This window comes from Vipera berus (assembly GCF_964194415.1).
Source record: "Vipera berus genome assembly, chromosome: 3".
Classification (NCBI taxonomy): Eukaryota; Metazoa; Chordata; class Lepidosauria; order Squamata; family Viperidae; genus Vipera; species Vipera berus.
Genome location: NC_138204.1, coordinates 53794901 through 53939079, shown reverse-complemented (window position 1 = coordinate 53939079; position 144179 = coordinate 53794901). Strand labels below are relative to the sequence as shown.

The 144179-nt window shown below is 41.9% G+C and overlaps 3 protein-coding genes across 4 annotated transcripts in view; 1 reads left to right on the top strand and 2 right to left on the bottom strand.

The window, feature by feature from the left end:
* Positions 1-19554, top strand: part of EPS8L3 (EPS8 signaling adaptor L3) — a gene marked incomplete at both ends in the record, with an annotated part of 26250 nt that extends 6696 nt beyond the window's left edge. The window contains 12 exons of the mRNA XM_081325469.1: positions 534-628; positions 1344-1461; positions 7052-7116; positions 10428-10502; positions 11801-11949; positions 12315-12417; positions 13118-13149; positions 14136-14229; positions 15765-15887; positions 16590-16675; positions 17294-17426; positions 19543-19554. Coding sequence (XP_081181595.1) covers positions 534-628; positions 1344-1461; positions 7052-7116; positions 10428-10502; positions 11801-11949; positions 12315-12417; positions 13118-13149; positions 14136-14229; positions 15765-15887; positions 16590-16675; positions 17294-17426; positions 19543-19554 — 1085 coding nt within the window. The remainder of the gene's footprint in view (positions 1-533; positions 629-1343; positions 1462-7051; positions 7117-10427; positions 10503-11800; positions 11950-12314; positions 12418-13117; positions 13150-14135; positions 14230-15764; positions 15888-16589; positions 16676-17293; positions 17427-19542) is intronic.
* Positions 19555-22307: 2753 nt separating this feature from the next.
* On the bottom strand, positions 22308-52853 carry LOC308666575 (uncharacterized protein). Its single transcript, XM_081325468.1, has 18 exons — positions 52674-52853; positions 51293-51368; positions 48611-48670; positions 47468-47532; positions 46631-46712; positions 46426-46526; positions 46085-46180; positions 42470-42580; positions 40782-40855; positions 33589-33694; positions 33433-33495; positions 30389-30464; positions 25850-25914; positions 25582-25663; positions 25387-25487; positions 24515-24610; positions 24326-24436; positions 22308-22556 (listed from the first exon to the last, which is right to left on the bottom strand). Exons 1-18 carry the CDS (start codon positions 52707-52709, stop codon positions 22461-22463), a joined length of 1497 nt encoding a protein of 498 aa, XP_081181594.1. The 5' UTR covers positions 52710-52853; the 3' UTR covers positions 22308-22460.
* Positions 52854-59717: 6864 nt separating this feature from the next.
* AMPD2 (adenosine monophosphate deaminase 2) lies at positions 59718-126238 on the bottom strand. 2 transcript variants are annotated; one of them, XM_081323178.1, is made up of 18 exons: positions 125879-126238; positions 89355-89488; positions 87104-87234; positions 85266-85334; positions 83507-83618; positions 80564-80750; positions 78354-78495; positions 76145-76234; positions 75289-75418; positions 74625-74819; positions 73924-74055; positions 72758-72921; positions 68394-68520; positions 67919-68082; positions 67497-67617; positions 66674-66847; positions 64368-64478; positions 59718-63061 (listed from the first exon to the last, which is right to left on the bottom strand). In XM_081323178.1, exons 2-18 carry the CDS (start codon positions 89382-89384, stop codon positions 62846-62848), a joined length of 2295 nt encoding a protein of 764 aa, XP_081179304.1. In that variant the 5' UTR covers positions 89385-89488; positions 125879-126238; the 3' UTR covers positions 59718-62845. The 2 variants fall into 2 exon arrangements, with proteins under 2 accessions (XP_081179304.1, XP_081179303.1); XM_081323177.1 differs by having other exon boundaries at positions 125911-126238.
* Between the last annotated feature and the right edge of the window lie 17941 nt (positions 126239-144179).

Below are 144179 nucleotides of genomic sequence, written 5' to 3'. Positions count from 1 at the left end.
TCAATATTCTATCTTATCTCCCACTGCTTTTCAATATATGCATGAAATTATTGGGATAAATATTCTGGAAAGATCAGGTTTGGTTATCACCAGTAAATTGATAGCCTCCAGTAATATGCAATATATTTCCTTTAAAAAAAATCAGGGAAGCTGTTAAAATCCATTGTCAGTGATGGGTAAAATGACAAAGAAATTCAAGCTTAATTCAGAAAGAGATGCTTCTATTCAGTTAAAAGCCAAAAAAGGGAATGGAAATTTAGATAAAAAAACATTCAAGATTGCAATTTGGGTATTCTTCTAGATTTAGAAGCCAAGATTTAGTACTGTAACAGTAACTAGGAATGAATTTCCCCCACTTCCATTATAAGACATTCAGTGTTAAGTGATAGCCATTCATTATGTGACAATAGCTATCTCTTTCACCCTTGGTATCCTTTTTAGAAGCAGCTGGGGTACACATATTTGGGGCAAGGAATTGAAATGGAAAGTCAGCTAGCTGGGTCATTATTGATTCTGATTATTGAACATTGTAGAAGGTGAACGGCAATTTGACTGGCAGCAGAAGTATGAAACACATCAAGAAGATGCTAAACTCTCCCCGATGTCGCAGGATAAATATGTAAAAATTGTAAGTACTCCATTCTTTCTTGGATACCATCTCTCTGCTGGCCCCACACTAAAATGTATTTCTCTATCTAGAGGGTAGCAACTGGAGAGCAGGATGTTGTTATCTAAACAAGTAGGGCAAGAAAACTGCATAGTTTGGAAAACTGCATTGTAGAAGATATCTCCCAATTTATTTGCAACTCCCCAACTCCTTAGGTTAATCATATTGTCTGGAGAGTATGTGAATTTTAGTCCAAACCCAACTGGAAATCTCCTGTTTGAGTATAGGAGCTATTGTGGTTGGTACAAAGTCTGAATGTAATTGTTTTGATGAACAGAGATTGTAATCATGAAGCACAGCTTCTAACAAAGCGTGACAAGAATTTCTAGAAATTGTCTGGAAAGATAGTCAAGATCTAAGAAGATGTTTAGCTAGAAGCCAGGATTACAAGCCAGAATAAGAGATTCTTTGATCTGGAGATCAATAACATTTAAATGATTGAAAATGTCTCTTTACAACTAATTAATTTTGCTTCTTTATGAGTGTTTTTTTCCCAGATCAGGGAAAGGAACCAAGTGAAGTAAATTAAACCATCACCAAGTTGAAAGCATAATCTCAGTGTTAAATCTCTGAATGGCAGGAAAAATGTACACTGTTAGTGGTCCCCCCCACCACCAAAAAAAGCTTTCAATAATACAGTATTTGAACTGGGTTTTTGTTCCTCTGTTGCGAACAGGAGATCCTGAACCATGTTCTAGATGATATTGAATCCTTTGCAAGAAAAGTACAAAAGAGCACCCCCCTGAGTGACAAGAAGAAAAAGAAAAAGAAAAAAGAAAGTGATAGCAATCAAGGTAACACTGCCAAAGAGAGTAGCAAGTGGGCAATTGTGAATTTCTAAATTTCCACGGTCTCCTGGAAAATAAAAGGGGGAGGGGGCATTAACTTATTCTGATCCAAACTATCTTTGATTCAAGTCTCTGAATTGAAGCTTTGCACAGATCTAAGGGACAGTCTCTTTTCAGAGTATTCTGAACAAGAGAGAAATGATACAAAGGAACAAGCAATATGAAACACGCTAAAAAAAACTCTTAAAAACTTTTTAAACTTTAAGTGAAAGTGTGTCACAATTGAAAGTTAAAGATGGCGACTAAACCTCCCCCTAAAACTCTTCGGAGTGGTGGATCTTCTCCGGTGCAACAATCATCGTTACAGGCGTTGCATCCTCCTGATGTATTGACACCGAAGGATTTACGAGATGCTCTGGATAAACATGCCCAGGTACTTTTGGAATCAATTAACCAATCAATGGGTGATAAATTTGCACAGATGGAGGAGAAATTGGAGAAACTGGAGGAGAGAATAGAAGAGAGGATGGAACAGAAGTGCAGCGTGATGAAGGTAGACATTTTGTCCAAAGTGCATAAAGTGGCGGAATGTGTGGAAGATTTGGATGAAAAAGTGGATGATTTGATTCAAAAGAATGCCATATTAGAAGCAAAAGTACGGGAGAATGAAGATTTAAGAGATAAAATGGAAAGAGAATTAAGTCTTGCTCAATATCACCAGATGCAGTTTGCTGTTAGAATTAGAGGCTTAAAAGAGAATACTAAGGAAGATTTAAAGCAGCTGGTTTCTGAGGCTCTTGAAGTGGTACTGAATCAGCCAGCATCTGAAATAAGAGAAGCTATGGATAAAGTGTTTCGTGTGAACTCATGGATTGCTAGACAGAGAAAGTTGCCTAGAGATGTCAATGAGAATTTGTTTAGAAATCAGAGAAATGTGGAGGAATGCAAACAGCGGATGAAGGATTTTTTTGAAATTAATATGAACAAGGGTACCTCTATGGATATGGTCTGGGATGCTAGCAAGGCCTACATGAGAGGGGTGTTGATATATATGAATAATAAACATAGACGTGCTGTGGAAGCTAGGAGGAAAGAACTGGAGAATGAAATAAAGGAAAAAGAAAAGGCTTTGATTTTGAACTCAGAGGATGTGAAGACTAAGGAGGCTATTAAACTGTTAAGAGGACAATTTGATAAATTAATGGCTGACCAAGTGGCAACCAATCTGCGGTTTGCCAGGCATAATACTTTTTGTAACGCTAATAAACCAGGTAGATGGTTAGCTTATAGATTGAGGAAAAAACAAAGGGCTTCTAATATAGATAAGATTGAGCACAAAGGAAGGGTTGTGTTTCAACAGGATCTTATCAAGGACGCTTTTGTGGATTTTTATTCTAAACTATATGCTAAGGAGAAAATTAATGAAAAAGACATTGATATATATTTGGAGAATGCTAGCATCCCGGTTCTTACGCAAGTACAAAAAGAGGGGATTAATCAATTGATTACAGAAGAAGAAATTTTTACAGCAATTAAGGAACTGAAGGTGGATAAAGCACCAGGTACGGATGGTTTGACTGCGGCCTATTACAAAAATTTACAATTAGAGATGATAAAACCGTTAAAGGAACTGTTCCAGACAATCCAGAGGGGGGGAAAGGTGCCACCGTCTTGGAGAACAGCTTTTATTTCCTTGATTCCGAAGGAAGACCAAGATGCTACTCAAGTTAAAAATTATAGACCGATATCGCTTTTAAATACAGATTACAAGATATTTGCTAAGGTTTTGGCTAATAGACTGATGAGGGTTCTGCAACAGGTGATTCATGGGGACCAAACAGGATTTATTAGTGGTAGGCAAATGAAAAATAATGTGAGGCATATAGTTGATGTGTTAGAGTTTTTGGAAAGGAACAACCAGATCTCTGCGGCGCTAATTTTTTTAGATGCTGAAAAAGCTTTTGATCAATTGAATTGGCAATTTTTGTTGAAAGTTTTAGATAAAATGGATTTTGGGGAAAATTTTGTGCAACCGATCAGGGCATTATATCAAAAACAAACTGCCCGAATTATAGTTAATAATAGTTTGACAGAAGCATGTAATATTGAGAAGGGCACAAGGCAAGGGTGTCCATTATCGCCCTTGTTATTTGTGTTAACATTAGAGATATTATTGACTAAAATACGGAATTCGGAAAAAATTAAGGGGATACAAATTAGAGATCAGGATTATAGATTGAGAGCATTCGCAGATGATCTGGTTGTTACAGTGACTCAGCCAGAGAACTCTGTTGTGGACCTGATGGAGATAATAACACAATATGGGAAGGTTTCTGGATTTAAAGTTAATACACAGAAAACCAAAATTTTGGCCAGAAATATGACAGTTTCGCAAAAGGCTCTCTTAGAAGGACTAACTGGATTTGAGATTGTTAAAAGGGTTAAATATTTGGGGGTGCTTTTGTCGCCCTCTAATACAAAGTTATATAAAAATAATTATGAAAAACTATGGGGGAGAATTCAAAAAGAATTGGAGAGTTGGGAAAAATTGCAATTGTCTTTGTTGGGACGGATTGCAGCAGTGAAAATGAATGTCCTGCCTAAATTTTTATTTTTATTTCAAATGATACCGATTCTTAAGAAAGATTCTAATTTGGAGGAATGGCAGCGAGGTATCAATAAATTTGTGTGGGCAGGGAAAAAGCCACGAGTTAAACTTAAGATTATGCAGGATACTCGTGAGAGAGGTGGGCTTAAAATGCCCAATTTTAAATTATATTATGAAGCTGCTGCATTAGTAGGAATAAGTGATTGGATTAATTTGACACAAGAGAGATTATTAAATCTTGAGGGCCATGACTTGTTGTTTGGCTGGCATGCATATTTGTTGTATGATAAGAAGGTAGACAATGTGTTTAGAGTGCATATTTTAAGACAGGCATTGCTGAGAGTCTGGAAGAAGTATAGACATAAGTTAGATTGCAAGATACCACTATGGGCAATTCCAAAACACGCAATAGAAAATATACATGCTGGTTTCAAACATGATGTGACTACGTACAAGGAGATCCTAAGTTTGGAAAGAAATGTCTGGTGTTTAAAATCATATAGCCTCTTGCGAGAAGAGAAGGTTGTTCAAAACTGGTTTCAATATACTCAGTTACGGGCCAGGTGGAAAGAAGACCAGAAAAATGGTTTTACAATGACTGATGAAAATTTGATAAAGCAAATTAGAAATCAGGGACCCGCACATATTAAACGGATATATCTTGCGCTGATAGAGATTGATTCGGAAACAGAACTTGTTAAGGATTGTATGATAAAATGGGCCCAAAACATCCAGGAAGTTATCACAATGGACACGTGGGAAAAGATTTGGGTGAGGAACGTAAAATTCACACAAGCTCAAAATCTAAGAGAGAACTTTTACAAAATGTTTTATAGATGGCATCTAGATCCTAAAAAGCTTGCAAGTATGTATCCGAATTATCAGCCTAAATGTTGGAGGTGCGGTGATGAAGACGCAACATATTTTCACATATGGTGGACTTGTAAAAAGGTTAAGGCTTTTTGGATAAAAGTCTGGTGGAACATGCAGAAGATTTTTAAACAGAGGATAAAGTTTTGTCCGCAACTTTTTTTGTTGGGAATAATTACAGATGCTACAGTTGTGGACACTAAGTTGATGTTGAATTTTATTACGGCAGCAAGACTTTTGATAGGTCAGTATTGGAAGAAAGAGGAACTGCCGACCATAGAAGAGTGGACTTTAAAGGTTTCCGACCTGGCAGAAATGGCGAAGATCTCGGCCTATTTGAAAGATCACTCGCAAGAACGCTATATTATGGAATGGAGAAAATGGATTGAGTTTATCCAGAACAAGTATAGGGTTAAGAAGTTTTATGTAGCATTTGAATGAGTCTTCTTTCTTTTTTTCTTTTTTTCTTTTAGTTTTTTTATATATATTCAATATTACTAAGGTTTGTTTTATCCTATATAAGCTAGAGAGTGATGGATTTTAGAGTTTATAGTTGTTAGTATATGGTTGTTTATGATTGTTTTTTTTTATATACCTTGTATTTAGCTCTGGGAAGTCGGGGGGGGGGGAGGGGGGGAGGGGGGAGAGGTAGGGGGGGAGGGAGAAGGGAGGGGGAGGGGGGGTTTTAAAGGAAAATTGTATGTTAAATCTTTTCAATAAAAAAAAAAAACTCTTTCCTCCGAACTTCATAGTGGCTAGTGGAGTTTTGAATAGGATATGCATTTAGTCAGGAACAATTTTACTGCCAATTATTTTTACTGAATTACCTAATTCCTAGGACATTACAATCCTGGAAATTGGGTTCCTTCCTTAATTATAGATTTTGCCTCATTAATTAATCAATCAATTAATTAATTAATTAATTCACTCGTGGCTTTGATTTTCTACCATAATCTCAAACTCTTTTGGTAAATTCTAGTCATCTCACACTAGAGAAGGTTTAATTTAAGAGCCAACATAGATATGTGTGAAGTTCATTTGCCCTATTATCATCAGCTCTCTCTATTTTTGAGATATCCTTTTGGGGTTATATACAGCCTGTCTGGTTTTTCAATTTCCTGAATATTATTATATAATCCATGATCATATTTTTGTATCCCATCATCACTTAAGATTTCCTAGTTCACTTATAAGACATTGGTGTTCTATTGACTGTGCATCAATCCTCTGTTATGGAGAAACACTTTAATGATAGGTTCTACTTTTTTAGATCATCAATTTCATATCTGAATACTGATTGTGTTCTAGATCCACACACTCTACTGTATAATTTTATTGAAAATTTTAAACAATTGTAGCGAAATTTTCAAGCACAATTTTTTAAGAATAAGACTAACAAATTGAAATAAAGCAAAAGAGGGGGGGAACTAAAGAAAAAGAGTAGCAGAAAAATAGAAAAGGAAGAAAAAAAATATAAAGAAGAGGCTTCCAATCTTTTTACAGCAGTTATAAGTACAATTATAAACAGACCTCTCCCTCCCCCCCTCTCTCTCCCCCTCCCTCTGAGGATAAATCCTGACTCTTTTTTTTATAATATATCCTATCTAATTATCAAAACCATAAACAGAAGTTCATTTTTTTTATTGAAAAGTCCACACAAAATATCCAGATTATATGATAGTGTCTAGATCCATACAATTTAAATCCGATGGGCTTTGTTTCTCTGAATGCTGCAGTGGTATATCTTATCAAATAGGGTTTCATATAATTTTCTTGCGTATAAAAAGTGTGCTTTATATATTACACTGAACTCATCCATAGCAAATCTTCGAATTTAGACTGCTTTTTAACTAAGTAAGAAAGTTGGAATTAAATTAGTTTATTTAACATTATGTTTTGATTATTTTTACTTAACAGGATTGCAAATGTGATTATTCCCCCGTGTATGTGTGTGTGTGTGTGCGCACGCACGCGCACGCACACGCATTTAACAGTCAGGTATGATAGTGTGCAACCTCTATCAGACCTGAAAGTCCTGCATGTGGAGATACCTGTCCATAGCCTTGTTGTCTTTTATCTTCTGGATTATTTTGCTAATGTGTCTCTCTGGTTCAGCAGCACTGCCCTCAGAATCTGAATTTGGAGAATGCTTCCAGAAGGTCAAGTACAGTTTCAATTTGCTGGTAGGTTTGCAACTTCTTTGACCTTGGCAGAAATTTCTCTATTGCCAATACAGTTGGCTACATTTCCTACTAGAAGAACTCCTCTTCAGGAATTCCACAGCACGAAATATCTGGGGCAACAGCACAAAGAGCTCCATTCTGTTTAGTCGTAGCTGTTTATTGCCACTGTTGAATTAAATTAGGAATATTTTAACTAATTAAAAAATCATGGTAGTCTGATAAGAAATTAGGAAACTAGAGAAAGATTATAAAGGTACCTATCTATTCACCAGATGTAATTGTATGGAGAATCTAAATGTACTGTATGTGCTTGTTGATATTTAATGCAGTTTTTCAGATGAAAAATGTTTCCCAAAGAAAGTCTCAGTTAAATCGCAATTAAAATTCTAGGCACATTTATGCTTTCAAGCATGATGCACAAATGATACAGATCTGACTTTATTGGAAGGGCAAATAAAGGGTATGCTTTATCAGAAAGCTATGATTGCACACTTGAATAGACCTGATATACATAGAATGAAGGCTACTGCTAAGCTTGTAAGCCGCCCTGAGTCTTCGGAGAAGGGCGGAATATAAATGGAATTAAAATAAAAATAAAAAAATAAACAGGATGGGGAAATTAGTCCAGACTGATACTCTGTGTAATTTGGAACAGAACCTTTTCCCAATCACTAGAATTATTCCCCAGTGAAAACAACTTGAACAATCTGGATTAGTAAAGGGTCCTAAACATTATCTTCACCCTTTCCTATGATCCATAAACAGATCAATTCCTCTGCCTGGTATCTATTGCAAAAAGTCACTCGCTAAATTAATTTTCTAATATTTTTTTATCTCCTGTAATTTGATCTTAAGACCCTAAATGTGACATGGCTGTTACCTCCCGTCATTTCCTCCAATTTCTTTATTTCATAAATACCATTGCTGTGTTCCTCCACAAGGTTGGGGCACCAAAATTCTTTCCAGTTTTGATTGTTCACATCTGAATTATCTCATTCTACCTGTTTGCTCAATGGCTGGATGCAGGTCTCGAGAAATGAACAGAAGGGAGAGGGTTAAGATTCCCCCCCTTTTTTTTGCTCATGTATACAGTATTATGTTTCTATTACTAAAAAAAAATGGAAGGAGAAAAGAAATTACTGGTAACAATACCACAGCTAGAGTTGTGTCATAAACTGGACTAAGCTGAGATTATTTTAGTTTGTTGTCCAGATCTAGCTGGTATTGTTTTGTTAATGGTTCAGAATGTTGGGCAAGAAATACAATGGATTTGACAGCTATTATGCAGTTAATTATGGGTTAATGTGTTGTGTAAGCCTAATCTTTGTGTTAACTGATCTTCCTGAACGGTTCCCATAAAGAAAAGGGGAGTGGAGGAAAAAGAGCTGAAGAATGGAGACCAAGATGAACAGCCCTTGAAAACGGCATTTTCTTCCAGAGATGGCCTTTCTTCATTTTTCTTTGCTGGTGGCCTTGCTAGAAAAAGGAAAGAAGCCATTCCCAGCTTCTCTTGGGCCCTAGCAGCATCCAACATCCCTTCCCCCAAATGCTGCAACTCCAACTAATACTTGAAATTGTGTTGTTGGTGATGGGGAGAAGAGACCAAGTTCCCAGTAATTACTCACTAGCTAGAGTTGCACATCATACCAATCCATTTTGTTTTGCTTATTGATGGTTTGTTAAATGTATCACACAAGTACACAAGAAACCCTGATTTACAAATTACGTTCATACTCTTTACTAAATCACACTTCTCAACCGAGAATCAGTGGTCCCCTGGGCACCCTAGGATACCCTAGGATATTTTAAGGAGGTCACAGGTGGAAAAAAACATGTAGTGGGGGGCACTGATAGGGCCATAGAAAAGCAAAGTGTGTATATTGCAAATACTGTCCTGTAGATGCCAGAAAATGCATCAATTACTGTTCAATAATGGGACTTGGACAGGGGAACTACAGGAGGAAAACAAGGTTGAAAGAGGGCTACAGGTGAAAAAAATGTTGAGAAATGCTGTATTAAACCAAAATATGTGATGGCATAGCACAATATGTGACTAGGACACCCGCCAGCCAAGGACCATGATAAGTCCTGCTTTTGTTTTTCTTTTATAAGAATCAGAGTCCTGGCCAGAGCCAAGTATCAGTCCAGAATATGCTTCCCACACCCAGTTTAATTTTTAATCCACCATACATGTTTTTCTTAGAGAAGGGAACTAAACATTAGCTAACTAAGCAACTTCAATACGATTATTAGAGGGTCAAATTATTTGCCAACACCAGGGCACATCATTGTCAGTTCCATGCCCAGAATCTAATCAAACCTAGCACAATTTCCTTCTCCACTCTTGCAATCTTCCTAATGGCTGGCATAGAGATTTCCAGAATTCCCAATCTGTATAGCCACTTGGAAAGCATCAGGTTTGGAAAAATTGACCGAGTACCATCTTTTGTTTAAATTTACCTAAAATGAATATTACTTAAGTGGTATGGTGATTAAGGTATTAAAACTAAAAACTGGGAGACCATGAATCCTAGTCCTGCCTTAGAATTCATGAATAAATTAATCATCAATTCACCCATCACCTTGGGTCTCTCTCTCTCTCTCTCTCTCTCTCTCTCTCTCTCTCTCTCTCTCTCTCTCTCTCTCTCTCTCTCTCAATCTCAATCTCAATCTCAATCTCAATCTCAATCTCAATCTCTCTTTCCCCCCTTCCCCAAGAAAGAAGGTGAGAGGAAACCACTTCCAAACCTTTGCCAAGAAGACTTCAGGAGGTAGTCGACTCTAGGCAATCACCAGGGGTCAACATTATTTTGAAGCACAAAAATAGCCCATAACCTGATAGGTAAAGGGAAAGGTTCCCCCGCACATGCGTGCTAGTCATTTCCAACTCTAGGGGCCGGTGGTCATCTCCATTTCAAAGCTGAAGAGCCAGCACTTGTCCAAGGATGTCTCCATGGTCATGTGGCCAGCATGACTAGATGCCAAAGGTGCACGGAATGCTGTTACCTTCCCACCGTAGTGGTCCCTATTTTTCTACTTGCATTTTTACGTGCTTTTGAACTGCTAGGTTGGCAGAAGCTGGGACGAGTAACAGGCGCTCACTCTGTTACGCGGCACTCGGGATTCGACCTGCCAAACTGCCGACCTTCTGATTGACAAGCTCAGCATCCTAACCCACTGAGCCACCGCGTCCCCTTCCATAACCTGATGTGGTCTAATTAATGGTTTACTTCCCTCCTTCTTCAATCTGTGAAATGATTTTTCAAAATTGTAGAAATAATAATTATGGGACTGTGCTTGTTTTTTTGCAGGGGGAGCTTGACCAAACCATACAACAGCCAAGTGCTCCTGAATTGACCAACCTCGTCTTCTCCACTCTAAGAACTGTGAGTACAGCAGTCAAGCAAGAAATTCCAGAGGTTTCTGGTGATTGTCTTTTTTTTAAAAGATTCACTTGTAAATAGAGAGCATTTTTTCTTATATAGTTTTTATTGAAAGTGTTTACATCATTAAAAGATAAACAAGAAAAATATATAAAAGGAAACTAGAAAAAAATAAAGAGCTGGAAACAGTACAGATAAACGAAGAAGAAAAAAAGAAGAAACAGCTTCCAATCTTCTTTGCAGCAATTGCAAACAATTTTTATTACTTTTTCCCATTTAGAATTGCATAATATAATTCCCTTCTTCCCATATTCAGCTTTTTTAATCAAGCGATCCAGAGATCAAATGTTGGTTTTTGTCCATTGTCAGCAAAAGGTCTATAAAAAGTTTTCAATCTTTTGTAAATATGGTTTCTGCTTATGTCACTAATCAAACAATTCAACTTTGTCATTTCTGCAAGTTGTATCATCTTCACAGTCAACTCCTCCATTGTGGGTATTTCTGGGTTTCTCCATCTTCGTGCATATAATATTGGGCTGTAGTTACCATAGAGAGAGAGGGATTTTTCCCCCTAAATCAATTAGGCACCCCAGAATTCAGATAGGTGTTCTCTATGCTCTAGCAATCATATTTTCTAATATTCAGAACCAAAATGCAAATGTCCTGAATGTTTCCCAGCATTCTTTATACCTCATTTTCTACAGATGACAAATGCAAAATGGCTGTTATCCAAGGCCACATGCTAAGAAGTTTCCTGACACATTAGAAATCTATGAAGGCAAAAAAAGACACAAGTGGAAATCACTTTTCTCATGGCTGTGTAGATCAGGGGTGTCAAACTCGCAATGTCATTCCTGGCAATGGGTGGGCTTGGTTTCTCCATGATGGGTCTGTCCCACAGGCCAGCAGTTTGACACCTCTGGTGTAGATGGTTGCAGGCAGGGTGTGGCTTAGGGCTTAGGCAATTACTCTGCCTCGTTCGTGGAATACAAGAAATAATCCAGATAACTTCATGTTCCATTTCTAACCATACTACATTTCTTACCCTTTTATCTTTTTCTTTCCTAAACACAATTCCAATATACAGGGGGGGGGGAAGTATAGCTATACTGTGTCTTCTGAATGTTAAACAATAAGAACTTTATCTCTCTTTAGAAGCATTCAGTGAATCAAAACCTGGACCGTAACAAAGTCAACAATAAACCTTGTGACTTCCCCTTGCAAGCCTTTCTGTCCTCGGAGGCTCGATTACATGGTCATGTTGCATTCCCTGAATCCCATGTATTCTCACTCATTCTCAGATTTTGTCCAGATGTCCCAGGATGAATCTGGCCTCTACAGTAGTTTTACCATTGCTGACACCTGCAGCTATTAATTTGCTCAGGCGCTCCTTGAATTATGATGAGCAGATTATTTGGAAGAATTTGGGAACTGCTTGGAATCAAACTAGGTAAGAGTTGTGAAGCCTTGAAGAATTAGTTTGCTTCTTCAATGTGATAAGAAACTAGGTTAAATCAGAATGCCAGCCATTGCATAGCACACTATAGCCAGAGCCATTCCATTAACATCATGCAGAGCCAATGCCAAAGAAAGCAAAATGGACTTTTGGCCAAATCTAGCAGGATTCTTCTTCATTGAAATTATCCTTGTTAATCCATGCTATCCCTGCATTTTGTTCACTGTGTAATTTTCAGTAACCCTGTCATTCAAGTGGATTTGTAACAGAGATTCTGAAGGAAACACTTTTGATGATCTGGATCTATTGTAGCTTGATCCACATTTTTATTACTCAATAAGTTCTCTTCCTACTCACAGGGAAGAATTTCCAAAGGGACAATCCTTCCCTCCCTACATACCCACATTTTCAGATGGATGGGTGCCTCCCAGGTCTACTTGGAGACCTAATGATATGGCTCAGGTGAGTTACTCGTGAATGGCAGACAACCACAGGTAGAGCAGAAGTAAAATCAGTATAAGAGAGAGCCATGATATGGAGAGCAGATGCTTGGCCATGAGCTTATAAAGCAAAAGTAGTATCTTGCCTGCCCTATACGAAGTCAGCACAATGTCATCTCAAATAGCCTGATTTTTTTATAGTTTCATATATTGTTCAAAGGCAATGTTAATTCTCATGGCAATACTCATTTAGCAAATCATTATATGTCTGTCCATTTTTAACATTCAGCTGTTCTGTAAATGCCTACAGATAAGAACTGCAACTCCCAGTATCTTGGGATAGAAGATAGTCATGAATGCAGCATAAATATTGCTGCCTAGCCTTATGGGAGCTGAACTACAACATATTTGGAGAGAACCAGGCTTGCCATAATTTGCAAATCAGTATGTCAATTAGCAATTGCAAAGAAAAAGCTTACTATATCATCAAAATGCAAAGTCTGCTGTCACATACAAATACATTACTGACAGTGCAGTTCTCCAGCAGATAAAATTTTATTGCTACTGCCAATACAGTGGATTCCTATGAAGTTTAAACATGTAAGCAAATAGCACGACATATTGTCTTTGCATACATTTGAAGCCATTTGTTTATTAAAACATTGTTTAATGTGTACTTATGATTAAGTTCACTTAAAGTAAGCTGTATTATTTTCTTATAGGCAAATGGAACCCAGAATAATTCTTCAGATGGGTATGTTCTTTTACCAGACTTTTTAGTGGATATACAGGAAATATTCCTGGCGAATGAAACTTACCTATGTGACCACATGAAAATTATTTTGACTCCAACAGAAAATGGCAGACATATAGAATTTCCATGCACCAAATTTACTCTAGAAATTGCATTCCAAGCATACCTACTCAGGTTACAATGGAATAAATACAATTAAGAATTAGAGAGCAGTTAAAATTTTGACAAAAGTAGTCTGGACACAGCTTTCAAAGAAGGAGAAGGAAAAAGGAGGCTGTGGTGACACCTTTAACACCATCAAACAACACCTGCCTATTCTATTGTAGGTCTTTGGGGATGTGGACAAAAATGTCAGATTTAGTCTAAGCACCTGGCTGATTATGTGACCAATAATAATAAATTAAATATATATGTTACCCATCTCCCAGCAACTCTGGGTGGTTTACAATTGTTTAAAATATTTAAGAACAAAAATCAGTTCAAAAATACCACAATACAAAAATACCACAAAAACAGAACAAGATACAATACTTTTGAATTATACTGAAATGATGTGTTCTTCAACGTACTTAGCAGTGCGTTCGTCTTTAGCAAAAAACATGTTGTGGTTTTTGCTAAAACAAATTAACATGATTACTTCTCTGAAATTGGCAAAAATGAAGAAATAGGACCCTGTCTATCGGAACGCTATTGCTAGAGTTGCTTTGGGGCATAAGATCTCCATAATATTCTCAGCTGCCAGGTGTGATGCCTTTGGGAAGTGGGAGTCAGGCTACTCAAATCCTGTAAAGGCCCACCCCAGCTGAGGTGTTTGGCCCACATTTGCAGAATCTAGTAGACGTTCCATCACAAGGGATGTGGCCATGTAGAGAACAAGGAGGCAAACTCTTTTCAAGGGAATTTTTTACATAAAAAAGGAAAAAGGAAGAACAGGCTGCTCATCTCCCAGACTTTTGTTCTCAAGGGCAGTTTTGTTTCCTCTTCAGGGCCTCCAATCCTCCCCAACTCATGCAAGCCATGTGTGATTTCCATGCACGGAATTCCCAAGAGCTCACTGTAAGGAAAGGAGACCTACTAGAGGTAAGACTGAAACTTTGTTCCTTTAGTAGATTGATCTCTTGGCAAGTACAGTGCACATGACTAACAAAGCTGCTTTTCTAGTCTTCCTGTATAGGATCAAAATCTACCTTGCTTCTTTACGTAAACACCATCAAAGTAATTAAAGGTATTGCAGCCCAATCATGACTAGGAAAGAGAGTAAATTATACCAGAGTATTTAGTTCTAAGTGGTATAAAAGACCAAAAAAGTAAGAACCAAAAAGGAGAAGATAGTTCTAATAATAATTCTTACTAGAAAACAGTGGCTTCTAGCTAGTTCAAATCGTTAAATAAAACCAGAACTGAAGTCTGGAATAGCCATCTTTGTGTAGAAGTCATTAATGCTGCAAATGATTCTCATAGGCTTTTGAACTAGAATCTGAAAGGAACAATGCAAACCAATGGTTTTCAAACTTGGCAGCTTTAAGTTGTGTGGCCTACTGTAGACCTTAGGATGCCTTTTACCCAAACTCCAAACTTTTCTTCATAACCTTTACCCCAACTGGTAATAACCTCTTTGCAATAGCACATAACTTTGCCAAGCATTCCCTATAACATTTTCTTAATGTTTACTGCCATGCATCATGAAACTTGGCAATCACACTAGTCGTTCTGAACTTGTACTAATGGCACAGGAATCATCTTTATGTATTTATTTAGAAAGCATACACAATCACCCTTCTAGGCAGCCCACAGCAACAACAGTACAATAAAAACATGAAATTCAATGGTGAAAAAAGTAAGGTTCTGTATTTAGGCAATAAACCCCAAATACACAAATATAGTATAGGTGGTACCTGGCTCAATAGTAGCAACTGTGATAGGGATCTTAGAGTCCTAGTGGACAATCACTTAAATATGAGCCAGCAGTGTGCTGCAGCTGCCAAAAAAAGCCAACACAGTGCTAGGCTGCATTAACAGAGGGATAGAATCAAGACTACGTGAAGTATTAATACCACTTTACAATGCCTTGGTAAGGCCACACTTCAAATACTGCACCCAGTTTGGTTGACATGATGTAAAAAGGATGTTGAGACTCTAGAAAGAATATAGAGAAGAGCAGCAAAGATGACTACGGGATTGGAGGTGAAAACATTTAAAGAATGGTTGCTGGAATTGGGTTTGTCTAGTTTAATGAAAAGAAGGACTAAGAGTGACATGATAGCAGTGTTCCAATATCTAAGGGGTTACCATAAAGAAGAAGGAGTCAACCTATTCCTCAAAGCACCTAAAGGTAGGAAAAGAAGCAATGCATGGAAACTAATCAAGGAGAGAAACAACCTAGAACTAAGGAGAAATTTCTGGACAGTTACAACAGTTAATCAGTGGAATGACTTACCTCCAGAAGTTGTGGATGCTCCAAAACTGCAGGTTTTTAAGAAGAGATTGGACAACCATTTTTCTGAAATGATATAAGGTTTCCTGCCTGAACAGGGGGCTGGACTAGAAGACCTCCGAGGTCCCTTCCAACTCTGTTATTCTGTTATTTTGTTCTATTGAACTCTCCTATTCTTTAGATTTTGGACCAAAGAAAAAGATGGTGGCTTGCCAGAAATGCCATGGGGGAGAAAGGCTATATTCCTAATAATATTCTGGAATCTAAGGATCAGACAACACATAAAGAATATAATCCAGAGCAAGTAGGTACAATTTTCTGTTGCGTCATGTGGCATTGCAGAAACAGATGCCTAATGCTAGGTGTTATTTCACATAATCACTCCTCCCCTTCTATATAAAATTAAAACATATCTAGGGAGCAGCTATCTATTTGCAATGTGATACAAAATCAGAAAAAGTATACGTTCTCTGAGAAAGGGGCATCTCTGCCTACTTTGTTGGAACCAGCTGTTTAGTTTTCTTCAGACAGAATTGCTCTTATTGGCTATATCTCATTGGAAGTCCCCTCACTGAATTCTTCTTAATATCCAGATTAAGAAATATCCTGAATTCTGAATTCATGGAGGAAAAATAGCAAGAAGTCTCATCCCAAATGCTTAGGTTTGGGGGAGGCATCACAGAAATTAAATTGGTATTTAGTGAAAGCAGGCATTCTCAATCTGCTGTACCAATGTGTAAGTACGGAACTGAGTCATTATGCTAGAAATTTATAAAAACAATTGAAGCATCTAGCAGCAGCACTTGAGATTACTGTAAATTTGTATTAATTATACTTTCACACACACTACCCACTGAGAACTGGAAGGAAAAACTCAGATCTTCAAGCCCAGTTGTTGAAACGTATTGACTGTAATTACACTTATTTTTAAATAGATAGGCTTTTAGAAGCTTGAGCAATTAATATTCTCTTTTTCCAATAAATCATGTTTTCCCTCTGTATTCAGGTTTCAACAGGTTTCAGTGATCTCCAGCCAAGTTCTTCACCAGCAGAAGTCACAGTTTGGCTCAGGACAAAAGGTTTTTCCAAGATGTAGGTTTTACTGTAATAAATAGTCCAATAAATCTGATTCCGGTCATGGCTGATTTGGTTATTCTAATGCTTGATGTCCATGAGATGAAAAATTGTGTAGAGTAGTAAACTCTTTCTTCACTTTCAACTCTGTTTAGTCCCTTGACATTTAACATTCCTGCAGATGTACTGCAGCTACTAATCGCAGCAATCATACTATCACTATGACCAGAGATGTCAAACTGGAGATATAATTCTAGATGCTGATATTTTACAGAAACTATAAATGTAAATTTACTTTTAAGCAAAAATAGAGCAAGAAGAGTGCGATAATACTAACTTATACAGGAAATACCAGATTGCACATTTACAGTCAAACACAAGCTCACAGATCCAAGTGTCAGAACCAGGAGGGCCATGTTCAGTCATTCAGCAATTTTCAACTCTTAACTACAGAGAATGGTTGGTTGGAAATTGAGAAACCCAGATTGTCTATTTTCAACACCAATAGAAAAGATGCACTGTAGCATGGCCTAATAAACAAAGCATAGAGAATCGGGCCCAACCCCCTTTTCTTCTTCGGCATTCCTCAAGGGTGACTAATTTGATTATGTATGTACCTTTTGGTTATTTCAACAGCACAGTTAAATCCCTTGGCATCTTAAATGGTAGACAGCTACTGTCATTGAGCCAAGAAGAACTGAAAATGGTCTGCCCAGAAGAGGGAAGAAAAGTCTTTTCAATGCTTGCAGGAGTTAAATCCCCACCGCAGGTAAGACAATGTCTAAATCTTGACCGTTGAATCAATCTCATGGCTTTCCAATTTGCTGAAAGGTATGTTGTCATATTGTCAATGTAGCTTTGGACTGGAATTCAATCTTCTCTTTTTCAATGACACCACTGAAGGAAGGAACTAAAACATTAGTTGTCAGACTGTTCTGGATTTTAATCAGACATTGTAGGCTGGAGCTGCCCTTTGAAAAAGGACTTGGGCTCTGAAGTCCACTAAGGGTTTGGCAGATGAGACCAATGAGGATGGACTCTTTCTGAGAGTATTTTGAGGGGGAAAAATTAAAAGGGCCAGAGGTCTGCCTTAATATAAGTACATGGTTCCTGCATCCCCCACAGAACAGTAGGATGGATGGATGGAGAGATAGATGGATTTATTTATTTATCATTCATTCATTCATTCAATTTATAGGGGGGAATTGAAGCTCTCTGAGCTTGGTTGTTTTCTTGCCAAAGTTTCATTATCCAAACTAGGCGACATCATCATTACTAGAACATTACTAGAATAATGTTACCTAATTTGGATAGTGAAACCCCTGCAAGAAAACATGCTCAGAGAACACAAAAGACTCCTCATTTCAACCCCAGGCTTCTTTTATCGGTATCAATTTATGTAACCATACATCTCGCCATAGTGATTCTGGGTAGTTAGCAGCAGTTCAAAAAAGTAACAAAAATTAAGTGCTTTACCAGCACCTATGATAAAAACTAAACAAGCAGCAATTAAAATAACCATGTACAGTAAAGGTTCTGACAATCCTGCACATGTGCCCAGGAACACAAGCACATCTTCAGGACCTTGTAAAAGGCCACCAGGAAATGGTGTTGCAGAAACAGAAACAGGGTAAAGAAGTTTGATGTAACTATCCACAGATGACTACAAAGATGGTGTGGCATCAGCACATACAGTGGGTTCTACACTGATAGGTTACTCCTTATTCCTTGTTACTTGATTATTTAGCTAGGGAAGATGTGATAAATTAGCACATATGTTTACTTCATCTATAAGGAAATCTGGATGCGTAATTCGCACTCCTACGTGCAAATCATGAGGTAGTCACACCAAGCGCATAAGTAAACACTGGATCATTTTTACCACTAATTTCTTGGCATCTTACTTTTAATATCATAAATTCATGTGATAGTATTGTGAAGGAAAAATGGCATAATGAGCACAAGGGAGCAAAGAGTAATATTCTCCTCGCAATGCTTTATAAGCAGAGTGTTGCAAGACAAAGACTGCTAAACAGAAGAGAAGTGAGGCGGTTTGAATCCAACCTTAGGCATTTTGTAATCTGGGGTGCTGTTGTATTTCCTGTCAAGGATACTTGTCTAAATAATTGTAGCACAAAAATGTGCTGTAAAATGTTAACCTATTTCTCCAAAGATAACTCTTTCATTTTTTTCTCATGAAACATATACAGTATAGTATTCTTCCAAGCCAACTATTTATCTTGGGGAAAAAGCAATACAATATATTTTTTTGGAATACTGATAAAAGCTTTTTCATGTGCAAAGCAACAAAACACTAGCCAACTATTGGTAGGTAGAATTTAGGGTGCTCACTTCTGCTTGAAATTTATTGAATGGCCTTACAGTATTAAGCACACCCACTACATTGCTGAGGATAAAAGCACTGTACACTTACTTCTATACAATACGATCCTGAGCAATTCAAGGGGTATGAGTTAACTATAAACCATGGTTTGCAGAATAGTGAATTCTGAATTCACATAATACCAAGGCGAAATTAATCATACCCCACTGTAATTTTCCATGGTCAGTGTATTTTTTTTTTACAAAAATGGCTAGTTTATCTAAGTTAGGGTTTAATCTCTGTACTTCTTTTCACAGTAATGGTCCTCAGCATTAGCTTTTGCAGATCTCCTAACCCATTCCATCATTTATTTTGAAGAGATCATCACTGGATTAATGGCACAACTCATTGAAAATATTATTAGCTGCAGGGTAATCTTCAGTCCACTGATTTTCCAATTAGTTTGTAATTGCCGTGTTTAAGAATAGCATTTAAGAGGGCTTTAAGATGCTTCTGTAAATGCTGTAACAGGTAACACGCTTGCCATTTTTAATTATCTCAGGAACATCTGTAAAGGGCTGTGTTTGAGTGTGAAAAAAGACTATATCAAGAAAATAGCTATGAAGGATGGAATCTTAAATGGATCTTTTAGAACTTAGAAGAACTTTAAAGACAACTTTGGGGAAGCCAGTATGTTCTGAATAATGAATCTGATTTGGAAGTACGCTACCTTCTCCAAGTGAGGATAATTGGAATAGGGGACAAAAGATTAAAAGTGTAAAAGACTATATTATATTAATAGGTATTCCATCCCCAAATTTGTAGTTAAGACACACGTTAATAGATTCAGAAAACAATAATTCATCTTTCCCAAACAACTGGCATATCATCCACGTAATGAAAAGGCTCCAACAAGCCAATTATTTTCATCCTCACCCCAACCATATTAGTGCTACTTACAGATAAGCAGATTCTTTTTGGATAATGTCTCATCATTATTTACAAATACAGTTTATGACAAGAAATAGAAGACTCAGATTGCTCATTCCTTCTGATGTTTTTTCACACCTCTGAATTAGAAATGAAGAAAATGATTCTATGTATTTACTGGTTCAGATATACCATTTTATGAGTATGTTGTGAATATATTTTGAGTATATTAGGTTTACTTTGCAATTTGTCCATTTGTCAGTTTAGAAATATTTTCACTGATTCGTTGCTATAAAATGATGGAGAGAAGTTGGACAGAAAAATGAAGTGATTGCTAAAAAATAAACAATGAACCTCTTTTCTATGCAAGTAACGATGTTTCAATTAATTCCAAATTGTGCACATGTATTCATGTGAGATTTGATAGCTTGTAAATTTTGAGTTTGCAAAAAATATTGGACAGTTGACTCATGATTCAATTTCCATTAACATACTTAAAGCAAAATCAGAATGCATGGTTTTCTGATGTTGCTAATGTTAATCTAACTTATTGTTATTTTGTTTAATCGAGCTTATTTAACTATGTCTTATATGCAATGGAAAATAAAATTAGTAGCCTTTTATATTGGTGAGACCAATATATTGGTGAGACCCCTCCTCAAGAAGCCTGCTTTGGACCCGGCTGTTTTAAATAACTATCGTCCAGTCTCCAACCTTCGCTTTTTGGCGAAGGTTGTTGAGAGTGTGGTGGCGCATCAGCTTCCTCTATTCCTGGAGGAAACTGATTATCTGGACCCGTACCAATCGGGTTTCAGACCCGGACACAGCACGGAGACGGCATTGGTCACGCTGGTGAATGATCTCTGGAGGGCAAGGGACAGGGGTTGCTCCTCTGTCCTGGTCCTATTAGATCTCTCAGCGGCTTTCGATACCATCGACCATGGTATCCTGCTGCGGCGTCTCAGGGGGTTGGGAGTGGGAGGCACCGTTTTACAGTGGTTCTCCTCCTACCTCCAGGGCCGCTCGCAGTCGGTGTTGACGGGAGGGCAGAGATCCGCCCCGAGGCCTCTCATTTGTGGAGTCCCTCAGGGGTCGGTTCTCTCGCCTCTCCTGTTCAACATCTATATGAAGCCGCTGGGCGAGATCATTCGTGGTTTCGGGGTGGGGTATCATCAGTATGCTGATGATACCCAACTTTTTCTTTCCACCCCGAACCAACCCAGTGATGCCCTCGCCGTGATGTCCCGGTGCCTGGAGGCGGTTCAGGTCTGGATGGGGAGAAACAGGCTTCGTCTCAATCCCGCCAAGACTGAGTGGCTGTGCATATCGGCATCTCGGGCTAACCAGACTATTCCACCTCTAACGATGGGGGGTGAGGTGTTACCCCCCGTTGATAGGGCTTGCAACTTGGGCGTCCTCCTGGATTCACGACTCAATTTTAAAGACCACATAGGAGCCGTGACCAGGGGGGCCAGGGGGGCTTTTGCACAGGTTCGCCTGGTGCGCCAGTTGCGTCCCTATCTGGACCGAGACGCCCTACGCACAGTTACTCATGCGCTCGTGACCTCCCGTTTGGACTACTGTAACGCTCTCTACATGGGGCTGCCCTTGAAGACCACTCGGAGGCTTCAACTGGTGCAGAATGCGGCCGCGCGAGTTGTAATGGGGGTCTCCCGATACTCCCATGTAACACCTCTACTCCACGAGCTGCATTGGCTTCCGGTTGCCCTCCGGGTGAAATTCAAGGTGCTGGTGATGACCTATAAAGCCCTACATGGCCTGGGTCCGGGGTATTTGAGGGAACACCTGCTGCCGGCATCAAATGCCCTTCGCCCAGTGCGCTCCCACAGGGAGGGTCTGCTCAGGGTCCCACCGGTAAGAGATTGCCGGAGGGTGACACCCAGGGATAGGGCCTTCTCAGTGGGGGCGCCTGCCCTCTGGAACCAGCTGCCAGTGGAGCTGAGGACTGCCCCCGACCTCCGGTCATTCCGCCGGGGCCTGAAGACCTGGCTCTTTGAGCTCTCGGGCCCAGGCTGAGGAGTAACTTATTTTAATCGGGGTTTTAATTGCACAGGGTTAGTTTAATCTTTTTTAAATTGGTTTTAACTTTTGTATTGCTGGTTTTTTAACTCCCTGTAAACCGCCCTGAGTCCTCAGGGAAAGGGCGGTATATAAATGTAATAAAATAAATAAATAAATAAATATTTCTTCTGTGCTGTTCTCATTTTAGCAAAAGGCCAACAGGCAATTAAATCAGCTTTGAGCACACATGAAAAGTAGTTCTTCATAAATACACATTCATGTGAATACATGAAAACACAGAGATATAAAATAGGAGGTATGAGACAAGTCAAAAATGTGCGATAGTGTACTGAGCATGACATTACCAAATAATCCCAAGATACTTTATTGACCACTATTGCCTTCCAAATACCTAAACATCTGAATAACAATTCTACAGAAAGGCCATTCTTTTTCTTATCAACTCCACCCAAAACGAGAATGGAGAAAAGGGGGAGATATCTCATCCAGCAACAAGGATTTTCTTCTTCATATTTTCTTGTTACCCCATTTGGCCATCTTATTGTTAATGGGAGTTTTCATAAAGCGGCTGGAACTCATGTAAGCAGCAATCTTCTCCAGGGCCTGAGGATGCAGACAAAAGAAATGTTTAGGAGATTGAGAGAAGCTGTTAGTAGGCCAAAGGCTCGAGAAGGCAGACTCCTACGCACCACCCAACAAACCCACCATCAGGGCAACCACTCTCATTTCTTCTATACCAAAAATATATTCTAGATCAGACATGTCAAACACAAGGCCCGGGGGCCAGGTCCGGCCCACAAAGTGGTTTCATGTGGCCTGCGAAGCCATCCTGGAAACAGTGAGGGAACAGCCCCCACTGCCTTGGCCCTGGCCCAGAGACCCTCCTTCCGCCAAAGACCCTCAGATCTGTCCTACTCCTGCCCAGGCCCCCATAGGCACCCTTGATGCGAATGATGTAGAGCTGGCCATGCCCACCCAGTAGGCCATACACACTCTAGCCATGCCTACCCAGTAGGCCACGCCCACCCTGGCCATACCCACCAGGCCCCTTGAGGGCAACCGCAATGCTTATCCGGCCCTCAATGAAATTGAGTTTGACACCCCTGTTCTAGATGAAACCACTTTAACGGAGTATCCTTCACATGCCTTTTCCAATCAACCTCTGCTGCCATGCCTTGTTGAGAAAGAAGATGGGAATGAAGTCCAAAAATATCTGAAACCATCACTTAGGGCAGTGATGGCGAACCTTTCAGAGACCGAGTGCCCAAACTGCAACCCAAAACCCACTTATGTATCAGGTGCTGGGTGGGCGTGGCCCATTGGGTGGGCGTGGCTGCAGTGGTAACGGCAGACTGGGTGGGACTAAAAAGTTCAATCAATCAATTCCAACTTTGCAAGTTCTCTTTTTTCCCCGTGAGAAGTTGAAATTGATTCTTTTTTTTTTTTTTGCACACGGCGGCGGAGGCCTAAAGCGAAAAGGTTTTATAAACCCCAGATGAAGGCCTAGGACTGGGGCGACCACGTGTGTGCCCACAGAAAGGGCTCTGCGTGCCACCTGTGGCATGCGTGCCATAGGTTCGCCACCACAGACTTAGGGAATGACTGCTAGATTTAGTGCCAATTATATTTTGCTCTCCACCCAAAACTGGAGAAATCCTTTGTTTTAAAAGAGACATGGCACAGTGGTTAGAATGCAGTACTGGAGGGTAATTAACAGTTGACTGCCAGTGTTCAATTCTCACCAACTCAAGGTTGATTCAGCTTTCCATTCCTCCAAGGTCAGTAAAATGAGGACCCAGATTGTTGAGGGCAACAATGTAAACCATTTAGAGAGGGCTGTAAAGCAGCGTGAAGTGGTATATAAGTCTAAGTGTTAAGTGCTAAATTTTGTTTTTTATAGTTTCTTGCTATTTTAAATCCATCTATTTTGGGGAAGGGGCTTGGGGGGCAACTAAAAAAAATATCTGCATTTACATAGGTAGGTAGTAGATTTCCCATCTTCTGAAATCATTCAATTGTGGTTTCTGTTTTACTTATCACACGTGTATACACCAATTGTGAGTTTATCATTTGGCAGCAGACTTTAAAATCCTTGCACTGTTACCATTTCATCATAGGAAAATGGACATTAAATAAAAGTATGGAAGGGAATCTACCACCAAGCCTTCAGGTGTTTTGTTTCATATACTAAAGGGACAGTATTTCATACCGCAAGGATGGTGTTTTTCACATATTTCTGCCCATGCCAATTTGGGCATCCAATCTAGCCAATAGATAAATGCTGTGGGTTAATCTGTCAGTTCTTGCCAAAACCCAGTGAACTCAAGTCACAAAATCCACAAGACAGCAAATTTCATGAAGCCAAAGCTAACCTCAAAACGGGTCAAAAACTCTTGAAGATTCTTGAACTGATCAAGGCATTTGGGTTCAAACATGCGGTTTTGATCAAGTACATCATACATGAGAAAGTCAACAAATGTGATCTGGAAAAAAAAATCAATAGTGAGTCTCCAAACAGATCAGACCTGCCCAAGGATGACCAGGTTTGGCTATGTATGTACCTTATCCCCGGCAAACCATTTTCTATCCCCCAAAAACTGGGAAAAGAGTTTCAGTTTCCCTGGTAACTGCTCCAAATATCCAGGCTTGAGCTTCTCCTGCAAAACAAGCGCGTAGAAAAAAAACTGAATGAAAAATCATTGCCAAAATTCGACAACACGTTTCTATTCAATGGTTATGAAATTTGGAACACTCCATCCAAGAGCCATCAAAGGAAGCCAAAAGTACTCCTTACGTTTTGATGGTATTTTAACAGTACTGAACTATTTCACAGTACTTTTGGTCACATAAAATGCATTCATTCCAGTCCAACCACTGCAGCAATATGTGAAATGTGAGCAGGAAGGATTAAAATAAAATTGTTTTACGAGCAGCAAACATAATTCATATCTATACAGCAATTCTACCGAAAAGCGAAGGAAAATTCCTTTGCATTTTAACTTTTAGACAATAGCTGATACGTTTATTATTTGGCGCATTATGCAAACAACAATTCTCCTATGCAGATATTCACATATTGATTTCAAAAATCAGCAGATAACTGATAACAGATAACTCATCAGCAGTTTAACGTGCAAGTGTGTGCGAAGAACAATATCATGGACTGGGAGGTTTATATCTGGAGGTTTCACATGTAGACTTTTCCAAATTCATTAATTGCCTGAATACAGGCAAAGGCACTTAAAAAAAACAACCCCTCCATCTTGGTTCTCACACTTTTATACATTTGCCACAAGAAACCTTGAGAGACACACCCAGTAACTATGTTTTCTGTGTTATATTTGAATCCAGTCTTTAGTTTGTACCGCATTGCATGGCACTGCTTCTTTATTCTGGTTCACTAGAAAATGGAAATGAAGGAGACTCAACTGACATAATTAGGGTTGTAGCAAATCATCACCAAGCCCATACGGAAATCCATCGCCTGATTCTCCAGCATGTCCACTCTGTAAAGTTCTTCCTCAGTTTCACCACCTGCAGATAGTATAGAGAGATGAGAAATCCTGGGCAGCAGAAATGGGCCTTCCATCAGGCAGCTCAGCCCTCAAAAGAGCTCTGGTATACTTACACAGATGGTGCTTGCGTGCGATGTACCTGATAATAGCATTACTCTGTGTCAATTTGGTCTTGCCATCAATTAAGTACGGAAGCTGGGAAGTAAACAGAACGACCTGCTTAAGAACAAACCTCTGCCACGTTAGGCTTTCATGTGGTTGCTCTCTATCCAATTGGCCTTCAGCTATCCTCTTTACCCAGGTCCTCACATATGAATGCCATAGAGAACAGCATACCGATAAGATACTCTTCTCAACTGTTATAGATAGCTGGTTACTTACATTAGGGAAGTCCAGCCCCAATTTTTCCTTTTCACCGATCCATTGACTTTTATCATAATCAGGAGCTGGGGAAAAATGGGAGATAGAAAGTTCAGAGACCCAGAAAATTTAATCAGCTAGAAATTGCTTAACTTTCGCTGGACAAAGTGATCCATTTTAGGAAATGCCTAAAAAGGGCATGCTTTTCCTGACCCAGTTATAGCAAGTACCATATGAAATGCTGAGAAGTTCAGGCAAACATTTTGAATCTCCCCTCCTCCATTACCTCTGCCATTTAATGACCGGTTGCATAATAAGCACAGCTTGATTACTGAATTAATCGAGTTTTCAGAGTTTGTCTATTGCACTGAACCGTAAGGTAACTTAATGGGTGAGGTTTATATAACACATCCTGCCACAAAACAAAAATTAACAGAGGGAAGCAATCCAAGCTTAATATGCTGTTAGCAGCCAATTAAGCCTTCAGATGACCCAGTCCCAGTTAAATATATCGTGAGACTTCTATGGATCATCATAATTCTTGGTTTCATACCAAGAATACTCCCCAGAACATTATGTAACATTCTACAACTTGTTTCAAGGAAACAGTTTGGCAAGATCAAGCCACATGAAGAAGTCATTCTCCTAGCTGGATAAATGGAAAACCCCATAAATATTTGGCACAATAAATAATTAGAGTGGCTTATTTTTCAGATTTAGATATCATATTTGATGAAGAGAACCCAGTATGGGTTTAATATGGAGTGGCTACCAACAGGATCAGCCTGTTCAGAACTGCTGCTGTGGTCATATGGCCCCCATCAACTTTCTCCCTACAACAGGGGTAGGCAACCTTGGCTGTTTTATGACTCATGGACTTCAACTCCCAGCTGACTCAGGAATTCTGAGAGTTGAAGTCCATGAGTCATAAAAGAGCCAAGGTTGCCTACCCCTGCCCTACAAGCTTCCCAGGCTTCCCTACTGACTTGTTGGAAGGTGTCAAGAGAATGTTGGAAATGCGGATCATGTGACCACAATAGCAGTTCTGAAAAAAAGCAACACAGTGGTATCCAATGGCAAGAACTTTCCAAAATGTCATTCCCGCAGGAATAATAGGTCCCAGTATTCTTTAAGTCAGCTCATCTGAGGTACCTTGATTGAAAAGGTTTTGCCCTATGAAGCACCATTTTGGCCAATTAAAAGTAACAGACAGGAGAGTTTTAGTAGTCTACAGATAGAGATACATGTTTATATGCTAATACCTAATTCCATGCAAATGTTAGCCAAGTGACAGCCAATTATGATCATCACATTGTGATGTCTAACAAATCATCCAGGGAGCCTGTCTAAAGCTAATTCTAGACACACATCAATTCATTAGAAGGAGATCCAGGAGCTAAAGTTCAATACTGCAGTGAGGGACGAAAGTGGAGAACACCAAAGGTACAAAGTAACTCCAAGTGCCAATCCTTTGCACTGTTTTTCCTATAAATTAAAAACTTATCTTTCTTTGATGTGTAAGCACAGCATCATATACAAAGGTGGGGGGAAGGGAGCACCTCAAGCTATTGCAGAATGTCGTGTAACACCAAAATCTCTCCCACATCTTCATTACTATCTTACTAAGGTTGATCTGAAAGTAACTTGCAAATAAAACTAAGAAAATCTTACAGAGCAGTGCATGGGCATAAACGCAAAAGAGCAAGGTTAGAGAGAAGGAATGGGAAACTGGTAAGGCCTTCAAGTGCCTTGGTATCCAGGTAGAGAGAACAAGAATCAGCAGAGATAAATGGAGATATGCTGTTGGATTAGAAGCCTGCAATTGTAGTGACAAAATTATGCAACACCAACTTGAACTTTCTTCATAAGAACACTATTATATTCTACAGGACTTGCCTGAAGCCAACTCAAGCGCACTGAAAGGTGCACAACGTTGAACAAAATTATTATTTAATAAATTCTACATAAGGTAAAGGTAAAGGTTCCCCTGCACATGCGTGCTAGTTGTTTCCGACTCTAGGGGCCAGTGCTCATCTCTGTTTCAAAGCCGAAGAGCCAGCACTTGTCCGAGGACGTCTCTGTGGTCATGTGGCCGGCATGACTAGACGCCAAAGGCGCACGGAACACTGTTACCTTCCCACCGTAGTGGTCCCTATTTTTCTACTTGCCTTTTTACGTGCTTTCGAACTGCTAGGTTGGCAGAAGCTGGGACGAGTAACAGGCGCTCACTCTGTTACGTGGCACTCGGGATTCAACCCGCCAAACTGCCAACCATCTGATTGACAAGCTCAGCGTCCTAACCCACTGAGCCACCGCGTCCCTCTAAATTCTACATATACCCCCACTAATACAATTTAGCTAAAAGAATAGGTATATCAGAATAATTTACTGATAGGCAGCCAAACATCATTATGGGCCAGAGGTCTCTCTAATGAGATGACAGTCTGGATGAACCTAGTTCTAAAGGCAACATATTCCAAAGTGAGGGAGCTGCCTGAGATGATGAATGGATACCAGGAGCCCATTGTGATATAAAGGAAAATTCTCTTAAGTTAACGGCTTTGGAAAGAGGCCCGTAATATTGCACTAGAGATATCATCTGGAAAAGTTCCAATACAACAGTTGTATAACAGCCCAGCCTTCAAAGAACAGCTCCATCTGGTTATTGTGTGCTCTACCCTACTTTAGGTAACTTAAGGAATGTTGGAATAATTTAATCTGCTTTTCTTCTACTCTAACCTTTTACACGTTTGTGTAGAACAGGGGTAGGCAACCTTGGCTGTTTTATGACTCGTGGACTTCAACTCCCAGAATTCCTGAGCCAGCTGGCTCAGGAATTCTGGGAGTTGAAGTCCATGAGTCATAAAACAGCCAAGGTTGCCTACCCCTGGTGTAGAATAAGAACACATATACTAACTTGGGAATACTCAAAAGCTAGAAACAAATATAATTTCTTTTGAACGAAGGGCTGAGCTAATACCGTATTTTCCGGCGTATAAGACGACTGGGCGTATAAGACGACCCCCTACATTTCCTGTTAAATTATAGGGTTTGGGCTATACTCGCCGTATAAGACTACCCCTCTTCCAACGCACACCAAATAAAAATTTAAAAACATCAGATTTGATTTTAATATGGTAATTTTAATTCAAATGCTTATGACATGCAGGTACTTAGTAGGAAAACTGTCACTTATAAACATAAGGCTGTTTGTCATCAAACATGTAAACATAAAACAGTGCAAGTGGATTAAACTTAATAATAATAATAATAATAATAATAATAATAATAATAATAAGAATAATAATAATAATAATAAGAAGAAGAAGAAGAAGAAGAAGAAGAAGAAGAAGAAGAAGAAGAAGAAGAAGAAGAAGAAGAAGAAGAAGAAGAAGAAGAAGAAGAAGAAGAAGTAGTAGTTGGAAGGGACCTTGGAGGTCATCTAGTCCAAACCCCTGCTAAGGCAGGAAACCCTATACCATTTCAGACAAATGGCTGTCCAGTCTCTTCTTAAAAACTTCCAGTGTTGGAGCATTCACCACTTCTGGAGGCAGGTTGTTCCACTGGTTAATTGTTCTAACTGTCAGGAAGTTTCTCCTTAGTTCTAGGTTGCTTCTCTCCTTGACTAGTTTCCATCCATTGCTTCTTGTCCTGCTTTCAGGTGCTTTGGAGAATAGCTTGGCCCCCTCTTCTTTGTGGCAGCCCCTGAGATATTGGATCACTGCTATCATGTCACCCCTCACCCTTCTCTTCGTTAAACTACACATACCCAATTCCAGCAACCGTTTCCTATTTTCCTAATTCACTTTTTCACTTTTCCTAATTCACTCTAAAGCTTTCCCTGCACAGAGCCTTAAGTAACACCAGCTGCCTGCAATTAGTGCAGGTTCGCATCCCATCAGGCTCAAGGTTGACTCAGCCTTCCATCCTTCCGAGGTAGGTAAAATGAGGACTCAGATTGTTAGGAGCAATAAGCTGACTTTGTAATAATGCTGCTTGGGGGTGTGTGGTGTGAAAGCTCTAATAAGCAGGCATATACATAGAATGAAGGCTATTGCTAAGCACATTGATTTGTGCTTTAAATTGTAAGCCGCCCTGAGTCTTCGGAGAAGGGCGGGATATAAATGGGATTAAAAAAAAAAGACCAAATGGGAGATCTGCTCCAGGTTTTCCAGCCAGCCCACCCAGTTCCTGAGTCAAATGTGTCCTTAGAGCTAAGCAGCTGCTCTGGCTGCGGCATTCCCCACCTGCCTTTCAAGTTGGGATAGAGCAGACAGCTGCTCTTCAACTTTAGAAGGAAAGACGCCCAGACCCCAGCCTGTAAAAAATCACAGACTGCAGCTTCTTCTCCAATTGGTCCTGCTTTTCCTGCGCAGACTAAATGGAAGATCCGCTCCAGGTTTTCCAGCCAGCCCTGTCCCTAAAGTTTCAGCACCCGGGGGTATAAGATGACCCCTGACTTTTGAGAAGATTTTCATGGGTATTTATATTCAACAAGCTGCATTCACAGAAGGAAACAAGGGGGAGGAGTTCAGTACAAATAAACTCAGCAAGGCAAACCTTCTCCACAGCTGTATAACTTTTCTTCATAAGGTGTTCCTGTGTATTCCAGCAGCAGTCGAATGCTATGGGCAAGCTATAAAGAAAAGAAGCAAAAAAAAAGCCATCAGATGGGTGGGGTAAAACTAACATCCTCAAATACTTTGAACAAGATGTGAAGAAATCTGATGAGAGCCCTTTGAGGTAAGCAGGGTCAAGAAACAGACCTAGTAGAGATTTCAGGAATGCTCGTTATTCTTACAGGCTAGATTAGGACGACAGGCCCTTGAAAGCCTCTATCAGAGTTTCTCACTACTCCACCTCATACCAAGCAAAATCAAGACAGGGTTATTTCGAGTTTCTTCTCAATTTTGCCTCTTTCTTAGGACTGAACACCTCCCGCAACGATTTGCACATTCCTTCCTCTTTGCCAGGACCAGATCTATATGATTTCATACTTGCTAACGACCAAAAGAACCCCACGGGCCTTGAGAAAGAAGCTGTTCGAAACTATGAAAGTGTACATATGTTTGGTAGAGGAAACACATAGTATCAGTGGTCCCCATAGACAGATGCTTCTTGTGGGTTCTTTTTGAACTGTACCAATTAGACCAGGGGTGTCAAACTGCCAGCCCGCGGGCCTGACATGTCACGCAGAAGCCGCGCCCACCCCATTGCCAGCAATGGCAAAACTGTCCCGATATGTTGTGCGACGTGACGTCATGGGTTTGACATGTCTGAATTAGACTGACCCAGACTCAAGAGAGACACAACAGCGCTGGACCCTGGACAGGTGGTTTCTTTGTACCTCTCCATAAGGGTTGGAGAGATGTTTTATTTTGTAGCACATATAAAAGTGATTGCTCTGATAACTAGTATTACAGTATACTATTACTATTCCATATGCTATACTTTGCAGGGACGCGGTGGCTCAGTGGGTTAGGACACTGAGCTTGTCAATCAGAAGATCGGCAGTTTGGCGGGTCGAATCCCGAGTGCCGCGTAACAGAATGAGCGCCTGTTACTCGTCCCAGCTTCTGCCAACCTAGCAGTTCGAAAGCACATAAAAATGTAAGTAGAAAAATAGGGACCACTACGGTGGGAAGGTAACAGCGTTCCATGCGCCTTTGGCGTCTAGTCATGCCGGCCACATGACCACGGAGACGTCCTCGGACAAGCGCTGGCTCTTCAGCTTTGAAACGGAGATGAGCACCGGCCCCTAGAGTTGGAAACGACTAGCACACATGTGCAGGGGAACCTTTACCTTTACTATTCTTCACAATAACACTATTCAATACACTATATACTATTACCGTTTAATTACTATTACCTATTACTCTATTATGATTAACTATATAGTATGCTCTATTATTACTGTTATGCACTCTTTGTTCCTTAAGCCACTTCTGCTTGAAGTAACCTCTCTGTGAAATTTTTCTTTTTTGCTTAATGGCCAGCATGCAGAGCGGTTGCACCTTTTTTTTACATTCTGCTTTGTCTTGGTGTGCTGCTATAGTATACTTTTTCCCCCTCTCTTTTGGACCATCCACTCCTTCTAAAGGTAAAATGCCTTCTGTTCGGCTGCTGTATACTTTCATTTGCTGCTGGTGGCTGAGCTCCAAAACACGCCTCCTCCGTTCTCCTCCCACACCTATGAGAAGGTTACAGCTTAACTGGCAACTCTGCCAGGCACAATCTGGGGAGAAAGTTCAAATGGGAAAGAAAGAAGGCAGCGCCAGTTCCTGCAATTTGCTAAGCAACCTGCTCTTCCGCAGTGCTCTTCTGTTAACATTACGTTAAACAATTCCTATTATACTTACCCGGCATAGCCATGCAGAATGACAGAAACTGTAGTCCCAATATATTTGGAAGATCTCCCCCATTTAGGCTGGATAAACTGGAACTACTAGAGCAGGAACCTGCTAATGAACTGCTAATGAATACTGCTAAGAAGTATTCATCATTCCTCATACCACTTTGAGCTCCTTCAATCCTTTCCAAAGCTTCTAACAAAATTTATTTTCCTTTATTAACATAATTATAGGGAGACCAGGAGGAGCAATGGTTCACACAGGTGGCTTATTGTGTAGTTTCCAAACTCATTAGTACAAATAAGTGAGATTTCTGTTCCCACACATTTTAAACATGTTAATAGTCACCCGTTTCAAATTCCACTGTATTCACACATAGACAAGGCAGACCACTTCTTTGGGCCAGGAGTCACACTAAATGTCCTTCTTGGGTGGCGCTTTTTCTTTGGTGAATAAATAACAAAGGAAAGGATTTCCTACTGACTTTTTAGGCTGCGGATCTTGGAAAGCAGGGGGGGGGGAACATGCAGTCTGAAAGTTTGCTTGTCGATTTGATTTATTGAACTTATGTTCCCACCCTTTATCTACGGGACAGGGAAAAAGCAGAGAGAGAGATTCCTTCAGAAAAGACCACCTGATTTCACCGTGAGAACCAAGTGGCAGAAAATCCTTTAATTATAGTTAACCTGCTTTAATTGTGAACAGTATCGTCTTTCCCTCTGCAATTCCGGCAACGTTCGTTCAAATCTCACTCCCATCTTTACTCAGGAAATCAGCCCAGCCCTCGCCTCTCCCAAGACAAAGAAGGGGCCCCGCTCAGACCTAGCTAGAAGAAATCGAGCTCGTTTGGGGCAGCCAGTTCATTCGATCTGCAGACGCAGGAGACCGAAACAGGCCTCTCCCCCACCTCCGAAACAAGTGCCAGACAAACCCAGCCGGGCTACAGCAAGCCAGGCTGGCAATGTCCCGCAGAGAACCGGAGAAAGGGTCAGGAGAGGCCCCGCGGGACCGTCGCCTCTCCTTTCCATTCGCCCGCAGGCAGAGAAAAGGCCCGTTGGGGAGCAGCGGAGAAATCTCCCCCGTCTTTTCCAAACGGCCGCTTCGGGCGCCCTGCAGGAGAGGCGGCCGCTTTCCTGCCGGCTTCGGGTCCAACCTGGTGGGAGCTGCGAGAGGAGAGCAGCAGGCTCCGCACGGCGCATGCGCTCCGAGCGGGGAAAAGCGAAGGCAGCCCCGTTCTCCGGCCGAGCAACTCACCCCTCTAATGTCCCAATAGCCCAGAATCATCGGCATGGCGCTCGCAGCTCCTCGGCTGGCTGGCTAGGCACGGCGGACGCTCCGTTTCGCGGGAAATTGAGCTCGGCGGCCTCAAGAGATATAATCCGCCTGGGAGGGGCTTGTTCAACGGCCCACGTGCTGCCTTCGTTGGCAAGGCGGGCAGCCCAATACTGGGAGCGTTGAACTCAAGCGCTCGTTCTTGCGCCGACGGCGCGACTTTTTGCTGAGTTTGGGGATTTGGCTTTGAGTGGAATTTGAACAGCTCTTCTGAAAAAATTGCCCGAAGTCCAGTTAGTTTGGTTTCGAATATTTCCCATTGCTTAAGACCAGATCCAAGCGCCAGGACCGAGGAGGACTTTGAGCCGGGTGAACTCGGCACGAAATTCGTAGCCAGCGACTGGTGCGCCCGCTTTGCTGAGCAGCAAACTGGACCGAGTCAAAGGTGACGCACACCGGGACCCGCAGAAGGGGCGGCCCGAAATCTTCTTTTTCCCCTAAGAGTTTTTACTTTGTGTTATTTTAATCGTGATTTCTGGCTGCAAATAGCAAAGGCTGAAAGCGGAGAATCTCTAGTCCGAAGCCTGACTGAATCAGAGATTTTGAAATTTGTCTTGCAGTGGGGATATCAAAATGAAGATGGTGACCACGATGATGTGATCTAAATGTCTTCCCTGCCCATGCGTATTTGACGGCGTGGGGACCTAGTGGTGAAGATGCCCACCTCCCACTGAGAAGGTTGAAAGTTCAATCCTAGGTTGCAACAGATGTTCCTCTTCTAGGAAAGAAGTATCTGCTGTAAAGTCCACCCCGACTCCACCCCGAATTTAAGAGACTACAGCAGACATGTCAAACACAAGGCCCGGGGGCCAGATCCGGCCCACGAAGTGGTTTCATTTGGCCCGCGAAGCCATCCTTGAAACAGTGAGGGAACGGCCCCTGCTGCTTTGGCTCTGGCCCAGGCCATCAGGAGCCAATCTACAATTTTGTGGTGGCCATCTATGCTGAAATACATTCAGTCTTAGCTCCACAAGGCCATCTGGAAACAGCGAGGGACCGTCCCCTGCCGCATCGGCCCTGCCCCCTGGGTGCACGCTAGGGAGGTATCACCCTTTGTGAGGAACGAAGAAATGCACCATTGCCTGGAAGTGGCCAGTACATGGCCCTGCCTACTTTGGCCAGGCTAGGGGCTGGGCAGCGTTGTGCTTCTCTTCAGATTTGTGCCACCCAGCTCAGCCTCTCGGTGCTGTGAGGAGAGGGCCATGTGCTGGCCACTTCCAGGCTATGGTGCATTTCTTCATTCCTCATGAAGGATGACACTTCCCCAGCTGCGTTTCTTGCCTGTTTTTCTCCCTCCCTCATCTCAAATATTTTCCCATCACTCTGTTCTTAGGAAGGAAGAAAAGGAAGGAAGGAGAGGGAGGGTCTGAGGGAAGTCCTGCCTTAGTCCTTCCCTGCTGCCCTTTCACCATCCCCTTGCCCCCTCCTCCTGGCCTAACCTGGGTGGTCTCCCATCCTATTGCTAAGGAAGCTTTGGATACAAAGCCAGGTCTCCTCACATGGAGAGGAAGTGGGCCTCCCTCTTGACGTTGCCCTCATACCCATCATGAGCAACCTGGCTAAGGAGAGCAAGCACAGCAGCTGGGCACCCTCTTGGGGAAGTGGGGGTGGGCTTAGTGCTGCGGGTGCTTGAGGGCTAGGCTGGGCATTTGACCTCACCACTGTGCAGCCTCCCCCCCCCCCGCATGGCCTGAGAGGAACAGTGAGGCTCCTCCAGTGGACCATGCCTTGGCACTTGCCCCAGTCCCATCTCCTTCTGCCAGAGACCCTCAGATTTGTCCCACTCCTGCCCAGGCCCCCATAGGCATCATTGACACAAACAATGTAGAGCTGGCCATGCCCACCCAGTAGGTCACACACACTCCAGCCACGCCCATCCAGTAGGCCACGCCCACCCGGCCCCTCAACGGTAACCGCAATGCTGATGCGGCCCTCAATGAAATTGAGTTTGACACCCCTGGACTACAGGGTTGTAAAAAGGGAAGTATATTTGCAATGCACATTTAAAAAGAAGCAGAACTTCAATTGCACCGTTATAGCCATTGTTTTGACTTTTCTTTTGCATAGCCTGCAGACCTGCACCACCAGGCATGACTGTTTAACATTTTCTATATCAGAGTTGCTAGGTGCTGCTATTTAATGTGGCACTTTAAATAATGGATATTTTCAAAATTGTTTTTATCCCATTTTTCCCACATTCACAGGATTCTACTTGCATAATACCAGCTGAAATGGAATCATTGATCCCTTGTTCTACCTTTTCATTTTTAATCCAAATGGCTGCTAAGTAGAACTCTAGACTGCACATTCTAATGCTTCTAAGACTTCACATGATTTGAATCTGTCCCTCTTTGTTAATGCAACCTAGTTGGCTTTTTTGACGGCTGCAACACACTACTGGCTCATATTTGATCGTCCAGTAGGACTCTAAGATTCCTCTCACAGTTCCTATTATTGAACCAGGTACCACTTATTCTATACCTGTGCATTAGGTTTTTCTTGCCTAAATGTAGAACCTTAACTTTCCTCACCATTGAAATTCATCTTGTTAGATAGGGCAGGATGTTCAAGTCTGTCGGGATCCATCTGTATCTTGAGCCTATCTTCTGGTGGGTTGGCTACTCCCACCAGCTTGGGATCCTCTGCAAATTTGATGAGTTCCCAATCTCTCCCCTCATCTAAATATTTTTAAATTTTAAATTAAATTGTTTATGAAGCTATTGAAGAGTACTGGGCTGATGCAGAGATTTCTTTGAACTGATGCAGTTTTCAATTCTTCTGTATCAACCTTCCCCCTGTTCACTGGCACAGTTTGCCAGCAGTGTTAATGAACAATATAAAGAGCTGTTCACCACTTTATGCAATGTCACACATGATTACACTGAGGTTCATTATTTCACCATGTTTTGGCACAGGGCCAAAGAAATGGTATGGACTAAAGAGAACAAGCAAAATGCAAAAAAGAAACCCGAAACCAAAAATGAGTTTAACTGTGTATGTGACAATTCTAAGATTCATTATAGAAAAGTTTTCCTGTTCAATTAGAAAAAAATAATTGTTTGCATTTGGGAAGAGGTGGGGGGAGATACTTTCTACTGTATTAAATCTTAAAAGGCTGGTAAACTCTATAAATCATATTCAACTAAGCATCTAATTTATCATGGTAGATATATCCCAGCAGCAGAAGTAGATCCTGTACACTAAAAAGCTGTCGTGGTTCCAACAGATGAAACCCTTCAAAACAACTTTGTGCCGTTGTTTTCCTTAAAGAATCCTTTATTCAGGAAACTACATAGTTGACACCAAAAACTAAATCCCACCCTGGATACAAAGTAACAATGTACAATTCCCACCCCCAATAAACAATCATAAAGCACATTCCCCAATTAGCTTAAAGCGTGGGCTTTCTCCCCAGCTCTCCAGCCCGCCTAAACCTTATCAACTCTGGGCCAAGTTTGTCCTTGGATTCCCACGGCAGAGTTATTGTTATGGCTAACTGAGCTTGCATCCCAATCCCTCCTCCCTGCACTAACTAATTCTAAGCGTAAGAAAAATAGGAAAGAGAAAATGGCTGCATTTTCATCTGTTGTCAAAGCAAGGACATCTGATGTTAGCAGCGTTGGCAACAGCTTTATAACATTCACTTCCCCCAAAGTGCGTATGTGCATATTTTTGCGTTTCATAATTTTTGGGAAAGGGACGCGGTGGTTCAGTGGGTTAGGACGCTGAGCTCGTCGATCAGAAGGTCGGCAGTTTGGCGGGTTGAATCCCGAGTGCCGCGTAACAGGGTGAGCGCCTGTTACTCATCCCAGCTTCTGCCAACCTAGCAGTTTGAAAGCACGTAAAATTGCAAGTAGAAAAATAGGGACCACGACGGTGGGAAGGTAACAGCGTTCCGTGCGCCTTTGGTGTCTAGTCATGCCGGCCACATGACCACAGAGATGTCCTCCGACAAGTGCTGGCTCTTCGGCTTTGAAACAGAGATGAGCACCGGCCCCTAGAGTCGGAAACGACTAGCATGTATGTGCGGAGGAACCTTTACCTTTTAATCTTTAGGAGAGATTTCAGATTTCTCAATCCTTGTGGGGGGAAAAATGTACATTGCCTCCTCAGTTTTCCCTCTATGAAATCCAAGGGCTATCTACCCACTGCCGTCATGAAATTAGCAATCTTATTGTGAATCCCAGTTTTGGTGCTGTTCTGAATCAGAGGAGACTGAAGGTGTGAGTGGGCCAACAAGTGAGGAGGTTAGCTTTCTCCCCTGGCTCTGCTGCCATCACTTTTTTTTTGCAAGTCATTAGCCAACAAGTTGACACACACACCCTTGGAGTACTACAGCAAAAATTGGAAGGGTTTGGTTACAGGTCTTTCCCTGACCCATCTCTCCTTCCCCACCCATTTGGGCACCTCCCATCTTAAAATAATGAGACACAAAAGAAGCATGTGTCAACGCTGCTAACATCGAATGTTCTTGCTTGACAAGAGATGAAGAAGCAGCTATTTCATATGTTAAACTTTTGTATTGCTTTAAGAGATAGGGTTAAGGCTGGGAGGAGGGAGGAGGAAGATTGTACCTCAAGGCCATATAAAATTAAAGAAGATAAGAACTTGGCGGGTTGTCTAACGGAAGGGAAACTGATTCTTTAAATTAATTGGAGAAGCATTTGCCGGTGTATTAGGCTAAATAAAGGACTTTTAAGGTAAACAATGCCTCAGAGTCACTTGAAAAGCCCATACGTTGGAAACATGACATCATGCTGTGATGGAGGGGACCTGATTCACTGCCTTAACAAGTCCAGCAGATTTCACAATCGCTGCATGCGACATCTCTGGCTCCGTCCTGGGGTAAACTCGGCGCATGCCAAGGGGGCTTCAGGGTGAATATGCAGCACAGCAGCACCACCTACTTTACATGCTGCAGCTGCTATTTGCTCAGCTCTGGCCCACGCTAGGCAACCTTCAGAACGGGAATATCCTGTTAGCACTCTCTGCTGCAGCTGCCCACTTTCACAGGTTCCTGGCCCACCTGCACTGAAGGGCTTCTTGGGCGGGTGGCGTCTTCAGTTGCTGCAGGAGAACCTGACGTGCCCAACTTTGCAGCTCTTTGGATAGCAGAGTAGAAGAGGGCTGGCCATTGGAGGCCAGGCATCAGAGTGCCCCAGTAGACATCGGAGCCTCTTCTGGGGCTTCAGCTGGTCTAGCAACTCCAATTCTTTTTTCTTATCTCTTAGTAGAAGAAAAGCAGGGTGGGATTGATGCTACTTTGCCCATACACTCTTTCTTCTTGTCCGAGCTGCCTAGTTTTTTGCTTTCCTCTCTGCACAGAGAAAGAAGAATGCCTTTCCCCTTTGCTGCAAGAACTAGGGCAGCTGGCAGGGCGTGGTGGGGTGGAGAGCGAGGCTTGCTCTTTTTCTCAGCGCATCTGAGTTAATAAGTGAAGACAGATGGCTTTTATTAAACTGTAGAGGCTGGAAAATCTAAACTGGTAGTATGAAAGGCTAGTCTAGAGAAAAGAAGGACTGGGGGGGGGGACTGATAGCAGTGTTCCAGTATTTGAGAGGTTGCCGCAAAGAGGAGAGGGGTTAGCTTGTTTTCCAAAGCACCAGAAGGCAAGACGATGGAAACTAATCAAGGAGAGAAGCTACCTGGAATTAAGGAGAAACTTCCTAACAGCCAGCGAGGACAATTAACCAGTGGAAGAGCTTGCCTTCAGTTGTTGCGGGTGCTTCATCATTGGTGGTTTTTAAGAAGAGATTAGTCGGTCACTTGTCTGAAATGGTACAGGGTCTCCTGCTTGAGCACGTGGTTGGACTAGAATAGGGCTTTTCAACCTTTTCAGATTGTACCACTTTTAGGACATGACAATGTTCGAGTACCACCAGTGCTTAGCAAGATGTCAAAAACTTGATGACTAAAACAAAAAAAGGCAGGGGGGGGATTTGGGGCTTTACTGGTTAGATTCATTTGTTGTTATAGGAATGGCTACTTTATAATATTACTGAAAAGTAAAAAGTTGAGGTTCAATGTTAACGCTTCCTTCTACTGCAACAGAGGAAGTCAGAAGTCAATGCCTTTTTTCCCCCTCCCCCTCACTTTTCCCTTTTTCTCTCACCCTTCACTTGCAAAAGCCTCTCTCACTTTCACTCACTCACCCTTCGCTCGCAAAAGCCTCTCGCTCTTTCACTCACACGTTGCTCACAAAGGCCTCTCTCGCTCTCTCTCACCGTTTTGCTAACAAAAGCCTCTTCTGTTTTTTTCCCTCTCCGGCTAAAACCTGCTCCTTTTATAGCTTCTTCTCTCTCTGCCCTCTGCCTCCTTCTCTCTTCCAGGTATGCCAGAAGCTCCAACCAGCATGTAGCTGTGTGTGCAGATCCTGGTGCTTCTGCTGAGCCCTGCAGCTCCAGCTTATCTCCTCCAGGCCTTCACGGTACCGCTTTAGCTTGTTCCCTTCCCTGGTACACTAGGTAAAATAAGAGCCTTGGTGGAGCAGTGGGCTAATGCCTCCTTAAGTAACACCAGCTGCCTGCAATTAGTGCAGGTTCGAGTCCCACCAGGCTCAAGGTTGACTCAGCCTTCCATCCTTCCGAGGTAGGTAAAATGAGGACCCAGATTGTTGGGGGCAATAAGCTGACTTTGTAAAAATGCCGCTTGGGGGGGGCAAAGCCCTAATAAGCAGGCATATACATCGAATGAAGGCTATTGCTAAGCACATTGATTTGTGCTTCTTAGATTGTAAGCCGCCCTGAGTCTTCGGAGAAGGATGGGATAAAAAAAAAACTTGGCTTGGGGTTGTGTACCACCTGCCAGGTGCTAAGGTACCACTGGGTACCACCAGTTGAAAAGCCCTGGACTAGAAGACCTCCAAAGTCCTTTCCAGCTCTATTCTGATTGAAAATGCTCCCCATGAACTTAATCTGCCTTTCCCCTACTGAAGGAAGCAGAAGCTCAAGAAACAGACACAGAGTAACATACTTTGTTACTTAGGCACCATTTAGGAACTTTTCTATTCATATTATAAAAAGTAAACTCCTTTGCTGCAACATTGGAGCCCAGATTTACAGTGGGGAAACAGACCAAGGAGGGATTAAGAATCAGAGTATTTTTTTCATTTTCTTATATTCTTTATCAGGTGAACATGAGCCTTAGAATGATAATAAGACTTGAAAATATGGAAGACTAATGAATGACTCAAGGTCCCTCATTCATATGGTGATTCCAGTTGTTATCCTCCTGAGGCTTGTGATCTCTTCTAGATTTTTTTGTTGCCCCACAAGGCACAACTCAAAAAGATGGGAGTCCTGATGCAGCGACTTGATTTCAGGTAGACAGCAATCGTCTCCAAGGCCTGCCGAGAAAGCCAGAAGGATATTTGTCATTGCCTAGTAGTGTGTTGTCATTACACAACACCAATAGTCTAAGCCAGAACAAAACTGCAATTGTCTGTTTAGTATCTGAAAAGCTATATTGTTGTTGCTTTCAATTATCCATTTGTTTGCAATATGGGAGATAATAACTTTTGAACACAGAGAGTGGATCAAGTCCCTTGCCACTATTTCATCCATTATGGTAGGTGTCTCCAACCTTGGCAACCTTATGACTTGTGGGCTTCAACACCCAGAATTCCTCAGCCAGCCATGGTTGGCTGAGGAATTCTGCGAGTTGAAGTCCATAAGTCATAACGTTGCCAAGGTTGGAGACCCCTGCATCATGGTAAGTCACTTCTTTCACCAAGGACTGAATGAGAGAAGCTTATCTGTGTGTTCTACTCCATTTAGTGAAAAGTGAAGACTTTTCAATTTCATGGTATGTAGCACACAATGGCTGGGTTCATACATAACATTAATGATGATTTTCTGGGGGGGGGGGGAAAGCCGTATCCCTTGCTGTACAACCACAATGGTGTGATTCAGAAACACCCTTAGCCAAAACTTAACAAAACATGTAATTGTTTAAAGCCGCATTCCTCAGATGTGTTTAGGTGCTACTGGCCATGTTGGCTAGGACTTCTGCAAGACAGGTGGTGATTTTTGTACAGCCCAGTCATTGTGGCTATTTTTCTAGTCAGGTTCTTGCAACAACCAAACCCAACCCTAAGGGAATAGCTAATATCTATGTTCTGGAAAAGAATGTTAGGTGTTGTACAATTCTTTCTACTCCCCAAAACACCGGTACATTTTTTTACACTCTTTTATATTCCTGATATAGTTTTTGCTTAAAAAAATGAAATAGAAGGATCTTCCAATGCTCTCGCCTCAATTCTCCAAGGCATTAAGTAGCAATGTTTGAAACAACTTTGTATAGCAGACATGTCAAACACAAGGCCCAGGGGCCAGATCCGGCCCACGAAGTGGTTTCATGTGGCCCGCAAAGCCATCCTGGAAACAGTGAGGGAACGGCCCCCACTGCCTTGGCCCTGGCCCAGAGACCCTCCTTCTGCCAGAGACCCCCAGATCTGTCCCACTCCTGCCCAGGCCCCCATAGGCACCCTTGATGCGAATGATGTAGAGCTGGCCATGCCCACCCAGTAGGCCATACGCACTCTAGCCACGCCCACCCAGTAGGCCACACCCACCCACCCCCCTGAGGGCAACCGCAATGCTGATGTGGCCCTCAATGAAATTGAGTTTGACGCCCCTGTTGTATAGGATAAATATCTACCAAGGATTTTAAATATTGTATGTGACATTTCCATAATGTCAGAAAACAGTCACTAAGTATGGGAGTTAGAGAGCTGGATGGAATATAAGTTGCTCAATCTTCCTATAGATCCCAACAAATATTCCTAGTTTCTCCCCTTGAAACTACTGCATGCTGACTTTGCTACAAAGATCTTGGCTTACATCCCATTTGAACACTTCATACCTTGGCTTACTTGGGATGAAAATCATATTCACTTTTCTATTGCAAACTTTCAGTAATTATTGTTAGAGATTCATATATAAGGCAAAATGCATTTCACCTCAATGCGATGAAAGAATTCCTTCAGATTTGGAAACTGGTCCAAGCACTTTGGCTCCAGCATTTGATTTGTATCTAATGCATCATAAGCAATGAAATCTACGTAGGTGAGCTAGAAAAATTAACAACAGGAAAATATTTTTAAATGGAAGAATAAAATGTGTCAAACAGCGTGGTTTGATATACCGTATATACTTGAGTATAAGCCGACTCGAGTATAAGCCGAGACCCCCAATTTCACCCCCCAAAACTGGAAAAAGTTATTGACTCGAGTATAAGCCGATCCGCCGTTCTGCAAGCCTGAATACACAGGAATACCCTGTGTGGCCGCGGCTCGTCGGCAGGTCTCCGTTCCTCCTGCCGACCTTTGGGGAGGTTTGGGCGCCTCCCCAAACCTCCCCAAACGTCGGCAGGTCTCCGTTCCTCCTGCCGACCTTTGGGGAGGTTTGGGCGCCTCCCCAAACCTCCCCAAACCTCGGCAGGTCTCCGTTCCTCCTGCCGACCTTTGGGGAGGTTTGGGCGCCTCCCCAAACCTCCCCAAACCTCGGCAAGTCTCCGTTCCTCCTGCCGACCTTTGGGGAGGTTTGGGCGCCTCCCCAAACCTCGGCAGGTCTCCGTTCCTCCGCGCAGACCTGCCGACCTTTGGGGAGGTTTGGGCGCCTCCCCAAACGTCCCCAAACCTCGGCAGGTCTCCGTTCCTGTTTGGGGAGGTTTGGGCGCCTCCCCAAACCTCCCCAAACCTCGGCAGGTCTCCGTTCCTCCGCGCAGACCTGCCGACGTTTGGGGAGGTTTGGGCGCCTCCCCAAACCTCCCCAAACCTCGGCAGGTCTCCGTTCCTGTTTGGGGAGGTTTGGGCGCCTCCCCAAACCTCCCCAAACCTCGGCAGGTCTCCGTTCCTCCGCGCAGACCTGCCGACCTTTGGGGAGGTTTGGGCGCCTCCCCAAACGTCCCCAAACCTCGGCAGGTCTCCGTTCCTGTTTGGGGAGGTTTGGGCGCCTCCCCAAACCTCCCCAAACCTCGGCAGGTCTCCGTTCCTCCGCGCAGACCTGCCGACCTTTGGGGAGGTTTGGGCGCCTCCCCAAACGTCCCCAAACCTCGGCAGGTCTCCGTTCCTGTTTGGGGAGGTTTGGGCGCCTCCCCAAACCTCCCCAAACCTCGGCAGGTCTCCGTTCCTCCGCGCAGACCTGCCGACCTTTGGGGAGGTTTGGGCGCCTCCCCAAACGTCCCCAAACCTCGGCAGGTCTCCGTTCCTGTTTGGGGAGGTTTGGGCGCCTCCCCAAACCTCCCCAAACCTCGGCAGGTCTCCGTTCCTCCGCGCAGACCTGCCGACCTTTGGGGAGGTTTGGGCGCCTCCCCAAACGTCCCCAAACCTCGGCAGGTCTCCGTTCCTGTTTGGGGAGGTTTGGGCGCCTCCCCAAACCTCCCCAAACCTCGGCAGGTCTCCGTTCCTCCGCGCAGACCTGCCGACCTTTGGGGAGGTTTGGGCGCCTCCCCAAACCTCCCCAAACCTCGGCAGGTCTCCGTTCCTGTTTGGGGAGGTTTGGGCGCCTCCCCAAACCTCCCCAAACCTCGGCAGGTCTCCGTTCCTCCGCGCAGACCTGCCGACGTTTGGGGAGGTTTGGGGAGGCGCCCAAACCTCCCCAAAGGTCGGCAGGAAGAACGGAGACCTGCCGAGGTTTGGGGAGGTTTGGGGAGGCGCCCAAACCTCCCCAAAGGTCGGCAGGTCTGCGCGGAGGAACGGAGACCTGCCGAGGTTTGGGGACGTTTGGGGAGGCGCCCAAACCTCCCCAAACAGGAACGGAGACCTGCCGAGGTTTGGGGACGTTTGGGGAGGCGCCCAAACCTCCCCAAAGGTCGGCAGGTCTGCGCGGAGGAACGGAGACCTGCCGAGGTTTGGGGAGGTTTGGGGAGGCGCCCAAACCTCCCCAAACAGGAACGGAGACCTGCCGAGGTTTGGGGACGTTTGGGGAGGCGCCCAAACCTCCCCAAAGGTCGGCAGGTCTGCGCGGAGGAACGGAGACCTGCCGAGGTTTGGGGACGTTTGGGGAGGCGCCCAAACCTCCCCAAACAGGAACGGAGACCTGCCGAGGTTTGGGGACGTTTGGGGAGGCGCCCAAACCTCCCCAAAGGTCGGCAGGTCTGCGCGGAGGAACGGAGACCTGCCGAGGTTTGGGGAGGTTTGGGGAGGCGCCCAAACCTCCCCAAACAGGAACGGAGACCTGCCGAGGTTTGGGGACGTTTGGGGAGGCGCCCAAACCTCCCCAAAGGTCGGCAGGTCTGCGCGGAGGAACGGAGACCTGCCGAGGTTTGGGGAGGTTTGGGGAGGCGCCCAAACCTCCCCAAACAGGAACGGAGACCTGCCGAGGTTTGGGGACGTTTGGGGAGGCGCCCAAACCTCCCCAAAGGTCGGCAGGTCTGCGCGGAGGAACGGAGACCTGCCGAGGTTTGGGGAGGCGCCCAAACCTCCCCAAACAGGAACGGAGACCTGCCGAGGTTTGGGGAGGCGCCCAAACCTCCCCAAAGGTCGGCAGGTCTGCGCGGAGGAACGGAGACCTGCCGAGGTTTGGGGAGGTTTGGGGAGGCGCCCAAACCTCCCCAAACAGGAACGGAGACCTGCCGAGGTTTGGGGACGTTTGGGGAGGCGCCCAAACCTCCCCAAAGGTCGGCAGGTCTGCGCGGAGGAACGGAGACCTGCCGAGGTTTGGGGAGGTTTGGGGAGGCGCCCAAACCTCCCCAAACAGGAACGGAGACCTGCCGAGGTTTGGGGAGGCGCCCAAACCTCCCCAAAGGTCGGCAGGAGGAACGGAGACCTGCCGAGGTTTGGGGAGGCACCCAAACCTCCCCAAAGGTCGGCAGGAGGAACGGAGACCTGGGGAGGTTTGGGGAGGCGCCCAAACCTCCCCAAAGGTCGGCAGGAGGAACGGAGACCTGCCGAGGTTTGGGGAGGCGCCCAAACCTCCCCAAAGGTCGGCAGGAGGAACGGAGACCTGCCGAGGTTTGGGGAGGCGCCCAAACCTCCCCAAAGGTCGGCAGGAGGAACGGAGACCTGCCGAGGTTTGGGGAGGCGCCCAAACCTCCCCAAAGGTCGGCAGGAGGAACGGAGACCTGCCGAGGTTTGGGGAGGTTTGGGGAGGCGCCCAAACCTCCCCAAAGGTCGGCAGGAGGAACGGAGACCTGCCGACGTTTGGGGAGGTTTGGGGAGGCGCCCAAACCTCCCCAAACGTCGGCAGGTCTGCGCGGAGGAACGGAGACCTGCCGAGGTTTGGGGAGGCGCCCAAACCTCCCCAAACGTCGGCAAGTCTCCGTTCCTCCGCGCCCTGCCTGCCTGCTTCTTTCCGCTGCGGAAAGAAGCAGGCAGGCAAGGCGCGGAGTTTGGGGATGTGCGCGCGCACCTCCCCAAACCTCCCCAAACTTCGGCAGGTCTCGGACGGCGGTGGCTTGGGAGAGGTGCGGGCGATCCCGGAAGCACCAAAGCCTCGGCCGCGCACAAGTCCTCGGTAAGTTTTTTTTGTTGACTGGAGTATAAGCCGAAGTGGAATTTTTCAGCCCAAAAAGTGGGCTGAAAAATTCGGCTTATACTCAAGTATATACGGTAAATCACCTCAAGCATAAATACCTTTTTTCCTGCAAACCACTTCATGTCCCCCAGAAATTGAGACAACATCTTGAGTTTCCCAGGTAGTGATTCCAAATACTCAGGCTTTAGTTTTTCCTGCAAAAAGAGATGATTATCTACAGGCTGGCTTCTAGCCAAATCTTTGTGAAACTTTGACCTTAGCAACTTCCCATTTTTCTTTTTTGTTCCCTTCCCTCAGCTCAATAACTAACGCAGAACTTTTCTCTCTTTTTCCTTAAATTGATCTATCTGATCACTCCAAAAAAGCCCAAACTGATCTTCAGATCATCTGTTATAGTCTTGATACCATTTTGAAGGATGACAGAAAGCACAACACTCACAAAATCTGGATCGTAACACAGTTTTCCAAGGCTCACACGGACGTCCATGAGGTGGTTCTCAAGTATGTCTATCCTGATCATTTCTTCTTCCGTCTCACCACCTGTGGCAACACAATGTCGTGCAAAAGTGAGGAGCCACTTCTGGGCAATTATTTGAAGAAAATCAGTTTTAAAACAACACCAAAGGGGAGTCTGAACCACTTACACATCTTGTGCTTGCGTGCAATGTATCGCAGGATGGCATTGCTTTGGGTAATCTTTCTGTCACCATCAATAAGATAGGGGAGCTAGGGAGAAAGGAAAAGAGTAAAGATGCAAAGATATTATGAATTATTACATTGCCCAAACATGCCCCTTGAACAATTCCTAAATTCTAGGAATGAACCAAGTGGAGGGTTTTCTGAGAATGGCTTGAATTTATGTTTTTATGACCAAACATTGCTTCGGATATAAGAATTTTGCACGGAGTTGTCAGTGGCCAGAATAGTAACTTTTTGGGTTCTACAGAGATTAAACTGAAATATCAAATTATTTCTCCCATCTTATCCATTCTGTTCCCTTGAGACACTTCCATTCTTTTGGCATATAGCATTCTCATTTCCCCCCCAATTCTTTTATACAGAATGAATTTGCTTAAACTTCCAGCTAGAGCAGGGGTAGGCAAACTCGGCTCTTTTATGACTCATGGACTTCCCGAGGTTGCCTACCCCTGAGCTAGAGGATTATTTCTACAGTATTTTGCTCTGACGAGCCTCAGCCTGCTAGCTTATTTTTAACTGTGCTCAGGTGAGGAATTCATTGAAGTCAATCACACTGATTTTTGTTTTCTTGTCCCACCATCCCTATGCAATTATAGAGTGTGGTTGCAATCAAGCAGAGTTCAGTCAAGATGTTTTGCCTGCCAGGACTGCTTCTGTAACAGTTCAAGGCTCTTTCCTCATTAATTTCACCAATCTTAACAAGGTCAGCAGCGACTTGATCTACCGGCTCCTCTCAACCTACAGGAAGGTACTGCTACGTATTATCCACAACTGCTACTTACATTTGGAAAGTCCAAACCCAGCTTCTCCTTCACACTTGTCCATTCAGTCAGATCCAAATTATGAGCTGTAAGCAGATGCATGTATTGTTAATGCAAGTCCATTTAAACAGATTGGGCAAAATGGAGGTTTTGGGGTTGCAACGACAGCAAAGATACGACACATTGTTTTGACCTCCCTATTACAGCAAAGTACAATTATGGCAAATCCTAACAAAGGTCATTCTCATTTAAGGTTGACCTCTCAAGTCCCAATTCCATTGTTATATCTCTCTCACTGCTCTGTCTCCTCCCCGCTAAAGCCATTTTCTGAGAAAATGCCAAAAATCAGTTGTTCATCTTTGCGGGGCAGGCTGTGTTGACCTTTCCATCCAGCACACTGAATTCCTGAACATCCCAGCAGCTTTGGAACTGCAGAAAGGGCCTGAACTGATTGCAGTTGGTTTTTCCATTCCACGTTGGGAATGGGATGCTTCCCATTTCCACTGAATTGGAGGATGAGGCGGAAGCTGGCTACTCTGAAATAGTATTCCTAGCCTTGCCTTGAACGCAATGTTGCCCCCCTAGGTTTGTGGCTGACAAACTGAAGTACTAGTTTTACAAGAGATGCGTCTTAAGTCCTATCCACTCTTACTAATTAAAGCTGGATAAATCCAGCTTTTGCCTTTTGTAGCTTCATGACAGACAATTCAACTATTAGGAACTTTGTAATAGTGAAATATGATAAATGACCCATTGCCTTGACATCCGACATACACTGCAGTTTATACAGGATTCCCTATTTTATTTGATAACAGTGTTCCAATATCTAAGGGGCTGCCACAAAGAAGAGGAAGTCAACCTACTCTCCAAAGCACCTGAGGGCAGGACAAGAAGCAACGGATGGAAACTAATTAAGGAGAGAAGCAACCTGGAACTAAGAAGAAATTTCCTGACAGTTAGAACAATTAATCAGTGGAACAACTTGCTTCCAGAAGTTGTGGATGCTGCAACCTTGGGAGTTTTTAAGAAGAGACTGGACAACGATTTGTCTGAAATGGTATAGGGTTTCCTCCCTGAGCAGGGGGTTGGACTAGAAGACCCCCAAGGTCCCTGTTATTCTGTATTTAGAAAAAAAATCATTTTCTGTTTCAATCTTATACTCACCAATGCCAAGCTTTCCAACTCGCTCTGTATTATTTTCTGATTTCATTTCACTGTTCTCCACTACGGTGAGAGGCATTATGTTCATATTTAAATAATAATCATCAACATTTAGATATGCATATTAAGATATGATAATTGCATTCTTATCAGTGTATATGTATTTGTATTATATATGCTATTTTGCAAGTATTGGAGACAGCTTAAACCATATAAAATTTACAGGGACTGAATGTACTTTTTGCATGACTCTAGACCAGGGGTGTCAAACTCAATTTCATGGAGGGCCGCATCAGCATTGCGGCTGCCCTCAGGGGGCCGGGTGGGTGTGGCCAGGGTGGGCATGGCCTACTTAGTGGGCGTGGCTAGAGTCCGTATGGCCTACTGGGTGGGCATGGCCAGCTCTACATCGTTGGCATCAAGGGTGCCTATGGGGGCCTGGGCAGGAGTGGGACAGATCTGGGGGTCTCTGGCAGAAGGATGGTCTCTGGGCCAGGGCCAAGGCAGTGGGGGCCGTTCCCTCACTGTTCCCAGGATGGCTTCGCGGGCCACATGAAACCACTTCGCGGGCCGGATCTGGCCCCCGGGCCTTGTGTTTGACATGTCTGCTCTAGACACTATGATTTCACCCATTGTTCGTCCAGAACACAGATCTTTTCTAAAAATAAAACAACCCCCTCCCGCAACTACTCCAACAATGATAATTATTATTTATACATTTCCCAGGAAGATTTCTTTACAAATAATACATAATCAAGTGATTACGGTATCCCACGTTCTCAAGTTTGCTTGAAACTAAATACCTACTTCTGTGTTCATTTCACCTTCCTAAGCTAGCTTGATGGGTGGGGGCAGGAAAAATGATCCACCATGAATGGGTCAATATTTTATTGGTGAACCTATTTCTTCCACTGGCAGAGAAAATCAATGCCTGCAAAACATCTACTGCCCCATTGACAATCATTGTTCTGGGTCTAGAATCTCTCTTCTAAAACTTTAATTATTACGCTGACCAGGGAGTGTACAAGTCTTTACAAGAAACTTTTTCTCTGGCTTTGGTGCCCTTTCAACGTGTCACCAATCAGCAGAAGATATTTACCAATCACTGGAGCCAAAATGGCTTGGGTCTGTCTTTGGGGCTCAGGCTTCTTCTCTAAACTGGTTTTCTACAGCCTGGAACTCCGAAGTAAGAAATACAGTAAGATAGAAAAACATCAGCCATCCAAAGGAAGGAAGCGGAGCCTGCTGTGATTCTTTAACTATGTTTTTGTCCAATAGAAATGAAACTGTGACTTGATCCTGGACAACCAACTTTCTCACTTGGAGTCAGGTGGAACATGATTGAAACTGACAAATACAAGGAAACTGGCAAATGAGCACGTTTCCTTTTATTCTTTCCTAAGTGGCATGGATGTGGCACCTGTGTGTTCTTGCCTCCCTCCACCTTGTCGAAAATCTGAAGACATGAGAATTTGCAGCAGGGAGAAGGGGGCAATGACAAAAATGCATCTTGCAAATCAACATACTAGCATCAGATGTTGGGATGCAAATAATAAGGGCAGTAATTGTGAGGATGGCACAGTCATCATTTTGGTTATAATGTAGATTACTGTAGAAGCTAATTCCTGCAGAAAAACTAGGTAGGCATTGGTGACAGGTATGAAAGGAACAAGGGAAACAAAATGATAATGGGGAAGGGAGAAAGGCAGGACAGGAATGCTGGGAGGGGGGGAGCTGGGTAGGAATCAGAGAAGAGTGAGTAAGCTTTTATCTCCTCGAACCCCCAAATAGATCTCCATTCACGCATGCAGGTAATCCTCATTTAGCAACTGTTCACAGTGATGAAAACATAACTTTGCAATCAATCCTTGCATCTATGACTTCGCAGGTCTTTAAAGCAAAGGAAAGCTGAAGTAAGATTATAAGAACAATCACAATTTTCCTTAGCAGCCACTTTGCTTAATGACAGCCTTGCCAGTTTCAATTGTGGACTGCTTTTACAATAGAAAGGGTCAAATGACTTTGCCTCCCAGGGAATAAATGCCAAAGCTTAACAGCTTTTACACACCTTGATGTTGTCACTGAACAGTGTCAAAATAAGGGGGGGGGGAATACTACTTTATACTGATAAGTTAATGATGACTTAAAACTCTTTTGAACTGGGGATAAGGTAGAAACTTATTGGGAACAAGAAAGACAATGGGTAGGATTAGGATTTGTTTATGCTGTGCTTATTCAAGTGAGCGGAGAAGCAATCAATCCAGTGTTAGTGTGCCACCCATTTTACACAAATATGCAACCAGAGTTCAAGAACAGCAAAAATTTGTAGGGTAGCCATTGAAACAGATTAACAGACATTTTGTTCTTATTCATGTATCTAAATCAGCAATGGGAAAAAGGACCATTGTAAATCTTTGGCAAGTTTCTTTGTGTTACAGATACCAAACAGCTTTTGTTTCTTCTAATAGCAGTTCGAATACTTAAAAATTGGGTGCATTGTTTTGGGTGTTTACTGGATCAGTTAAAATTTTCTAAGTCCAGTTATATCCAATATTGGCACAATCTGTCTAAGCCTGGAGAGAGCCGACAGGCCAGTTCAAAAAATACTGCGGTCAGCCCAGCATCCTCCTCCCAGAAAATTAGACAAGCCTTCTTGAAGTTCAAGACCTCTATTCGGTTCCTTACCTTCAATAGCAACATAGTGTTTCTCGTTATAGGGGGTCTCGGTATACTCTAAGAGCAGTTTAATGCAATGAGCCAACTGTGGGAAAAGAATATCGTGGTGAGACAATCCATAGATACTCATCATTGCCCCTAAGGCAGCCTTATAAAAAATTGAAATAACTGGCTTAGTTTCCAGTATCAAGTGAGGAGCAGGTGCTGCTTTGCTCCCTGTGCTGCTGGTAGGCTTCCAAGAGACACCTAAATTGCGGGATCCAATCCGAGTCGATCACCGGGACCAGAGGTTTGGACTGCCAAGCTTTTGGACTTGTGCTGGTGTCCATCTTCTGAAGTTGGACTCCAGCAGAAATCCGCAAGCTCGGAAGACCAAACCGCTGGTCCCGGTGATCAACTCGGATTGGATCCTGCAACATTATTCTGGGAGACCTATGTATTTGCCTTCATTCGCGAGACACCTAAATTGGCTGCTGTGAGCAGAAGAGAAAGACAGGTAGGCTGGTTTGGGAGCTGAGGGCAGGAGCCTCCAATAGCAGCAACTTGCTCTAAATGATTGCCCCAAAATGGAACTGACATGTTTCCCAGTATTCCTCCCATCAAGGTTTCTCATCCTGCCCTCATATTTGTGGTTGCCACCAGTTGCTATCCTCATGAGGTTTGAGTTGTGTGGGTTAACTCCTGGCCACTGCCTGTGTTAATCTTGGCAGTTTTCTGGGCAAGATTACAGAAGTGGTTTGTCCTTGCCTCCTTCCAAGGGCTGAAAAAAATGTGGCTTAATCACTACCTTAATCGCTACAGGTAGCCCTGGACCTATGACCACAATTGAGCCCCAAATTTCCATTGGTAAGCAAGACAGTCGTTAAATGAATTTTGTCCCATTTTACGACCTTTCTTGCCACAGTGGTTAAGTGACTCCCTGCAGTTGTTAAATAAGCAAAAAGTTGTTGTCAGTTGCCAAGTGTTTAAAATTTTAATCACGTGACCCTGGGAATGCTGCAGCCATCTTAAGTGTGAAAAATGGTCGCAAGTCACTTTTTTTCAGTGCCCTTGTAACTTTGAACGATCACTAAACAAATGGTTGTAAACCGAGGACTACCTCTACACCAAAATGGTCCCAATCCTCATACCACCCCACCCCGTTTCTTGAATTCACCCAAATGGGGGGGGGCGCTAGCCTCGAGCTGCAGGAGTTCTCCGCTTAGAAAACGCTTCGGTCCTCGTGGTTCCGCCCACCCGCCTGCCGCCTCTTCGACCTCGGTCGGTCGATCCAAAGACGGAAATTGCCGAATCCTGGACGGGAGGGAGGCACCGAGACGGTGGGGCTTTTCTATGGTCTCCTCCCGGTCCGATCCTGCTGGCCACCCCGCTTCCCTCTACACGGATTTACCCCTCGGATGTTCCAGTAGCCCAGCGTGACTTCCATCTTCCCCGCGGGGCGACTCCAGACGTGCTTGGTGCTGTGGCTCGTACCAACCAGAAACCGCCCCCTTTCCGCAATCGGTGCAAGCTGAGAGCTGCTTTTATACTTTTAAGCGGAGGAATGTCCCAATGAGGAAGGAGGTGGCGAGTGCCAACACGTGCAAAGTGCTGATCGGAAAACCTTCCCTGAAGCGCAGACAATTAGGCCGTGGTTTGCGTGTTCCGCTCCTTACTGGCCGGACCTGATTTTCCTTCCGCATTGCCGACCGACCAGTTTCATACAAAATCCGGCTCTTCAAGTCACCTACGCTGGACGCAATTCGTTTGAGCCAAAGGAGATTTTTCCAGAATTAAGAGCCGCATCTCGATGTCTTGACTGTTCCTTTCCAACATTTTTAGCTTTGGACTTATCCTGATAATAGATTATTCCTATAAAGAAAAATACCTTGAGCTGTAAATGAAGGAAACAGTCGGGAGTACAGGAGAGGAAAAAAGCTTGTGTGAATGCAGTACCTAGTTTTGTTTAAAACACACACACACACACACACCCCGCAAGAAAGTATTAGTGATTTAATTTATACACTTGAAAACACTTGAATGCGCTTGAGCGAAATTATCAGCAAAATTTATTATAATTTTTATGAGTTACCCAGACTTGCTGAGATGAGCAGTCACATGGATTGAAATAATATTAAAATTGTCCATATTTTAATTCACTCACAACAGTCCACTCCTGGGTGACCTATCTTCTGAACATTTCTTTTGATGGAGGGAGGGCTGGAAGAGATCTGTAGTAGGTTTAGAATTAGATCATTCACAATGCAGGACAATAAGTTAAGAATGCAAATAGCACCACTTTTTTTTTTGAGAAGGGATTTGTGAAATATCCCAAAAGAGTACAGGAGAGACACTACAATGTTAAAAGTTGTTGAGTATTGCTTCCAGTTGGATCCAGCACTGAATTCTTTCAGATGAACAGCCTCCATTCCGTTCTGAATCCTGGTTAAAATGTATCCAAGATTCATCTGGGCTGCTTGGTCTATATTCTGGTGTTTTTTTCCAACATCTGGGTCATATGATCTTGGGATCTACTTGGACATCAGAGAGTTTGAGAGACCGATCAACTGATTAGCAGCTCTACTTAGCAGAAAGAACTGTCACTTGTTTGCTGGTCAGACACAAAGGCCTCTTCCTCTTCCTCTTTCAGATCCTGAACACACATCCTTTTATCTTTTTCGTCTTCACAAAAATGCTAGTGTTGGCTTCATCTTACAAAGAAAACCTATTCAAAATGTTCTACCGATGGCATCTTCCCCCAGCACGTTTAGCCAAAATGTATAAGACAGTATCTCCCAAATGTTGGAAATGCTCCGAAGAATTAGGTACATATTTTCATACGTGGTGGTCCTGTAGCAAGTCACAAAGATTTTGGCAAATGATTTGGACATGGCTAAAAGAAATATTAAGACAAGAAGTTGAGTTTAGTCCAGAATTTTTCCTATTGGGCATAACAAAAGAGAAATACCCCAAAGACGAGTTGTATCTGATGATTCATATTATTACAGCAGCAAGAATGTCATTTGCCCAGAATTGGAAAAGGAGTGAAATTCCAGTAGAAAACGAGGTAATAAGGAAAATTTGGGAATGCGCAGAAATGGATAAATTAACTTTGGAAATTAAAAATAAGGACCAATCAGGTTACTACAAAATTTGGAATAAATTTTATTTTTGGCGGGAACAAAAGGAAGGTCTCTATTAGAATTTATAGATTGGTTGATTGCTTTAAGTATTGTATTATATATAATCGATATGTATCTTAAGTGTATTTTATGTGTATATATACATATATGAATATTGTAGACAAGAAGGTATGTCAGTCCGTTTGTACCGTGTCCAATGTTTTAAATAATAAATTTAATTAAAAAAAATGCTAGTGTTGAAGGAAAAGTCTTCATCAGGGTCCAGTCCAAGCTGGGAATAAATAAAATGGCGACTGCTTTAGAAAGAAGGTTGTAATTTATTGAAGAGGAGAGCCATACAGAAAGATGGCTTTGGAAGAAAAAGAATGAGACCACTTGTAGGGAGTGAGTTTTTATACCCTCTGGGGCTCTTGAGGTTGTTTCCTGTTCCTGTTTGAGGCTTTGTATTTTCTGTGTCATCTGTGGGTTAGGGTTAGGTCAGGTTCTATACCTGTAAACAGGTCATGAAGTTTTAATTTTCATATTTCAGTTAGTTTCAAAACTCAGCTGCAAATCATACCTGCTCTATTCCAAGTCCTGATATTTTGTTCCACCATCTCTGGAACGCCACCTTCTGGTCATTACTGGCATAGTATTTCGCCATTCCCCCCCCCCCCCAAAAAAAAAAACTTTGTGTCTCCCTTTTATAATTTATGAATTTATTTTTTTTAATTTGTGAAACATTTCCCAATTTGTATACAGGATTGTCTTTATAGATGGGCTACCAAGATTAGCTGTAAGCAATTTGTATATGAGTCTGCAATACCACCATTGATTTGAACATCAGCCCTTTAACTTCAAGGCCATGTTTGCAAAATAATAATAGACTATAGTAACTGCTACACAGATTATCAATATAATCACATAGCAAGTGAGGAAAGTTGCATTAGTATAAAATTGAGATTATCACAGCAGGTAGTTAATAGTTTCAAGACAATGGCTTACTTGCCCAATATCAAGTACACTGAAATCTACCTATTAGTAGCAGAACTTAGTCTTTGTGTGAACGCCGTCTTGAATTCAGAGATATTCAGTTGACAAGGTCAGGTAGTACATGATCAGGAATCATGGAGAGGCACTGCCAATTATACTAGACCAGTGTTTCTCAACCTTGGCCCTTTGAAGATGGGTGAACTTCAACTCCCAGAATTCTCCAGACAGAAAAACTGACTGAGGAATTCTAGGAGTTGAAGTTCACCCATCTGGGTGAGATCATTCGTGGCTTTGGAGTTGGGTATCATCAGTACGCTGATGATACCCAACTTTTCTTTTCGACCCCAAACCACCCCAGTGATGCCCTCAACGTGATGTCCCGTTGCCTGGAGGCGGTTCGGGTCTGGATGGGGAGGAACAGACTTCAACTCAATCCCGACAAGACTGAGTGGCTTTGCATATCTTCATCCCGGGTTTATTCGGACATTCCACCTCTGGCTATGGGGGGTGAACTATTACCCCCCGTAGATAGGGCTCGCAACTTGGGAGTCCTCCTAGATTCACGGCTCACTCTAGAAGACCACATAGGAGCTGTGACTAGGGGGGCCTTCGCCCAGGTTCGCCTGGTGCGCCAGTTGCGGCCCTATCTTAGCCGGGATGATTTGTGCACGGTCACTCATGCGCTCGTGTCCTCTCGTCTGGACTACTGCAACGCTCTCTACATGGGGCTGCCCTTGAGGACCACCCGGAAGCTCCAACTGGTACAGAATGCAGCCGCGAGAGTGGTGTTGGGAGTTTCCCGATACTCCCACGTTACACCTCTGCTCCGTGAGCTGCATTGGTTGCCAGTTGTCTTCCGGGTGAGATTCAAGGTACTGGTAACGGTGTTCAAAGCCCTTCATGGCATGGGGCCGGAGTACCTCAGGGAACATCTGCTGCCGGCATCAAGCTCCCTGCGCCCTGTGCGTTCCCACAGAGAGGGCCTCCTCAGGGTGCCACCGATCAGAGAATGTCGATTGGTGGCCCCCAGGGGGAGATCTTTCTCTGTGGGCGCTCCGGAGCTGTGGAATCAGCTACCGGTAGAGCTCCGGATGGCGCCCAATCTTCGCTCCTTTCGTCGCGATCTCAAGACATTTTTGTTTGTACAAGCTGGCCTAGCCTGATGGGGATCGGTGGGGTTGTTTTATCTTTGGTCTTTTAATTTTATCTTGGGGTTTTTTAGAATTGTACTTTTATTGTTTTTAACTAGGGCAATTGTTTAATCTCTTTTTAATGTTTGTATTTGCTATTTTATTCTGCCCTGTGAACCGCCCTGAGTCCTCAGGGAGAAGGGCGGTATATAAATGTTATTAAATTAAATTAAATTAAATCTTCAAGGGGCCAGTGTTGAGAAATACTGCATTAGACAATATTGGTCTTAACCAGTAGACATGAAGCCTGACCAATGATTTGACAACTACTTTACCTCCCGTATAGATTACTGCAATGCTCTCTACATGGGGCTGCCCTTGAAGACCACCCGGAGGCTTCAACTGGTGCAGAATGCGGCCGCACGGGTAGTGATGGGAGCATCCCGATACTCCCATATTACACCCCTCCTGCATGAGCTGCATTGGCTACCGGTTGCCCTCCGGGTGAGATTTAAGGTGCTGGTACTTACCTTTAAAGCCCTACATGGCTTAGGCCCAGGATACTTGCAGGACCGTCTGCTGCCGGGAACGAATTCCCATTGCCCAGTACGCTCACACAGAGAAGGCCTCCTCAGGGTGCCGTCGGCTAGACAATGTCGGCCGGCGACCCCCAGGGGGAGGGCCTTCTCTGTGGGAGCGCCAGCCCTATGGAACCAACTCCCCCTTGAGCTTCGGATGGCCCCGGATCTCCGGTCCTTTCGCCGCGGCCTCAAAACACTCCTTTTCCACCTGGCTGACCTGGACTGACAGGGATTTTAATTATGTTTTTAAATTTTAACTTAATTTTAATTTATTCTACTGGGGCTATTAATTTAATTTCTTTTTAACTTTTGTATTATTGTATTTTATTGTTGTTAGCCGCCCTGAGTCCTTTGGGAGATAGGGTGGCATATAAGTTCCAATAATAAAATAAATAATAATAAATACTTTAATCTTGCAACTCAATCTATTTGAAAGAGGGATTCCGACTTGCCCCACTATTTCTTTATCTCCATTAGCAAGAGCACCTACAGTGGCAACAAATTTGTTTTCTTCAGTTGCCTGGAAGCCTTTGTTCATAAAATCTTTTTTTTTCAACTTGGAAATGTTCTTGAATTAAATTCATTATCCTTTTTCTTACCTGTTCATTCTTTCAGGTTAAAAACTCTTGCTATGAATGATTTCGAGGGAGGAATTCACAGCAAGATAGTTAATAGATATCTACACATTCATTTAATTCTCTTTCAAGCTTTAACAGTACTGTGTAATTGGGGATGGCACAAATTGAACACCAATAGGTAGAAATCCAGGGGTTGTTTTTTTAATTAACCAAGCTTTTTTTTCTTATGTAAGATTATTTCCCATATCTATGAAGCACTTGCACTTTTTTGTGTAGGTATTCATTAGGGCCATTCAGAGCAACAAAGATGATTTGGGGACTGAAGGCTAAAATATGAAGAATGGTTGCAGGAATTGGGTATGTCTAGTTTAATGAAGAGAAGGACAAGTGGGGGGGGCATGATAGCAGTGTTCCAACATCTAAGGGGCTGCCACAAAGAAGAGGGAGTCAAGCTATTCTCAAAAACACCTGAAGGCAGGACAAGAAGCAACCTATGGAAACTAACCAAAGAGAGAAGCAACCTAGAACTAAGGAAAAATTTCCTGATAGTGAGAACAATCAGTGGAAACTTGCCTCCAGAAGTTGTAGGTGCTCCAGCATTGGAGGCTTTATGAAGGGATTTGTCTGAAATGGTACAGTTTCCTCCTTGAGCAGGGGGTTGGACTAGAAGACCTCCAAGGACCCTTCCAACTGTTATTCTGTTTTGCTTTGTATCTGAAGACATTTTGCAGCATGGCTGCATGCAGGATTGTGGACCAGGTACAGTTGCATAACCCTAAAATGCTGTTAATTTAAAGACATAAAGAACATTACCACAAAGTACCTTTTGCCTTCATGTTGCAGTCTCCCTGCACATCTTCCCATATGCCCTAGGCAACAAGATGTTTTAAATGGCAGTTATTGTTTAGGTGGTCACAATTTGTGAGGGAAGCATCAACCCATCCTTTAATGGTTTAACCCTTCCCAAAGCTGCAATTAAAAAAAATCCATCAGGATCAACAAGAGGGATGTTTAAGTATTTGCAGAAGAGGAGAAAATATGATTGGGAGCGAGATTGTTGTAACCATGTGCGTGAATAAGAGCAGCACGTACATTATGTGTGAAGAGGTTCTGGCAAGCACGTATCTAATTTTCTATATGGAAATGTGATCAGTAGGTTTCATCAACCTCATCATCAAATGATTAAGCATTTATTTATATCATACCTTTATTATTTTTACAAATAACTCAAGGTGGCGAACATACTCAACACATCTTTCTCTTCCTTTTTTTCCCTACAACAATAACACTGTGAGATAGGTTGGGCTGAGAGTGACTGGCCCAAATTCACCCAGCTGGTTTTCATGGCCAAAGCAGAACTTGAACTCACAGCATCCTGCTTTCTTGTTTGGTGCCTTAACTGCTAGACCAAACTGCCTCTCAGATATGGTTGGGGAATGCTGAGAATTGAAATCCACACATTTTAAAGTTCCTGAGGCTGAGAATACAACTAAACTAATACATAGTATGAAAGCAGCTAAATAATATCAATGGCAAGTATCTTTATTTTGATAGGCAGAATGAGGACCTTTCTGGTTGCTTGAGAAGTTTCAAATGTGATGCTGCCAATCAAAGCTTTTATTCTACCTAACTCAACTAGGGAATTTTAAGGGTGACCCAGAGGAAAATTTCAATTTATAATCTCATGGTACATTTTTTTCAGACATAGTCACAAGCACACATGTGCAGACCCCCCCCCCCACGAAGTAAGGAAAACAGCGTATCTCCCACTGCCTTTGCCCTGTGTGGAAACCCTCCAGAAGTATTAGAAGAAGAAATACTTCTTCATGATGCTAACCATCCTCTCCAAGAAAAGACTGACAGGTGTGTGTGAAGGAGCTATTAAATCATGCTTATTAAAAAATTAATTTTGATGTCTAGAGATAACTGTTACCCAGAGGATGAATGTTCCTTCTTCAAAATCCAGCCTTGGAGAAAAGTGATCTTATTATCTGCCTGGAAGCCCAACAAGGAGGAGAAATGGCTTCAATCAGAAATACAAAGACTCAGTTTACTTAAATAATCTTTAATGGTGGATCATGCTCTTATTTCAGAAGATTTCTAACAGCACAGACAAGCCTAGAGTTCATCCAAGGTACATATAATAGCCAGGTGAGAGGAAGGTACATGTGATTGCTAAAAGGAATACCAGTTTCAATTCTGACAACAAAGCAAAAACTAACATGATGTAGATCAAAGGCAAAGAGAAGAGAGAAAATGAGAGATGCAGCAGGGGGGGACGGCAGTTTATGTTTCACTTCAGTTCAACTGATATGCCATTTCTTCCTGGAACCATGTGTTGGACCAAACCGTTAGATTGACAAGGCATCCATGCTGGCTGAAACAAAGGCAAGACAGCTCTATTGCAAAACTGCTTGGGAGACAGTAAAATTCCAAGCAAAGCGCGAGGGGGGGGGAAGGGAAATTACCCAATTACCTTGCCATGCCATGAAGGTGAAATGCCAACTAGACAGGCTTTAAAGAACGGTTCCTTTTTCTTGGATGTGACCCTCAAAATAATGACACCAACTGTAACGAAATGTTTCTTCCACAGTTAACATGAAAAAAAGCAACCTATTTAGTCTTGGTGCACTCCATGAATCTCTTTAAGCAGTCATTTGTTACAACCCTCAGATTTTGGCCACAGCACCTAGAGCAGCCTTCAACTTGCTCACTTCTAACTGTGCTGGACACGATTTCATGCAGCCATGCTGGTTGACGATTATGGGCGCTTTAGTCCAACGTATCTGGACAATGGCAGATTGAGGTAGTCAAATTTAGAAGAGGGCATCAACAAGCTTCCGGTTCACTCTAGAAGCATTCCTTGCTATCTACTCACCTCAAGTTTAGAAATGTATTTCCCTTTGTACAGAATCTGCTTGCAATAGTAAGATCACATGCTATTGGCGGCAACTGGGAGCAAGAACAAGGGAACTGAGTGCCTATTTATATAAGTAACATTTGTCTAATAACCTGAAGAGAGTGAGCAGAGTCTGAAGTTGGTTTTGTACCTCAGGAGAGGGGCCCAGAAGAGATTTCCAAATTATGACCGATGGCACACTCATTAATAGGATGACAAGTATTAAAGGTTGCACATGAATGGGAGTCAAAAGCTGTCAGAAAGTAGATTCCTTAGTCAGAAACTTGTACAGACTGTCCTGGGTACGGCTGGCCTTTCAACTATAAAACCTTCCAAGGTGCAGAACTAAAAAGGCTGACCTGGAAACGACTTAGATCTACTTTCTTCTTCCATGACTTATTAGATATTACTACTCTACAGAGTTTCAAAGAGTGGAAGTTGCTATATGTTGTTTTCTCCAGATGTGTTATCTACTCACTGCAAAAGGCTTCATGCTAGTGCCAAAAAGTGACTGCACAGAAGCCTGTCCAGGCATTTCTATGGCTTTTCTTCCTGCTATATGTGAAAAAGTGGTTTCTTCTTCCACATGCAATGGTCTCTATTGCTCCCAAACCCAGCGACAGACAGAAAGAGAGAGGGAGGGAGAGTCAGGTGTAACAAGCACTTTGAATCTTCTTCATTCTAACCAATCCAAACAATTTCCATCTCTGCATCAGACATTGGAACAGTGGGAATGCAATAGAGGTGGAAATGATCTCCCAACCTGGGGAAACACACACACTCAACTAAATTTTAAAACAGCAGTCTAAAAATGAGGCAACACTGCCAGAGTGTATAAACTCTTCTTCAATGGATAATGATTCTGCTCTAACACCCTCTCCTCCTGCAACTGCACCATTAACTCTGTAGGGGAACAAAATGCTATCATTCCTGAGCTAGTAGCAACTTTGGGAAAGTAGATGAGACCCAATAAATGGCTTAATGCAACTCCACCTATCCTCCCACCCCAATTGCTGACGAGTGTCACTGATCCAATCAGGCCTAAAATTACTTAAAAAGTTTGCTTTAAAAACAACTGATCTCAGACCTCTTTCATCATTTCCATTTCGCACCTAAGATATATAATTAATAACAATCATAATCATTACTCCTAAACTCCTTCCATGCCAGGCAGGTATCTTGGCTCCAAGGCTTTCCTCCATGAATCATTTTTTTCAGTGCCAGAATCATCTTCAATCTCCTTGCTACATTAATAACTGGACTGAACTTCTTTTACAATACTTGGCACAGAGGGGAACCCAAGAGTTTTACAAAAGATACAGAACAAATTATTTGTCATGCTACCAACAATACCTCTATTATCTCAAGTCAACTTTGTCCCTGACAGTGCAGAGTTGTCCACCTTTAAAGCATGGAGGGAATCAAAGATTAGTGCTTTCCCTGAGCCAAAAAAAACCAAACGTTATTGGGTTTTGAAAGGAAATGACAGGCAAAGAATCTGTCTCTTGGCCCACTTCATACTAGAGCGTCTTTCTCAATCTTGACAACATTAAGATGACTAGATGTCATTACTTTAAGATGTCATGCTGGCTGGGGAATTCTGGGAGTTAAAAGTCCAGACATCTTTAAAAGTTTCCATGGTTGAGAAACACTAGACTAGAGCTTAACACTGAAAAACAGAGACTCCTGCATAGTGGGATTGACAACAATGCACTGCCCTGATGGCAAAACACAGGGCTGGTTCCAGCCTCTCAGAGTTGCTCGACCAGCCAATGTGAATCCCCTGAAACAAAAGCGAGGTAGTGCAAGGCACCCCCAGAAGACTTTGGCCCTGGCAGATGTTGCTCAGGATACATGTAGACATGCTGGTGTTTCTTTTTGCCACCAGACAAATGTATTCACATGCTAGGACTTCCAGAATTTATTCTGCAGTTCCTTTCCACCTCTTTGGCCTTGGCTCACAAATGATCTGACCAGCCTTTCCATTCACACTACAGATGCTTTGCTTGGTTCCTGGATCTGAACCCTGGAGACGCTTCTAACTATTCCCCTTTCAGGAGACCCCAGCAGATTACCATGTGCAAAGAAATCATGGAAACCTTTTCAAGAGATACTGAAGGAAACACACACACACACGCGCACACAGACGAAACATGAAAGTAGAAAAGTCTCTGAGATGAGGGAGGTGGATGGTCAGGCTCTCTTTGCGCTCACAGAACAGCCCCAGCTAGTCAAGCCAGGGTAGGGCTGAAAGGGAGACCGATTATCAACGAGTCTCTTTCAGCAAGAATCCCGGATGGAGCTGATAGTCAGAAGGTCTTCCTCCTGGATGGTCTCCAGCATCTCTGTCTGCACAGCCTGGGTGATGAGAGTCAGCTCCTGGGAAAGGGTCTCATAGCGATAGGCTACCCGGATATCTGGCACATTGGTACGACGGATATCATTGCCTTCAGGCCCCTCCTTCAGGTAGTTGGGACCAAGCCAGTAGCTCTTCACCTGAGGGACAAAAGCAGAAACCAATCCAGGGTTAAGACAAAGGGTTAAGACAAATGTTTCCACTGGAACATTTGAAGACGAAAACATTAATGAAGGATAGAGTATCATTCATAGTCACTCCGAGAATGAGATGGTCAGTTTCTAAATTTAATAAATAAACAGTTTTAAAAACAAAACAAGAGCCAATACCAACAATACCTTGCTGTTTCTCCCCCCTAGGCCCCTCCCCACACATGCAAACTAATAGAACAGCCCCCATTCATTCATGGGTCTTAAATTCTCGCCCTGTGTTCATTTTAGTGCTTCTCTGGACTTTTGTCTATCAAAGAATTGTACAAATAGCTCAAATAGCATCCCACACCCCTAGAAAGGCTACCCTTCATTCATTCCATGAGAACAAGAAATCTTAGTAGAGGCACAGTGGTACTATAGTGGCAAAGTCAGATAAAGTCTTGGGACAGGCATTTCTGCTTTTGGTTCCTGGTTAAAACTGTCAGAGAAAAGGCTCAAAATACCCCTCTTATTTTCATTTCTGTTCATCCAATGTGCTACGTTTCACTGGGATTTTGATCAAGAGTTGAATGCCTCCTGGAATTTTACAAGATGTATCAAGAAGTAATAAGTTTATCATGCCCTATTACTGTATCTAATTCCCTGGCATCCACACACAAGTAGGCTGCCCTAAGCTTAGAACAAACCAACGATTTGGGGATGTATAGACAGCCTTTGGGGGAAAACCTACGGAAAACTAAAATCAGTTTAATAAGGACTGAGCAGAATAAGAAAGAATATAAAGGCAGCTATTATATACCCGGGAGCAGGGAAGGACTAAGCAAAAAAGGGCACAGCAGATATCGGCATTCTGAATTCCACCCACTTGAAGACAAATTAATTTTGAACTTCATAATCAGGTGGGTGGCTACCTCAACTGCTGAAAGGATGACATCTGCAGAGGTCTTTATGGAAACTTCCCCCCCTCCCCAACATAAAATATATTCCTTTCCAGCCTAATTTTCTACAACTGCTATGACTCTTTCAGAACAAAGACTGGTCTTTTGCTGCAGATGGAAACAAGGGAAGGGAGGACTTGGAAATGCTTTCTTCAACATGAGCCCTGAGTCATCTTCTTCCCTTGAGTACAGACTTGGTTGAAGAGGAGGCCGCCTGCAGGTTTTATGTTTTCGACACAAAACAGGCTGGTTCCCATGAATAAGTCTCCATAAATCCCCTCCCTCTGAACTTCAGAGCATTATTTTGGCAGCTCATAGCCTGAAGTCAATCACTTTCACAGAAGATTCTACATTACCTTGTGGGAGAAGCCACTCATAAGCACACTGTTGCGTGCAAGTTCACACATATCGCAGGAACTGAGCTTCCAAACCTGTGTGGCAATGCTGTACTCTTCCATCAAGGGTTCCTGGAAGCGATACTGGCAGTCAGACCCAGATAGATACATGCAAACAGAATATTAACAAGCAGCAAAATATGATACAGGACTGGTTTCAGGAACTGAAAAGTCCAGAGCTATAAGCTAGATTGGGAAGTGGAGAATTATCCCAGAAGAAGGCAAACCACTTCCACATCAGGACAAAAATCCAGCCTCAGTAAGGCGTGAAGCTTGATTTCAAAGCAAGTTTACTTTTAATAAAAACTGAGCAGAAAGCATTTCTAGTATTTTATCTCTGACAGATAAATTGGAGAACAACGTGTGCCTGGGATAAGTGAAGGATAAAGCTAGTCCTTGACTTATGACCACAATTGAGGCCAACATTTCTGTTAAGTGAGACGTTTGTTAAGTGAGTTTTGCCCCCATTTTACAAACTTTTTTGCCACAACTGCTAAGTGAATCACTGCAGTTGATAAGTTGGTAACCCGGCTGCTAAGTGAATCTGGCTTCCCCTTTGACAAGGTTGCAAAAGGTGATCACGTGACCTTGGGACACAGCAACGGTCGTAAATATGAACAAGTGGCCAAGCATCGGAATTTTGATCACATGATCATGGGATGCTTCAAAAGTCCTAACTGTGAAAAACGCTCATAAGTTACTTTTTCAGTGCCGTTGTAACTTCGAACAGTCACTAAATGAACTGTTGTAAGTTGAGGACTACCTGTAAACAGCTAAAGCAACATCTTAAGTCTTCTAAAAACAGTGTTGGTGTTCCAAGCTGCCATAAATATTGCTACAGACTGAAGTGGAAATATTGTTGTTATATCTACCACCATTTTTACTTTGGTTCTTATGACCGAAGTTTGATCTTTGAGCCATTAGGTGGAGACATTTCAATTACACTGGACAATAAAGATTTTGCTTCCCAACACATTCCTGTGTATTAGCAACAATTTTTGCTGCTAATCACAAAAATAACCTGTAATTTAACCTATCATGTACCATTTTATAGAAAGCTTCTGTTTTTACAGAATGGGAATATACACCCTTCAGGACCTGTTGGCTATGATGCACACATGAAATAAACAAATAAAAACATGGAACTGTTGTTGAAGCTTAATAATAATAAAAAATAATTGATGATGATGATGTTGTTGGAAGGGACCTTGGAGGTCATCTAGTCCAACCCCCCCCCTCCTCAGACAGGAAACCCTATACCATTTCAGACAAATGGCTGGCCAGTCTCTTCTTAAAAACTTCCAGTGTTGGAACATTCACAGCTTCTGGAGGCAGGCTGTTCCACTGATTAATTGTTCTAACTGTCAAGAAGTTTCTCCTTAGTTCTAGGTTGCTTCTCTCCTTGACTAGTTTCCATCCATTGCTTCTTGTCCTGCCTTCAGGTGCTTTGAGAATAGCTTGACTCCCTCTTCTTTGTGACAGACCCTGAGACACTGCTATCATGTCCCACCTCATCCTTCTCTTCATTAAACTAGTCATACCCAATTCCAGCAACCATTCCTTATATGTTTTAGCCTCCAGTCCCCTAATCATCTTTGTTGCTCTTCTTGTACTCTTTCTAGAGTCTCAACATCTTTTTTACATTGTGGTGACCAAAACTGGATGCAGTATTCCAAGTGTGGCCTTACCAAGGCATTGTAAAGTGGTATTAACACTTTCACGTGATCTTGATTCTATCCCTCTGTTAATGCAGCCTAGCACTATGTTCGCTGTTTTGGCAGCTGCAGCACACGGCTGGCTCATATTTAAGTGATTGTCCACTAGGACTCGGAGAGCTGTCTCATAGTTACTACTATTGAACAAGGTACCACCTATACTATATCTGTGCATTTGGTTTTTCTTGCCTAAATGTAGAACCTTATTTTTTCACCATTCAATTTCTTTTTGTCAGATAGTGCCCAATATTCAAGTCCGTCAAGATCCTTCTGTATTTTAAGCGCATCTTCTGGAGAGTTGGCTATTCCTGCCAGCTGCTTGCAGTACACCAGGTACAACAGGAATATCTGCAGAGATCTAAAAGTAGTGGCTCTCCTGCTTGGAATGAAGCATTATGCAATTAACACACGAAAGAGGCAGAGGAATAACTTTATACAGCTACGTTTTGTTTCTAATATTTTGCCACACTACCTTAGCTAAAAAGAAGGGCATCTTTCTTCCCTTGTGCCATCTTTCATTCTTTTGGATCACACCCGCTACATGACACTCACCTTAGTGAAATGGAACTGCAGGGGATCATCTGTGGACAGGGAGACCATGAGGCCCCGAGACAGGTACTCAGGTAGTGGATTACGATGGTAGCTTAAGAACAGACTGTTATTGCTAAGTGGAGACATAGCAATGCCAATCTGAGCCAGGTAGTAGAGATACTGCAGCACTGGTGCCTAGAGAGAAACTCAACGTTAAGGCATGGGGTATCTCCAGCAAACACTGAGCCCTGCCTGATGTTTGCTTCTGGATATAGGGATTCCCCTTCCTTCAAGCCATTTGGAACAGTCATTAATAGAAGCTCTTCCAAGAGACTGCAAATATCTCCAGTGTGCCCAATAATGATCTATTCACATTTTCTTTTTAGGAGCATGGTTCCTCACGTGGTTAGGATGCTGGGTTGACAAGCAGCAAGCCAGCATTTGAAACCAGAATGCTGCTCTGGGATGGGGTGAACTCTTGTCGTTTGTTCCAGCTCTTGTGACCTAGCAGTTCAAAATTGTGTAATTACAAGTAGACAGATAGGTACCAGTTTGGTGGGCACATTAACAGGGACGTGAAAGGTGCTCCCAACTCCCCCGGGCAATAGTGATGTCACTGGCTAATCCTTTCAACGCGAAAGCACCTTGGTACTTCCGACATGAGTACAATGAGATTTTTTTTTCCTTTTGCCTAGGTTCCCACTGCATGCTTACCACAACAGTAGCCTTTATCCCAACACCCAAAAGCTTGGCTTCTAAGCAATGTTTCTGCTTCATCGTATATACAGGCATATCCAGAATTCCTTGTTTTATATGTGGTACCAACTCACTGGCATTCCCTTACCTTGCGGAGAAGGAGGCCATGAGATATGTTCTCTGACAGCATGAACCCTGACACAAGATGATGGATGGGTCCTGCCTCCCCACAGTGGGGTCGCACCACAAAGGTGTGGAAGCCCCGCTTCCTAAAAAAAAAAGGAAAGCAAAATATACAGCTCAGTCAATCAGATGAATAGCATTTTGGAAAAGGAGAAGTCAAAATGCTGGTAAGATGGAAAGAGGAACAGAAATGAACACCCAACTTACAGCACCAAAGATATGAAGCCAAAACACAGACCACAAGATCTGAGGATTTGAGCTAGTATTACCAGAAAGGTGAGAGAAAGTTATTCAAGGCCTTAAAAAAAGAACAACCATGTGATTCTGGGGCAGACTCAAATTCAGAAAAGGTAGGTGAGGAGGGAGATGAGTACCAGACCACCTTACCTACGCAGATGATTCAACACCACCATATTAGCATATGTGTAATAAAGGTAATAGGAATATGGTGGATTATCTTCTTCCACCCAATTGCCAGGCAAGGGACTGTCCAAGTTGAAGATGTGGTGCTCTGGCTTGGACTCATCATCTACGCTATCAAAACCGTCCACCTGCCCATTCAGAACCCAGAGAAGGAAAGAAAAGGGAGAGGATGAAAATAGGCCTGTCAGTTTTGGGACCTCTTACTTCTTCATTCGCTGTATGCAGATTAGGCAGAGTGGTCATGACAATGATTTAAGACTGATATATATCAACCATAATCAACCATATACCATCTTCAAGATCAAGTATATCCAAGAATCAGATATATAACATTTGTGTACAACCACCCTTCACTCTGCCCCAAAGGCAGAGATACTATTAGCCATCCCTTTAGCAAGTACTAGGAATTACGATTGCTTTTTCCAATATCCCTACTTACATGCTCCAAGAAGAGATGCAATTCTGGGTGGCTGGCAGGATTGATGGTGGCTTCAAAGAGAGGTAAGAAAATGTTCTCCAACATCTCCTGAAAGTTGGCCAACTGTTTCTTTGTTTTGTATACGTCGCTGTTAAAAGTCAAGATACAAAAAGGAATAGTGTGCTCCATCCATCACACATAACTCTCTTTCATTCCCGATAGTTGACAATAAGTGTTCCTCAGACCTTTTTTTCTGAGCTGAGGGCTATAATTAGCAGTGGTGTAGTGTGACACTCCACATACCCACATCCTTGGAAGAAGAGGAGAGTGGGGAACATATTTCCTAGAAGACTTTTTTTTTTGCTTCTGTTGTCAATATATTAGGTGGTACCTAATTCCTTGTTCTCTGGGCAGAAAATCTCAAGCTACTCACAATCACCTTGTAGGGGAGAAGGGCAGATAAAATTTTAATAAATAAATAATTTTGATGAATAAATAAAGACATGTTACCAGTCCAATTGATTTTACTCTGGTACTAGAGTAAACTGCAAACACCTCTTCCCGCTTCTTTGCTTTCCCTGGCGTTAAAAGTTATGGTGGAAATTATGAACAAATGACTAAGTGTTCCTTGATCACACTTAAAATCAGCTGCTTTGATAAGGCTTGCACAGCTTCTGGGAATGAAAGATCACTTAAGTAACCCAACCGTTTCAGCAATCCAATTCCCCACAGTCTTCACTGCATGTGTCATACAGCAGAGATGGCTGGACGATATAACTACAGTTGCAAGAAAAAGTATGTGAACCCTTTGGGATTACGTGGAGTTTTGCATGAATTGGCCATAAAATGCGCTCTAAACATCATGTAAGTCACAACAAAGCAAAGCAGCCCCAAACCAGGATGCTCCCTCCGCCATGTTTTACAGTGGGGATGAGGTTTTGATGTTGGTGTGCTGTGCCTTTTTTTCTCCACACACAGTGTTGTGTGTTTTTTCCAAACAACTCAATTTTGGTTTCATCTGTCCACAGTATATTTTGCCAGTAGTGCTGTGGAACATCCAGGTGCTCTTTTGCAAACTTCAAACGTGCTGCAATATTTTTTTTGGACAGCAATGGCTTCCTCCGTGGTGTCCTCCCATGTACTCCATTCTTGTTTAATGTTTTCCTTATTGTAGATGTGTCAACAAAAATGTTAGCATGTGCCAGAGATTTCTGTAGGTCTTTAGCTGACACTCTAGGATTCTTCTTTACCTCATTAAGCATTATGCGCTGTGCTCTTGCAGTCATTTTTACAGGACGACCACGCCTAGGGAGAGTAGCAACAGTGCTAAACTTTCTCCATTTGTAGACAGTCTGTCTTACCATGGACACATGAACATCAAGGCTTTTGGAGATACTTTTGTAACCCTTTCCAGCTTCATGCAAGTCAACAATTCTTGATCGTAGGTCTTCTGAGAGCTCTTTTCTGTGAGGCATGGTTCACATCAGACAGTGCTTCTTGAGACCAGTAAACCCAAAACAGGTATGTGTTTTTAAAGGGCAGGACAGCTGTCAGCAACACATCCAATATCATCACACTGACTGGAGTCAAGGTTGGCTCACTCCTGGCTCCAATTAGCTCTTGGGGAAGTCATTAGGCTAGGGGTTCACATACTTTTTCCACCCTGCACTGTGAATGTTTCCATCTTATGTTCAATTAAAACATGACAACAGCTAATGTTTGTGTAGTATTATTTTAAGCAGACTGTGTTTTTCTATTGTTGTGACTTACATGACGTTTAGAGCGCATTTTGTGGCCAATTCATGCAAAACTCCACGTAATCCCAAAGGGTTCACATACTTTTTCTTGCAACTGTATCTTATGCCCAAAGATGCTTTTTCCAAAGGTGTGCAAACATTTTGCTTCTCATCCAAAAAGCTTCTTCAGTCCTGAAGTGAAGAAGCTTCTTGGATGAGAAGCAAAACATTTTCAGAGAAAAAGAAACAAGGAAGTCCAACTGCCTTTTGGAAAAAAAGCACCTCTGGGACAACCGTGACTTGGATGGTTGAGAATCTCCATAGATAACTATTTTACACAAAGGGAGGATGAACTTTTGGGGAAACGTGCAAGTTTTATGACCACTTATCAAATACTTTCAAAGTAGCTTTGGTCCTGGTGCTTCTGTTGAGATTGTGGGGAACAGATTTGCAACTGGCTCTTCCCCCATCTTCCCAACACAACCAACAGAGGGATTTTTTCTTTTTCTTTATGGTAGACAGAAATCTGTTGCAACCCTTTCCAGTTCAGATGTTTCATTACTCAACTAGATACTGTAACACCATCAGTGCAAGTCGTACCACTGTAGCTCATATACGCTGGTAGTGTACTTTACTGAGCAGCTAAATCCAAAGGGTGGTTTCCCACTAACTGGCATTACAACTGCTGTCAAAACTAGTGAAGTCAAAACTAAGATCCAAGCAGAATAGTAATGTGCTCTCTGTATTTCTTATCAAAATGGTTGCTCTCCCTTACTGTCAAAAAATAAAGTGGAAAGCTACTTGTAGCATAAAGAGTCCTCTATAAAGCAGTAGAACCATTTCCTCCAAGGATACCCAGATACATAATAAGGCACAGTGATCTCTCTGATCCTATACACCAGGGGTGTCAAACTGCTGGCCCATGGGCCGGACGCGTCATCCAAAAGCTGCGCCCACCCCATTGCCGGCAATGGCGAAAAGGCTCCGATACGTTGCACGACGTCATGTGACGTCACGAGTTTGACATATTTGCTATACATGAATGCTCTGAAATTGGTTCCAAGACTGCAGCCTATAAGGTTTATCCTTAATAATACACATTCAAACAACATGGTTTTTGATACTTTTCTAAAAACAGAGAGTGGAAGGGCAACTTTTATCTTCTTTAGCATGGGTGTCAAACTCGCCACGTCACGTGACGTGTAGCGACGTATCTCAAACTTTTTGCATTACCCAGACATGCAATAGGAAATATAAATGTGGAGCAGAAACAAGATGTGATTACTTATAAAGAACTTATTAGGATGCAAGGGAATATTTTGAAACTGAAACCTTTAAATGTATTAAAAGAAGAAAAGATAGTACAGACTTGGTTTCAGTTCATACAATTACAAGGTAGATGGAAAGAAGATCAGAAAATTGGTATAACAAGAGTTGATGAAAATTTGATAAAACAAATTAGAGATCAAAGTCAATCGCATATAAAAAGGCTATATAATGCATTGATAGAGATTGACTCAGAAACGGAGCTAGTTAAAGATTGTATGATAAAATGGGCTCAGAATATTCAAGAACCTATAATGATGGACACTTGGGAAAAAATCTGGGTTAGAAATGTAAAATTTACACAAGCGCAAAACTTGAGAATTTTTATAAAATGTTTTATAGATGGCATTTAGATTTAAAAAAATAGCATGTATATATCCAAATCAATCACCTGAGTGTTGGAGATGTGGTAGTGAAGAGGCAACTTATTATCATATATGGTGGACATGTAAAAATGTTAAAGCCTTTTGGATAAAAATATGGTGGATTCTTCAAAAGGTTTTTAAGAAAAAGATAAGATTTACTCCACAATTATTTTTACTGGGTATTATCTTGGACTGTTCTGTTATAGAAAGCAAATTGATGTTACATTTAATAACGGCAGCCAGACTTCTGGTGGCGCAATATTGGAAGAAAGAAGACTTACCAACAATAGAACAATGGACACTTAAAGTAATGGACATGGCTGAAATGGCAAAAGTTTCAGCTTACTTGAAAGAGCAATCACAAGAAAAATATATTTTGGAATGGAGAAGATGGATTGATTATATTCAAAATAAATGGAACTAAAAAGTTTCAAATAGCTTATGAATAATCTCTAGCAATTAAAAAGATGTGTTATTATAGTTATTATAGTTTTGTTATAAGGGAGTTAAAGAGTGGAAGGTTTGTTAATGTTTTAACAGATATTTAGCATATGTTTGTATAAGATTGTTATACATAATACCCTGTATTCTGATTTGGGAAGTCAGGGGGGGGGGAAGAGAGAAGGGGGGAGGGGTGATGGGGAGGGGGGTTCAATTTATATGTTTTTTAAACTTTGTAAAACTTTTCAATAATAATAATAAAAAACTTTTTGCATTGCCGACAATGGGGTGGGCCCGGCTTTGGTATGATGAAACTGGCCCGCGGGCCGGCAGTTTGACACTCCTTTAGGGTGTAATCTTAGTGTTTATGAAAAAAGCATGTCCTATACTCACTTTTTACTAGACAGAAGTGGCTATTGGGCACTGCTAACACAGCAGCTAATGTATGCAAAGCCTTTGTGATTCAGCGAGTGTCTGGATGCTTTTGAAACTGCAAAACCAAGAGAGAGGTACTCACAATAGCCGAGGCACCTGTATCAGCCAGCGTACATTGTTGGAATGCACTCTGTGGGTAACAGCCCACTTGGCTAACTTATCCCATTCATCCCGTGCTCGGCCGTAGATAGACAGTCGCAGTTCTGCGTTTTGATATTTGCTCTCTTCCAGGTCAGACATTACTTCCTACCAGGAGAGCAAGGGCTTGTTAGCGCTTTAAGAATAGGAGCTTTTTCTTAAAAAAGATACACGTTCTTATATCCTGCCTTTTGTCTGAGAGGTCTGGGTGACTTAGATGGGGATCTCTCCTCATTTTCTTCCCAAACAACAATCCTAGGAACCAGGTTGTGACAAAGAGATTGGTTTAAATTCATTCAACAAATTGTGTAATTAAATAGAGAAACTACCTGCATAACACCTGATCTACTTTTGTTATTTTAGCCATAAGGTTTCTTAGGTTCATAAAACACACTCGGCCACAGAGCCTCTTTCAAGCATAATGCTAAGCCCAATATTAACCCACAGAATTGGCTAGGCACACCTTAATTTCCAACCACAATGACTGGGTAAGTATTGTAGCATGGCATGGTGTGCCACAAATATGTTGGCCTCAACTTTTGATAATTGAAGGACAAATGTATAAACATGTGAAGAGTGGGCTTGTAATGTTCAGAAGTGAGTTACGGCCATTTCTAGGCTTGTAGTAATCAAGAAACAACGTTCATACACCCACCACCTCTTTCTGCTCACCCCCTGCCACTTTATTACTTATTACTTTTATTACTTTTCCAAAACCAACCTGCTTGATTCTCCCAAGCTTCAAAGCACCAAAAGATAGCTATATTTAAATCTGCCCAACTTGTTCAGCCCCCTGGCTTTAAGAAAGTATGTACAAATGGGGCCAGGCAGCTGCCAACCTTGCAAGGTAGTCCAGATGTGAAGCAAAACCAGATGAACTGATCCTACTTTGTTATCAGGTTACATTAACGGAATCCTGTAAGTCTGAAACTCCATTGCTCCCCCACTGCCTTTACAGCCCAAGAAACTAGGGTGGGTCCCTTCTGAGACATCTGCCATGTCGATATTCCTTCTGCAGTCTGTCTCTTGTCCATCTGTTCCCCTGGCTGTGGCCATTCCCTGTCCCTCTCTCTCAAGGACATCCCCACATACCATCACAGCAGCCCTCACCTTAATTATATGAGCAAAGTATTTTCCAGAAACTTGGTTGTCCGTTTTAATGAAAATCTCACGCAGCACAGACTCTCCTATGGGGTTGTATTTGGCATTGAACTTGTCAAACCGATGGAAGGTGTTACGATCCTATTAATAGAGAGGATGCCAAGTTAAATCCCGATAAGCCAGAATGCAACAGCACTGCCTTCTCTTCCTCACTTAGCATTACTGGTAATGATATATTTCTTTAATCAGAATTCCCTCCATCATCCCCCTTCGATTGGAGAGCAGTTCCTCCCAAGATCAGAAGCTGCTACATATTTCTTTGAAGAGCACTTTCTTCTCTTTGGTAAACACGACCAAATTACCTCTTGGAGTTAATTGAGATCAGATTTTCTATTCCTTACAATTGAGGCAACTTTAGAACTGTGTTCCGGTAGACCCGAAAAAGTCAGGAACTACCATTCTGCACGTGAGACTCTTCTACTGGAAAGAGTTAAGAAAGCTTTGTCCAGCCTAGTGTCCAAAGTTAAGATCACCATTTAATCCACTAGGAAAACCTGTTTTTTTTTATTTTTATTGAAAAGTTTTAACATACAGTTTATCTTTAACAGTCCCCCCTCCCCCTCCCCTCTCCCTCCCTCCCTCCCCCTGTTTTTAATCCTCTTTACAAGTCAAGGAAAAGTGCCCCTCTTTGATGGGTGCATCTGACGTACCGCATGGACATCAAGGGTGTCCACGCTCAGATCGTATGCTGTGAGATTCATGGTCTCAAAGACCTCTTTAAGGGTTTGCTCCTTGCCCTTTTCCACATGAACGATTTCCTCCAGATGTTTCTTCATAGCCCGTTTGATGAAGCGTAGCAGATGCTTCTGATTCATGCAGGATGAAGCATGGATGTGTGTGTCCACCTGCTCAAGGAATTAGTGGATAAGTACGCAAGCTAGGAAGGTGCAAGCTCAAATGTTATCTTAGACATCAGCTCATTAGGTGACTTCAAGAAAAAAAAGTTTTATTCTCAGACTCAGCTCTGGTTTTCAATCTGTAGTACGGAAGTAACACTGACTTTCTTCCAAGATTGTTATAAGCATTAACATAATTATTTGGATGTGGTTTTTTAAAAAGACAGTCCACATATATCAATCCAAAATGGGCAAGCTGAGTGTAAAATTCAGCATTTCTGTTGAAAGTGTCCTGCTATCAATGTAAAACCAGTAGATTCTGCTACTGTTCTCTTATCAGTACAAAGAGGTAAAGGGCTGTACTGGTGAAGCTTTCTACAACAACTATTGAACTTTCCAGGTTCAACCGTCTGTGGCACTGACATAGTCTGTAGCCCTAACTACCAGCACACATTCTCAAATTATACAGTGCTTCTACCTTCCGAATATTGTAGAAGTCACGGTGTGGCACCTTCTTCTGAGCTGCCAGCTCTTTCATCTCGTTGAGCAGGACATGCATCTGGAACTTTGAACTTAAGTATTGAAGTCTCCTATAGCAGAAAGATTTTCTGTCCAAAGGTGAAAAGAAAACAAATTAAGATTTGCACACCCTGATTAGAACATTTCCCATGTGAGTTTTAATTTCAAGAGTATCCCAGAAGCTGGCTCAGTACAATAAATCAATAAAGGAACAATCTGCCTTTCCAGAAAATTTTACATTACTGATGCGAAAGCTAAGTACTTCTTTCCAGAAATAGAATATGGGAATTACTAAAGATCCCATATGATCAAGCCTATGCCAAGTCAGCCTAATGGTGAGAATACAGTGGCTACTGTAGCCACTTTAAGTAGCTACTGTCTATTTACAAAAATGCTAAGAAATTGAAAAAACCTTTTGGCTCCTGATACCCAAAGTTGTTTTAAAATAGGGGTGTCAAACTGCCAGCCTGTGACGTCGTGAGTGTGACATGTCTGTTTTAAAGCATTCTCTATTGTAGTCTGGAGGACACTACCTACCTTCAAAAAGTCCAATACACTTTCTTTCAACTTGAAGAATACATTTTGATTATCCCATAAAACAGTCATTATATGAATTATTGACAATAAATAAATGTGTCTCCCATATAATCTTACAATGACAATGTGTTTTACGTAATAGATTCCATGATCCTAATGTATATAAAGCCATGCTTGTAGTATGGCTATTTGGAAAGAAGGAGTTTGACACCTCGGTTTTGCATATACAGATCAAAAAGGCGGAAAAGAAATACAGATAAAAAAGGTGGAAAACTTACATGGGGCCATTGATGATCAGAGCCATCAGAACATTCATGTCAGCCACAAACTCCTGCAGGTCAGGATAAGGCAAGTCCAGTTCAGTGGTCCTTTTCAAAGTGCAACAGAGAACAGACCCCAAAGACATGAGCGACGTTGCATCATGAAAGGAAAGCAAGGAAAGAACAAGAACCGCTAGCAGCAGCTTACACTTGCCCGGCTGTGCATTAGGGGATAGTTTTTTTTAAAGTAACCCAATAGGTATAAACCTGTCAAAAAAACAGCCTCACCAATAATCCAGAAAAAACACTGTATTATTGTCAATAGTTAGTCACTAGTACTTTGAAAAATTATAAGATGTATTTTACTCGAGAAAATAGAGCAACATGATGTTCTGAATGATTTGTCAGGCCTGAAGTAAGAGACGGTTTCTCAGGCGGTAAGAGACATTTTAGAGCAGCAGACCCCAACTTTTCCAGCTTTCTGGACTGATGGTGGTGGCAGCGGGATGGGAGACGGAATGGTTCCAGGCCATGCGAGCAGCGGGCACGTGTGTGCAGTTCCAATTGTGTGAGTGGAGGGCACACTCGCTTGCTTGCACAGCCCAGTTCTGAACAAGGCCAGGGCCTGGTGCCAGGCTGTGGCCCAGGGGTTGAGGACTCCTGATTTAGAGTACAGTGTCGTCAATATCTTCGTGACATCAGCCTCAAAGTTTCTTTTATATCAGATCAAGGAGTTACAGTAGGAGTGGTGTCCTATGTCTGGAGCCCTAAACTTGGTTATGAGCTAGAGCAGGGGTCCTCAAACTTGGCCATTTTAAGACTTGTGGACTTCAACTCCCAGAATTCCCTAGCCAGCCATGCTGAAGTCCACAAGTCTTAAAGTGGCCAAGTTTGAGGACACCTGAGCTAGCGGGTAATGAATGTCAGATGGTTGGATCCACATCAGATCGAAGTGAGAGCAGCTGAAGATGTCGAGCTGCAATATCCTGCTTTTCCTTCCTTGCTGTTTCATTCTCAGTCCAGAAGTGTATTTTACTAGTTCCAATTGATACAAAAACTAGCATCAGCCCGGACCAGTGTTTTTCAACTTTGGCAGGTTTAGGATGCTGACTGGGGGAATTCTGGGAGTTGAAGTCCACACATCTGAGCCTGCTAGTCTGGACTGTAGCAGTCTGCTTTAAAATCATTGTGGTTTCAGTGATGCAGAAGTCTTGAGTTCACTATTCAGTTAGCACAAGCTGCAGATAAGTTACAATTCTTTGTGTTTATCTACTGTATTTTGGCTACTAACTGGTTTCAGAGAACAGTGAAGGCCTAAATATTCAGACTCCTGTGTAGCTGGTGGTACTTCCTGTTTTTAGCTTCTGCCTTTTCAGGCTAGGCTGATGGGAAGTTAGAGAAATGTTGTCTGGTAATCACACCAAACTTGTGAAAGTTTCCTAGCAATTGTTCCAATTGCACCATTGTGTTTTTTTCCATCACTTGCCACATACTTTTAAAAGGCTTTTTGTTAAACTTGACTTTCCCAGGATGTCATGAAGCTGTTATTTGTTTCGTTACTAAAGAGTGAAGTTTTACATATTTTTTAAAATAACCTTTTTATAGCACTTTGCTTTGAAAGTGAAAGTAAAAATGAAAGCACAGTGCACATTTTTTATTTATTTGCTTTACTCTGTTCTATTAATAGCATGTACTTTTTAGTCAAGTAATAAGCTTTCCTAACTGAAATCTGTTGTCTCATTACAGGTGATTGGCAACCACAGCTCCAGACTATTTAATAAATATTATTTTCCATGTTTCCTGAGGCCAGATAGATAAAGGAAAAAAGTTGTCTGCTTTCTTGCTATTGTAGTAATGCTAATCACCGCACACTATATGCACATAAATAATGATTGGCAAAAAAAAGGAAATGTGGCAGATCCATTTTGTGTATACCACAAAATATTGCTCGAGAATATACCATGAGCCTTCCTAAAATATAGATTACCTCCATATTTCTGTCTTAGATAATTATAGATTAATGTTTACTTTCATTACATCGATGTTTCGTTTGGAGTTTATTAAGTCAAAACATTCATGATTCCTAGCTGCTGAGAAAAATGAGAGGATCAGAAATCTTGCTCAGCTAAATATGAACCATAGATGACATCATTGGCCCAGATGTTATGTCTCTTCCAGTTTTTCCCTATTAACCAGGTTATTCTCATGACCTCAGCCACCTACTTACTTGTCAGTGATGTCCTGCTTGGTGTACACATGAACTACTCCATTGACCATCCTGAGGCCAAAGCCAAGATCTCCAGGCATTGAGTCAGGATCACATTTCTCATAAGGGTGCTGGTGTGCAAATGGCGGATGCACTGGAGCATCTGTAATAGAGGAAAATGCTTACAAGAAGCCACCCATCTGCCCAGTGACCTTGGCTGTTGTAGTTAAGAGTTGAATAGAATGCTAAAAGAGAAATACAAAGCTAATTTACCTCGGGCCCACACTATAATTCCCCCCCCCCTTTTCAGGGGTTGCTGAGTTCCCATCCTCTTCCTCCAATGGTGCATGGGCACAAACCAAGCAAATCAGTTATGCAGAGGCTGAATAGGTACAGGTAGTCCTATGATGGCTATTAGGATTGGGTTTTCCATTGCTATGTGATGTGGTTACAAAGTGTGACTGCATCACTTAGAGATAACAATCCCTGCAGTCCTGGTCATTGTTGTTAATCAAATCCCATGGTTGTTAGGCGAGGCAGCTTCCTGCCAGTATTCACAACCAAAATCAGTGGGGAAGCTGGCAGGAAGTCTCAGGCTGAAAGGGAAGTAAGTGACTGTTGCCAGGTGGGGAAGGGAGCAAGCGAGTGTCCAGGGGAGGTTGAGGAGAGAGCGAGGGAAGATCTGGAGGAGTGTACAAGAGGTGAGGCACAGGTCAGCATGGGTTTACAAGGGGAGTGCAGGAGAGGCATGGGTCGGGGAGGTGAACAAGGGTGCATGAGGGGGGAAGGGTTGGGGAGGGAGTATGAGAGTGTATGAGAGATGCGATATAGGTTGGGGAGGCTGTGTGAGAATGCAAGGGGTTGTGCAGAAAAACCCAGCAAGGGTCAGGGAGGGTGTGAGGAGATGTGGGAGAGGCATGGGGAAGGTTGGGGAGGTGCAACGGAAGCAGGGCAAGGGCCAAAGAGGCTGCAACTGGCTGGTATGGTACAAGCGAGGAGGGGGCTGGGGGAGGTTGCATGGGTAAAAGAGACTTATCCCAGCAATTTGTGATCTTCCCTGCCAGCTTCCCCACCGACTTTCTGGGCAAGCTGGATAAGGAAGATTGAAAATGGTGAGCATGTGATCACAGGGTACCGCAACTAGTCATAAGTGTTAACCATTCATAAGTGCCAAGCATCCATATCACAACTGTGGGACCGGGTGGTACTGGGATATCCAGAACTCCAAGGACCAGTCGTAACCATCATCCCCTAGCATTGGTTTAACTTAGAATGGTCACTGAATGAATGGTCACAGCTGAGGACTACCAGTAACCAGGTTAACTTTATATTGCATGTAGAATGTGATGGGGCCACTGCAAAGTAGTACCCAATCCTCCCCAGATGTACTGGGCTACATCTCTGCCCATCCCTCACTTGGCAGCTTTCCATATTTGAGGATGGTAATCCAAAGCATCAAGAGACAAAATGTTGAGGAAGCCCAATTATGTTACTCCTTCCCATTTACCTCAAAATCTGTTTAGATTGCAAGTTTCTATGGAAACACAGAAAACTTGCAGCTTTGGATGTAGTCGAAAAATGTAGACTACACGTAAAATTCCTTTGTTATTCCTGAAAAGAATGCCTTTTTCTCTTTCTCTTTGAATTTTAGAAGTAAGTTTCTAATTGGCTTTAGACATAGCTTGAGATGCATTGGAGACGCCTGTTTCAACTCATCAAATCTACAGGCTTTTTGTTTCTCCTGTCATAGTTAACAAAGATCCTATCCCTGTTCACTTCCTTTTCCTTTATTAGCAAAATCCAAATAGAATATACAGAACACAGCATATACCAAATAAGTGCAATCAGCCTTTTTCAGCATAGAACTGGAATTTCCTACATGCTTTTTAAAATCTCTCCCTTAGACCCCACATAAAAAAATCTGTTAGTTTACAGAAATCTTGCAGAATGCATAAGCATGGAGAGATAACTGTGGAGTTCCTGCAGCTGTCCAGTCTAGTCTATCCCAGGAGCAGATAATGCAGGATTTGTTATTGCAACCGTCACTGATTGTGAAAGAAGTTGTTGGGCCTCAAGGTCGTCTCCTTCCAGACTATTTGCCAGGCTTCGTAGTTTAAACTATCAGCCAAAAATCCTATTGAAGCCTCTTTTTCTAACTACCATCTGGCCATCTCTGTCACTAGAATTAGGGAAATGCTTTTTGTCAATCCATGCCCAGTTTTGATCCTTACCTGCAGCCACAGGAGTCTCAGGAATCTCCTCGTACATCCTGGGGGCAAAGGGTTTTTCTGAAAGATCCTGCAGGAATCGTGCTGTGGTTTTACAGAAGCTTTGCAGAGAAAGCCCCATGTACTTCTCCCGGATAAACAATGCTTTGACCACACTTTTAGCAGCATCCAACAGGTCTGTGAAAGGCACCTGTATAGGGTAAAAGAAAAGCAGTTTATTCAACCGAGGGGGGTTGTCAAAACCTCGTTGTGGAAAGTTTCACAGGCTAAAAAACAGAAGGAACACCAGAGAAGCAGTCTGAATACCAGAAGGCCTCAACAAAGGTTTTGCATTGCACCAGAGTGACTGTCACGAAAACCAGCTATTAAGGAACATTGCCAAAATACTTTCTAATATGTTCTCTGTGATCTACTTTTTCTTTACAGGAAGCAACATTTGGAGATCACAGGATTCTTAATCCATGTTTTATCTCATATGCATGGTTTAGTCAACTGAAGCTATCACAACATCTTAATAGTCTGCAGAGAAAGTTACGATGCAGCCAACTTTATATCTGGCAGGTCTGCAAGAAGCCAAGTCAAGTTGGTTGTTCAGCAAAACTCTCGTTCACACATACATATTTCCCCAGGGGTTTATGGCAAATTGACTTCAGTCTCCAATGGGAGACTTGAGGAAGTTTTCTGTTCATCATTTTATTGTTTAGTATGTTTTAATGACCCTAGCACTGATGATGTTATCTAGTTTTGATAATGAAATGTCTGCAAGAAAATAAGGAAGCTCAGAGAGCACCAAGGACCCTCATGCTTTAAATAAGTTGTTGTTTTATATTAAGGAATAAGACTTTTCTTTTTTGTCTTGTATGCCACTCAGATTCACATAGCTTGAGTTGGGCACTTGAATGAATGAATATTCAACAGCTAGTAGTTCCAGTTCAGCCATTACAAAGACTTATATAACTCATTATGCAAGTAGCAGTGAACAACCGCCATCCCCGTTGCTTGTTGCATTGGTGTAGTAAAGAAAAACTTATCTCCCTGCTCACAACATGGTTGCCTCAGCAGGACCACCAAGATTCTGGCTCACATAGAAGTGACCAGGGGAGAATTAGGCTCTGAACTACCAATAAATATTGGTAGTCAGTGGACACTGACTTTTCACTTATATCGCCACTGTAACTGCTCCAGTGTAACTGTGAGAGGGAAGGATCTGCTTACTGTGCTCACCTTCTCAGCTGAGGAAAATATAGCAACATTTGTGGCTGGCTCCGAGGCTGAGGTTTCTCTCATTCACTAGATTCACTGGCTTCCCTCTCTTTTGCTTTACTTATTTATGTATTTGTTTGTTAAATTTAAATTTCTCTCCTGTCTTTTCATCAACAAAACAATCCACACTGGAGCACGTGCGTGAAAAATAAGCAAGAATAAGTTAGAAAATAATTGTTCAAAATGGCCGTTCTATCAAACTTTCCCCCCCTCTGAAATGTAGGGCAGCAATGCCAGAGCAGCACAGAGGAATCGGTTTAACCCAAACATAGATAAACAGCTACATCTTAAACTGATCATCCTGGAAACTTCAAAAGCTTGGCCCCAGCCATAACTCAATAAGGGGAGACTTGCCCAGCTGGAGTCCTGAGAATGCCCTCTTTTGGGTTGCTGCATCCCAGATCCCTGGCTGATGTGGCACCTCCGAGAACACATCCTGACTTGAACTTGGTTGAAGGGCAGCTCAGCTGACGAGTGACTCTATCAAAGCTCCTGGGGAACTTACTTCCCAGAACCCTGCAAGACCTTGGGTTTTTGTAAAAACAAACAACATTCCAGTTCTCAGCAACAGCAACAGCAGTTTTCTTCTGCATTGCTCTGGAAGTCAACCCAAATCAGCATGGAAGAATATGCAAAACAAAAACCACATGCTTTTGCGGCAGCAGCTGTATGGGTTATTTTTTTTCTTTCTTTCTTCAAATTCATCCCTCAGCCACTAGGAAAAACAATTAAAAGCCAGTAGAATGTTTTTTTAAAAAAAAACAAGGGTGAATAAGCACTTTGAAGGGATTCTACCCCTTTTAAAATGTTTTTTTAAAAAAACCACCAACGTTTGTAAAGTGAGAAAAATTGCATCTCTTCACTCAGGTGGGGGAGCAGAACATAGTTTTTTAAAAAAAATAATAAGTACTCAAAAATAACAGAGCTTAACTTTTCTATTTTACTGCTTGTCCCAAAGGTGCTTTTCCAAAAGGTAGCTGGACTTTCTTGGCATTTTCCTTGAAAACATTTCGCTTCACATCCAAGAAGCGTCTTCAGTTCTGAAGAAACATCACCCAGTAGCTATCTAATGTGAAACTCTTTGAATTCTGTGATTTTCAAGGAATGCATATAATATTTGGGGAATGTAGAAAACCTTGTACAATGTGGTTAGTGTATCTGTCTACCTAATTTACTACCTTACCCTATTAAATTCTCCATTATAGGAAACTTTAACCAAAAAACCCCCTGTTGCCTGTGGTCCACGTGCTTTATATTCAACCTATGTTTTCTCCCTAACTCGGAGCAAGGACAGTAGTTCAGCTTTCCCCAATTTAGCATCCTCCAGATATTTTGGATTTTAACTCCCACTCGCCTTGACCAAAGTGGCTTAAGGTAATGGGAGTTGTCATTGATGTAGCACGCATCAAGTTGTAGATGGGTATCAGAGACTAATTGTTTCTCGGGTATTTCCAAATACAGCAGCATTATGTTCTGTAGCAGGAGTAGACAACTAAGTATCTTTCAGATGTTTTCATCAGCAACAATCAGATTATTGATAATGGAGACCAGAGGTTTGGGGGCTGTAGTCAAAGATAGGTGGAGGATGTCAACTTGCCCATCTTTGTGGGAGGGTCTCTGAAAGAGAATCAATGTGTATGTGTTGTGGAAAATGAGAACAATTTCTAAACCAAACAGACTTACTCCACATGTCTCTTCTCCAGAGATGGCGACCCTCTGGAACTCTCTCTCCAAAAATACATCTCGCTCTTTTGGAAGGTGATCTACTAGATCTTCACCCTGTTCTTTAAATAATCTGGGGGGAGAAGAAGAGGGAAAAGAGGGAGAATGAAGGAACCACCATAAGGAATAGTCTCTGATCAATTCTGTCAGGCTACAGGAGTCCCCTTTTCCAGCAGGTATGTGAAGATACAAAATCGAATACACAAACATGGGCAACACAGGGACTTTCAGGCGTATCCTCCAATGGCAGCATTGTGAACTATGGAAAGGGGTGAGGAACAAGCAGTGGGCAACAAATAGTTTCAGACCTGTGGGCATACAACATACAGCAGAACTAGTGGAAAAATGTCCCTGAGCCCCAAATTTACCAGTTGCTTGGCTGCCCATTTCTATATTGAACAATCAAACATTTGGTTAAGCAGGGGTTTTCAAACATTTTCAGGCTGCAAAAATTCTTAGATTAAAAGAAAAATCCTGGAACCCATAAAAAGGAGGCAAACTTCTAGTGATAAAAAAATTGACTGTGCTTGAATCAATCTCTTTCTTTCTTTTCTTTCTTTCTTTCTTTCTTTCTTTCTTTCTTTCTTTCTTTCTTTCTTTCTTTCTTTCTTTCTTTCTTTCTTTCTTTCTTCCTTCCTTTCTTTCTTTCTTTCTTTCTTTCTTTCTTTCTTTCTTTCTTTCTTTCTTTCTTTCTTCTCCATGAAGTTCTGGTAGAACCCCATAATTCTACCAAACACAGTTTGAAAAAAAACCTGATGTAGAGTATCAGAAGAATAGATTTCCCAGGGCAACAACTTGTCCTGGCAAAGCTGAAAGAGCTGATCATCTGCCTAAAACAATGAGAAACATCCTACTTGGCTGAGCTTCTGGGTTCACTAGGACCCAAGCTGCTCAGTCAACCAATGCACAATGAAAGAGGGAGGGGGAAAGGAAAACGTAAAACAGAGACAAACAGCTCTATCCACTATGCCTGCCTTGAAAATAATTGCTTTAAGAAGGACAGGAGGGAAACAGAGCTCAGAAAAGGAACAAGGGAAAGCAACCAATAGTATAAAGTGAGGAATTCCCCACTCACTGGCGTTGAGATTTATGGGACTCGAAGATGCAAAAAATAAAATGAGGTTTGGTTTAGCCCAATAATATTTGGTGTAGTCCAAAATAAAATGGTTCCCCTATTTTTCAATCTTAAATAGGATTTTTTTCTCAGAAGAGTTTGCTTAAGTGACACACACAGATAAGCATTTCAATATGGCAGCTGACTTCTGCCTTTCCTTTTCAGCGATGTCTTTTTTCTAACATACCAAACTTTTCTTGGAGGACAAATTCACTTCTGGGAGTAACTCCACTTCCATTCTGAATTCTGGTTTTATCTGAATCCTCCCAATATGGTTACTCAGCCTTTCCCCAGCCTGGTGCCCGTTAGATAGTCCATCATCATCCCAAAACAACAGGACAGCAACATGTTGGGAAAAAATGCCTTCACTTAATGTGGATTAAGGTTTTCTTAGCAGTTTGTGGAATTAATTTTAATAGCAACATCCCCAGCGGTGGTACAATTGCATGTGGGATACAGTGTATGCAGGGGGGCAGAACTTTTCAAAAGAGAAGGTCACTCACTCTGGATCAGTCAAGGTGGGAATAAGGAGAAGAGTCAGCCTGCGGGAAAGTCCCGCACCCACCCCTGAGTCAAGGGCAGAGAGAATTAAGGCCAGGCACTCACTGTAGGTCGGCATCACTGTCAATTTTCAGGAAGTCCTGTTTGGCTCTGAGTAAAATGTCAGGTTCTAGTCTGAGGACAAATGGGAAGTGGAGGCCAAGGCCAAGAAAAGGACAAACAGTCAGAGAGAGGAGAAAGAAAGAGGAAGAGGAAATGGTAAAGAAGATGAGGAGAAAAAGAAAAACATTGGCATTAATGCAGAAACCAATATCAGAAATGGCAGACACTATACAGTAATATACTAGCAATGGGGTCCAAAAGAGAATGAATGTAAGAGGTCCATGTAAGATATCATGACTACGCTCTGGTTTGGTTAGTGGAAAAGCACTGCTGGTTCCCACATAATCTTTTCCCTTTATTTGAATTTCCTTCTCTCCTTCCTTTCTCTGCTTTGATTACTGTCAGCCAGTTTGTTTCCCAAACCAATCCTAAACCCTCTACCCAAACTCCTTTCATAGGGTCTGCCTTTAAGAGATATAGGTAGGTAAATAGCTCAATTGCTTTCTCTTTACTGGGATAAACTCATTATACACATATGATCCATATAATGCCCCTTTACAACTGAAGATCAAAGACTTTTGGGACAGTGGGAATATTTTCACTGGAACAGAAGGAATCCGTTATCTCCAATATTGCCCTGATAAAAGGAAGTCTTACACTCTCCTTAAGAAGTTATTTTCCTGGATCTCTATTTGTGCTTCTTCTCTAAAAGTCTGATTTTCCTAGATTGCCACAATATCCCCCACTGGGCATTTTTGGTAGTGGAAAAACTGGGCTTCTAGAATAATTTTTCCCCCAGTGAGTAGACTGCCTTCTTGCTGTTCAACAGAACTCACATGCATTAATCTCTACAGCAAACCATGTTCTGCCTATTGTCTTCCTTCTCCTTAATTTTTTTCCTTCCAATGGATCTTTCCTTCTGTCTCACCTCTGCAATTCCCTCTTCTTTCTTCAGAGAATCACAAGTGCACCACTGGTTGCCAGGCATCAGGCAGGTAAACAGGCAACTGGCACCTTCCATTTCCTCTGCCTAAACAATGTCCCCCCTTCACATTGAGGCCCTGGCTTGAACCACTGAAGAAATAGCTCTGAGACTTTGCAGCCCTTCACAAGTGAGATTCTGGTTAGAAGTAAACATCTGCAGGCTCCTAATGGCCAAATATGCCATTATTCCACCATGCTGTTTCCTCTCCCTGTTCTGGTCTCTAAGAGACTATAGGAAAGTACAGCAAGATGGAGGTACATAAAACCCAGATATTTTCTGCATGCTGTAAGGTTGCTAGTTGCTAAAGAATCTTGTCAGTGACAATCTAACAGTAAGAAAACTGTGTGCAGGACAAGCAAAGTGTAACAATATCAGCCACACACATATATGCACATAGACACACAGTCGTGCCACTGACAGATGACTATATGAATGCTTCTCTTGACATGATGGTTGCTATTACTGCAGAAGTAGAAGCAATGAAATGACATTCCTGGATATTTCCAAAGTCTCTATCACACTTTTTCTAGACCAGGGGTGTCAAACTGCCGGCCCCGCAGACCGGATGCGTCACGTTAAAACCGCGCCCACCCCATTACCGGCAATGGGGGAAGTCACGATACGTCGCGAAACATCACGTGACGTTACGAGTTTGACACCCCTGCTTTAGACTGTAAATAATCCGTTTGATTAAAAAATCCATTTAATTTCTTCCCATCTTTTCCAGTTTCAAATATTCTTACCATCCTGCTCTCTTTTTCCCAAAACTCCAGTGAAATGTTCCATCCTGCTCTTGAAATATCACAAGGAGTTCGGAGAGAAGCTAGGAAAAGTCCAAAAAACATTGGCAACTTACTTCACATCCTGGCTAATCTGCCGCTCCAACCGTTGGCGCCTCTCTTCTAGCTGTTCGATGGGGCTGTCTTCTGGGAATTCGTAGGGAGCACTGCGCATTTCACTCTCAGCCAATGAGTGACAAAACAACTCCTGCAAGCATAGCAGCACAGTGCTACTGGAATATCCATACAAGTGTGCATGCAACTTCAATGAAGGACTTAATCATTCTATGAGGTTAGATAGATGGGCAGGCCCCTAGTCCCTCCCCTTAAACATTGCCACCTTAAAGGAACCAAAAAACATGCCTTTTCCGTGGCAGCCCCTGCCTTATGAAACACTTCTCAGGACTCTACCCTCCTAGCCTTCCAACCAGCACTGAAGACTTGGCTCCCCCTGCCCCAACCCTTGTGCTGGGATAGGATGAGGGGACGGCATGTTGGAAGCTTGACTTGGCACCAGGGTGGGTTTTTTTTTAGTATTTATGATTTTAATAGTTTTAATATGGTTTTTATGTGGTTTTAATTCTTTATTTGGAGCTATCCAGAATTTGGTATAAGACAGGAAGCCACAGGTAGTCCTTCGGTTACCATAATGGAACCTGTCCATTACAGTTGTTAGTTGGGATGACCACAAATCAGGTCGCCCATATAACTGACCTGATTTTAGGATCTTTTTTCTGGTGGTTGTTAAGCAAATGCCATGGCTATTCAATAAAGCAATGGTTTGCTATAGGCCAGTGTTGCCAAAAACCAGAAGTAAAGACCGGTTTTCGGCCAAATGGTTGTAAAATGTGGTCACATGACTATGGGAAGTTTAAACCACTTGCTTAATGCCCAAAGTGCAGTCACGTGATCGAAGGGAGCGGGTGGCTGTTGGAATTCAAATCTGGGTCAACTTTGGGGGAGCTGTCCTAACTTTGAACAGTCATTAAGCAACCAATCGTCGGTCAAGGACTACCTGTATATAAATGTTTTAAATAAATAAATAAGGGAAGCAAATTTCTATTATGCGTAAGAAACAACCATCTGAGGAGTCCATCAAAGGCTGTTCTGGGACAATCTGCCAGGACTAGAATCTCCTGCCAACATCAGTGAAAGTTCTATGGATTAGTTCAGTGGATTAGAAAACTATAACATGATGTACCCTTGATTAGGACAGTAATTTACATTGAGGTCATAATTATAGTAATCTAAAATTGTTCTAGAGTTGGCTGTTGGATGAATCTTATAACTGCTGCTTCTCATTGTTCAGGTCATCAAAGGACACATCAATGATTAATAAAGGCAAGGCCACACCCAGGAGCATACCTTATCCAGGATGTTTTAGACACACTGATCTGTCAACCTCAAGGAACTGCCAAGTAAACAAGCTCTTACCTGCTTCCTATTAAAGTAAGGCAGAAGCTACATAACCTAACACAGTGTTTCTCAATCTTCCCAACTTGAAAGATGAAGGGACTTTAACTCCCAGAATTCCTCAGCTAGCATTTGCTAACATTTCCCTCTCTCCACCAAGATGTGAAGCCTGAGAAACACTATACTACAGTGTAGTGTATGAAGCCTATCCAACTTGTCAAAAAACCCCACATGACCACGCTGCTTAGTGACGGCAGTTCCGATAGTCCTAATTGCCGTCTGTCCTGAGCGATGACTGCATGGCTCACTGAAAGAGGTCATCATGTGGCCATGACCTGCAAATTCTTGCCAGCTTTCCTTCATCAGAAGCCAGCAGGGAAGTTCACAAATTGTAATCATGTGACCGTGGGATGCTGAGATTTTGTAATTGTGAGGCAGGTAACAGCCGTAAGTACAAGGACCAGTCTTAACCACTATTCATTCAGCACCATTGTAAGTTCACTGAATGAGTGGCTGTTAAATGAGGACTACCTGTATTAGATTACAATGTTATCACCTCCAGTGGCTGGCTTCTGGCGCATACTTTGGGAAGTTCGGAGTAGAAGGTGAATGGACAAAAAACCCTTGTTCTGCTTTTAATTTCTGGGATCCAAAATTAAGTTGCTTCAAGAGCAATTCTTTACTAACAGACTTTAAATCTATTTTCTCCAGTCAACCATTCTCTCCCATAAATGCTAGAGAACCACATGGATTCAAAACAATTTTCTCCAAATAGAATGACAAATGGTCTTTTTTTCATATTAAGGAAAACAACCCAAGAAAAATTGCATGACTTTAACGTGTTCATTTTACAGCCTTTCTTCTACAGTGAACAGTGCACTGCACACACAACTGGTGAGGAATAAGCAGATCTACCTCAGCAAGCTCTTTGTACTTGCCATCCATGGAGGTCCGTAGGTCAACAGGAAAATGCTTCAGGCAGTGGGAAGGCCCTGGGAGAGAACGTGCAGGCTGCAACTGCCGGGACCGTGGCCCTCCTCCGTGGATCTCTGTGGATGCAAGGAGGATGGGAATCAGGCAGACAGGAAAAGCTACTAGGTCTGAGAAGCAAGAGGAACGAGCCAAATATTAATAACATCCTCTTTCTCCTTAGATCATAGGCAAACTTGCAGTTTTAGACCTCAGTTTATTCAGACTCATTTGTAGATCTTGGAAGTCGGCAGATTTTCACTGAATTACTGTTATTACAAGACAATTCACTTTTCCATAAATACCATCCCAGTCCAGTTGGCACATTTAAAGGAAAGTGACTTTAGCTTACAGAAGGTATATCACGTATATCACACATACCCCTTTGTTCACTAATTCAATGTTCTCCCATATTAGCCTTACAAATCAGTTCAGAACTGCTAACTATGCGAATCAGGGTGGGAGAGCATTCCATAATGTATTTTAGAAATGTCCAACATTAGTTCCTTCAGCTCCTCCTCCTTAAAAGAGAAACAAGCTTGTTATTTGTGAATAGTTTCCAAAAACTATTTCTATCTTTGTGCTATGAAAAATATGCTGTTGGGACTCATACCGGTCTCATATGTGATAGACATATGATACTAATGACAATTTTAATATTCAAAATGGTTAGGAGGCAAGTGTGACTAGTAATGAGTAGCTATTAAAAACAAATATGAACATCTGTGTGAAGCGTGCTTGGTTTTGTTTTTCATTTCTGGCTTCATATTTCTCAATGCAGGAACCTATGCCAAATTTGCTTGTTACACACTGAGTCCATGTTAAAAATAAGAAATAACTTCCTAAAAGAAATGGAGTCCTTTATGTTCTCTGAGTCATGTGTTTCGTCATCACATGACTAAAGAGCAACATCCATGCTACTCAGTGTGAAGTTCTTCCCCTGTTTATATATAATAGTTTGCCCTGCCAGTGTTGGTAAGGGACCAGTGTTGGTATGATTGTCTGTTTGGTAGTTCCTTGATTAGGGTATTGTTTTCTGCTTGATAGTCTGGTGTTAATCCCTGCTTATCTGTGTATATGCTTCTGGAGATATGTTCTGGTCTTTTTGTTTCCTTCTTATATTTTTATTGACTAGGTATCTATTGATGATTGATTAGTCTGAATGCCAAACTCCCAGGAATTCCCTAGCATTTTGGATTTAGCTTGGTCTAAGATGCTCACAGTTTCCCCCTCAAACTATGGCTGAGTCTGTCTATGTATTGTATGATCAAGGAGTTTTCACTGTGTCTTCTGACTGCGAGTGAGTTCTTATACTGCATGTTGTAGATGACCTCTGTTTTTGTCTTCTTGGAGACTTTTGATTTACTTAACATGTTTTGGAGGGCTTTTATTGGTTTGTGTACTATGTGATGTCATGTGTTGTAATAATCTGTTCGTTGTTTCTGAGATCATCATCATCATCACCATCATCATCATCATCTGGTTTAGGTTTTCCTGTTCAGTTGAAGTCCAGTTGATAATTCCAGCTGGGTAGCGTATTACTGGGACTGCCCATGTAAAGCCATTAATACATGGGCAGTCCCAGTGATATGATACCCAGCTGGAATTATCAACTGGACTTTGGCTGAAATGGAAATCTAGATCAGAAAATGCATAAACTTTTGAATAAGCACCATGCTTCATCCACAAAGTGACATCAACAGATTGTACCTGCCAAGAAAAATAGGGGGCAGAGGACTATTGCAAATTCACCAAACGGTAGAAGAAGAAAAATGAAGTTTGAATGACTATGTGAATCAAAGTACAGAAAAATTGCTGCAGGCTGTGAAAACAGAGAGCATTATAAAAATAACAGAAACAAAGGCAGAATATAAGGGAAAACGGCTGGATGACAAATTAAATAGATGGAAAACCAAATTTTGCATGGACAGCATTTGAAAAATATTGAAGGAAAATGTGATAACAACTTGACATGGACATGGCTTAAAATGGGAACCATCAAGAAAGAAATGGAAGGCTTAATACTGGCTGCTCAAGAACAAGCAGTACAAACTAATGCCATGAAAGCGAAAATACAAAAATCCACTGACAATCCAAATTGCCGACTTTGCAACGACAAAGTTGAAACTGTTTCACATCTAATATGTGAATGCAGCAAAATTGTGCAAACTGATTACAAAGCTAGACATGACCGAGTTGCTAAATTAATCCACTGGACATTGTATAAAAAATACGACTTGCCTATGTCCGAAAAGTCATGGGAACATACGATGGAAAAAATTGTTGAGAATGAGAGTGTGAAGATTTTGTGGGACTTTTGAATACAGACAGATCGCCATTTGGAACACAACACGCCAGATATCGCAGTTGTAGAGAACCGAACGTACAGCTGATTGATATCGTTGTACCAGGAGATGCCAGTCGAAGAAAAAGAACTGGAAAAAATTACGAAATATCGTGACCTGGCCATCGAAACTGCACGATTATGGATGAAATGTGTAACAGTGATACCCATTGTCATCGGGGCACTGGGAACTATGTCCAAAAACTTTGCAAAATACATCAAGAAATTGCAGCTTCCTGCAATAACTCCAGCAATGCTACAAAAAACTGCGCTACTCAGAACATCTTACATTTTAAGGAGATAACTGGTTGATACCTAGGACGCTGGCAGCAACCCGTGTCAACCATTAGTGCCAGTCAATTTGAGTGTTCAGTTGACTGAGGTTCATGTTTAATGAATAAAATAATAATAATAATAATAATAATAATAATAATAATAATAATAATAATAATAATAATAATAATGATGATGATGATGATGATGATGATGTTGATGTTGGAAGTAACCTTGGAGATCATCTAGTCCAATCCCCTGCTCAGGCAGGAAACCCATACCATTTCAGAGAAATGGTTGTCCAGTCTCTTCTTAAAAACTTCCAGTGTTGGAGCATTCACAGCTTCTGGAGGCAGGTTGTTCCACTGATTAATTGTTCTGTTGGGAAATTTCTCCTTAGTTCTAGGTTGCTTCTCTCCTTGATTAGTTTCCATCTATTGCTTCTTGTCCTGCCTTCAGGCACTTTGGAGAATAGCTTGGCTCCCTCTTCTTTTTGGTAGCCCCTGAGATATTGGAACACTGCTATCATGTCACCCCTCGTCCTCCTCTTCATTAAGACATACCCAATTCTAGCAACCGTTCCTTATGTTTTAGCCTTCAGTCCCCTGATCATCTTTGTTGCTCTTCACTGTACTCTTTCTACAGTCTCAACATCTTTTTTATATTGTGGTGGCCAAAACTGGATGCAGTATTCCAAGTGTGGCCTTACCAAGGCATTATAAAGTGATATTAACACTTTGAGTGATCTTGATTTTATACCTCTGTTAATGCAGCCTAGCACTGTGTTGGCTGTTTTGGCAGCTGCAGCACACTGCTGGCTCAGATGCTTTTGATGTGTGGTAGTGTTTTTCTTTACATGCCTATGTTGGTAGTGCTTTAGTGAACTAAGTGATCAGCTATTTTTTGATAAAGCTGGAAGTCTGTTTCCTTTTTCTGGCATTCTGGGTTGCCACGATGCATTTATATTCATTTGAATAATGTTCTCACAGCTCCTCTTTGGGTTGTTACTTTGGTAATGGAGAACTTGGTTAGTGTGGGTTGTTTTCCAATAGATTTTTTTTTCTAATTTGCTGTCATGTTTTTCCGATGATGAGGATAAGAAGGGTAGTGTGTTATTAGCTTTTTTTCTTCCCTTGTGAATTTTATTCCCTTGAGGCTATTGCTGATTGTTTTCATGTGTCTTCTTTAATTGTTCCATCTTTATCATGGTGTTTAGCTGTCATCTACATACTGAATTTATACTTTTGGTTGTACGTATGGCAGGGCTATAGTTTCTAGATGCTGAGAGTGGTGGTCACATAGGTGTTCTTCTAATTTTTTGTCCATTTAACTGAAAGTACTGAGGCACAGTTGGGACGCGGTGGCTCAGTGGGTTAGGACGCTGAGCTTGTTGATCAGAAGGTCGGCAGTTTGGCGGGTCGAATCCCGAGTGCCGCGTAGCAGAGTGAGCGCCTGTTACTCGTCCCAGCTTCTGCCAACCTAGCAGTTCGAAAGCACATAAAAATGCAAGTAGAAAAATAGGGACCACTAAGGTGGGAAGGTAACAGCGTTCCGTGCGCCTTTGGCGTCTAGTCATGCCGGCCACATGAACACGGAGACGTCCTTGGACAAGTGCTGGCTCTTCGGCTTTGAAACGGAGATGAGCACCGGCCCCTAGAGTCGGAAACGACTAGCACGCAAGTGCGGGGGAACCTTTACCTTTACTGAGGCACAGGTTAATGAGGACCATGATTTTGGGTATTTCAACCTTAGTGTATTGGCTTATGTATGTTGTGTAGTACTGTTGCTATGGATTCTTTCACTAGTACTAGTTCTTTCACTAGACATAAAGAGTGCTGTTACTTTGGATGAAACCATAATTTCATCTTCCTCAGTTTTTAGGTCTTTGATTTTCTGGATGCACTATATTTTCTGACGGCATTTTATTTTCTAAAGGCATTTTGATTTTTTGAAGGAGCATAAATAAACAACCAAGTTCAGAGAGCACAAGGACTCCACAGTTCAACCCTGAGCTACTTATAATCTCTTCTGTTGGTCCCAAAAGAAGTGCTATCTCTACCCAGATCAGATTTTTCCCATCTGTCCCTAAGGACCCATCATTAGAAATAAAATAAGCTCCAAAATCAAATGACAGTTGCCAATGAATATCTCTCTCTCCATGAGCCTGTCAACATTTGAAAACCATCTTAATAACCAACTTCCTCTGTTGGCTGCAGCACTCAGACACCAGACAGAAAGCCCCAGATTTTTAACCTTTCCATGTTATGTAATCTGGAAATCCCCCTCCTAATAATGAAAAGAGCCTTCCACATAGTTCTTCCACATGAAAGAATCTCATTTCTTTCACTATATGATCATGCACTATTTTTGTAGATAGCATAAAATGCATAAGCCTCACCTGTTCAACAGAGCCCCGTGAGTGTTAGGCAAGTCACCGCTATTCCCCTCCCCAGGTATAGGAAACTAAAAGAAATGGACTAGCCTCAGATAATAGTGAATGATCTAAGCCAGGGGTAGGCAACCTTGGCTCTTTTATGACTTGTGGACTTCAACTTCCAGAATTCCTGAGCCAGCCCAGGAATTCTGGGAGTTGAAGTCCACGAGTCATAAAAGAGCCAAGGTTGCCTACTCCTGAAATTCTAAGGGATTTCACAGTCTTCTCCACAATGGAAATCCACGCCATAGTTATTTTGTTGCCATCTTATCCCAAATATACCAAGGCTGATAATCAAATGCAGGGGGGGGGGGGAAATCATCCAATGAGTTCAGTGTTTACTGAAACACATACACAAAACTGGCACTTTGTACCTGAGTTTCCCTTGGCTATGCTTGGGAAATGCCAGCAGTGAAATAAAAAGATTTGCAACCAGGTATGGAAAGGGACTTTTTGCAGGATTTGGCCATCCAAATTATAATGGGGAAAACCATTACAGCTTCTCTCAAAGTAGAAAGTTCTAATTTCTGCCATGTTTGGTTAAGACATTTTTCAACTTCAGCAACTTTTAAGTTGTCTGGACATCAACCCTCAGAATTTCCCAGTCAAGTCATTTTGAGAGTCATAGTTCACATATCCTAAAGCTGCTTAGGTTGAGAAACACTGGGTTAGTAGTAGAATTTCCTATAGATCTTCTTGCAGTGTTAAGGACAAGAGAATGCTACTGAAGGTGCTAGGCAAGCAAAACAGGCATATTTTTTTATCATTTTCAATATAGTACACTTTGCAGTCTGGGGAAAGCCTTCACAGCCAAGACTCAAAAGCCCCAAATCCTATCCTGCTAGTACACAACTAATACGTCAGTTTGGAAATTAGTATCTTAGCTGTCTTCCAGACACTGAACGAACAAACATCCTTTGTTCTGTTTAAAAAAAAACCTGGCAAAACCACCCTCCTTCCTATATGGACTGCAAAGGCCAAGAGAAAAACCTCAGGAGAAATCAGCCAGCCTTATCCTGGGCTTCAGGGACAACATCCCAAGAAAGCTTTGCTCCCAAAGTCCATTCTGTTGTGCTTTCAAACCTCAGGCCTTCATTCTTTAATGAGAGCTACTGCCTGCAGATCAGACCTTTCCTCTCTGCTGCTGCTGCTGCAACAGAACAGCCACTCCTAGCTCGAGGCACAGGCAGGGGTGGGTTTCGGTGGCGCTGGAGAAATCTACAGAGAGATGGCCAAGAGTATGGTAATTCCTTTCTCCAACCCCCTCTGCACAATGAGGGGCCGAGTAAGTAGCAAAAAACAGAGAACCACCAGCATTGACTGCATCTCCTTCTGTTGTAGCTTTTCATGCCATAGAATGAATATGGATCTCAATGTTCCTAAAATAAAGTAAAGTAAACTACGTGGAGGTCAAAGGAAAGGGATTGAATGGAAGGCAGGGGGACTCAACACATAAGAAACAAATTACGAGTCCCAACCACAACTCTATGGGTCACAGAATACACTATGCACCACAATATCACACCCATGTAGAGATGTGCATTTCTCTTTCAACAGCTTCCTCAGCACCATTTTTCCACGCTACCAAAATATCCCCGCTGATGTTACCTACAGTCCTTCAAAGGAAAATAACCCTCTCCAATTGGAGCCCAAAATTGAATGTATCAACCTCAGCACCCCAAATTCTCAGAATGGGCACTATTAAACAGAGGTTAGATGTCTTAAATATGTGATGCTAATACTGAGAAGGAACAAAAGCACAGAAATTATTGCCCAGCCCATTCACTAGCTGCATCCAGGCTCCATTTAAAAGCGATCCTTTTTCCTAGCAGGGAGAAAGAAGCTAAAGATCCATGAGGTTAATGCTACTATTCAGTTCCAGGCTTTTAAAAAATTGCTTGTAGTTGCATTGTTCTAAGATGCTCTAAACCAGGGGTCCTCAACCTCTGGGCTGTGGCCCATTACCAGGGTGCAGCCTGTTTGGAACTGGGTCGCAGAACTGGTGGGTGAATGCTCGTGTGTACGCATGCAACTACACTTGAATGAGCAGCGGGCGAGCGCACATGCATGCGAAGCTCCATTTGTGCAAGCAGTAGCCGCACATGCCTGCCACTTGTGCAAATGGAGCTGCACAGGCTCAGTCGCCTGTCACTCACGGAGAACCATTCCCTGTCTGCCGACCCGCCAATCTGCAAGGTCAGAAAGGTTGGGGATTGCTGCTCCAAACAGTCCAGAAAATAATTTTTGTTCATGCTAAAAAGGTAAGCCAGCAGCATATACAGTAATTTATTTATTCAGTTGAATTATCATTTTTTGTACAAGAGTTGAAAGCAGCATACATAGTGCTCTTCCTTCCTATTTGTTCCCACGACAGTAGCCCTGTGAGGGGGTTGGGCTGAGAGAAAGTGACTGGCCCAAAGTCATCCATAAGCTTTGGTGGCTGAAAGTAGGTTAGAACCTGGATCTCTTCATCATTTGTCTAACACAGGGGACTTCAAACTTGGCCCTTTTATGATTTGTGGACTTCAACTCCCAAAATTCATCAGCCTGCCTGGCTGAGGAATTCTGGGAGTTGAAGTCCACAATGTTAACTGTGATATAGAGCTGTGTCTCCACTGAAACTATGGTTTTCAGATAACTTCTAGCCTGGACTCTAAAGCCCAACTCCAGTTAATTTTAGTGCAGACTGCTTTTAGGTAAATCCAAGAGGAAGGAAAAAAAGAGGAAGAAAATGGATGGGCCACACAAGACAGAAATTAAGACTGTAAACCAGATCATGCTGGGAGTGTGAATATTCTAACTCCATTAGCCTTACAGGCAAAGCAATCCTGAAGTTGTAAAAGATAATAGCAAGAAGGGGAATGGTGGGAGAAAAGATTCAAAGGCAGGGAAAAGATATACTAGTGCAACTGGGTAACCTCTGCCAAATTCTTCACATGGCACTGAAACCCACAGTCAAGAGGTAGGTAGTACTTTAAAGCTTTGTAATTAATCACAGGAGCTGCCTTTTTGAGTAATAACCAATAAGCAACATTTTATCCAGATTCATTCATTTTCTTTCTCTGTCTCTCTCTTCTTCTTTTTTCTTTCTTTCCTTTCTCTCTCTCTTTCTTCTCATTTCATTTCATTTACCAGTTTATACAGCTGCCCATCCCACAAACCAGAGACTCTGGGCAGGATACAACAGAGTCGGCTATTGTCAGGTAGTTACCTCATAAAAGGATTGCAGTCTACCTTACCCTTTTTTCCGTTTGCCAAGCTATACATCTCTGCTGTCATTAGTGCAGGCATTCAAGAAACATTCAATTTGTGATAAATATGCACTGCCCATTCTGGCAGTCCTTGGTTGATTTCTGCCATCATACACTGCTCACATGCTATACTTGTTAACTTCTCCAAGCAATTACTCTCTGTAGTGCTGGTCAAGACCCACCCAAGTCAGGTATTCTCCAAATGTTCATTTCCTTGTTATGCCTTCTTTGGTCATCACTCAAATATATTATTCTAAACATGAGTCCTACGGGAATAGGGCGGTATATAAATTTAATAAAATAAATAAATAAATAAATGTATTAGTAATTAGTAATAATTGCATATGCAATTATTTTTTGCATATGCAAAAAAACATTTAAGGAAGTTCATTAATGACCTGAAAGGTTAGAAATTGCATCAAGTAGTTATGGTAGAAGAAATAAGGTTAAGGTCAAGAAAGGAGGGTGGGTACATTGTTGTAGCAGGGAACAATTTATCTCTTGAAGTTACTCCTATAAATCTCTCAAAAATCAGTACCAAATGCAGTTTACTTAAACCACAGGAAAGCATTAATTAGGGTACATAGAAATGATGTTTTTAGTCAAAAGCGGATATTAAGGTACCTTCAATCTAATTTACTACTAGCTTACTACTAACAATACCTAACATGAATGACCAGCCATGCCAAATTTGTTGGTGCCCCCCACAAATCCTTGGATATAATTCCAAATCCCCACCAAATATTACAGTCAATTGTTACTTTTAATGTAGCAGAAAGGAAAATCATTAAGCACACGTGGAGTGATTATATTAAAGAACTTTACTGAAGTAATTTTAATAACATTTTTCAATAAATTCAATTACAGTATGTTTTTGTCCTAGCCCTGATACTTTTGGGGAAAAAAGGTAATGTACAAAATGTAATGCATATCCCCAACCTGAAATGAATGTCCGTCCAGAATGTCTGTGCTCCAGGAACTTAGAACAAAGACCTTTTCTCAGTTTTACCTGGAGATGCCAGATACTGAACCTGGTGGCTTGGAGGCTCCATATCCCAACGCAGAGATCCTGCCTGGCTCTTTCCTTAGACATTTCAAGTCATTAAAAAAGCAAGCAGTCCCTGGACTCTCCTCTGTTTGACTCTGCTCCTATCTTAGTAGCAATGGGGATGCTGGGTTTGGTAATGATGGTCAAGACTGTCATAGAAAGAAACAGAGCAGACGTGTGACAACTTCACATGAAGTATTTTGTTGCAACCTCAAGAGGATTTCAAACTAGAGGAAGAATCTCAGATTGTCAATGCGTGTTTGTATATAATATTCCTAGAAACATTGTTTTTGGAATGAGATAGAACAGGGGTGTCAAACTCAATTTCTTTGAGGGCCACATCAGCATTGTAGTTGGGTGGGCGTGGCCTACTGGGTGGGCGTGGCTAGAGTGCGTATGGCCTACTGGGTGGGCATGGCCAGCTCTACATCGTTCGCATTAAGGGTGCCTATGGGGGCCTGGGCAGGAGTGGGACAGATCTGAGGGTCTCTGGTAGGAGGAGGGTCTCTGGGCCAGGGCCAAGGCAGTGGGGCCCGTTCCCTCACTGTTTCCAGGATGGCTTCGTGGGCCACATGAAACCACTTCGCGGGCCGGGCCTTGTGTTTGACATGTCTGAGATAGAGTAATTCCCTTTTTGACAATCATAGCTACGCTAACTAGAATTCTTACCTTGGTGTCTCAGCCAGCTGCAAAGTAATAGCTTGCCCGTTTCCCTCCTGCAAATGAGGTCAGCTCCATCCCTCTCTATGCTTCAAAAGTCCCTCAAGACTTGGCTCTGTGATCATGCCTGGGGGTCCCAGCAGACCAGGGAGATTTTGCAATGGCTCTCTTACTGCGATTAATATTATCTTCTCTTGTTCGTGTGCCTTTTTATAATTATGTTTTCACTGTGACTGTTCCTATGTATTGATTTCCTTTTTGATAAAGTGATACAAATATGTTAGAATAAACAAATAAATAAATAGGACCCGGAAGTTTTGACTGCACCCTAGAAACAGCTGCAGAACAGTGGCTGATGAGGTAATTTTTGAATGGGCAGATTTTCCATGCTTTCGGTTTTAAAATGGCTTAAACCCTACTGGTATTAGTAGCCTATTCCTCAGAGTTTAAGTAACCACATTCCTACTCTCTTTCCAAACCACAGAACAGGTTTTGCTAGCACCACACTCACCCAGAACAGTGGGGCAATGCAGGAACAACTAGTTTGGCCACTGAGCTTATTCATTTCTGAGTCCACTGAAGACACAGGAGAATTCAATGAGCCCGCACAAGCCTCACTTCAGGGTGGGTGATCACAGGAGACATCAGGCCAGGCAGCCATGACCACATCTGTCAAATCTCATTTATAGCCCTCGCATTATTCCAGGTTCCTAAGGCCAGCTTAAGCCAAAGCATTACAGTAGGTATATGGCAGGAAGAAATATTTGCAGAGGCCATCCCGCCCCTCTCTAACTCTTGATCCAAGCACAGGCTAAATAGAGATAAACTCCATCATGCCTTATTAATGACCATCACATGGCTCCCTAATATGATCTCTGTGTACACTGCAAATAGCCAATTCATTAAGAGAAACCAGCAGGGCTGTGCCAATTACCAGGAGAAAGCTTGGCAGCTCTATCAAAGCCAGCATCTGTCTTGATCTCATGAGGGGCCCAGTCAAGTACAGCTGGTCCTGTGAGCTTCAAGGACAGCCTGAGCAACACAGATTTCCCACCACTCCCATTCTGCCCCCATTCACAGCAGCTTCAGGCTGAGGCTTCACATTGGCCGAGCAGTCTCCCAACTGAAAAGCATTGATTCTAAGCCCAGATTGCCAACAGTGCTACACCCATGTAATTTTGCAGAAAAAATGGGGGGGGGATTTTTAAACCTTGCTCTACATATTTGCCCTCAAACAGCTTAGAGAAATGAAGACACAGCATTCTTATTTTACTTCCTGCCCTATCCGCAGCATGATTAATTCCAGCCTTCCTCTCCTTGGTGTGCTCTAGACCAGGATTTCTCAACCTTGGCAACTTTAAGATGGATGGACTTCAACTTTCAGAATTTCTGGAATTCTACCCATGTTAAAGTTGCCACGGTTGAGAAACACTGCTCTAGACAATTAACATGTTGACTGGAAATTCTGGGAGCTGAAGCAGCCCACCAGTTTGGGAAAGAACCATCTCTTCTTAAATTCACATTAGCTAGAAATTCTGGGAATTGTAGTCCTAATACATGTGGAAGGCACTAAATTGGAGAAGGCTGACCTGAAGTGTCAGCTTCCTGTTTTATGAAGAAATGCTTTCACCAAGATTTTAACTATAGATACTAGATCAATAACTATATTCCCCTTGCATTGCTTTTCATGGAATTCTTTTGAAAATCCTAAGTAGCTAATAGAGATGCAATTATTGAGATTTCTCAAGGATTTTTTGTGACATCCAGAGAGATACTGCATCTGATTTAAATGTTATTATACATTCTTCTTGTTTCATGCTGTCCCGTCCCCTCCTCCAAACACACATCAGAGGAATTGTGTTTCCTAAAAAATAAAAAAGCTTTTTTGTGAAGTCAAAGAGCATGATATTATTCTCCCAGTCTTCTGCTACAGAATACTATTTTGGCTTCTCTGTGGAAAAAAAGGGATATTCTATCAGTTTAGAGAACTACAATTTCTTTGTGAAGAACTACCAGGTAAAAAGGTTTTCAGATTAATGTATGATCTTCCTTGAAACAGATTTTCTTAAAGACTATAATTCTGAAAAAAATTAAAGTATTCTATTTTAAAATTGTATGCCTTAAATATATAAATAAATGTGGATTTACATGTGGTTGGTAATTATTTCTGAAAAGACATAAAATCAAGGGAGTGTTCTGGTTGTGGTTATTTTTACGTTTTTATTCTTCTATTTAAAATCTGAACATGCTTTTTGTTAGACAGGAAGGAACAGAAGCATCTCATTCCTTATGAACTTTCATTTCTCTCCAAGACCAGAAATCATTAATCTTGTAACCCAACTGATAATAAGATAAGGACCAAGAATTAAACCTTTCTTGACAGCTATGCTGTCTTATTGACAGAACAGAAAATTCTCAAATACATTTCCAGACCGCTATTGTTTATTTAGATTTTCCTACTAATGTAACCTTTTCATTTAACTGAAAAATAATCCACTAAGAAGTGCAAGATAGTAATTTTTCCACTGGTATAAAAAAGGTGAAACAACAAAACAATGTACCTGTTTAGAAGCTTCTTTTTTCTGTGAGTTGACATTTATTTCAGGTGGCAGTGCCATTCCGTGTCGTACAAAGCAAGTCCATTCTCAAACTCAATACAAGCTCTTGAGTTAAAAAGCAGGTAGCATCCCCACTGAACATACCCATTTCCATTTCTATGTAAGCAAATGTTATGTCTGGCTATAAGCCATGATTTATTACTTATTTATGCTCCATTCAATTTTCTGTATTATCCATACAATTTTATTGTAATAAAATGTCACTATTCCAAGGATGAGACATTCTTAAATTGTACAAGAGCAAGCTATCTTTATTTTTTTAAAAGACAACACTGACAGATATCTTGCCAGTAATATACCCTGCTCTTCTTGCTTTTGGAACAATGGCTCAAAAACATTTTTTAAGAGTGAGGAGAAAAGTAACTTTGGCTATAAAAGTTAGCTGGGGGAAAAACAGAGGACAAATTTGAAGCTGACTAGAAAATCAAACAGACATTTCTTTTTTTAGCTGTGTTGCAAAAAAAAAGTCAAGAAAAGCCACCATCATTAAAGTTTACTCAGAAGATTGCAATCAACTTGGAAGAAGAATCAATCCTAACAAAAATGAAACACAAAACAAGGAACTAATAACGATATTAACAACTGTCCTTTTTTGGAAGAGATGATTCTAACTCAGAAACCAACGAGGACCCCACTAGTTTTCTCAATTACATGGGGTTTTCTGCATGGAAAAGAGAAAGAAAATACATTCTGTACAAAAATGCATGGATAGTTATGGTCAACTCTAAGAGCCATGTCTTGAAGTCCCCATTCCCCCCCCCCACATACCTTCCCCAGGAGATAAATAAATTTTCCCAAACTAGGTTGGTAAATGGAACCACTTTGAATGATGAATTTGTAGAACTGCTAGCCTGGGTTCTTATTTACCAAAATCTCTCTTCCCAGTTCTTTGAAACATATTCCCCTTCTCAGGATAAACTCCAATATATCTAAATAGCAGAGACAGAACTTGCCCATTTCTCCAATAAGTATAAGGCATTTACTTCTAGCAGCAATATGATCAAATTTTTCCTTCCTATTTTGTCAAAAGCTTTTACAAGGCATCTCCACCACCACCACCCCACTGCACAGATATGGTCACTTCAATTTTACAAGATACTGACTTGTCAAGCATCTCTTAACTCAGGACCAACAAAAAGCTTCACTGGCTCAATGTCATTTAGTCTCCCTAGGAAAAAGGGGAAGGGAAAAAGAGGTTGCAAGCATTTACAGACCTGGCAATAATATCAGGACCTCACTAGACAGCTCTTTCCACCTGGAAACCAAGAAGCTGAGAAATTAATCAAGGGGCATCCATGGTCTTCTATCTAATCATGGGGCAAAGGGATCTCCAGGATATACCTGGGGCGATAGAGGAGGAAGCTACAGTCACTGCGGCCAGTATTTCATAAGAAATAGTCTCTCGGTCTGAGCTACAATCCCATAGGATTCCAGCCTCGGAGCCGGCTTGGGCTGTACCAATCACAGCTACATAGGGGGAGAGGGAGGAGACAGCCCCAAAACTGCAGCCACTGACAAGAGACAGGCAGAGCAAGAGACAACTGAAAGAAGCCACCAATGGTCAGCCTGCCAAGCTAATCTCAAAATAAGGAAGAATTAACCCTTCAAGAACCAGAGTGGGTTATGGCTCTCTTTCAGGCTGTCTCTCTCTTTCTCAACTCTACAGTGGAGTTCCAATGCATCGGGATTTCCAAAAGTAAAAGCACACAGCACCACATACTGGTCATTTGACGATAGTAAGAAAAAGGCGAGCCTCAATAATAATAATAATAATAATAATAATAATAATAATAATAATAATAATAATAATAATAATAATAATAATAATAATAATAATAATAATAATAAAAAGCTGTTCTGACTTTAAGCACATGTCCATGGGTATGTGTGCACACACATGCAATTGAAATAAGCAAACGAATCTGCTTTCTTTTCCTTGAGAAATGTTAAAAGCAGTCTAATATATTCTTTGCCATGCAGCTTTCATTTTTTTCTACTGTGTGATATTCAGTCCTACCTCCTAAGTCCATTCCAGATAGATTCCAAAGGCTTAAAGCAGACACTAAAACATTCCAACAAGCCACTTCTAAACATCGGGCATTGTTACTTCCCAAGCTATATTGCGTTATCTAACTTACAGAACTACCATACTATAATCTTTTCAAATAGGTTAAGCCAGTGCTTTTTTTGTAAAAGAAAAAGGTGCCGGAACTCACACATGTCATACAACCCACCTTGCCTACCCTACAAGGTTCCATCCAAAAAAGGTGCCGGAACTCCGTTCTGAGCGTTCTATGAGAAAAAAAGCCCTGGGTTAAGCCAATGGAGAACTGAAACTGATTAGGTTTTAAGATAGGACACAGAGAGAAAAAAGCAAAAATCTGCACAGAATAGAAGCAGATTGAGGGTGGCAGCAGGGCAAACTTTATTTCCAAGAGCTGTAGTCACCGAATATTTATCAACAATGACCTCCGAGAAGCAGCTGACTCCTCCCACTTCTCTGGTTGTCACCGAAGTCTCTCTCTCTGCTGACCCAGATATAAAAGGCCTGGAGTGTCACAGTCACAAGCCTGTCTTCTCCCTCCCTGGTCTTCAAAGGCAGCAGAGTTGAAAACCCTCACAAGCAAATTCAGCAAATGCAGTCCTACATGATGGCTAGATTCATCATGTAGGACTGCATAATACAGGTGCTGCAAAAATTCAGATGGCCATAAGAAGGCAACAAACAGATACAGAACATTCATTTGCTGCTGTTTCATAATCAACTAGATCTCATCGTTGGGTTCACACAATGCATTACCTTAGTGCAGGGGTCGGCAACCGTAAAAAGGAAAAGAGCCACTCGGAACCGGTTCCATCACACAAACAAAAAAGTGGGAGCCGCAAAAAGTGTGTGCGCGTGCGTCTACGCACGCACATGTGCAAAAAACATTTTGCGCATGCGCAAAGTGGGAGGCACCTGCACGGCGACGGGTCTCCCCTTTGGAGAGGTGCGCGCGCACCTCCACCCGAACGGGCAGTGGCGCCGTCCGTTTGGAAAGCTACCGCGGCTCGTTTGCAGGCTGCCGCCTTCCTCCGAAAGTGGTAGCTTTGCAAACGGGCCGTGGCAGCTTTCCAAACGAGCGGCGCCACGGCCCGTTTGGGCGGAGGTGCGTGCGCACCTCTCCAAAGGTTTGGAGAGGTGCGCGCGCACCTCCGCCCGTTTGGAGAGGTGCGCGCGCACCTCTCCAAACGGGCGGCACCACTCTCCATTTGGAGAGGTGCGCGCGCACCACTCCCCGTTCGGAGAGGTGCGCACGCACCGGGTGACTGGGAGCCGCAGGAGACGGCTCAAAGAGCCGCATGCGGCTCCGGAGCCGCGGGTTGCCGACCTGTGCCTTAGTGCAATATGTAAAGCTATCTTCACATAGAAGCTGTTTTCTCAGCAATCTAAACAGAAATTAAACTCCTGTTGCTGAAAAACGCAAGCCATGATTCAATTCCAAATGGATCCTTTGCAATCACCTTCACCTCCTAGTAAGGGCCAATGTTTTACATTTACTAGCTAGAAAGTTACTTGAAATATATTACAGGTAGTCCTCGATTTACAACAGTTCATTTAATGACCAAAGTTACGACACTAAAAAAGGTGACTTATGATCATTTTTAACATGATTATTGCAACCTCCCAATGGCCATGTGATCAAAATTCAGATGCTTGGCAACATATTTATGACATTTGCAGTGCCTTGGGGTCATGCTAAGCTTGTAAGCCGCCCTGAGTCTTCGGAGAAGGGCGGGATATAAATGGAATTAAAATAAAAAATAAATAAATAAAAATAAAATGTGATCAGCTTCTGCAACCTTCTGACAAGCAAAGTCAATGGAGAAGCCAGATTCACTTAACAACCGTGTTACTAATTTAGCAACTGCGGCAAGAAACGTCATAAAATGGGGCAAAATTCACTTAACAAATGTTTCACATAGCAACAGAAATTTTGGGCTCCACTGTGGTCATAAGTCAACACTTTTCACCTGTTTTTATTTTTGTTTTCAAACATGCATCAGTTCTAGGATCTGTTTACAAACAGAGCAAGGGAATGATGTAAAAAGTTACAAAGTGGTATTTATATATGGATTTTGAAGAATCCAACTTTACCCAATATGGTACCTTCCAGATATGTTATATAATAATTGCCATAATTTTCAGTTACCTACTAAGGGTACTTGCCCCAAATTGGGGAAATATCCAATCATCTGAACACTGCCAAATTGGGGAAATGGTAATATAGCTTTGGGATAATGGAATGAACAGAATATACCAAATTAGCATTCATCAAGAACTTGCCTAGTTTCTGAGCTACATATACAACAATTTTGCTTGCTTATTTTAGTCCAGATACTGTAAAAAAATGGTTTGCTTATACCATTTTTTAAAACAAATAAATGCTATATCACAATTACTGGAAAATGATCAGCATTTTAGAGTGGACGTGTTGAACACTTTTCAAACATGTAATTGTAAAAAGCACTAAGCAGCAAGTTAATTACCGTAAGATCAAAAAACAATGTTGAATAACACTTACAGTGTTTCTGAAGCAAATATACTGCTGATATTGAAGCAACAAAAGAAATTGAATGTTTCAATTTAACTTTTGTATGCCTCATACAGAACAATCTAAGAAAATGTAAATGTAAGCCTCACATATGGAAACACTCAGTGGAGTCATAATTTAAATAAGATAGGGCACCATCATAGAAATCTCAGGATTATTTTAAAAAAAATCAGGAGTAAGCTTAACCAGCTTACTGGTTAACAAAATTATATGTCAAAACCTTTCAGCTACAACATTGCTCTAAGCCAAGGGTGTCAAACTGGCAGCCCATGGGCCAATGCGTAACACGCAGGCCACGCCCACCCCAGCTCCGCAAATGCAAAAAACATTGCGATATGTCATGATACATCATGTAATGCGATCGGGTTTGACATCCGTGATCTAAGCAGTTGCCTATTCTTGACTGCTTAAAAGAGAAACACTAAAAGAATATTTTAGGGAACTTGCCTTGTAAAAATACCAGGAATAAAATCCAAACAAAACTAAAATATCCAGTTTTACAGGGCCTTTACTAAATCATTGATGAAGATGTTGATGAAGCAGAGTTATATTTCTAAGAAATATTCAGAACACTCATTTGCTAGATATAAGATATCTGAAATGCAGGAATGAATGGTCATTGACAGAAATATGACCTGATCCTACAACAGATCTGCACAGGAGATATAAGTTCTGTCTTCTATGTTGCTTGTATGTTGCAGCATGTCATAAAGGAAGGTTGTACTGCACAAAGAAAAGCACCAGAGAGAAAATGAAAGATTAACAATATGTTCACTTAGAAGACAACTGTTTCCAATGGGACTTAATTCCAAATACAAGCAGTGCTCAATATAAAACTTTCATTATAGCCCAAAATTTCCACTGCTAAGCAAGACAGTTGTTAAGTAAATTTTGCACCATTTTACCACCTTTCTTGCCACAGCTGTTAAGTGAATCACTGCAGTCATTAAGTTAGTAACATAGTAATTAAATGAATCTGCCTTTGCTTATCAGGAGGTCACAAAAGGTGATCACATGACCATGGGACGCTGCATTTATATAAATACATGCCATTTGCCAAGAGTCTAAATTTTGATCATGTGACTGCAGGGATGCTGCAACAGCCGTTAAGTATCAAAATTGATTATAAGTCACTTTGTTCAGCACCTTTGCAACTTTGAATGATCACTAAATGAATGGTTGTAAGTCAAGGACTACCTGTGATACACAGTCTGAATCAGCTTGTAGCCACAGTTAAGGAAATAACAGGCAGCTGAAAGAAACCCAGAGTTTAAATTTAATCACGTGGATTTCGCAATCTTTCTGCCCTTTTACGAGGTCATGCTCTAGAGAAATTTTTGCAAATTACAGAACTGATGAAAGTATATCCATTCTCATGTTTTGCTGGGAAATCAGTTCAGCAAATCTCTCTTAAGAGCACAACTCAAGGACATGTTAGGACTGCCTGCCCTTCACTCTCCGTAACCACAATAAGGACTATATAGCGGGCAAAGCCATAGTTGAGAACAGTTAATAAAAGTGGCCCATTTCACAGATATCCCAGTTTAGTCAAGCAAATATATTTTGTTATTCTGTCAATTCCTGACTGAGCTTCCGCACGTCACATTTTTTTCCTTCTAGGAACGGAGAAATTATGGGAAAGGCTTTCATATTTACATTTGTTTTTTTCCTGCGGGGAAACAGAAAACAGCAAAATGTAACCACACGCGATGGGTTAAGTATCACTTCTTAAGCCTTACTCTAACAGTCGAGAAAAGTCAGAAAATATTAAGCTATATATAGCAGCACCTCTTCCTGTTTTGAATCTTTGTGTTCACGGAACTACTTTAGATTTAAACCAGATATCACTGCAGTTATAATTTCCACTAATAACTGCTAATTGCTGTGGTACTTGGATTAACATGTTAACCAACTTGATGCTGTTAAAACCAGTTGTGTTCATAGAGCCCCATCAACCTGCTTTTGAAAATTCTCTGCAAATTGTCCATTTGCACTGAAGATGTTACTTAGCCGGGGAATGAAACAGCTGTATGAAAAAAACAACCAAGTGCAGAGACCACCAAGGATTCCACAATTGTCCATTTGTTCAGACATCTTACAAGAGGATCAGCCCCTTCATCTGCAGTTAGATGGAAGGTGTGAAGAAGCAAAGAAGCTATCAGAAAGAGAAGCAGCGAGCCCTCAGGATAATTTCAGTCCTAACCCCCCACCCCCACCCCAGCAATTATCCAACTTTTTTTAAAAAAAAAAAATCCCACTCACATCTTCTGCATTGCACCAGATCTCTCTGCCTTCAATTCCAACCCAATCTCAATTTCTAAGTTCCTGGGTGGCAGATGCCATCTCATTTTAGAAGGAATCATTCTTTTAAACACTGTCAGGCAGTGATGGCAAACCTTTTAGAGACCGAGTGCCCAAACTGCAACCCAAAACCCACTTATGTATCGTCAGGTGCTAGGTGGGCATGGCCCATTGGGTGGGCGTTGCCCACTGGGTGGGCGTGGCTGCGGTGGTAACAGCATACTGGGTGTGACTAAAAAGTTCAATCAATTCCAACTTTGTGAGATCTTCCCCCCCCCCCCCGCAAGAAGTTGAAATTGATTGATTGATTGAACCTTTTTTGTTTTTTGCACACGGCAGTGGAGGCCTAAAGCGAAAAGGTTTTAGAAAACCCAGCTGAAGGCCTAGGATTGGGGCGACGGAGCGCGTGCCTACAGAGAGGGCTCTGCGTGCCACCTGTGGCACATATGCCATAGGTTTGCCACCACAGCTATCAGGCATCAGAAGGAATTGTAACTGAATTCAGAAGTACAAAGTAAGCTGCTCAGCCACACTGCTGGAAACCAATGGCAAATGAAATATACTGCTCAAAAAAATAAAGGGAACACTTAAACAACACAATGTACTGTATTTAATAGTAGGATGTCTTATCTCATGTTCACTTTATTTTTTTGAGCAATATATATATATATATATATATATATATATATATATGTATGTATGTATGTATGTATGTATGTATGTATGTATGTATGTATATGTATATGTATATGTATATGTATATGTATATGTATATGTATATGTATATGTATATGTATATCTTCCTACAACTTGAAATAAATCATGCAGAGGCCTTCTTTGCAAGATGAACATCAATGGCAAAGTTTGCTTCATTGAACAGGTTCTCGTATTTCTACTGTTAGCTGAAAAATGTTGAGGTCTGTCCCATTTTTTAATAGATGTTTGCTTACATATAGAAACAATATCAAAGAGCCTTGGTGGAGCAGTGGGCTAATGCCTCCTTAAGTAACACCAGCTGCCTGCAATTAGTGCAGGTTCGCATCCCACCAGGCTCAAGGTTGACTCAGCCTTCCATCCTTCCGAGGTAGGTAAAATGAGGACCCAGATTGTTGGGGGCAATTAAGCTGACTTTGTAATAATGCCGCTTGGGGTGTGTGTGAAAGCCCTAATAAGGAGGCATATACATAGAATGAAGGCTACTGCTAAGCTTGTAAGCTGCCCTGAGTCTTCGGAGAAGGGCAGGATATAAATGGAATTAAAAAAAATATTTACATGTAAAAACGTTTTTAAAAAAAGCCCGAACAGAACTAGGAAATACTGGCTCAACAATCACAGGAGAAATGTCAGACACCTATTAGTTCACATATCTAACAGGACTGCTATAGAGGAAATAACGGGAGTGGTGGGTGGGAGATACAGTACTGCGTGGACCACCTTGAATTTTTTGGAAGACAGAACATAAAAAACCTACAACAAAGCATTTGATCCTCCCATTAGGTCCACTTTTGTGTGTGTGTGTGTCACAGGAAACAATAATTGCTACATTTAAACCAGGACTTTTGAATCAATTGCTGTAGGGCAGTGAAAGAATACCTCACCAGAGGTATGTCCTAGTCTTACTTCTGTTTATAAATGAAGGTTTGTAAAACAATACATTTTTGGACTTGCTTTACATTGGGCAATCAGAATTTGTTTTTGTTTTTTTCAGGTGGCCTGCTGTTCTGCATTTCCTCATGTTTTTCCAATATGTTTTTGTTTACTATAAACTACCTGGAGCCCTAATGGTGACTAAGCAAAATGAAAACAATGTTGTATGCAAATTAAAAGAGGGTGGGAAAGGAAATATTAGAAGATTCACTTTATTTCTGTCTTGTACACGCATACACAAATCAGAAAAGGAATTAGAATTGCTAACAAGACAGAGATTCTTCCATTAAACTGGGAAAGGAGAATGGTTGCCTAGATGTTGCTCAAGCAGAATCCCCAACAGCCTCAACAAGTATAACCAGTTGTGAGGTATCCTATTCAAAGCAGAATTGGGCTTAATATTTTAAAGTCAACAACAATAGTCTGGCTAGTCATTCTTTTACAGCTCTGCAAATATCTGAAATAGTAGCTTTAAAAGAATCCCATTTTGATTACAACTGTGGTAAACTGACAACATAGTTGAGAAATAGATGAAAATTGCAGTATAAGTCCTAAACAGGTCTACTGCATTAAGAAAAACACCCTGGCAAAATGAATACATGCTTCTCCCTCTTGTGGGAATCATGTGATGTGATCCCAGACACTGCCAACCACTGTCCTAATCCTAAATAGCACCCACTAATTTGAGGGCTCAAGTTATCTTTCTCAACTGGCACTTCTACCATTCATAGCCTATAGATGTAACTCTAGCCTCCATATTTCATGTCCACTATCTGTCATTGGTCCAACCCAGTGTTTCTTAAACTTTTTGCTCTTGGCCACATTTTAAGAAGCAATTTCCTAACCTGTGATGGTTGTGCAGATCCATCTGGGACTGAAGAAACACCCTAAAATTGTTCTGTTGCTATAGAACTCCCAGATGCGAAACACTTTTTAGGTCACACTGTATGATCATTCTGAGCCTTGGGATTTTCTCTCCTGCGTTTAAAACCAGTAAATGTGCTTGTGTTCCAGAAATGTTCTGAGAAAATTAGTCAGTATTATTTTTAAGTTTTAAAAATAGAGAAGTTCTCAGCAAAAATATTCTGGCTGCCAGAGAAAGTTAACTCAAAGGATATGGCTGGAGACTACTGTTCGAACATTTGCTGTATTTTTCCGTAGTTTATATTATCAAACTAAATTCACAAATTACCATTTATGTAAATATTTTCATGTATTTCACTTGTTATTCATGTTCCTCACTTGGAGGAAAAAGATTCTGTTTGCAACTTTTTTATCATTTCCCAAATTTCTCAAACATCTCCCATTTATGTATTACAAAAACTCTGTGTGGGACTTCCGGTGGCTACGCGGCGACGGAGACAGCTTTCCCGGGCTGCCCGCGGCTCAGCTGTTGTTTTTTCGCCCGAAACAGCGCCGATCAGCTGTTCGGGCGAATTTGAAGCCCCCTCCTCGGGAGAAGAGGAGGGGGTGAGGCCCCAGGTAGGGGTAGAGTTCTCCGGGGCCGCCTGAGCTTGGAGCTTGGGCGGCTGAAGGATTGAACTCCCCCGAAGCCTGGGTTGCTCCCAGCTGGCTGGCGTCTCTGCTCCGGACTTCTTGGAGCAGAGCCAGGCGTCTGTGACCACCCCTGCCTGAAGAAAGGACTATGGATTAAAGGAGCAGGCAGAGCGGTACAAGAGGAAAAGGTGAAGAGGATTATTTTATTATACTCTCGAGCTTGATGGACTTTTTAAACTTTAAGTGAAAGTGCGTCACAATTGAAAAGTAAAAGATGGCGGCTAAACCTCCCCCTAAAACTCTTCGGAGTGGTGGATCTTCTCCGGTGCAACAATCATCATTACAGGCGTTGCACCCTCCTGAAGTACTGACACCGAAGGATTTACGAGATGCTTTGGATAAACATGCCCTGGTACTTTTGGAGTCAATTAATCAATCAATGGCTGATAAATTTGCACAGATGGAGGAGAAATTGGAGAAACTGGAGGAGAGAATGGAAGAGAGGATGGAACAGAAGCTCAGCGTGATGAAGGTAGACATTTTGTCCTCAGTGCATAAAGTGGCGGAATGTGTGGAAAATTTAGATGAAAAATTGGATGATTTGACTCAAAAGAATGAAATATTAGAAGTTAAAGTACGGGAGAATGAAAATTTAAGAGACAAAATGGAAAGGGAGTTAAGCCTTGCTCAATATTATCAGATGCAGTTTGCTGTTAGAATCAGAGGTTTAAAAGAGAACATTAAGGAAGATTTAAAGCAGCTGGTTTCTGAGGCTTTTGAAGTGGTATTGAATCAGCCAGCATCTGAAATAAGAGCAGCTATGGATAAAGTGTTCCGTGTAAATTCATGGATTGCCAGACAGAGAAAGTTGCCTAGAGATGTGGTGGTTTACTTCACAAAAAGAGAAATCAGAGATGAAGTTATACAAGCTGCTTATGATGCTAAAGTTGTGATTGCTGATCAAGAAATCTTGGTTTTAAAAGAGATCCCTCCAAAGATTTTGAGGAGAAGGAAGGATTTTACATTTCTTGTGCAAGAGCTCAAGCAACGAGATATAAGGTTCAGATGGGAGATTCCAGACGGGCTGATGGTGATGTATGAAGGCAAGAGGTACCGGTTGATTACTGTGAAGCAAGCGCGTGATTTTTACAATACTGTTTTAAAAGCAACCCCATTAACACTTCTGGAAGCTGCAAAGGGATCTGGTGAAGGAGAAGGAGAACATCAAGAGGATGAGACAGAGGAAAATGGTGCTGGAGGAGATCAAGCTACAACCTCTTTGGATGATCCTAGAGAGCAAAGGGTAACGCGTGCTGCTTTAAAAAGAGCAAAGAAAATAAAAGAACAAGACCAGCAAAAGTTTTCAGAATCTTCACAACGTACTCATAGCCAAGCAGTGGGAGGAGCACGGCCTAAAGAAGATAGTCCTATCAAGGCAGTGCTTCGAGAGCTTTGGGAGGATATGCATGGCAACTAAATTTTTGACCTGGAACGTTAATGGACTAAATTCACCACAGAAGAGAAAGAAGGTTTTTCAATATTTAAAACAATTTAAGATAGATGTCATATGTTTGCAAGAAACGCATATTAGGGCTATGGACCAAAAGTTTTTATTGAACTCAAGACTGGGTACGCACTTTGTTGCCTCTGCAATGAATAAGAAAAATGGAGTGGTTGTTTATATTAAAAGTGCCATAACAGCGGATTTAATTGAAGCAGATAAGCATGGAAGATACGTACTGATAGACTTGTTGCTAGAGGGCAAAAAGACGCTTCTAGTTGGACTGTATGCCCCCAATCAACAACAACAACAGGCTGACTTTTTTAGTTTACTTCATACAAAGCTTACCCAGTTGGATTATAAATCTTTTATTTTTATGGGGGACTGGAATGGTGTTATGGATGTACAGATGGATAAGGCTGGAGCTTTTAAGCGCATTCCAAGTCATGCTAGACTGCCTAAATCCTTTTTTGAAATGAAGGATGACTTGGAACTGCGAGATATCTGGCGCGAGAGATACTTGCAGGAAAAGGATTATACTTTTTACTCTGATAGACATCAATCTTTTTCGAGGATTGATTTTATCTTGGTGACTAATGACTTTTTTTTGAGGACTAAAAAGGTGAAGATTTGTGCAAGAACTATCTCTGACCATAGTCCAGTGTGGTTAGAGATTGATAAGGAGAAAAGAGACAGGCGCTCGTGGCGCGTAAATGAGAATTTGTTTAGAAATCAGAGAAATGTGGAAGAATGCAAACAGCGGATGAAGGATTTTTTTGAAACTAATATGAACAAAGGTACTTCTATGGATATGGTCTGGGATGCTAGCAAGGCATACATGAGAGGGGTGTTGATATATATGAACAATAAACATAGACGTGCTGTGGAAGCTAGGAGGAAAGAACTGGAGAATGAAATAAAGGAAAAAGAAAAGGCTTTGATTTTGAACTCAGAGGATGTGAAGACTAAGGAGGCTATTAAATTGTTAAGAGGACAATTTGATAAATTAATGGCTGACCAAGTGGCAACCAATCTGCGGTTTGCCAGGCATAATACTTTTTGTAACGCTAACAAACCAGGTAGATGGTTAGCTTATAGATTGAGGAAAAAACAAAGGGCTTCTAATATAGACAAGATTGAGCATAAAGGAAGGGTTGTGTTTCAACAGGACCTTATCAAGGACGCTTTTGTGGATTTTTATTCTAAATTATATGCTAAGGAGAAAATTAATGAAAAAGACGTTGATGTATATTTGGAAAATGCTAGCATCCCGGTTCTTACGCAAGTACAAAAAGAAGGGATTAATCAATTGATCACAGAAGAAGAAATTTTTACAGCAATTAAGGAACTGAAGGTGGATAAAGCACCAGGTACGGATGGCTTGACTGCGGCCTATTATAAAAATTTGCAATTAGAAATGATAAAACCGTTAAAGGAACTGTTCCAGACAATCCAGAGGGGGGGAAAGGTGCCACCGTCTTGGAGAACAGCTTTTATCTCTTTGATTCCGAAGGAAGACCAAGATGCTACTCAAGTTAAAAATTATAGACCGATTTCGCTTTTAAACACAGATTACAAGATATTTGCTAAGGTTTTGGCTAATAGACTGATGAGGGTTCTGCAACAGGTGATTCATGGGGATCAAACAGGGTTTATTAGTGGTAGGCAAATGAAAAATAATGTGAGGCATATAGTTGATGTGTTAGAGTTTTTGGAAAGGAACAACCAGATTGCTGCGGTGCTAATTTTTTTAGATGCTGAAAAAGCTTTTGATCAATTGAATTGGAAATTTTTGTTGAAAGTTTTAGATAAAATGGATTTTGGGGAAAATTTTTTACAACCGATTAGGGCATTATATCAAAAACAAACTGCCCGAATTATAGTTAATAATAGCTTGACAGAAGTATGTAATATTGAGAAGGGCACAAGGCAAGGGTGTCCGTTATCGCCCTTGTTATTTGTGTTAACATTAGAGATATTATTGGTTAAAATTCGGAATTCGGAAAAAATTAAGGGGATTCAAATTGGAGATCAGGACTACAGATTGAGAGCATTCGCAGACGATCTGGTTGTTACAGTGACCCAGCCAGAGAACTCTGTTGTGGACCTGATGGAGATAATAACACAATATGGGAAGGTTTCTGGATTTAAGGTTAATGTACAAAAAACAAAAATTTTGGCCAAAAATATGACAACACCGCAAAAGGCCCTTTTAGAAGGATTAACTGGATTTGAGATTGTTAAAAGGGTTAAATATTTGGGGGTGATTTTGTCGCCTTCCAATACAAAGCTATATAAAAATAATTATGAAAAATTATGGGGGAAAATTCAAAAAGAATTGGAGAGTTGGAAAAAATTGCAATTGTCTTTGTTGGGACGGATTGCAGCAGTAAAAATGAATGTCCTGCCTAAATTTTTATTTTTATTTCAAATGATACCGATTCTTAAGAAAGATTCTAATCTGGAGGAATGGCAGCGTGGTATCAATAAATTTGTCTGGGCAGGGAAAAAACCACGAGTTAAACTTAAGATTATACAGGATACTCGTGAGAGAGGTGGCCTTAAATTGCCTAATTTTAAATTATATTATGAAGCTGCTGCATTAGTAGGAATAAGTGATTGGATTAATTTGACGCAAGGGAGGTTATTAAATCTTGAGGGCCACGATTTGTTGTTTGGCTGGCATGCATATTTGTTGTATGATAAGAAGGTAGACAACGTGTTTAGGGTGCATATTCTAAGACAGGCATTGCTGAGAGTTTGGAAGAAGTATAGACATAAGTTAAGCTGCAAGATACCATTGTGGGCAATTCCAAAACACGCAATAGAAAATATACATGCTGGCTTCAAACATGATCTGACTACGTACAAGGAGATTCTTAGTTTGGAAAGAAACGTTTGGTGTTTGAAATCATATAGCCACTTGCGAGAAGAGAAGGTTGTTCAAAATTGGTTTCAATATACTCAGTTACGGGCCAGGTGGAAAGAAGACCAGAAAAATGGATTTATAATGACTGATGAAAATTTGATAAAGCAAATCAGGAATCAGGGACCAGCACATATTAAACGGATATATCTTGCATTGATAGAGATTGACTCAGAAACAGAGCTTGTTAAGGATTGTATGATAAAATGGGCCCAAAATATCCAGGAAGTCATCACAATGGACACGTGGGAAAAGATATGGGTGAGGAACGTAAAATTTACACAAGCTCAAAATTTAAGAGAGAATTTTTACAAAATGTTTTACAGATGGCATTTAGATCTTAAAAAGCTAGCAAGTATGTATCCGAATTATCAGCCTAAATGTTGGAGGTGTGGTGATGAAGATGCAACATATTTTCACATATGGTGGACTTGTAAAAAGGTTAAGGCTTTTTGGATAAAAGTCTGGTGGAACATGCAGAAGATTTTTAAACAGAGGTTAAAGTTTTGTCCGCAATTTTTTTTGTTGGGAATAATTACAGATGCCACAGTTGTGGACACTAAGTTGATGTTGAATTTAATTACGGCGGCAAGACTTTTGATAGGCCAATACTGGAAGAAAGAGGAATTGCCGACCATAGAGGAGTGGACTTTAAAGGTTTCCGACCTGGCAGAGATGGCGAAGATTTCGGCCTATTTGAAAGATCATTCGCAAGAACGCTATATTATGGAATGGAGAAAATGGATTGATTTTATCCAGAATAAGTATAGGGTCAAGAAGTTTTATGTAGCATTTGAATAAGTCTTCTTTCGTTTTTTGTTTTCTTTTCTTATCTTAGTTTCTTTTTATACATATTTAATATTATTATTATTTGTTTTATCCTATATAAGCTAGAGAGTGATGGATTTTAGAGCTTATAATTTTTAGTATATGATTGTTTATGATTGCTTTTTATATATATACCTTGTATTTAGCTCTGGGAAGTCGGGGGGGGGGAGGGGGGAGGTAGGGAGGGGGGAGGAGGGAGGGGGAAGGGGGGATTCTTAAAGGAAAACTGTATTTTAAAACTTTTCAATAAAAAAAAAAACTCTGTGTGTAACCTTCAGTTAGGTGAAACAGTATAACATCAGTCAATTTTTTTTGAATCAGCTACCTCAAATGGTCTAACTCTAACTTAAAGAATGCATCCAAAGTTTGGGTCTTATTACTCCCATAGGATTGAAATTTGGCAAACCTGCAGCCACTATGCTGCCCCCCCTGCCATGGTCAGCAGCAGTCACATGACTATCTTTTTCAACACTTTCTGCCAGCTTCCCACAAGAAAAATCAATGGGAAAGCCAGCAGGAAATCAGAAGTCACTCCCATTTCCACTGCTTTTTTTGTCTACCTATGGACATTCTGTTTCCCTATTTAGGTAAGGAAATATCTCTGAAATGATGGGCCAAAGGCTGTCTTGTGCTTTTTAAAGACTTACTGTTGCTTTTGAAGTCCCTTTTTATTGTTTTTTTTTAAATACCAGGTTGCAATGGAACCCCTCCACCTTTGGATTGCAATAATGTATCTTTCTGGTAGAAAATTTCATTATATAATGAGGACTTTGGTGTAAACATGAAGAGTACGGCTTTTCCATAGACTTAAAAATAAACCCATCCGATTCCACATAGAAAAGGGATAATGGTGGGATACTTAACCAAGAGAAAAAAGCTGAATTAATTATTCACATGAAAATTCAGTGGAACTGAACACAGAATTCTTGGTCTTGCTCAATTCCCAAACCAATTAGGACCAGGACAATTATCAAAGGGTAATTTAGTTATACTAGAACTGTGAATTACTTGATTAATGGATTTTATATGTGGGGTAGCAAAAAACAGATGAACTCTGAGAATTACAAATGAAAGAGGATGGTCTCCGATTCCCTGATCAGTTCTGTGTTTGAGGCAGACCAGCATGGTACTAGGAATCACTGGGAGCAGCATTCCCCAACTACATGATTTCTAGATATTTTTGGCTCAATCTTTCATCACACGAAGCTCCTTCTTTGGATATGTTTACAGTGAAGACAGTGGCAATAGTAGTGCAATACATGCTGAAGACTTGGCTAAGTAGAGCTGTCTCAGAGTTTTTCTTCACAATCTACAACAGCTTTTTCAATGAGTTTTGTTTAACCTCTTGTGATTTTGCATGGATCTTTTTTTTTGTACCTTCATAAAATTTCTTGTTTCAAAAATATTTTTTAATATTATATACAGAATATTCTTTCAAATACAGTGGTACTTTGATACTCAACTGCTTTGAAACTCATCAAATTTGATACTCAACGCATTTTGACATGAAAATTTTGTCTTGGTACTCGTTTGTTTGGCATGCAACGTGCACGCTAGAACTAGTTGGTGTCAGTTGCCTTATGGGGAAAAACTGTTTGGTACTCATCATTATTGGTACTCATCGTACCTCCCAGAACCAATTAATGATGAGTACTGAGATACTACTGTACTGAAAAGATACACAATTTGTTGGCGCAGTGGTTAGAATGCAATATTGCAGGCTGATTCTGCCCACAGTCTAGAGTTCAATCCTGACTGGCTCACGGTTGACTCAGCCTTCCATCCTTCCAGGATCAGTAAAATGAGGACCCAGATTGTTGGGGCTAACATGCTGACTCTCTTAGCTGCTTACAGATGACTGTAAAGCTACTATGGAACAATATATAAGTCTAACAACTGTTGCTATTTTGTTTGACTCCCAAGATATTGTAATGAGCTCAGTAATAAAAAGAGCACACTGAACTCTCTGTTTAGTGTTGCTCTTTTTATTACTGAGCTCATTACAATATCCTGGAAGTGAAACAAAATAGTGTTACTGTTTAGTGTTGTTTATGACTTACAAAAGTTTTTGAAGTCTTGACATTCTGTAATACTAGAAGGGACTGCTGCCTGTTTATCACAGAAATGACCATTCCTTTGAGCCCTGTCGATCCCTATGTATATACCTCATGGCTTTCAACTCTACATAGGCCACCTGAACCCCACAGTGAGAGCCAGGCAGAGAAGTAGTCTCCCCAAATTAGACTGTAAGTAGAATCTTCAAATGCTGGCTGATGAAAAATTGAGTGTCACACTGCTGGAGCAAACAGGATTTCAGGAACACTGTGGATTAATTTCAGTATACAGCATTGAGACTGAAACCCCATTCAGGGCAAGTTTCTCCAGCCAGGATGAAGCCACAAGAAGTTACAATAAACCCACTGTCTGGTTTTTATTTATTTATGACAACTACACATTTAGCTCAAACCTGAAAGTAAACATTTTAGAATGATGAAATATTGAGAAAATAGAAAAAAGGAACAGATTAAAAAAAAGAGTCTCATATTCATCAGCACGCTGTACATGCTTTCTGACATCTCTTACATTGAATTGATCATTGCTACCTGATTCTTTTCGGAATAGACACATCTCCAAATATCTAAGCCATCCAAAATATTGGAGAGCTCTTTAGATGAACTTTAATCATCAATTGTATGGTGGAGACTTATTACTCCAAGGGAAGAGAAAGTGGATCTTGTTAAGGCAACATAAAAAGAAGCCAGATGGAGCAGCAGTTAGTAGGAGCAAATACAACATCTTGTGTTAACTAGCGACCCCCACACGGCAGAAGAGTTTGCACATGAAGATTGTGTATGTCATACTCATGATAGAGGTTTTTTTAATGCCTGTATTTGCTTTTCTTTTTTAAAGAAAAGACAAAATATTCCAACTTTCAAGACTTGCATATTCTATTCCTCTTGTCCAAAGGACTGCAGGTAATGGTTCTCTTACCTTGAGTTAAGCCACAATGCAAAAACTCAATATAGAAAAAAGAGTTTGATTTTTCAGTGAGGGTATTATTTATTCACCTACTCAAGCAACTTAGGTGACATACCCAGGTGTATCTTTTGCCACAACCATATTGGGGAATGTGCCTACGTACACCCTGCTAAATTCTCTTTCCAAATGCTAAAGTGTAAGCCCTTTAAGATAGAACAGGTCAAGAAATAAATGCAAGAATTACTAGAATTTTATTTTGTTAAAAGATATAACAGAATCTTGAAAGCCTAATGATATTGTCCCTCTCTGCCCTCCCTCCCATCCATATAGCAAAAAGAATCAAGGCAGGGCAGTTTTGAGTTTCTTTCTCACTCACTCCCCCTTTACTGGCTAAACCAGTGTTTACTTACTTGTTGTGGAATACTTTCTTCTTCTCCTAGCTAGGAAATGGCTATTCATTTGGCTATGTTGCCTCTACTCAGTGGTATTTCCAGGCAATTTCCTTATGGAACTGCTTTATTGTTAGTACTATTAGAATAGCAATTCTGAAACAGTGAATTGTGGATTATCAATGGCCCATGAAGGCCTACCACATAGTCTACCAAAGTCTTCCCTCATTGATTAATCAACCAGTCACACAAGAAGCACACTTACTCCTTCCCATCTTTTGCATTCAGTGGCAGTCAACTGCTTCATGAAAGCAGCTCAATAGCCAAAACCTGTTTCATTGAAGCAATAATGCTAGCAGCAAAGTGAGTAATAAAATTCAGAACACTGGCAAAAGTAAACAAGTCTCAAGTATTGTTATTGACGTTATGAATCTATACATAACGTGATAAGTGGAATTATATTCTCACACAAAGAAGAAAAAGAAGAGAAAATACAATATAGTAATAGTATCTCGATACTCCCATGTTACACCACTCCTGCGTGAGCTGCATTGGCTTCCGGTTGCCCTCCGGGTGCGATTCAAGGTGCTGGTAATTACCTTTAAAGCCCTACATGGCTTAGGCCGGGGTACTTGCGAGACCACCTGCTGCCAATGTCAACCTCCCATCGCCCAGTTCGCTCCCACAGAGTCGGCCTCCTCAGGGTTCCATCGGCCAGGCAATGCCGGCCGGTGACCCCCAGGGGAGAGCCTTCTCTGTGGGCGTGCCAACCCTCTGGAATGAACTGCCTCCGGAGCTGCGGACAGCCCCTGACCTTCAATCTTTCCACCGTGACCTAAAGACATGGTTGTTCCAACAAGCGGGCCTGGACTGATCATGGTTTTTAAATTTGGTTTTTATCGGCTTAAATTGTCCTTTATTTCTTTATTTATTGTTTAATTCTTTTTTAATCTTTGTATTCTATGTTTTTTAATTTTTTATTGTTGTGAGCCACCCTGAGTCCTTAGGAAGAAGGGCGGCATATAAATTTAATTAATAATAATAATAATAATAATAATAATAATAATAATAATAATAATAATAATAATAAAAAACCATTTTCATTGAGTGAAGACCCTAGCTGTTTAGGTTTAATATAAGACAAAAATATAAGATTTTTTAAAGTCTAATTTGTTGTTTCCTGCATTTTCTAAACAGTTATTTAGTGATCCATGATTGCCTAGAAATTAAGAAACACTGCAGTAAGCAGCAGTACTGTAGATCCTCCAGTAAGTTTAAAACAAATTGTGAACAGTGCCTTCTTAACTACACAACCTGGGAAGAAGAAAACATGATCACCTTGCAGTCACAGTCCTTGCAGTCACAGTCTTGGTAGAGCCAGTCTTATAGATCAGGGGTGTCAAACTGCCAGCCTGTGGGGCGGATGTATCATAGCGAAACCGTGCCCACCCCATTGCCAGTAATGGCAAAAAAGTCGCAATATGTCGTGACACATCACATGATGTTACAAGTTTGACACCCCTGTTAAAGATCATTATGGCATTAGAATTCAGTTAAATTTATACAAATTGGCTATGACTGCTTATTACCAAAAAAAATGACAGCACCTGCAATTTCATATTATCTCACTGAGCTTAACCTTCAATGTAAAACATGCTCTCACCATTTACTTTGGGCGGGACTAGCTTAACTGAAGCGCTGCATCTTAAAAACAAATTTTAAAAAAGGGATTGAAAAAATTTCTGCTCATGTTATTAAATTTAAATAATTGGGAGCATCCTTCCTTCTGCCAGCACATCTAATGCTTTTTGACACATCTTACAATTTTTGTGCAGTTGGCCCAAGCAAGCATAAAAGTAACTACAACACAAATGCTTTATCCTAATGTGTTTGCTGAAGGTTCACAGTAATGGTGTCTAGTCTGTATTACACAAACAGTTGTGCGAAATTGTCAGCTCTCTCTCCCAAATTGAATGTCCCTTTTTGCATCTCTCCACTGTATCCATTACAGCAAATTCCCAGAAATTCCAGCTAGCTTAAGGATACGTAGGAAATCCCAGCAGATCTGGGGCACTCCAGGTTCCTCAAAGCTGCCGCTATGCACAAAGAGAATGGCGCATGTGTGTTAAAGGGAGGACAGAACACACCACATTAGATCCATACCTCCAGCTGCAAATAAGCAATCCCTTCCTTTTTGCTCTTCCCAGGGTGCCACCCCACACAAAGTTGCCAGGGATACCAGAATGAACCCAGGAAAACTTATTCCTGAATTTTAAAAATTGAGAAGTGCTGTTAAAACACCCAACAAGGAAGCAACCATCTTTCCTGTTTGAATAAGCACACCATTAAAAGAGCCGCAGGGATATGAATAAAAAAGGAATCCTGATTGCCAATTTCTCTATTTCCCCCCCCCACACACACACCACCACCACCACCACCACCTAAAGAGGACACGAATACAGGAGAGAAGCGATGACAATTAATTTCTGTGACGAATGAGTTCTCCTCACTTTCTCCCGCACGTAAGAGAAGCCAGCGTGAAGCTGGAAAAGCAATCCACAGATGCTCACCTCCTGCGCTGGGAGCCTGAAGGCTGGCCCGCTTCCTCAGCGGGGAGCCGCTTTTGGGGGGACCGATACCAGAGGACATTTTGCTTGCTCCCGATGCTCCGCAGAAGTCTTGCAACCGGTGTGGCTGCAGCCACCGTGCTCCAAAAGAAGGCGGAGACAGTGTCGGGTTGGCCCCCTATTATTGATTGATGGAGGCGCGTGGGAAAGACATTAGGAACCTACGCAGAACCGCGATGGATTGAGGGCTCTTTTCTGACGATCGACTCTCTCTCTCTCTCTCTCTCTCCCCCCACCCCCGCCGGTCCCAATTTGCCGATTGACGTTCCTCATACACTTAGCAGAGCAATAGAGCTTTCCAATGCATTGATGACGTGGCTCGGCGGAGCTTTCAGCGGTAGGCTTTATAAGACCCTCCCCACCTTCCACTGCTCCCCGAGGCCGAACAAGAGCCTGATACCGCATTCTCCTTAAGCGGAGCCACAAATGCTTGTTAAGATCATCACAGCCAGTCCTAGTCCCCTAATTGCTTTCGCTAATATTCTACCTCCCACTTTTGCTTAGGCACCGCACCCAAGATGCTGTAAATTTGCCGGCTGAGAGGGCGCCGAAGGAGCCTCTCCCGAATGAAGGAACACCCTGGATGTCATTAATCCAGCGCTAAAAGGCGGCGGGGGGGCGGGAATGTCTCGCCCCCTTTCGCGCAACAGAGTGGCAGCCTTTATCCTCCCCGGTCAATGGCATGGTGGCTCAACATGCTGGAAGAAGCCAGCTTTACACGCTGGTAGGACTCTTGGCTTGTTCAACTTCATCCACATTGCAGACAGGAATCATTAACCAAGTGGCTGGGTTTCCACAACTCGAGTTCGCTAGTGGCCTAGTTTAGTTGCCCTGTTTAGGTGAACCCAACCAATTCGGAGCAATTTCTGGCTCATCAATCGCGCTAAAACATTCAAGCCACGAATCGACCCTAATTCGACAAGTGTTAGGGCTAAAGCAAACCAGCTTAAAGGAAGGCGTCTCCCGATTTCAACAAAGGGAGAAACGGTTCAAATTAAGACTTCGGCCGCCTCCCTGACGTTACAAAGGCGTGCATGGATTACACGGGGGCCCCCCTCCCCACTCCCCGAAGTAGCCGATGCTGCGATAATTTAAAGCTGTAAAAGGCAACGGCTTTTCAATGCAAAAGTTGCGCTTTGCCCCCAAGTCAGCTTTTTCAAGCCTTCCTTTCAACCGGAAGCGGCCTACTTGGTGACGCGCTAGCAGCCTGGGAGTCAGAGCCACCGCTTGGGGGCGGGGAACAAGCCAGAAAGGGCTTCTCTGGCGGGGGTCCCGTTTCCCTGCCGGGAAAGCGACTGCCGGGACGCCAGGCCAGCTTCGGACATTGGGGCGGAATTCGAAAAGGCCGGCTCTTCCCGCTCGGCCCCGGTTTCCCGGCGCCTTAGCTGGAGATGCCCGGCGCGCAACCGCACCGCCTGCGGCAAGGGAGGCGGAGCTTGCAAGCGGGGTGCGAATCCAAGCTGAACTCCTCTGGGGAACTCTCGTTGCCAGAGCTGGCGGCGGCGCCAGCGGTGCGTGGCTGGTGAACCCCGGGGGAACAACGTGCCTTCTTACGGAAGAAAGTCGTCTCCCGGCGGGAGCGAAAGGCCGGGGGAAAGAAGGGAAGCCAGCTAGTATCTGGGAAATGGCGCCCGGAGAGGCTGCTGTTACCGCTCGCGTGGACTTCCAAGTCTTTTTATGTTTTATTTTTCCCCGCAAAGCGGGATCGCGAGCGACGTTTCAAATACTGGCCGTCGCCTGCTCGCGGACTCTTTAAAATGGTTTGACGCGGTCCCTTCCCGGCTTTAAATTTGAAAGAAACTTGAGCTACCAATAAAAGAGAATATTTGTAGCTCGGGGTCGAAATGAGGCGTCTTTGAAACTCTGGAGCTTTGTTTTCTTGCAGACGTTCTATTACCCAAACTAGGTAACATCATCAGCGTTAGCTCAAACTTGAGCTACGCTAACGAGGATGGGTGGGGGGGAATGACCCCAAAAGAAACACTCTTGCCCGCTGCGTCCAATTTCCACACTCGGCCGCTTTCCGTCTTGCCGAACGACTCCCTAACTTTCGCCGGCTCAAAGCGGCCTCCGGGTTGCTTCTTAAGGAACACCTAGCCCAGGGGTAGGCAACCTCGGCTCTTTTATGACTCATGGACTTCAACTCCCAGAATTCCTGAGTCAGCATAGCTGACTCAGGAATTCTGGGAGTTGAAGTCCATGAGTCATAAAAGAGCCGAGGTTGCCTACCCCTGACCTAGCCAGCGGTTGGGGGTTTTTTTGCGCTTCGGAAACTCCGAGCACGGCGAACTCCTCCCACCGTGATGGGATGGATGATGAGCTGAGAACTTTCTAGCCGGGGATGCGCGCAGCGTGGCTTTAGAGAGCAGACTCGTGTCTCCCGGAGGGCTTAGTCGTCGGCGCCTGTAATACCCCGAGCAGCGATTAGGAGAGAGAGAGAACGGTGAAGAAACCAGATCGGGAAAGTAGCTGGATGGAGGAAGGCGAACTGGGCGAAGGGAAAAGAAGTGACGGGGAGAGGAAGAGAGAAAGGAGCTTAGTCCGGAACTTACTTTGTTTCAAAACAGCCAAGGCTCTTCCCTACCTGAAGCCATCCTACTGCTGGCTGAATGCTCCAGTAAGCTGAAGGCCCAAGCTTAGCAAAGAAATCGGGGCAGAGGGCAGCCCCTCCGGCGCCAAGGGTCAGGCGAGGCTGAGCGGGTGGGTTTGCACAAGCACTTCCTGGTCCAAGGTTCCAGCTCGGCTCAGCGCAGCTGGCTGCTTTTGGCTGGAAGATGTGACCCAGCCTGGCTGCTGTGTTGCCAGCCTTGATGGGCCCTCCTCTCTCCTCCCGGGGCCTCTAAGCCGAAAAAAACGGCTGTTCCTGGAGCGAAGAGGAAGCCGTCTTCGGCGTGGGCAGCCAGCCGGGCTGCCTTGCAAAATTAAATCGCGGTTGGCAGTTCAGGAGCCTCCGCGCAGCGGTGGAAGCGAACCGGGTCAGTCGTTAAGGTTGTCGGAACGTAGCACCATCTTGCGGCAGAAATGGAAAACTTAGCAACTATGAAGGGAAAAACGTCTGGACAAGTCTCAGCAAATTCTTGAGAAATTATTTGGTGTTCTCTAATGACCTACCTGATGACAGATGTTTGTAATATTTAAGATGTGGGAAAAGGAAACGCAGGGGGGGTGGGGTGTGTGTGTGTTGTCGTCTTACAATCAGTCCTTTCTTTTCAATGCTAAATATAAATCAATGGGATAGGAATGAGAACAAGTTTACTGCAATGTCTTTGAAGGCCCAATACCTTTATGAGACATTATACGGTAGGACAGGGGTGTCAAACTCAATTTCATTGAGGGCCGCATCAGCATTGCAGTTGCCCTCAGGGGGCCAGGTGGGTATGGCCTGGGTGGGCGTGGCCTACTGGGTGGGCGTGGCTAAAGTGCGTATGGCCTACTGGGTGGGTGTGGCCAGCTCTACATCATTTGCATCAAGGGTGCCTATGGGGGCCTGGGCAGGAGTGGGACAGATCTGAGGGTCTCTGGCAGAAGGAGTGTCTCTGGGCCAGGGCCAAGGCAGTGGGGGCCGTTCCCTCACTGTTTCCAGGATGGCTTCGCGGGCTGCATGAAACCACTTCGCGGGCCGGATCTGCCCCCCCTCCCCCGGGCCTTGTGTTTGACATGTCTGCGGTAGGGGAATGATCTTTGAATCTAATTAGTATATTACACCAGAATAATGACAAAAGTGGTCACACTTCCTCAAGATAATGAGCTGCAATGAAATGGCACTGTAAATAAATTATTAATGGTTTTAAATGTAAATTAATGTTAAGATATTACAAAGCAAGTGAGAAAGAATAGTTGTTAGCTCAACTTAGGCAATAAATTGTTCGTTTTATTTTTTAATCATGAGGCAGCCCTATATAAATGTTTTATCTGCAATAATTCAAAGATTGGTTGTCTACTTCTAGCCACATCAGCAGTTTTCCAACTCAGGATTGATAATCTTATCAGGATTAACCTTTTGTTTATTTTTTCATTCTACAGCTGCCCTGTGGAAACAGCTATGTAGTACTACATATGCAACTAAGCAAAGCTTGTGGGGACAAAGTTGGAGTAGATTGTACTTTGCAATTGTGCCCAGAGTCATATGATATGTTTCTTTTGATGCATTATCACATTACACCATTCAGAAAGATGAATGCACTCCATGATCCTAAAATGTTTTAACCCTGGCTTAAATTATGACTTGAAAATCTGTTTATGGATCTATAAACTCAGCCATTATATCCAGATATCAAATTGAAAGACACAGCACAGTTCAAAGGTAGTAATTTTGACAAGCCAAAAGTTAGCCATGCTTTTGGTACTGATTAGTCATGGACTCCTTTAGTTTGTGAATTCTGGAAGGGGAGTACTCAAACTCTCTTCTTCCAACATTGTGTTTTGCTTGTGATACGTTCTGAAAATAGGAAGGCTTAGAAACATCCAGGAGACCACATTAAGATCAGAGAGGATTGTGGAGGAGAAGAAGCTGAGTAATGCAGATGCTGGCTGACAGCTGAAGAGCTATCATGGCAACAGTTAAATAGGCAGCGCTAATAACTATTGAAGATCAAATATTGAATTGTTGGTTTATAAAGGTTGGCTTATAAACCTTAAATAGACCAAGCAATTTCCACCAATTAATGGAGTTCTGATTTGACTGGGACAAGATTCACTGAAGCAATTGAGGGCATGCCCTGGATAAAAGTGCTGAAGAGGACACCCAACTAAATGACTCTATAGCTGGGATAAGAAGATCAAAGGTTTACCTGCCAAAGATTTAAAAAGCCTGTCACCTATCATCTCTTCAACTTGAGAGTAGATGGTACACTGCCAATTATTTATGTAAGCTCTTTTCTTAGAGGGTAAATACGAGTAAAACCAAAAAAAATGAGTAACCTAGGGGGGACTCGGGGTATAGATAACAGGCTGTGGTCATATATGTTAGGAATGCATTCAAATTAAATCCTATGTAAGCGTACATCATACTATGTTAAAAAATTGCTTAGAAAGTTTTTGAGACATTTGAAACAGGTCCAGAAAAAAAGTGGTATTTTTACTTTAGACTGCGCTAGGCTAAAGGGAGGTGGGAAATTGTTAACTAAAGAATGAAAAGAACTAGCAGTGTTGAAGCTGAAAAGTAAAAGCGCTTATTTACTGTGATAAGATTTGGCTGATACCCCCAATGTTTATTGTTTTACAAGGTTGAATAAAGAGAGAAAACGTGGTAGTCTCGCCCTATCCCAGTCAGATCCTGACCCCCTGCTTATGTGTCCCTGATGACAGTATTCATATATATTGGGATTTATCGTAATAATAAGGTTGGAAGGTTGGTCTGAAATGAGGAAAGTATAGAATGGTAATTATTTTATTACACCTCCAAGGAGTTCACAATCGGGACATTTCCATGATTTCTGGACAGTTTTCTTAGCAACAGTATAGAAGGGGCTTATCTCAGCCTCCTGTCGTTGTTGTTTTCCCAATTTTGCCTGTGGCTCTAATGCAGGGGTGTCAAACTCAATTTCATTGAGGGCCGCATCAGCATTGCGGTTGCCCTCAAGGGGCTGGGTGGGTATGACCTGGGTGGGCGTGGCCTACTGGGTAGGCGTGGCTAGAGTGCGTATGGCCTACTGGGTGGGCATGGCCAGCTCTACATTGTTCGCATCAAGGGTGCCTATGGGGGCCTGGGCAGGAGTGGGACAGATCTGAGGGTCTCTGGCAGGAGGAGGGTCTCTGGGCCAGGGCCAAGGCAGTGGGGGCCGTTCCCTCCCTGTTTCCAGGATGGCTTCGCGGGCCACATGAAACCACTTCGCGGGCCGGTTCTGGCCCCCGGGCCTTGTGTTTGACATGTCTGCTCTAATGTTTCCTAGTAATCTTTAAGCATTAACAGGATGTGACCTTGCTTAGCATCCTAAGAGGCTGCCACCTGCTGTAGGCCTGCTAAAGATACTTGTAGCTTATCAATAAATATTCCATTGATCACCAATACTGTGCAGCGACTGAAAGTCTTCAGTTGAAAACTGAGCTCTATTGAAGACTTTACAGTTGTGTTCAAACTACCTATTACAATGTGGAAACTCCCTACTAATTTCCACCCAAGTACTAACCAGGCCTGAGCTACTTAGCCCTCCAAGACCTGACAAGGTGTTGCCACTCACTGAAGCAAAGAAATACTAACCTAATTAAAGTGACAGAATAGGAGCTGCTGTCAGCAAGGTGGAAGAGAAAGTTTCAACATCACATTTGATTGGTCCAGTCCTGAGAAATGCCAGAAGGAACAACATAGTGTGAAAAAGGAGTTTCTTGCAAAAATGCATTACCCAGTTTTCATGGATGCATCTCGGGAGCCTTAACCAGGTCTCTTCTCTCAACCACCTAAAATATATAAATTGAATGTAACAAAGAAAGGAAATAATCTAAACAACATAGCACTCAACGGGCAAACATTGTTAATTGAATAGAATATAATAGAATATAATACAAATAGATAACTTGCCCACTCTCTGCTGTACATTTAATTAAGAGGGGGGAAATGTTTAGAACGTGTTGTGTTTGCAAAGAAGATTCACAACCCAATTCCAGATTTTCCAAGACTAAAGTGACAGATAAGGAGAAGTAACATCTGCTGATGCATTCTTACTCTTCAATCTACAAAAGAATTCCTCAAATCTGGTGCATTACTCTGGATCCAGTTAATGGATCCACTTGGGAAGGATTGTAGAAGTCGATCATAACAATGTGATCAAAACTCATGTTGTGTGTTATAATCATTGCTTGCAAAATATGATAACCAGTTTTATACTGTACATGCAGATTCTGGGATGGCCAGTCATTGTTGATCCTGGAGATAATAGCCTAGTCCTGGTCACCCCAGAATCAGCCATTTCTCCCCCAGTGATAGGACTTAGATTGATTGTCAAGTGAGCTTTCAATCCTGAATGGCGGGATCAAGATCACTACTGGATGTTCCTGTCCAGAGACTTCCCACACACTGCACTAGGAAAGTATGGATACCCTTGTTTGGGCAATTATAGGGCATTTTTGCACCATCACTATTTTCATTACCCCAAACTCCAGAAGTAATTTAAATGTGATCAACATTGCTTAACATTGCTAACCTGTAATACTGAGAACAAGGAAAGAAAATCACCATCTTGCTTCAAGCTACTGCAGATTTGAAAATTCCTTAAATCCGCTATGCACAAAAGGGAAAGAGAAAAATCTAATAGCCAAGCACTGTGTTCCAGTCATTTGATACTCTTAATTTCATCCCTACTTCTTTTGTCCCTGACAAGATCTAGGAAGCTAGGAAAAAAGGTGGAACTAGAGTTTTAACCACAACAAAACAGAACAGCATCATGGTTTTAAGCCTTGCTAGCTGCAACTGAGCCAGATATAACGCAATATAGCTCCGATACAGCTGTAATAATAGGAGAGGTTTGATCTAAAGCACGGGTTTCAAACCTGCCACGTCATGTGACGTATTGTGAAGTATCATGACTTTTTTTGCATTGCCGGAGCTGGAGTGGGCACGGCCTCCATATGATGCAACGGGCCCATGGAACGGCAGTTTGACACCCCTGATCTAAAGCTTTCTTCAGAATTCTTCTCCAGAATCCTTTTGTGGAAGAGCTGTCAGACTGGAGCATTTGGTTACACTGACCTGTTTATCAGACCAAATATATCAATATTCTGCATTTGGCATAGAATACTTTCAACTTCCAGATGGAATTATACTGCACATGACTACCATGGATGTTATGAAACTGAGCCATATGGTATGTGGACAATTTCTTCCAGTTTTGGAAGAAATTATTTGGAAGTACACTTATTTTTAAAATATGTGGTGTTGCTAGGGCTGCACAAAGGCATCATTGTACCTAACATTGGTTTATTAGCTCCTAGACCTAAAATCTCTTGAGATACATTGATGATACCTTTAGAGCTACGGACAAGAAAAGACAACGCAAGTTTCCATCAGAATCTGATGCTGAGCTGAGCTGAGATCAAGCTATACAAAATATTCAAATATTCAATCTATATCATGATATACCTTTGTTTCTCTTCCCCCCCCCCCCCCAGAATTCACTACTAGCCATAGCTGACTACCCCAAACTCCATGATATGAAGATATCCATAAGGGGAATTATTTCATAATGTTCTTTACTGGGATTTATGTGAAACTAGGCAGGCTGCAAACTGCTGAATTAATTATGTTTGGAAGAGTTAGCGGTAAAAGGAAACCAGGCCATCAAATAACACGGTGGCTGGACACCATGAAAGCTGACACTAGCCAGAGCATAAACCCACCCACCCCCAAACGTACTGCAACTTTGGAAGATGGGGAGAGACCTTTCCCATACAGTAGAATCACCAAGAGTTAGACATGACTGAATGGATATCATCACAAAGGTAGTAAGAATATATTACGTTTCAGCCTCCTTTAACTAAATGCAAGAATTTCTCACTCTGCCAGGAAAATATTCTCCTAAAATATTCTCACAGAAATAAAATGGCTAGGGAAATTATAGAGTATAATTTCTGTCATAGCAGTACTGTTATTAACCTGTCGATTCAAATGAAGGAAAACACTAAATTCCCCTCAAGTTGAACTTAACTCCTGGCTAGGCATATGCAGATATGATTGCTCTTGTTTTGTTCCAGGATTTGTTTTCAACTTATTGGGCTGACATAGAGTAAGTCTGATATTTCCTGTTATTCTCCCACTCGACTAACTAGTTTTGACTCTGCTTGAGCTTATTTTTGAAAGCTCACCCGGTATTCCTTGAGTTATAACATAACTGACAAACCTTCCTGGGAAGGTTTGCACCATTGCCATATTACAGGCAATTCAGTGTAGAATTTGAATTCAAAACATGCTTGTTCTTAAAAATGCTTGTAATTTTTACTGAGAAAGTTAAATATTATTTACTTTTTACATTTATAGGCCAGCAGTTGCAACTTCCAATGAGTCTTCTGGGGGTATTTTTCAAAGGTAAAATATTTATGGGCTCTCTTATTTTTCACATCTCTCTGTTCTTTTGTTATATTGTTGTTGTTGTTGCAAATTGTTCCCGTTCATTCCCCACCCCCAATTTTGTCCTTAGTCCATGATAGGAGCGTTACCAAAATCAGAAGCTGGTATGGAAGCTCCGTAGGCTGTCAAGTTTCATTGTAAGGATTAAAAACATATTCTGGGCAATTGCTTTGCAAAATCGCTTTAATCCTTGGCCAGAGAATGGAGTATTTTTAGAAAGCTGAGAATGTCAGATACTCCCTCTTGTAGCCCTTTTGAAAGCATGATGACATGATACCTCCACAGTGAAATCACAGAAGCCCATATTAATGTATTTATAGTAACTGGGATGTTCATCTATTATTTTTTTAAAATAGGAAAACATTGGTTGCCCAGGAAGAGATGGGCGGAAGAGAATCTTGGACACAACTCACAGTGCTTGAAAATGTATCACAGAAGTAGCCTTAATTGGAAATCCTTGTTCTGTAGCCCACAACACAGCTTTCCAAGCAATGCTATGCTAGATCTCTCACCTGACAACATTACTCAACCTTTAATCCAGTGTTTTTGCATTTGTAGGTAGGGAAGAGTTTTGCAGAAATACATCATCTCTATTTTTCCCAACAGAGAATACTATATTACATGGCATGGGTCCGGAATACCTCGGGGACCACCTGCTGCCGGCGTCAACTCCCCTCCGTCCTGTGCGTTCCCACAGAGAGGGCCTCCTCAGGGTGCCTCCGGTCAGAGAATGCCGGCTGGTGGCCCCCAGGGGGAGGGCCTTCTCTGTGGGCGCCCCGGCTCTGTGGAATCAACTGCCGGTTGAGCTCCGGATGGCACCGGATCTCCGCTCCTTCCGGCGCGGGTTAAAGACCCACCTATTCGAACAAGCTGGCCTGGCCTGATGGGGAGTTAATTTAGGGTTTTAAATATTTGTATATTTTATTGTTTTATTTTGGGCATTAATTTAATTCTATTTTAACTTTTGTATTTTTGTATTTTTTATTATATGCCCTGTTCACCGCCCTGAGTCCTTCGGGAGAAGGGCGGTATAAAAATTTAATAATAATAAAATAATAATAATAATAATATTACTTACTGAAGGACACAAACAATTCAGTTATGAATCTGACCACCAGTCATTCTGCTTCCTCTGATCATTATTAGTTAATACCATGTATTTCTTAGTTTAACACATTCTTCCAGTTCAAGTTGTTGCCTTTGCCCTCTCTTTAGCAATCTGATGAAGTAAATCATTGTTTGCATTTTAAAGACTTTGATATTGAAGTATTAATATTCCCAAACCCATTTTGTGGTTTGTAGTTGAAACGGACTCTGAATCAAGTTATCTCAGATTGCCACAGTGGGATTAGAGCTGTCTGAGTGCTGAGAAACTGAATCATTTATTAACAGATTTAGCCTTTTATAGTAACAGTCATAATCCTCTGATAAATTCTACATAGTTTTTGTTTGCTTACATTAGGCAAATTAATCTACACCAGGGGTAGGCAACCTTGGCTCTTTTATGACTCGTGGACTTCAACTCCCAGAATTCCTGAGCCGGCATGGCGGGCTCAGGAATTCTGGGAGTTGAAGTCCACGAGTCATAAAAGTGCCAAGGTTGCCTACCCCTGATGTACACAAAAACTTCTTCTGAATACAGAACATGTAAGTAAGGCTGCCTGGATATCCCAGTTTTCTCTCCATTATTCACAGTTTAGAAATCTTGGCTGACAAGTGCCAGCAGCTCCACCCAACAGTTGAAGACAAACTGAGGTACTGCTTGTTTTTCCCAGTGTCAGGGCAGTGATCAGGTACACAGGCAATTGGTTCTTTTGGATTCAGAGGCAATGAGCACACCAGTGAATAAAGAAACTTTAAGCTTTATTATTAATTCAAGCAAACAGATTTAAAAGCATAACATAAGAGACATACATACCAAGCAAGGTGACACCCAAATCTCTTACAAGCTGCCAAGAATTCCTTAATAAGGACAGCAGAGATATACCTAAGAGTGGCCAATTTCCACAGTGCCCAGTGCTGGGTTCTGTGCAGAAATTTCCAACAAACAACAACAACCCCAAGGTTTTTATCAAAACCTGGCACTATGACTTCATGGCCCTGCTATGGTCATGAGACTGTAAAACCTGATCTTGACCAGATGACACATGACTCTGGGGATGGGAACTGAAAGTTTGAGATTTTTCATAGACTGCAGCTATCCGGGTGAGATTCAAGGTGCTGGTGATGACCTATAAAGCCCTAAATGGCATGGGTCCGGATTACTTACGGGAGCACCTGCTGCCAGCATCAACTTCCCTTCGTCCAGTGCGCTCCCACAGAGAGGGCCTCCTCAGGGTGCCGTCGGTCAGAGAGTGTCGACTGGCGACCCCCAGGGGGAGGGCGTTCTCTGTGGGTGCACCAGACCTTTGGAACCGTTTACCGGTTGAGCTCCGGATGGCTCCTGACCTTCGCTCCTTCCGCTGTGTGTAGAAGGTGCGGCCGCACCATTAAGTAACATGTGGCACAGGATTCCATTCATCCATCTTGGCTCTCTCTTTTGAACCAGCAGCAAGCGTGGCATTTGTCACCTGTTCATCCATTCACTACTTTCCTTGTTCTGAATACATTCTAGAGGACACCAGGATGGTAAGAAAAAAAATGGGCATAAAATTCAAGAAAGGCCATATGACATGTCACAACAGTTAGTGTTAGGGAAGGGAAAAAATTAGTCCCATTGCTTTTCTATGTATGATCATTCCGGCAGAGGAGTTGCAATGCTAGGGATTTTACATTGCTAGGAAAGGACTTTAAATAGTGCAGCAAAAAAAATTAAAAGATTCACAAAGTGATATTGGGAATGTGACAAAAATTGCCTAGTATATTCAAACAATTTAACCCTCTACATAGAAAGACAACAATGCTGGAAGTGCTGCATTTCCCCATACAATTGTAGTATGTACTCAAAATACAGTTGTGTAGCAAAAGTACAATTTGAGGGAAGCTATATTAAAGGACCATAAGAAAACCACAATTACTATGCAAAATATTGTTTGTGCAAAACAGCGTGAGAAACTGTTTACTTCTTGTTGATTGATTAAGTGCCATGAAGACAGTCAGTTCTTAGCAACCATATAGATTTTCTCTTTGAAATCTTCTTTCATTTGTCATTATGACCTGAATCTCAAAATTTGAATCACAAAAGTTATGCACACGCATTCCAGTTGAAAATCTGGGAAGTAAGTATGTGTGTGTTCATATACAAATTTGGATGGGATGAATTTCTTATTCATTCCAGATCAGAACAATACTGCATGTGGCTAACCACTATTCCATGTAAAAGGAAGATTCTTCCTTTGGAAGCTGTGAAGCAATACTGCATTGTCTTAAGTGTGGTTATTCTTATCCTTGCAACAATCAGAGGCCCAGCATCTTCAGAACTTCAGTCTTTATTTCTCAGTGCTTCACAAGCAAAAATATTTTTCCTTCTTAGGAAAACCCTGATGCTGTGGCCTTATCTGATCTCACTTCATAACCTTTCTGAGCGCCATGAGGCAGCAATTCTCAACTTTGGTTGTGTTTACCCTGCATAATACCATAGTATGATAATCAATAGTCCATTGAATAAACAAGTACTGGTGAGGTTCATACCCTATGCAACAACACAAGCCACATTTTTGCTCACTGTGTGATATGAAACCAACTTTTGGCTTCTTTTGTTTTCCTTTGAGAAAAGCTAAAATGATCATTTCCATTGTTTGGGAAAGGCTGCCTGGAACTAATTTTAACAAGGCATAATTATGGGAGAGGCTCAGCAGAGGGAAGCATTTGAGCTCGTCAGACCTGGTTAGTGCCTGAATCAGAGACCACCAGGGAATTCCAAGGATCTTGGCTAGCTGGAAAAAAAAATTTAAATCCACAAAGAAAACCAGTCCCATATTATTGTTGCCTAAGTAACCACAGATATGTGCTGATATGATCATCAGGGACCCACCTTGCCTTGGGGGCATCTTAAATCATTTCTTTAGTCATGGAACAAGAGTTAACAATAAAGTAGCAGCAGGAGCTACTCAATGCAGCTGTATGTGTTCTGCTCTATGCAGGGCAGAAAAGAAATTACGGTCCAGCCAAACTTTCAGCATAGCAACAAATTGCACCACATAGAGATGAACAAGTTTATAACTTCTGCCACTAATGTTCCATAGTGACACAAAACAAGCATTTTATTTATACTGGGCACCATATCCTCAGGATTCGTTAGACAAAGGTTATCTGGAATAGCAGAGTGTTAGCAAGGCACCGAATCCCATCTATGCGGGGGAGACAAGGGGAGCATGTGATATCATGTATATCACAACTTCATGTAGATGACTGCTGTATTGTGCCTTGTTCATAGCTTTTTGACTGGTGCAAATGACATAATTTGTGTCATTTGACTGATAATGTTATGATAAATGGGATAGGATGATGGCCTCTACCAGACATCTATGTGATCTCCTTCCAAGGCACCTGCACAACTAATTGAAAATCCAGATTCGTTGTAAGATAAATAGAAGACAAGTGACTGGTTGGAAAAACAGCCACTACTGAGATAATATTGCTAAAGTGAGGGATGCCTTATATGGAAATGACAATGCAGCTAGAAAGGCTTAAGGCTAAACTAGATCTGGAATTGAAAAGAAAATATAACCCATTCCTCCCCTGTGACTCTACAATTCTTGGGGAAACCTCTCTTCAGCAATTGGCATGGGAGATTTTCACGCAAAGGCTCTAGTATAGATTCAAGGTCCCTAACATCTCCAGGTACAGCGACTACCCATCAATTTTAACAAAACTATAAAGACACTTATACCATCATACTTGTTTTAGCCCATAAATAACATACAATTCTTTCCTGATTTTTTTTTTTACTTAAAAGAAAGCATGATTTGGCTGAATTTTTGTGAGGAGAAATTTCAGCAATCCCATGTCACCAGAAATTGTACCAAAACATAATGTCAAACTGAGAGCACCGAAGACAAATATATCTGTAGTTGAGGGGTTCTTGGTGCGCTAGTAGCTTGGTTATTTTCTTGCAGATATTTCACTATCCAAACTAGGTAACATCATCAGTGCTGGTCCTATGAGCCCTCAGCTACAAATATTCTCTTTTACTGATATCTGTCATTTTTGATTCCCCATAAATCTGTGAGTGTTATCATTATCTCAATTTCTATTTTCTTTTCCAAGAAAATATAAATAAAAAGCAAATACCTTTTCATATGATAGCTCGTGTGAAAACTGATCAGATAAATGCAGATAAATGTGTTCTTTTAAATGATCGAGAGTCTGATGATGTTACCTGCTAGCAGAGGAGAATGTCTTACACAACCTGCTGAGAAATTAAGGAAGGCCTCTCCTCTAGGAGGCCCTGCTCTGATCCAGAGAACCACTGATCCCTCTAGAACTGCACCCCTGCCCATTTAAGAATTTGTTGTGGCAAAATGTAAGGATTGATGGGAGGGTGGGAGGATTTGCTAAAGGAAGATAACACTTTAAAGAGCTTAAGTGGCAGGGTGGAGAGAACCATAATAAGCCTGTGCAATTCTTCTTGCCAGCCTTTAAGGATTAAACTCACATATTGCCCATCTTTTGAATTATTTTGTTATTTTCTTCTTTCCAGGAAGAAATAATGGAAAACGTGTTCCTTTGAGGAAGGGCGGAATTCCACCCTTTATGCCAGCCTACACAGCCAGCTGATGCAATTGGAAACACTGAAATGCAAGACAGGTTCATCCCAATTCAAAGTCCAATGTTTCTAGGATTAATAAGTCATATTCCTTTCCTGTGTAAAGGACAAAACAAACAAAAACCAAAGGCCCCCAACCCTATCACTGTCTATCACTTCTATGTTCATCTCAGAATCTTTGGGTAAGGTCTTTTTTCTTTCTTTCAATCACATCAGGCTGACAAAACTGGGCCCTCGAGACAGTCTGTTGAAAAGTTCCCAATGGCAATCTTCCCTGAAGATGTTCTTGCTGCTATCTTTATTCCAAGAGCAGGAGGAGGAGGAGGAGGAGGAGGAGGAGGAGGAGGAGGAGGAGGAGGAGGAGGAGGAGGAGGAGAAGACTCTGTCTAGTAGAGAGTGAGAGATGCTGTCAGAGCCTGGTACACTTCCTGACTACGTGGGAGAGATCAGCAAGGGAATGTTGATTACTGCATACAATTGCACATGCTTTCACTGCTTGGGATAACTGCTGTTCAGTTCTATAGGATTGCATGGAGACATTGGTGTATAATTTTGCCATAAACGGATACCTTTAAGTATTAGAACACACCTTAATAGTCCTTTATTTAAGAGACCCAGGAGTACTTTTTGTCAATAATGGTAATCCATGGTTTGCATGAAGGGGAAGGGGGCTGCTAACAAATTTTTACATTATATAACTCTCTATTCCATACTGCACCACTCCTCCATGTCAGTCTAAGTTCTTCTTTTCCCCGCATTAATCTTGGACATCTTGGCTTTTTATAATTGGATTTTGCAGGACATGTGATGAGATAAAAACTCCTCAGAGCTATTGTAACAAAACTGGGTTACCCTACAAGTGGGAGGGAGAAGGAGAGAAAAAGTGCAGGGCAAGACAAACACTTTGACTTGATGCTACCTTCTTAACAGTCTTGGACCAACAATCTGTCAGCGTACCGCTTCTAAGCACGGCACATCTAAGAAGCACCTTCTTTATCACTATAGCTGAGACCAACAATTTGAAGACCTGGAAAAAACAGGAATTGGAGGAGCCAAACAAAGTAGTAGAAGAAGAAGGTGATATGGGTAGTGGAGCAAGTGCTGAAGACAAGGAACTTGCTAAGAGGTCAAAGGAGTTGGAAAAGAAGCTTCAAGAGGATGGAGATAAAGAGGCAAAGACAGTTAAGCTACTCCTGTTAGGTAAGTGTAATGTAACAGGCCATTTATCTTCATGAAGAGGGTCTTTACCTCTTCATTTTTTGTGGATCCTATCATCCTTACCTTGGGTGGGGTCAACAAGTGAAGACTAGTGTAGAACTACTCTTCCTGCACATTTTCTAAAGGCTGTCCACAAAGTATTCTCAAGTTAGACACCAGTTGCTCAATATCAGCAACAGCAGTTCAGATGGAAAAATCTTTAATTTGGTTAGATTTAGTTAGAAGTAAGGTTTGGGGTGATTCTGGTCTAAACAAGAAATTTAAAAAATTAGAAGCTTTGATTTTCTGTTCCCAAGGCAAATCTGTATCAATGGCAGAAGATAGAACAGTGGGACAAATAACTGCAGTCCATTGGTTATAATGAGAGGTCACACAGATCCTTTTCAGAAGTCAATGGCACCATGTCTGTTAGAAAAGATTAAGTATTTCCAAGAAAGATAATATAATGTTAAGAATTGAGGAAAGATATAGCTTATGTTTCAGAATCAGTAAAATTCTCCCTCATGCTGAAATATTTTCCATGATTAAAAATAAAAGTAAAATTTTGGGGAGGAAGGGAGGAAGGATGGATTTCACCTAAAATAGTTTCCTATACAATTGGCTCTTTTCAAATGTGTGGTGAACTTGCTATGTAATCATTGTTAAATTTAATTTTTGCCCTATGAAGGAGGCATTGGCAAACAACTTCCAAAAAATTGTTTGCCAAGAAAACTGCAGGACCTTGACCCAGCAGTCATTAGGAGTCAAAAATTGACTAAAACACACACAGACACACATCAAAAAACCCTTAATTTTACCAGCAGTCCATAAGTACAGGGCATTGAAATGCATTGACATGAAACATAATAATAATAATAATAATAATAATAATAATAATAATAATAATAATAATAATAATAATAATAATAATAATAATAATAATAATAGATAATAATAATAATAATAATAATAATAATAATAATAATAATAATAATAATAATAATAATAATAAATGAATTATTAAATATATATGCTTCCCGACTGCTAGCAACTCTGGTTGATTTACTATTGTTGAAAATATTTAACAAAAAATAAATAAATAAAACAAAAAGTAGCACAAAACAGAAAAACAACAGTGGCAAAGAAAACAAGCCCAGAGGGGAATGGAAAGCAAGAAAGGGGTATCACATCCTCATCAAAGGCTGAGGAAAGAGACAGGTCCTTAGCACTCTTCAAGATACCAGTAGGTTGGGACCCATTTGAATTTTGAGAACTCTTATTCCAGAAGGCAGGCACTGCTACAGAGAAGACCAGCTTCTGGGTTCAGACAAATGGCTTTATTTAATTGGTGGAATTCAGAGCGCATACAAATCGAACTGGCCAGATGGATACTATGGGAGGTAAAGTGACCCCAGGTACCAGGTAACCTGTGCCATAGAGGGCTTTTATATGTGGCAACTGACACCTTGAATTGCACATGGAATTAAACTGGCAACAGGTGCAGAGGTGTTCCATAGGCATACTGAGGAATGTCTGTCACTGCCTATATTGCTGGATTCTGGATCAGCTGAAGCTTCCAGATGTCTAAAGCATGTTGCAGTAATCAAGCTATGAAGTGACCTGAGGATAAATGACTGTCTGAAGGGTCCACTCATCTTGGAAAGGAAACAACTGGCACATCAGGTGAAGTTGGCTAAAAGCCTTCCTAGCCATAGCTGTTCACTGAGCAGGAGCTGTGAGTCCAGGAAGACTCCCAAAGTGTGACCCCTCCAAGGTCAAAGTTGGAATATCCCCAGATCTGGGTGATCCAAACATCCACAGTTATTTGGTCTGGGAAGGATTGATGTGGATATGGTTTCTTCTGCCTACTAACATCAAATGCAACCAGCCCAGGACAAAGGAAGAGAACCACTGTAAAACAATGTCCCTAACCTATAGAACCAGCTTAGAAGGATATATTTAATGTTATTGAAAGCCATCGGGAGCTCAAGGAGCTCAAAGACAGATGCTGCACCGTCATCCCAGTTCAACAAGTGCAACCACAGCTGTCTCAATACTAAATCCCAGTCTGGAACCTGACTGAAATGTTATCTATTTCCCATCAGCTGCAGGCTGATTACCTTCTCAACAACCTTCATCACATTTAAGATTTGGCTGCCCAGGTAGCCAGCTCTCAGTTGTGCCTTCATGCTGTGCTCATCTCATTTGTCCTGTGAGCCATATCCAGCAACTTTGCATAATATAACATAATTGAAAGTGTTATGGCCATGACAACAGACATGCCCTCAGTACCATCCATCTCTACTGGTGCACAATAAAAGACATGTAATTAATGCTCACTTAACTTGACTGGAACATATGTCAGAGGTGAGGTGAAAATAACAAGTGCAAGTACAACTCTGACTACCAGCTATTTGGGGCAGTTTACAACACGTTGGATTTTATTTCCTGTATTATCAGTGCCCTAATCCATCTGCTGAAGAATGGATATGGTAGCCAGGAGCAACCAGATGCAGAAGCAACAATCCATCATCCTCTACCAACCTGAATGGCTATAATACATAATGTCTTTGGACCATCCTGTACACCTGATGGGTGCTTCAACCAATGTGCAAGGATTTTGCTGGTCAGCAACCCAGGATCATAATGCTGCTGAGAATGGAAAGGACATCTAGATGATACCTAAAAGATGCTTAAAGCTGAAAAATGCTTGGTGCTCTTCCCTCTGCTGACCTGTGCCTTGCAATAGCTGAAGATAGTTTGAAGTTCTCCCATACCACACTACCCTCTAGCCCAGGGGTAGGCAACCTTGGTTCTTTTATGACTCATGGACTTCAACTCCCAGAATTCCTCAGCCAGCCATGCTGGCTCAGGAATTCTGGGAATTGAAGTCCACGGGTCATAAAAGAGCCAAGGTTGCCTGCCCCTGCTCTAGCCCTAAATGTGCCTGCTTCAGTGGTGGAGGTGCGTGAGAGGCAGCACTATCATTGTGTGCTATAAACTCAAATTCCAATAGGGGTAGCTCCCTTATTCTATATAGCTCCTGAACCTTGACAAAACCAGGGCACACACATCTACATACACACAGAGAGCTAACCAGAAGACTTGACTTCCCCAACAAAACGGGCTTTAACAGGAAGCTAGAAACAGAAATGTTCTTGAAAAATTTAAAAAAATAATTTTAGAAGTACCAGTATTAGGTAGTCCTCACTTAGCAACCATAAATGGAATCAGCAACTCGGTAGTTAAGAGCCACTGTCCTAACTGGGAAAATCACATGACCACAAAGGGTTTGTAATCTCACTTCCCCTTTGGTTGTTAAGCTGCAGACACTAAGCCCCCCCCCCCCGAAAAAAGCCTTTTGGATTAACTCTGCTTGTCACAAGACAGTTGTGAAGTACACAAATGGCAATCACGTGACTGTGGAACACTATAACCATTGTAAATGCGAGGATTGGTCACAAAGTTATATTTTTAGCACCATTGTAACTTCAAACAGTCGCTGCATGAGGAAGCTAGTAAGAGAGGACTACTTGCAATGGAATGGGTGGAAGGGTGATGTTCCCTTCCCTTTTCATCTAAGACAAATCACCATACACCCAACTATATTGAACCAAAACTGGTAGTAAAAGTATTAACTAAAATGAGATTGGTGCTAGATACTATTAGATATTATTAGTCACCACTGCTGCAACAGAAGCAACCAGTACAGGGTTGAGTCCAATGGCTTCTAGTAGCAATTTCTTTTTCGATAGTTTGTTCTCCACTCTTACACATGAATTGTTGACCTAGAATTGTTCTATCTGTCCAATGGGCTCTTTCATTCCTAAACTCAGATCACCTCTTCCCCTAACAAGTACAAGTAGTCCTCAACTTATGATCAGTTCAAAGTTACTACAGATCTGGAGGCTATTTAGGATCTTGAGTCGAAATTCCAATGGTTGGGCTCCCATCCATGAACACGTGATCAAACTTTGGGTGCTTGACAACTACAGCATATGACAGCTTTTTGCAGCATCCCAGAGTCATGTGACTTCATTTAAGAATGGTGTTGCTGAAAACCAGCATTTACTTCTGATTTTGGAAAGCCATTGGTTTATTTAACGACCACAGCATTTGCTTAACAACCATGGCAGCTACTTGACAACTGCTGTGGCAGCTAAACCACCACCAGGAAAAAGGTTGTAAAATCATGCCAATCACATGACTAACTGATTGTACAACCATCACAAATTATGACCATGATGGACTGGCTCCATTACATTGAAAAGTCCAGCGCTACCTATATAAGCCACTAGCAACAAGTCTCCCTTGTTTACTGACACAGAGACAGGAGAATTCAAAACTCCCCAACTGAAAGTGTGAAGACAACATTGAATGATAACTAAACCAGAATGAAACTGAAAAGACCTTTTTCCCCAAAGTAATTGTGTTTTTAATCTATGTCTGGAACAAAAATATCTGGGACACAGCTGTTTTTTTGTTTGGTTTGGTTTGTGCATGAATCTCCCAAAACCTGTCTTATTCCTTTCAGGATTGCCTTTCATCCATTAACTGATGAGTTAAAACATGGAAGCTTCATTGTAACATGGCATTACCATTTCCCTGAGAAAAATATAAAAAATTGGATTCAAGTGCTTAGAATACTGTTACTCATTTTAGTCAATGAGAGCTCAAGTTAGTAGTGATAACTACAAGATTTTTTTCGTGAATATTATTAAATCTGGACTCAAACCAAATTTTTATTTTTTTTAAGTGTGATGCCAGAGACCTTAGTTTCTTATCTCCAGCCACATTTTCTGCTTCCGTGAAATTGACTTGTTTATGGAAATTCTCTGAGTATTAGCTTCAATATGCAGTACTCTTCTGATACACACATTTCTAGGTTCTC

Bases quoted from the DNA above. Each gene is read 5' to 3' on its own strand.
- LOC308666575 (XM_081325468.1), bottom strand. From the start codon at position 52,709: ATGGAAGTCACGCTGGGCTACTGGAACATCCGAGGG. The intron at 51,369-52,673 runs GTAAATCCGTGT...CTTTTCCCACAG, and splicing joins GCTACTGGAACATCCGAGGG to TTGGCTCATTGCATTAAACT. The intron at 48,671-51,292 runs GTAAGGAACCGA...CTCTCACCGTAG, and splicing joins ACACTATGTTGCTATTGAAG to TGGAGAACAGTGAAATGAAA.
- AMPD2 (XM_081323177.1), bottom strand. The intron at 72,922-73,923 runs GTGAGGGCTGCT...CTCTCCTGGTAG, and splicing joins ACTTTGCTCATATAATTAAG to GAAGTAATGTCTGACCTGGA. The intron at 63,062-64,367 runs GTAATGTAGAAT...TTTGTCCCTCAG, and splicing joins TGAGTGGCTTCTCCCACAAG to GTGAAGAGCTACTGGCTTGG.